The following is a 124,404-nucleotide window of genomic DNA, read 5'->3' on the forward strand; positions in this document are numbered from 1 at the left end:
GCCCACTACCACTGCCACCATTTAATCTTGTTTTGGAGATCCTGGACAATGCTATAACAAAAGAAAAAGAAATAAAAAGTAGAATCTACCTAGAAAAAACAAAAGAATCAACAAGTGATTCAGCAAGTTTCCCAGATAAACTTACAAAAATCAATGCTTTCTCTACACCAACAATAACTGACTAGAAAGATAATAAAAGTAAAATACAAATTACGATAACTAGAAGTAAAAAATATCTAGAAATTATCCAAGACACCAAAAATCTGTCAATGGGAAAACTTGAAAACTCAATGGAGATTGAAGATCTGAATAAATACAAAGACATCCACTTCTCTTAGATAGAACAATTCAATACTATAAGATGTTGATTCTTCCTAAATTAATCTATGAATGAAATGCAATATCAGACAATTCCACTTGGATATTTTGAGGAACTCAACTAAATTTACTTAAAAACATATATGAAGGAATAAAAACCTATGAATGGTGAATTCAACTTCAGAGAAAACAAAGGGTGAATGTGTCCTGTCAAATATTAAGATAGGCTAAAAGACTATAATTTAATAAAGACAGTGAAATTGGCATGAGAACAGATGAAAACACCAAAGGACATAATAACGTAAAGACTGACACTTGCTTGTATGAGACTTAATATAAGATAAAGTATAAAAATAAATTTAAGGGGAAAACAATAGATTGCTTAGTGAATGATTTGGGAAAACAATCTCACCATATGAAGAAGAATAAAAATGAAACTGGACTCCTACCTAATCCTGACTTCAGATGAATTAAAGACCTAAATATGAAAGATAAAGATCTGAAATCAGTGGAGAACTAAGAGTGTTGAAAACTCCTTAACTAAACTTCAAAAGCACAAACTGTAAGGGAAAAAGAAATCAATAGCTTTCATTACATCAAAATGCAGGCAGCTAAGATATAGATGACAGTAATGCAACTGCACAAAATTTTAAGGGTTTATTACTTGGCATAAACTAAGAACTTCTAGAATAAACAAGTGGAAGGTAGTAATTCAAACAGAGACATGAGGAAAAAATATGTAGAGAATATTTTCAAAATAGGAGATCTTAATGAAGGCTGATAAATGAGGAAATGGGGCATAACATTATTTAGACAAATGCTTGGTTCTCTAGAAGAAATAGAGAGGAAAAGGTTTAAGTGGACTACCTCTTGAGAGTGTGGCTGAAGGTGGGAACAGTTGGGGTAGAAATCCTTCAATATAATTTGATTTTTAAGTTTTAAAAGACAAAGAACTAATGTCAAATAGCCTCATCCATATCTTTCAAAAAGTTAAAGGAAATGTCTCACTTAGAGTAACCTAGTCAGTAATAATTACACTTAAAATGCTGCATAAGAACAAAAAATTTTAAACAATTTAAAAAATGATGGCAACATACTGTTTACAAAATAGAAGGATTTAATTAGGTCAGGATAAGTGTTTGACAAATCAAAAACAGGTCTAATAAATCTTATATAGCAATTAAATATATTGTATTTTAAAGACATTTTTGGCATATTACAAGAACACAAAAATACATTGAGCAGAAAAAATTAGATTGCAAATGAAATAGGTATGATATGCAAAAGTTACAGTGTATAGAAATCAGTTCAGTTCAGTCGCTCTGTCGTGCCCAACTCTTTGCGACCCCATGGACTGCAGCATGCCAGGCTTCCCTGTCCATCACCAACTCCCGGAGCTTGCTCAAACTCATGTCCATCAAGTCAGTGATGCCATCCAACCATCTTATTCTCTGTCGTCCCCTTCTCCTCCTGCCTTCAATCTTTCCCAGCATCAGGGTCTTTTCCAAGGAGTTGGTTCTTCACATCAGGTGGCCAAAGTATTGGAGTTTCAGCTTCAGCATCAGTCCTTCCAATGAACATTCAGGACCAGTTTCCTTTAGGATTGACTGGTTTGATCTCCTTGCAGTCTAAGGGACTCTCAAGAGTTTTCTCCAACACCACAGTTCAAAAGCATCAGTTCTTTGGCACTCAGCTTTCTTTACAGTCCAACTGTCACATCCATATGTGACTACTGGAAAAACCATAGCTTTGAGTATAGAAGCTTTGATATAGAAATACAAACCAATAAATCTTTGGGGTGGGGCAATAAAACAATGGTAATTTATCCTCTCGAGTTCTGGAGGCCAGAGTCCAAAAGCAAGATGTTGGCGGGTCTGCACTCCCTCCAGAAGCCCTGGGGGAAGATCACCAGCTTCCGGCAGCTGTTGGTCATCCCTAGTATTCCTTGGCCTGTAGTTGCATCACTCTCATCTCTGCTTCTGTCTTCATGTCTTCTGTCTCATCTCCCCTGTGTCTCTCTTCTGAAGACACTTATCATTGGACTTAGGTACCTCTCCCCAACCCTTTTTTTCCTAAATAATTTGAAGCATTCACAGATTCCTGGAATTAGGATGCAGAAGTCTTTTTCAAAAATTAACTTTTAAAATTGAAGTTTAGTTGATTTACAATATAATGTTAGTTTCAAGTGTATAGCACAGTGATTTGTAAACTAAATAAATCTCTTATTTCTAAAGTACTTTATAGTTTCCAAAGCATTTTCCTTTTGAATTTGAATTAATATCAGCTGAACATCACTCCAGACACCTTACTCTGGCAATAGATATGTATCAGCGAGATGGGCATGTAAGATCCTTAGGATCCTCAGACACTTATCACCAAGAGAGAGCACAATGAAAATGTGATCTTGCATGAAAAGATGTGTGATTTGGTGTATGGGCGCATAGATGTTGGAGTCTAAATACCTGGATTCTATCTAGATTCTACCTCTTTCTGGCTGTGTGATGATGAGCAAGTCACTCCGCATCTCTGTATCTCAACTTTCTCAACCATAAAACATGAAGTCAGTAATCCCCACCTCACAGGGTTTCTTTGAGGATGAAAAAGATGTTAGAACAGGTACATTGTAAGCCATCAGTTAACGATCACTGTTTTCCTTGGTCTGATTTCTGACAACCAGAAGGCCAGGAAAGAGCCTTCTGGCCTTTCCAGGGTCTTTTCCCTGGTAAGGACAAGGAAAGAAGGAGGGGATGTTGTTGGGTCTGGGTTCTGTACACTCTAGTGCGATTTTGTCACATGTTTTATTTATTTATAGTATTTATTTATTTTCAGCTGCTCTGGGTCTTTGTCGCTTTGCATAGGCTTCCTCCAGTTGCAGCGAGAGGGATCTACTCTCGTTCCGGTGCACAGGCTTCTCAATGTGGTGGGTGCTCTTGGGGCAGAGTGCAGGCTCTAGGCATGTGGGCTCAGCCGTTGTGGCACACGAGCTTATTTGCTCCGCAGCATGGGGAATCTTCCTCGACCAGGGATCGAACCCATGTCCCCTGCGTTGGCAGGAGGATTCTTAATTCATTGTGCCACCAGGGAATTCCTTGTCAGATGTCTGAAGCAGAGATTCAGCCATCATTTGAGGAGGTGTTTTACTCCCCCAGGTCTCAGACTGCTCCCTAAAGCATCTGAGGATCCTGAGAAGTACCTCTCACTTCTCAAGTTTTTTTGCGGGTGGCTGAGGGAAGTATAGCAGACAGTTAAAGAAGAATATTTTAATTTCTTTTCTAGCTTTTACCCATCTTTCCACCCTGCTCTCCTTTTCATTTTGTTAGGATGTTTTACTTTACCTCATTTTCCTAGTGCCCTGGCACTGCGTGGTACTCATTTAGTTCTAGAATCACCTTGCAAGGCAGGCAGACTTGTAAGACTGTGGCCATGCTACTGATGAGAAAGCCAACCATCATAGAGTAAAGCTGTTTGCTCAGGGTTATACGTGGCTATGACTTTCCAAGTGATGCTAGTGGTAAAGAACCTGCCTGCCAATGCAGGAGACATAAGATACTCAGGTTCTATCCCGGGGTTGGGAAGATCCCCTGCAGGAGGGCATGGCAATCCACTCCAGTATTCTTGCCTGGAGAATCCCATGACAGAGGAGCCTGTTGGGCTCTGGTCCATAGGGTCACAGAGCTGGACACGACTGAGGTGACTTAGCATGCATGCACATATGTGCCTGTGAGGAAGAGCCAATGCCATGAGTCTATACCAAGAGCTTACTGCTCTTGTCCTAGAATGTATTCACTCAATATTTATTGTGTCAATGAGGATCTGGCTGCACTGATGCAGGGGGCGGGGGGGGGGGGTGGGGACAAAGATGAGTAAATATAGTTTTTTCCTGCAGACCTTCTAATCTAGCATGTTCAGAAGAGGTTTCCATTAACATAGCTGTGTGGAGCATTTGATGTCACCAGGCAGTTTGTACCCCAGACAATAAAGGTCTCTATCAACATGTTTGAAGGCAGTATGATGCAGACGCAACCACTCTGATTTTAAAATATGGTAACCTGAATCTTACAGTCTTCTGAAAGAGAAAAAGTACAAGAATGTCAAAGCATATTTTGAACTAGAGAAAGATAAGAGACTTGTTCTACCAGACAGGAACACATATCAGAAATCAACAATAGTTGCAGTGTTCTGATGTTGGCCAAGATAAGACAAACAAGCTCACAAAGCAGCTATTGATCCATAGGAAGAAGTATTTGAAGGAGAAAGGACAACTTTCTTATAATTCTGGAGTGAGGACACCTCTTTTTAGCAAGGCAAAATTTCTAGGCCATATGGAAGAGACTGGCAAATTTGACAGCATAAAAATTTGAAACAGCTGTAAAGAGAAAATAACACAAGAACAAGCAAGAAAAAAGAAAACTTGTCATATAGATACCTGATAAAACTATTTGCTGGTTTTTATACAAAGAAAGATTTTGCAAACACCTGGGCTCAAGATTCCAGTTCTAGAAGTCCACATCATGGAAATTCCAGAGGCACATTGTTACATGTCTGAGGATGTTCATTTCAACATTGTTTGCCATAGGAAAAAAATAAGAAATTTAAATGTCTACAAAAAGAAAACTAGTCAAATAAATTGTGACACATCTAAAATACAGAATACTCTGCCCAAAGTAAATGGAATGAGGTGCTGTTACAGAAAAATTCCTACTTTAATTCAGAACAAGAACTATGCAGCTGGTCTGTGCTTTTAAAAATCCACTTGAATATAGGTATACTTGCAAATAGAAATGGTTTCTGGAGGCTCTCCAACAAATTTTGAATAAAGAGTTACCCCTGGGGAGCGGAATTGGGTGGAAGTAGGATTTTCAAGTTTTATTCGTCATGCTTCCTTATTTTTTTGGATGTTTAATTGGAACATATAATCACTTGTGTAATTTAAAAAATGTAAACAACAAGAAAGCAAGGTTCCTCATCCCCAGGGATGAAGAATAAGGACTTTGCCTGTCCATTTAAGCTGGGGAGTCAGACAAGTCAGGAGGCCAGCCAGAAGCTAAGGGGCAGGAAACAGATGTGGAAGAACAGCAGGCCACGAGCACTCACAAATCCCCTCATTGCTCAGCTCTAAGCAGACTGTGTGTTGACTGCACAAGGTGAATGAGGGTTTCCTCTTCACTTGAATGAAAGAAATCAAGAATATCGAAGAGGCAGATGTGACAGCCATATAGAATGATGTATCACCTGCAGGTCTGAGGCCCTGGAGCTATCCTAACTCAGCTCAGCTCAGCAGCAGCGGCGTCAGGATGCTCAGACAGAGACATCTCTGATCATCCCGGCCGAGGACTCAGTCCTGTCTGCATGAGGCAGCCTATTGGGAGGCCTGGCCTCCAGATCTCAGTTACTAGTTCTGAGCTTGTGAGCTGAGGAAGGGCTGAAATGCAAATACAAGTCTTTCTTAACTGGAAGGAGCTGGGAAACCAAACAACATACCATACTTAATCCGCCTTTCATTTTCAGTGCCATCAATGACAGAAGAAACACACTGGGAATTTGAACAGAGGGTCTCTTTCCAGCACTAGTCGCCAGGATGGGTGGGGCACTCAGTTCCTCAGGCTTCTATCGGTCCCAGTGTGGGAGATGAGGGGTGGGCCTGCAACTGATTGCCAGATCTGGATTCTCAACAGAACATGTAGGAAGCTGGTTCTAAGCCATGCATGTGAATTAAGGCAGCAGAAATACTTTTCTTGGAAATCTTCAATATTTGGAGTGGCTTCTGTAAACCAATTGCAGGAAAAAAAAAAATCACAGACCTGGATGTTATGTGAGTCCCAAGTCCTTCTGGAATGACTTCCTCCTGGAACACGTAAGAGGGAAGATAGGCAAACTTTTTGCCAACTTGTCTCAATTATTATCATTAATAACAACATATATTTTATACTCATTACACATGAAGTGCAATTTAAAGTATTTGCAGGTATCGTCTTACCTAATTCTCACAATGGTTCTATGGGCTACTGCACAATTACTCTCATTTTACAGAAGGAGAAACGCACAGTCAGTTTAAGTCACTGTCCGGGTTCACATGATGGCTGGTGGTGATGCTGGTCCTTCTAGGTGTCCAGACTCTGGGGCATCCTCTGCCCTCTGCAAGGAACCCTTGGCAGCCTCCTCAGATGCTGCAGTCTGTGGAATAAATTTGAGAAGAAAAAGGGGCCTGAGGTGATGCATAGCATGGGGAGTGTCTCCAAGGAAATTCTTGGATGCCATTAAGCAGGGGAGAGATGGCTTGGGGCTTGGGGGGACAGAATCACTTGGAGGGTAAGTAGCAACAATCAGGGGAATGGAACCCAATCTTTGAAGCTTTCTGACTTGTGTGTTTTCGTCAAAATAGTATACTGATTGGTGTGAGTCACATTCCCTGTGGGAAAGGTGTGCACAGGTAGTTCTTTCTCAGTGACAGAGGTCTCTCTGGAGCCAAAGAGAGTTTTCCAACTTGGCTTGGGAAGCACTGTGACAGCAGGAGGATTTAAGATAATTCAAATATAGTCCGTCAGCCCAACTCTATTTCATAAAGAACTTGTTCAGTGAGGAGTAGGGTCCTGTCCAAGACTCATGGCTAATGAGCAGATAAGCTAGGACCAGACCATGTTCTGCTTTCACATCAGCCTTGGGCTGCCTCCTGTTCTATTTTGGCATACTGTCCTCTGGTGCTGAGACCTGCCACCCCATCCACATCGTGGACTTCCAAATGTTCATCAGGGACAACACAGATAAGAACACATTTGCTGAAATGACTGGAAGAGTCAACTGGTTAGTAATTATGTTCATTATCAGATTTGTACTTGATTCAGTATTGCTGTTGTTCAGTCACTAGGTTGTGTCCGACTCTTTGTGACCCCATGGACTGCAGAACGCCAGGCTTCCCTGTCCTTCACTAACTCCTGAAGTTTGCAAGTCAGTGATGCCATCCAACCATCTCATCCTCTGTCGCCCACTTCTCCTGCCCTCAACCTTTCCCAGCATCAGGGTTTTTTCCAACAAGTTGGCTTCGCATCAGGTGGCCAAAGTATTGGAGCTTCAGCAACAGTCCTTCCTATGAATATTCGGGATTGATTTACTTTAGGATTGACTAGTTTGATCTCGATTCCATAGTTTCTAGAACAGCTGAGGGAGCTAAGATGGCAGAGGAATAGGACGGGGAGACCACTTTCTCCACCCCCCAATTCATCGAAAGAACATTTGAACACTGAGCAAATAGCTTCTAATATATTCAGAGTTGTGCAACCATCACCACAATCCTATCTTAGAACATCTGCAAAGGTCCCCTGTGCTGATAAGTCATCAGTCAATCTCAACCTCACCCCCAGTTGCAGACAACCACTAACCACTTTTTATATCAGCTTTCTCTGGACATTGAATATGCATAGAATTACATAATTTCATGGTCGTCATCTGTTTTTTTCCCTTACCAAAAAAACTTTGAGACTTTTTCATGCTAACTTGTATTCCATTTTATGAATATACCACTTTCTGTTTATTCAATCATCAGCTGGCAGACATTTGGATTGATTTATGGCCACTATGAATAGTGCTTCCCAGGTGGTGCCAGTGGTTAAAAAAAAAAAAAAACCAAACCTGCCTGCCAATGCAGAAGATGTAAGAGATGCAGGTTTGATCCCTGGGTTGGGAAGATCCCCTGGAGGAGGGAATGGCTACCCATCCAGTACTCTTGCCTGGAAAATGAATGAACACAGGAACCTGGCAGGCTACAGTTCATAGGGTCACAAAGAGTTGGACATGACCAAAGTGACTGAGCATGCACACACGCATGGCAAGTTTATGTTAAATTGAAGAAGCCGCCAAACTGTTTTCCAGAAGTGTTGTGCCATTTTACCTTTCCACCAGCTATGTGTGGGGTTTCCAATTTTTCCATATCTTGCTGACATTTTTTGATTATAGTCATTCTAGTGCGCGTGTAATGGTATCTCGTAGTTGTAATTTGCATTCGTCTGATGACCAATCAGACCAAATGTTTTCATGAGTTCAGATATTTGAATGTCTCTCTTGGTGAAATGTCTAGTCTTTCACCATTCTAAAATAATACTTTTTCATTTCTTATTTTGGAGTTGTGCTCTTTATATTCTTTATGGATACATATCTTTTCTTATATATGGCTGGCAAATATTTTCTCACAGTCTGTGGCTTATCTTAAAGTCTTTCAAGCTGTCTTCTGAAGAGCAAATTAAACAAAAAAAAATTAATGAAGCTTAATTTACCTATCTTTCTTTTATGACTTATACTTTTGGTATTACATCTATGTTTGCCTAACCAAAGATTTGAAAGATTCCCTTCTGTGCTTTCTCTTAGAAGTTTTGTAGTTTTATCTTAATATTTAGGCCTATGGTCCATTTTTCCTAACCTGACTAAAAGTCCCACTTTTCCTGAGCTGGAGTCTCCTATAGACAACAAAAAGGAAGTAGTCATGTGTGGGCTTCTTCCTCCCCTGGGGGCAAGCGCTGAGTGGGAATCTGCTCCAAAAGCTTTCCAAGCTGCTCACCTAGTCACTGCCTTTCTAAACAGAGGACCACTGACAGAGCACTTCAGAACCCTCTCACTGTCTCGAAAACAGCAATCTGCAACCTGCTTTAGATTTGAGATATTGTTTCTCACCGTTTCACTTGTTTTATACAACTTTCTTGTTTCTAATAGATATTTTTTTGTGGTGTGTATTACTGGATTGTGGTCACTCTACAGCTTTAATTTAGACTTTGTTTTTGGTTCATGTTGATGTGTTTCAAGGATTGAAGTTAAATAATATGTGCTGCTCCATCATTTTTTCCCAGGAACTTCCAATAATTTTTTTAAAGTAGCAATAAAAATCTAGATATTGCAATCTTGACTTTGAAAGGTTACAATCTTAACCTGTTTATAAAAAGAACAGGTCTTGTATTTTTGTAGGCATAAGCAGCCAAGGCTTAAATCAGTATGAACCAATGAAATTTGATACTATATATTGAAGAAAGGCATTAAGGAATTAAACACCCCCGTAACACACATACACATTCACACACACAGACTACCACTCTAGGTCTGCAGAATTTAAAATTAAGAGACCATTCTGTTGAATATATTCCATATGCAAATAGACTGATTATCAGGAATGTAGATTTATTTAATTAAAAAACAAAACAGAACAGATTCATCCCCAAGAGTACTGTTATCTTTTAAAGCAGCAGCAATCACAAGGCACATATGTACAAAATACCTCAAGCAAAATAGAAACTAAACATTAAAAAATATATGTTATCTAAAAAGATGTTGAGGACCATTTGTTAATATGAACATATACTATAAAAATGATATTTTCAATATAATTTTATTCCTTTCCCTTTAACAAGAGATGGAATAATAATGTAATATCTATGCACTATCCTGTGGCACATATCACAAACATTTATATCACCCAACTTAGTCTGCTAAAGAAAAAAACAGATAGCTAAAGCACGGATTAAAGATTTTATTTTCAGTGCTTTCACATCTTTTTCAGATATCTGGATTCATTAAGCTGAAAAGAAATAAAGGTCTCATTTTCTTTAGCTTAGAAAAAGCCCATGGTTATATGTCCCTAGGCAAACCCACTATACAAAAAAGAATACATTCAAGATATTCTAAAATATCAAGGACATGATTTCTATTTTGGGATGATCACAGTAACCCTCTTCAGAAAAGAGATTAGAAGTCAACACAGAATAAATATAAAGGTCAATTATACTAAAATAAAATAGTATTTGATGTAAATTATTGCTCACTTAGGAAGTACAATGACTGTTCTCTGGTTAGGGATGCTAAGATTCAATGTTAGGAATGGTGCAACATCAGCATTTAGTGTATATAAAAATTCTTGGATTCAAATATATTATAATGAAAAGTTTATAATAATCACACAAAAGTGTTCCTTTATATATTAGCCACCACTGAGCTTCACATGACAAAGACTGAAAAAGATGTGGTTGGATTAGCTCTTCAGTACATTTTGTATCACATATGCTGAAGTGCCTCTAAGCTTTACCGGTGCAGACAATTTTGTCTAATTACTTAGACAAATAGTACTAAATAACACAATTTAAGTATCAGTTAGATGCTACCATTAGTTTTTCCTTTAAAAAAAAATTAGATTTTGGGTTTTTGGATGTGTTCCCTTAAAGAGTCACCAGCATCCATCTCGTGGTCACACAACACGTTGACATCCACACCGTCTAGAGACACCTCATCGGGTAACTGCAAGGCACCCTCTGCTCGCTCGGCCAGGATTCTGAGGCCTGAGTGTTGCGTGCTGAGTGGACACCAGGCCCCAGACTAAAGCAGCACGGTCTGGGCCACCTCGCTGATCGTGGACGCAGCTTTCTCCAGCTCCTCTTCTGTTTGTTCCACTGTGACCACAACCCTAATGCTGAGAAACCATAAGGGACACAAAAGACAGTCAAATCAGAGTCTCCACAAAGGGTCAGCGGCCATCTGTTTTTGTGCATAAAGCTCTTCTACTGGAACATGGCCTACTGTCCACAGCCACTTTCTCCCTGCCCTGGCAGGGCTGAGCAGTTGTGGCAGGGGCCTTGTGTCCTGCGAACCGCAAGTACTGACTGCCACTTACAGGAGTGACTGTTCCTCCTGGACTGCTAGTGATCTGGTCAAGGTAACCTTGCAGTGGGGCTCTGCTGGGGCCGACAGGAAACTCTATGCTTTTAAATCTACCACTGCAGGTTCAAAGCAGGAAGTCAACACTTCTCAAATTAATGAGTCTGTGGTTGCTCACAATTTTAATTCAGTAAGTCATACAGAGTTCTACAATATTTTGATGCAAGGCAAAGGTTTTCAAGTTTTCAAGAAACTAAAGATAAGAAACATCAGCCTGACAGCTCAATGCTACCCCTGTGCCTCTTACTCTGCTCTGCAAATATCTGCATAAGCCATTGGACACGTATGTGCTGAGGTGGGCTGGGCTTGGAGTCCTGAGGGCACAAAATTAGGGTGGCGCCTGTCCTCATGAAACACAGGCTCACAACTTGGGATGGTGTGATTGGAACAGAGAGAGCAGGATTTTCAGGGTGCTTTCCATTTGCTGCCGGAACAATTTTCCAGAACCCAGCCTGTGCTCCACGTCTGCACGGTGCTCTGACTCCATGTGCTCTTCTGGGCCTTTCCCAGCCTCCCCCAGGCTCCCTCTCCATGGTTCCTCTCAAACCTGTGCTCTGGCCTCCCCTGATGCACCTGTAGCTCTCTATAACCCTGCATTCCCTGCTGGAAGGCCTCATGCGCACCCCAGCTTGTCTGATACACTCAATTTTCCTGGTTTGACTTAAGCATCACCTGCTCTGGAAGCCTGAGTCCCTCCCAGGCTAGAATTAACCATATCCTCCTCCTCTGTGACCTGTGTCATGACCTCGAACACTCAATGTTCTGTCCAACCTCCTTGGACTATGCTGTAAAGACTTAAGGGCAGAATAAGGATGTTTTGTTCAGTGAACACTGATTTTACTTATTTTTTTAAATTAATTTATTTATTTTAATTGGAGGCTCATTACTTCACAATATTGTAGTGATTTTGCCATACACTGACATGAATCAGCCATGGGTGTACATGTGTTCCCCATCCTGAACCTCCCTCCCACCTCCCTATCCATTCAATGAAGACTGATTTTAAATCATGAGTCAAGGTACTTTCCACGGAGGGCTGCTCAAACCTCTCTCGATTTTCCCCACTGATGCTTTGTCTTTCCTTGGGAGTTTAATAAATGTTTGTCAGATTAAGTATCCCACACAGTGCTTGGGCCAGAGGTGAGATGAAACCACCAACCAGACTGTGCCCTTCCCTGCAGGACTGTCTTCATGGCAGAAACAGCTGCCACAGCATGGTGGCAGGTTGTCGCCGATGGGAACCTGGGCTGTCCCAGTTCCATCTTGGGATCACAGATGTTTCATTTACTAGGGTCCTGAGGGATTTCCAGTTAAAATAGGAAAACATCTAGTTTAAGAACAACAGGTGATATACTATTTTTTAATGATACATATTCTTCCTTATCCGATGATAATCTTTCAGATAATTTCAAAACAATATATATTTCAAAAGAGCTTAAAGTAGTAAACAAAATGGTGCCTCAGGTCATATTTTAAAGTCTACTAACCTCGGAGGAGGGAGGTACTTTTCTTCTTTCTCCAAGTAGCGTGCCTGAGTTAACGCGATGCCTCTGTCCATGCACTGCATGAAAAAGGAATATACCTGTGACCTGAACTGCAGATGTGCATGGGTGCAAAGTTGCTTCAGTCATGTCTGACACTGTGCGACCCTACAGATTGTAGCCCGCCAGGCTCCTCTGTCCATGGGATTCTCCAGACAAGAATCCTGAAGTGGGTTGCTGTGCCCTCCTCCAGGGGATCTTCTCTACCTAGGGATCCAAACCACGTCTCTTGCCTCCTGCAGTGACAAGTGGGTTCTTTACCACTAACGCCACCTGGAAAGCCCAGACTGCAGACACTAGTCATTAAAACAGGAAGGTACACTGAAATGCCACCCTCAATAGAAGTTTTCATTCATTTTTCCAATTATAACTACCAGAAGACAAAATAACTACAAAGTCATCCTGAGCAACAGTGCCCTACAGAGCTTCCTGCAACGAGGGAGGTGTTCACTCTGCATGTTCACGGGCAGTCAGGGCCCCACGTGCCTTTCGGCCACTGTGAGACACGGCTAGTGCAACTGTGGCACTCAGCTCTGAGTGTGACTTAATTCAAACAGCCATAGGTAACTAGGGATTACCGTTTTAGGGCAAGCAGAGTTAGGACATGGGGAAACAGGACCAGCAAAGCCCTACAGGCTAACCAAGAGCTGGATTTAATAACGCCAGCAGAAACACTTCAGAAAGAAATTGCTCACAGGGAAATGAAAACCCACTCCAGTATTCTTGCTTGGAGAATACCATGGACAGAAGAGGCTGGTGGGCCACAGTCCACGGGGTCGCAAAGAGTCGGACACACCTGAGCAACTAACACTTTCAAATGCTAGCAACACCTTTGATTCCCAAGTGCTACACTTGGCCACGATGCTACCAGGCACAGAAAAGTCTGGTAGCACATACTTTTTGGACAGTTTTCCCATACATTAGCTATCTGTCAACAATGTTAAAAAATTAACTAATGCTATCAAAATAAAGAAAGCATAAAGTCAGACAAGGGTAATGATTTATAACAGTTTCTCTTTGGGGTGATGAATCACCCCAAAATTTGGAATCAGATACTGTTTCCTGCACAACCCTGTGAAGATACTGAAAACCACTCAACAGGATATTTTAAAGGGTGACTTTTACAGGTGAATTGCATTTAATCAGAGCAAGAGGTGCTGTAAAGGAGAGAACAGTCACAGCCAGCCTGGGGCAGCTATCAGCCTGAAGAGGAGCCACTCTGTAAGCTGTGAAGGCAGGTTTTCCTCTGCAAGGAAAAGACGGAAAACAACGGGAGGCAGTGACGTTTGCTAACTCTACACTCAGGAAGTGTACTTGGAAGAGTTAACTCCTTCTGCAACATCTGGACTGGCTCTGCTTCCTGGCTAGTTAAGAAACATTATACACCATAGCTCAGTTTGTAAAAAACGGTGTTTTGTCAAACAACTCAACAAAAACTTGGCAGAACCTCCTCTCAGTTCTACAAAGCTTAAAAAAGGGCTACGGTGTCATAATTCCCTTTTCTCTTTCAAATATGGAAAAGAAAAGGCAAAGAGGAACAAAGGGTTTTAAGATGGAAGCTGTGATGATGCAAAAACACTGTAAGAATTGCCTCTTCCTTCTTACAAATACAGCTTTCACAGAGTATTTGTTCCCTCCTCCAGAGCGCCTGTTCTCTCCTCATTCGACTCTCAAGATGATTTCCCATAGACAGCCAGTGTCGGTCAGGCCCACAGATACTACTTAGGGATCTGTGAACTGTCCACAGGCTCACTTTTTCTGTTTGTTATGAGGATAAAGTATGTTAAGTACAGTATGGAGTCAACTGATTCACATGCCCTCTTCTGAGTCTCCCTCTGGAATAAAGTAGCAGTAAGACTAACTGTTCCCACGAATGGGAAGAGGACAGAGGTGAGTCTGATCAGAACAGACACTCTGGCACCTAGACAAGGCCCACATCCCATGACACAAAGTGTGTGTGGAGAAACATTACTATCACCCTGACGCCTGGCAGCACAGACTCAGGGCAGGAGGCTCAGGAAGGAACTGTCAGGACAAGCAGGACAAGGAAGCAGAGTGATTCTGTTTTCATTCGCAAATGCGTATGTATTCACCTAGTAACTGGATACTCACTTGAGTTACTATTTCCTGAAGCAGTTTAACATCTCTTTCTCGACACCCAGTGGTCTCTTCCAGTTGCAGGTGCAATGCTGGAGAAATAGACTCCCCCACTACTTTTAGTCCAGGAATGCTGAAAGGGAAACACACACAGAAGCATAAATCCCCTTCCAAGCTCAGGTTGTGCTTATGCTTGTGCTGAGCTGCTCAGTCAAGTTTGACTCTTTGTGACCCCATGAACAGGATATACTACCAGGCTCCTCTGTCCATGGGGATTCTCCAGGCAAGAATACTGGAGTGGGCTGCCATGCCCTCCTCAAGCTCAGGTTCCTCACATGTCAATAATCTTATGAAGTCTGCATTAATGAATGTAACAGAAACTTGGAACTTTCATGGGAAACATCACGTGATGGGATCCTAGATCTGACAAAGCAAGGTAAAAATCATGCTCCGGGCAGTGCTTCCCAGTCTAGGACACCCTGCAGCGCGGCTGGGAAGACGGTTCCCTGTCTGGAGGGTCCCCCTGGGTTCACATTTCACAGAGAACACGTACATCATCTCCAGCCTCCCACCAGGTGGTCTACATGCCTCACCCAGCTTGGCTGGGACCACCCCTGCCTCAGTGGGACCCTCACAGGTCCCACTCGGGTCGTGGGCCTTGGTCTTGCAGTTTCCTCTCCTCATCGATTCTTCCCTGTTCTACTGCTAGTGCCAGACACACCTGGTCCCGGTCCACTGTCAATTCCCTGAGGGCCTCCCTCATCACCCACTTTAGGAAAGCACCTTCATTTTCTATTATTTTGTTTTTTTCATGGACAACTTATTATAATTGATAATGTGGCTTCCTTATTCTCTAAATCTTTATTTCATAAATTATAGGAATGACTTCTGACATTGAAATTTTATATTTTGACCACCAGCAATGTTCAGGTTGTAAAGCTGCCTTCTTGTGTGCATGTTTTACTTGAATTACAATTATTTTCTTCTTTCTTAGGATTAACAGCACAGAAACCTGCTCTTTCTCAAGGAGAAAAAGAGATTTCTTTAGGGGTGAAAGTCTGTATTTTCAAATGATTATTACAGATGTTATGAGAACTGCAGGCCATATTACTTAGTCAGGAATGGTATGATTTTTGACCTATCTCGAGGGACACAAACCGTAATATACGCTATTTGAAACTGGGCTAAACATTTTAGATTGCTTTCATTTAATGTGCTTTACTTGGAAAGATCTGCTTTGCCCTTAGACTAAAATGAACACAAAAAGCACTTGGTAGCATATTCAATTCCTCAAATGTTTTTAGGACTCACCACGCTTTTCCTGAATGACTACTTGTGCCAAACAGCACGTAAGGTGGGGAGGCTAAGATCACCTGCCTTTCAAGCCACCGTTGAACATCATTAATTTATGTCTACCTTCTTTACATGTAATACATCATGCTAATACATCTCTCAATACACCAGGCTGCAGATTTGAATGGAACCTTAGATTTTAGGACTTCTAGAATACTGGGAAACCTTATAGATCAGTTGTTTTACTAATTATTAAGCAATATACTTTCAAAACCCATTTCCTAGATGAATTTTGAATGTGTTAAACCTTATACAAAGAAGTATCAATTATTTTAGGTCATATACTCTCAAACAGAACTGAAAATATTACTTTTCAAATAGCATCTCCTATGAATAAAATGGCCTGGATTTTCCTTGTTAACAACAAGGCACCTAAAAGCCCAATCAAGGTTATTATTTGATCAAATGGGCTCATTTCACATGTTGGGTGGAGCAAGCTGGTGGGAGAGGAATGAAACAAAATGCCCTCTTTCTGGCTGCCTGGATACTGATGCATTAAAGTTTAACTAAAACCAATGGACAGAGTTATAACCCAAGTTTAGAAACTTAGACGTTGTGTTTCAGAGCCTATTATACTTAAAAAGTCTTTTTGGAGACCTTATTATCTACTATATTTTTTTACCAAATGGAAATCCTACACACTGACCTAAGTCCCAGGGACAGAACAATCAACAATTCAGACACGGTCTATCATGTGCTTACTGTGGGGAGAGCACTGGGCATGAATAACTATCTGTCAGAATTTAAGGACTTCAAGATTCCAGCAAGGACTCAAACTAGCAGAGACCATTGACTTCCTCTCCCAAATGCAGCCTCAGAGATGACAGATGCAAATCTCTGATTAGAAGAGATTAAAAAAATTACTTAGAACTGAATGTTGGAAATACTGCCTTTGAAAATGTTTATCTTTAAGATATTTACTGGAAAATAATAAAACCAATAAGCTAAATGTAAAAAGCTAAAAGAATAAAATAAAAATTCAATGAAACAAGGAAGGTAGAAAAATAAGGGGAAAAAAGATCAATCAAAGAAAACAAAATCAAACTTAAAAAAATGTGCTGGGCAAAAATCCTGGAAAAATATCATAAAAGGAAAAATGACAGAAACAGAAAATAAAAGGAGAAAATAATATACACACACGAGAGATAATCATAGACTACATGCCCAACCCAAAGGCCCCAACTCCAGAGAGTCTGACAGAAAAGTCTTGCTCAACTCTGAATAAATAAATCATCAAGCCTGGTCTTATACAGTAGCTCCATAATGCAAGACAGTAGAAAAACTGTCGATCATTTGAGGCTACCATAACACTGATTCCTAGGTTACATAAGGCTGTTGGAACCAAAGACTGTAGGCCCATTTAAATCACAAATATGGATACAAAAATTCAAAATTTTAAAAGTGAAGAAAAATATACTATAATCTAGTAGGGGTTTACTCAGGAATACAAGGATGTTTTAACATCAAAAAATACAGTCATCCCTGTTAGTAACAGGCACATGCTGGGTAACGTGCAGGAGCCAAGGTGGGTTTCAGTAGCTCTAAGTGTGCATGAGAGGTGAGGGTGTGGAGAAGACTCAACAGTGGGAAAAAGGCTGACCACAAAGAGAGCAGAGCCACGGGCTAGTTGCCGGAAGCAAGTGTGGGGTCCTGGGAAGGAAAAATTTAAGACAAGACGGGGCAGAGCTAATCAAATGACTCAGGAAATGGGAGAGACTGCAGAGAAAGGAGCGGAGACAATCAAAGGCACTCAGTTTTAAGAAAGAAGAGCTATGATGGATGGATGAACACTTCTCTGGCTATAACACGAGGGAAGACTGGCTTGGATACCGGCAGGTGTACAAGTTTGTGAGGGAAAATGAAGGAGTTCCCAAGTGAAAGCATGAGGCAAGGCTGTCAGCTAAAAATGGGTGGAGTGAGACAGAGGGTGAGGGATTTTAGAGAGAAGTGTGAAAGAGCTGGGAAAAATGGAGGACTGGACTTAAACATATCAACACTGCTAGACAGAATAAAGGGCATATGAGGCATGTGTTTACGAACTGGCAGTGACTCCAAGGTGCTGGGCTGAGCAGGTTTATTAATATTTCATAAACCAATGTAACTGGAAATAATAACAACAATATCTCTCTACCATAAATCATGCAAGAACTTTTGCTATGATCATAAAGTTAGATCCAGACTTTAATTATTTCTGCCCCTATATTATCTGGAACATCTGTGACCTGCTTATTTATTAACTGTCTTTTTCTTTTAGAAAAGTTTCTAGGTTCCATATCTGGGAATAGGGATAGGACTTCCATGACTGAGAAGGCAGGTTTCACCTTGGAAAGGCAAAAAGAAACACCACAGGCAAGGTGAGTTAATTTTCTATAAGAGCCTGAGGATGTTACCAGCCTCAATTTTTCCCTCCTCAATTCTCAAGGAATTTTACAGAACTACTCTTGTATAGTTAATAAAAATAAACAGAATACACATAAGGTTCACTTCATTTTCACTAGTTTAAGTAATTTAAAATAAAACAGTAATTTTCTAAAAAGTAACATGGACAGTATGAACCCACCATCATCTAATTACGTCCTTCTATCCCTACAGATGTGCAGAGATTCTCCAACGTTTATCAGTTATTTTGGGGGGGTCATATGTTCTGTTGTTATTTTTCATCTTTATCTTTTGTACTGCTGTAATTATTTTACTAACAAGCTTGTTATCATTTTTAGAAAAACAAAGCTATGATTCTTTAAAACAATGGCAAATGGATGTTCTGGATTCACACAAAGAGAAATTTGAATGAACTGTGTTTTTGGTTTTGTTGTTGCAATTTAGTCCAACTGATCCAGCCTATTAAATGCACTCAAAACCAAAGAGGTGACATTCAAAAATTTTCATGAGTTGTTTGAATGTGGTGAAGATAAACTTTGAGTTGGTTGAAAAGATATAAAACTCACCCTTGTAAAGCTTTATGAATTCGTTTGCACTTTTCCTTCAACACTGCAAAAATACCTGAATGAAACAAATACATTTGATAGTACATTTGGAAAACTTGCTATTACTAATCTAAAAATGTTTTTAAAGACCCAGTTCATCAATTTATTTTAATTAATTTATTTTACTTTTGGCTATGCCGTGTGGCATGCAGGATATTAATTCCCCAACCAGGGATCAAAATCATGCCCCTGCAGTGACAGCAGAGTCTTAACCACTGGACACCAAGGAAGTCCCCAGTTCATCAATTTCAATCGCTGCAAATCCTTCTGCCTACTAACTCCTACTGCTGGTAACTCCTCTGAAGGTCCCCAACTTTCATCTCTGGCACATCTAGATGGCACCTTCTCATCCCACTTTCAGTAAAATCTGGGAGGTTTTCAACAACAAAACAATGGCTCTTTTTCTTACCAAGATTCTATAAATTATCTGGCTAAGAATAAAAGGGTACAAATCTGATTTCTGGACCCTAAAGACTTTGGGAAAACACAGACACTGTTGTTAATGTTTATGATCTCTTTCTTGATACTTTTGCTTTCTTTTAAGGAAATTTCACAAGCTGAAATATCTGAGGAGATGAGAGTAGTGGGCTATCTGACAAGCAAGTATATGAATATGCACAGAGAAACATTCACTTTTCTGATTCTCTGAATTTAAAAAATCAATGCTGAAACTTTAGAAATTTAGAAAATTTAAACTTTACAAAACCCAGGCCTGCTCTTGCATTTGTGTTTTATCCCTTAGTGAGGTGTTATCACAACCTAGAATCACATTTTAAATTGAGTCACCTGCCCATTAAGCAAGCTTTAATGGTTGGTAAACTAGTTTGACTTTGGTACCAACTCATGGTTCAAAGGCTGAAGGGGAAAACCAGACAATAGCTATAAAATTATATGTACAAAAATTAGCATACTTCAGCAAATTTCTCAAATAAATAAATAAATAAATAAACTAAACAGTAACTGGCTCAGAGGTAACCCTCCTGTTTCTGGCATCTTTGCCCACCAAAGGAGCCAGCTCTGCTGTGGCTCTGGCTTTATCTCCAGAAACGAGAGAGGATTTATACCAAAACCCTGGGGCAGTGACAACTTCTTCACCACCATTCTTCCCACAGGTTGCCAGATAATCTAATTCTGAGCCAGAGCTTTGTCTAGGAAATAATTCCCTCCAACCAATTTTTCAAAAAAGCAAACCAGGAGCATGGCTAACATAACCTGTGGTACCTTTGATTTCCTGGGATTAAAGGTTATACCTGGATTCTCTTCCATGATGTTGAGAGCCTCAATCGCAGCAGCAGCTAACAGGGGAGGTAAGGAAGCTGAAAAGCAGTATCCCTGGCCAGAAAGTCGCTGAAAAGAAACAAACAAGTTACAAAGCATACATTTGGTGGGGGGTGGGGGAGACAGAGAGGCTAAAAAATCTAAAGGCACTAAATCTCCGTACCACCTACCAAATAGTGTGTACAACTGCTAAGGTGGTAAAACCCAGGCATGTACAGACGTTATCATGTAACAAAAACAAAACCTTTTTTTAAAAAAGGGAAACAATTTCTAAATGTAAATATTTTGAGTGATTCTTTAAGAAATCTATTTCTAAATAAAAACTGTATGATAAACTAAGAATGAAATTTTGTAAAAACAGTTACATGTTTGGGTGATTCAAATGGAGCAGTAAGTTTCAGTTTTTGCTCTTTGTTTTTAAAAAGAACCCACCTGATGGTCAATCACGAAAGACCTGCCACAGCAGAAACCCCCAATAGAAGCAAGTGAATTCTCCATGTTGGCACTGATAAGATCAATATCATCAATCTGCCAGAAAAGAGGGACAGTGGGAGTTACTTCTCAATTTAAAGAAAAGGAAAAAAAAAAAAAGGCCACTGTCAAGCTTAGAGACAAAATTTCAGCAGTGATGATGTCAACATCTGTGAAAATAAAGGATAAGCCATACAAAATCAATTGTTAAAAGGACTGTTGTTTCACAACCCACCTCTGAAAGTGTCTCATTTTATATATACTTTTCTGCCATTTCGTCATGCACTGACAATTTATTCAGAGGATAAAAGATGAAATCTAAAGCTGTTTGATACTAAACATATTCAGAGGCACAAGATAAGATCATTCCTTGCTAAAACAGTGGTCTCAGCTGGCCTTCTCCATAGAAGGTACTTGAGAGAAACAAAAAGGAATCTTTTGAGCATTTTTGCAATGTGTACTACATTCATCTCTTCCACCTTTCCTAAAACGAAATCAATTTATTCAAACATGAAGGCAATAGGTTCTTTGAACAAATGAACCAATTTGGGCATGGATAAACCTAATGTGCCCAGTGGACTCCTGAATACCCACCACCTGTTCAACTGCTCAGCACTCCTTGGGTCCTCATGTTCTGCTCCAGCCCCCAGCACCAAGTTCCATCCTGTGTACGACAGCCATTCAGTAACTACTCACTGGTGGCCCTAATAACTGGTCAGATCACATATGGTGCTATTCTAAGTGTTCCAGAGATCCAACAAGGAAACCTGCGCCCTCTTATTCTTCTTTATCCTTTCCTTATGAAAAATTTCAAACATATATGAAAGTATACAGGATTACCACCAGATTCCATAATTATCAACTTATGGACAAACCTGTTCTATGAACAGCCCCCTACTGCCCTCTTCATTTCTTTGGAGCAAATTTCAGACTTAACTTGTTTTCATCCATAAATATTTCAGTGAGCATTTCTAAAAGATATGCACCCTTTCAGAAACATTATCAAATTAAAAAAATGAAAAATTTCTTAATGTCAAACACTGAGGGTTCAAGTACCTCTGTTTCACAAACCTTGTTTTCCACAGTATCTGTATGAATCAGGATCCAAATAAAGCCCACACATGCTGTCCTTTTACTCACACTCTTATAAACAGTATCTCTGAGACAACTGCTAAAAGCAGTCAGAAAACCACAACAGTGAAGTTAGATGGCGCTTTTATCTTCTTTAAAACCTTCATGTCTTAAAAGCTGCTCTGGTCTACATTTTACTTGAACTACATTTCCATTTTTCTTAAATTCTTTAGGGCATTTAGTTGCCAAATGTCAGTCTGTCTCTGAGGAACATGCTTCAGTCAACTTTCTGTGGTATTCATTCTGCTTCACATTTTTCTCTAGTTCTGTATGGGTAGAGGGATGCAAATATAACTGAAGGTGATTTTATGTTTCATACGTTCAACTTTTTAACACAAGTTGTGAACATTTTTATACACAAGATTTGGAGAAAAGCTTCTTTAACTTGACCACACAGTGGAGGGCAAGGACAGGCTATGGCAGTGGTGAATGAAGACAGGCTACAGCAGCGGTGAGCGAGGACAGATTACACAGCGGTGGGCGAGGGCAGGCTATGCAGTGGTGAGTGGTGACAGGTTGTGCAGATGGGCCCACGCTGCTTCTCCTTCCTGAAGATCTAGGCACTCACACCACCAACGGTGGGGCTAACTGAAGCTTATTTTCCTTCAGCAAAAGAAAAACATGACATGCTCCTGTTGTCTGGGACCTTATGGGGCTTTTCTGTGAATCCCATGTTGGTAGTGTTTCTGATATTGTACATATAAAAATCATCCCCATACATACATGTTACACAGAATATATAATTCTAAATGTTAGAAAGGACATCTTTTCACTGCTATAATAAATATTTTCTAAGGACAACTTGAGGAATCCTTACTGATTTTAAGGGAAACAAAGGTAAATTTAACTGTTTCTAGAGAAGAGATACTGAAGGCTGGGATCAAATGCCACCTTGTAAACAGAACACCATTCTGGGACTAGCCACTCTGAGTTCACAGATTTCAAGGGAAGACGGGGCCTCTGGTGTGGCTGAGCCGTCCTCCACGGGCCCAGTGAAGTGCTGCACGTGCACGCTGATGAGGAGCACTGTCTTCTATCCATGAAACCTGCCCAGCAGGATGGAACTGCATGGTTACTATGTGAGGGAATGTTCCAAAAAAGGAGAGCTTACATTGATTCCAAAATGTTCCGTGACTCCTCGGCCATGCTCTCCCAGGACTCCAAATGAAAGGCTTTCCTCCAGAAAGATTCTTGCTTTATATTTATATTTTAACTTAACCTATGTGGTAAATAAACACAACTTTAAAATACTGATGATTAGCAGTGCACAGAACATGTGGGTAAGAACAAAATTAAACCTAAAATTAAAAGGAAAAAAAAGTACAGTTGATCCTCAGTACTGGTGTATTCATATTTGTGAAACTGCCAACTCGCTAAAATTTGTGACCCCAAATTAATACTTAAGGCACACTTGCACAGTGGTGAAAACTGTGAGTCACCTGTAACACACTTTCCAGCCGAGCAAACAGGCTACTGCTTCAGCTCATATGGTGAAAAAGTGTCCTCTTCACGTCCTGTTTACTACCCCATTTTTCACATTTTGTGCTTTTTGTTGGTGATTTTGTTATTTAAAATGGACCCCTAGCACAGTGCTGAAGTCTTGTCTAGTGTTCCTAAGTGCAAGAAGGCTATGATGTGCCTTATGAAAAAAAAATGTGTCTTACATAAGCATTATTCAGGCCAGAGTTATAGTACTACTGGCCATGAGTTCAATGTGAACAGATCAACAATATATATTAAATCAGGTGTCTTTTAACACAAACACATATAAAACAAGGTTATGTCCTGAGCCATGGATGAAAACATTATGATGAGAGGTCTGTGGTAAACTAGCTCTGTATTTGTCCTAGGAGCAAAAGTGTAGTATTCGATAACTCGGTATTGGCAGCAAAGTAAACACACCCACAGGCTTCCCTGGTGGCTCAGACAGTAAAGAATCTGCCTGTAACGCAGGAGACCCGGGTTTGATCCTTGGGTCGGGAAGATTCCCTGGAGAAGGCAATGGCAACCCACTCCAGTATTCTTGCCTAGAGTACTCCACAGACAGAGAAGCCCGGCTAGCTACAGTTCATGAGGTTGCAAATGACTGATAGACTAACACACACACACTCTTCATAGATCAGAACTGTCATGAATAACGAAAATAACGAAATTTGGATGTTCTAAAATGACTCAATTTAACTCAAATAATACAGACAGCACAATGTCAATTTTTAAAAAAGGAACTGTTTAGACCTTATAAGTACAAACATGTAATATATCTGTCAAATATTGGTCTAATTATGCATTAAAACTTCCAGGGAAATGTTGTATACATTCTTCCCTCAGAGGCACTATGCTTCAATTTAGATGCATTTTTATTAATGTAAAAAAAGTTTTCATTAGTATGGTTTTTTAATCTTTTTTTTTTTTCCTTCCCCTTTGCTTTCTGGCTTGTAGGAAAGTCCTTTCCCATCAAAGGTTTAGATGCATATTTATCTATATGTTTGTCTAATTATTTCATAAATTTTTGGGTGTATACATTGGGAAATGCACAAGTGTACAGTTTTTTTTTCTCCTTCTGATGTCTAATTGATTTACCCCTTTACAATATGTATGTGATCAGTTTTACAGCTGAATTAAAATATAGTGATTATCAACCACTAAATTTTTATATATGTGACATGAGAAGTTGGGTCATAAATCCTTCCACGACTCAAATAATCTTCCCTCGTGCCACAATCATACTTTTAATAATCAAATTTTAATTACTAAGACTTTTCCCACTGAGACTATAGAATTAATGCACAAAAATATATAAGACTCTCGTATCATGAGTCTCTGATAATTTATTTTTTAACCATAATCATGCTAATCAATATCAAGTTGGGAAGGGATCCCCACTGGGCTTTTATATAAGTTTTCATTAACAATGAACGAACCAATTTGGGGAGAATTACATTTTTTCAACACTGACTCTGTCCTATCCATTAATATGAGATATTATCAAATGAAATAGTTTCTAAAAACTATGTTTTAGAAAATGTTTAATAATACTATTACAGTACTGATACACAAACAGACAAGGGTAACACAACAGGAATCCCTTTGTCAAACCCTAATTTGTATCCTGTAATTTTACACATTCAATACTTACTGTTCCTACACTTTCTATTTTTTCCATTGGCTGTATATCTGCCCATGAACACTGCTTTATTAATATATTTCTGTAATATATGGTTCTAGTATCCTGTGGCCCACTCTTTCTCCCACATTATCCTATCAGTCTTTGACACAAATGGAAGGAGAGAATAAGAAATCATCTCTTTTATTAACATTTAGGATGCATCTAGATTTCCTCAATAAATAGGGAAAAATTTAAAAATAAGATATGAAACTCTTAATTTTAAATCCTTATTCAATTGATGGACTCATAGATTCAGACTTTAATGGTCAAATGCAATGGTAGTTTACTACAGGAAAATCAGTGTAACATACTATACTAACAGATAGAAGGAAAATTACATGATTAACTTAACTGATGCAGAAAAAGCATCTGACAAAACCCAAATCCCGTATGAGAAAAGCGCTCAACAAATTAGAAAAAGGAGGAACTTCCTCAACTTGATTAAGGGCATTTATGGAAAACCCACAGCTAAAACCTACTCAATGGTGATGGCCTGAAAGCTTCCCCTTAAAGATTAGGAATGAGACAAGGATACACACTCCTGACACTTATAGTCAACACTGTACTGAAGTTCTAGCCAGAGCATTAAGGCAAGAAAAGGAAGACAACCAGATTTGAAAGGAAGAAATAAAACTATCTCTGTCCACAGATGATATAATCTTAAATACAGAATAATAAGTTCAGCAAAAGCTGTACAAGACCAATACACAAGAGTCAGTAGTATTTCTGTAAGTAGCAATGAACAATTCAAAAAGGAAATTAAGAAAATAATCCCATCGATAACAGCATCAAAAAGAATAAAATACTTAGGGATAGATTTAACCAAAGAGAGATAAGACCTTACAGTAAAAACCACAAACAGTAATGAAAGAAATTGAAGAAAATAAAAATAAATGGAAACACATTCCTTGTTCATCAATGAAAAGACTTACTATCATTAAGATCATAATACTTCCCAGAGCAATCTAAATATTCAATACAACCCCTATAAAAAAATCTCAATGGCATTTTTTTACAGAAATGGAAAAGCTGATTTTAACATTTAAATGGAATCTCAAGGTACCCCAAATAACCAAAAGAATCTTGAAAAAGAACAAAAATGGAGAACTCACATGTCTTGATTTCAAAGCTTACCACAAAAGCTACATGGATTAAGCAATTAAGCATGGTGCTCACATAAGGCTAGATAGACAAATGGAATAGAACTGAGAGGCCAGAAAGGAACCTATATATTTATAGTCAGATGATTTTGAACAAGGGTGCCAAGACCGTTCAATGGGAAAATAATAGTTTCTTCAACAAATGGTAGAGGGATAAACACATAATCACATCCAAAAGAATGAAGTTGACCCCTCTCTCACAGAATATACAAAGACAAGTAAGAACAGAAAGTTAGATAAATTGGACTGCACCAGAATTAAAGACCTTTGTGCATTATAGGCCACCATCAAAGAAACAGAAAGACAATCTACAGAATGAAAGAAAATATTTGCAAATCACATTATCTGATACGGGTTTAGTATCCAGAATACACAAAGAACTTAACAAAAAAGACAAACCAATTTAAAACTCGGCTAAAGGCTTCTACAGACATTTCTCCAAAGATCAACAAGTAGCTGACACAAGAAAAGAGGCTCAACATCATTAATCATTTAAGAAGTGATCCTGAGGGATCCTCTGGAGTGACAGAAATGTTCTAGACTGTGGTGCTGGTGATACAGTAGTGTACACCTGTCAGAACACATCAAATCATACACTTGAAATGAGTGTATTTTATTACGTATCCATTACACTTCAATAAAGTTGATTTTCAAAAACTCAGTTGTGATTACTCTTTAAAGGTCATGGTTGGCATTTATGTTAATCTACTTCCCTAATATGATCAGAATGTGCTTATGATACCTATTAAGCAAAGCAGTGTAGACATTATACATCAAAAGTGGTAATAAGCAAAAGGTATAACTGCCAAATAGTCTGAATTCTCAAATAATTAATAAACATAGTTGCTCACCAATTCTGGAAGAGGGCAAACAGTTCCAGTATTCATATACAATCCTTCAACTATAATGAAACGTCGAGTTACACGAGCCTTGCGAGGATTCTTTAAAAGAAAAAAACAGACGTTTTAAACTTTAGTAACTCCAAATACAAAAATCTGTTAGGTGCTTTCTAGCACTTTCACCCTACAAGATTTATTCACCAAGGTAAATAAACTGACTAAATTAATTTCAAGCTTTTTTGAGATCCTGTTACTATGAGATGAAAAACAGTGCTTTCTTCTCCCAGGTATGTTTTCAGGTCACATAGCCAATGAGGAGGCCTCACCCACAAATACAGACTGTTTAGAATCTGAGAATATTAAAACAAAAATAAAACCCTCCAAGCCCAGAATGACTGGAAAGGGACCCAAGGGAATCTTCTGGGGGAGAAGTGGATGTTTTATGTCATGATAGGGGTCAGGACACCTGGGCTACATGGGTATAACTACTGGTCAAAATTGGATGATTAAGATTTATGTATTTCAGTGTCTGTAAATTTTACCTAAAATAAGAAGAACTATAATGATGATGACAATCATCATCATCTTCAGAGATGAGGTGGGGAGTCAGGTGAAGGTTCAGATGACACAATGACAGAATTTTGAAAACAGAGCTGAGAGAAGGGCACAGGGGGCTTCACTATACTACTATTTCCTCCAAATGTGCCAGATCTTTTAATAATAAAAAGTTAAAAAACAGACAACCCTTGATCTCCCTTGTCAACCAAAAAACAAATGAAACCTTCCTTATTCCTCAAAACTGAGTCAAGTAAAACTGACTATGGCTTCATCCAGTGATGTTCAAAGGTGGTGTAATGGATGGACTTTTTCAAATAACACATGCCTTTCCACACCCCACTGACATCAAGTCACTAATAAACCACTCCCACTGCTGAATCTGTTGATGTTTCAGGTATGCTGCACTGAAGGAAATGGCAACCCACTCCAGTGTTCTTGCCTGGAGAATCCCAGGGATGGGGGAGCCTGGTGGGTTGCCGTCTATGGGGTCGCACAGAGTCGGACATGACTGAAGCGACTTAGCAGCAGCACTGCAAAAATTCCATAGACAGAGTTTGCCATCACCTTTCTACTCAAAGGCTTCTTGCTTCCAAGCTTCTAATGAACAACTAGAAATTCAAATATCAGAGCTGTTCTTTAAGGTATATTGGGGAACCCACAGCTGTAATGTTCAAAAAAGTGTCTACTGAAGTATGCAGAAATTTACATCATTGAGTTTTCTTGGTCATCTTCACTCTGCCATTAACTCAAACATGAAGTCTCTGGGTCTCCTGGGAGGTCACAGGTAAGGACATGGGGGCATCCTGCTTCTCCTTGCCTTTCAAGAATGAAGTATCTTTCTTATGATCTTAAAATAATCAATGAAGGAATATTTTATTCCTGTAATATTCTTGGGAAATGGAAAAGTACAAAAAAGAATTTAACAAATGAGTTCATCACACCATACACTGATTAACTTACCTTGTTTAAGTCAGGATTTTGCTACAATAGTTTCAGGATGTGAGTTTTAAAAATATTATCTGTGAACATTTTTACACTATTTAATATTATTTAAACCATGATTTTAATGGAGATTTTCTATTTCACCTTATAGATACACCACAGATTACTTAATTATTCCCACAGTGTTGGATTTAGTTTGTTTCCCTCATTTGGTTTTTCCAATTCACATTGTGAATATCGGTTGATCTTTTTTTTTTTTTTTTGATCTTTGACACCATTTCTGATTATCTTATCTTCTAAAGATAGAACTCCAGAGGATACAGGTATTTAAGAATCCTAGAATATATGCGCCCATTTATCCTCTAGAAACGCTGTCACAACTGAAACTCTCATCAGAGCTAGAGGAAAACTCTTTGTATCATCACACACATCAGTGTGGCACTGATTACTACCATAAAAGTTTTCCCTAACTGGACAGGCAAAAACTTTTACCCTTATTTCTGTAATTGTTAGTGAGGTCAGACTGTTTTTCATTTGCTTAGTTGTTTGTATTTCTGTGAACTGCTGTTTTTAATCTACTTTTTTTTCCTTAAAGAAGGATTAATATGGGATAAGAGAACTCTAAAAGTAATGAAAAAAATGTATGAACCCCAATAGTTGGGAAATTTTGACAAAAAAAGTTTGATCCAAATCCAGACTAAACTGCAATATTTTAACTCACTTTCAAAGTAAAAACAAGCATCTAAGTAGGAAATATATAAAAATTTAAATATGAAAATAAAATTTAAGAAGATTTATTTCTAAAAATCAAAATGTAAAGTAATTTAGAAAGCTTACTCTTGGCAGGGAAATATGGTATAAATTAACTAGTAAAAAGGTAAAAACTATAAAATGGCAATAAATTTGAAGATAATTCCTGGTTATTCATTTTCAAAAAGTTCCACAGATTGTAAATCTTATAAAATACATACAGAAAAAACTTGAATATGTTGTCTTCCAAATTTGTACAATGTTAACTTGGCAAAATAACTCTAGAGCAGACCAGTTCATTGGTCATACTTTCTATGGCAGTGTTCTTCAATACGGTAGCATTCTATTACTGAATCAGAATAAGGGGCATCATTTTACAATTTGTAGAAAGAATTCATAGGTGGTATGGTGTCAACTTTAAGATGTTCCCTAACATCTATAGAGTTTTCTAAATTGTATAATTATAAAACATGGCTTATAACACATCTATCGCAGAATAGCAGAGTCTACGCATATTCATCACAAGAATGTGTATGATCATGTAGTGCTGCTCCTAGGCTATCACCTAAACAAGGACAACTGAATCCAAAAGAAATAAAACGAGTATCTAGAAAAGTGGGAATTAACACAAAATTAAGAATGTGATGAGCATCTTTATCAGTTACTCTAACAATGGATGAGTTGCAGTGGAAAAGTCCACTTGAAAGTGGTGTTTCAGACCAAGGATCTGGTGACCGGGTTACTAGTACATCTACATATAGTGGTTCCTTCTGCAGAACCACAGACCAGAACTACCTTCTCCATCCCTGTTGTCAGGGGCAAATAGATGCTAATTCTAACAGTGACGCTTTGAACACATTTCCTCTATTTCCCCCTTTATCAGAACAACCAAGGAGCAAGCTCCACTCCCCCAACTCCCTCCCTGCCCCAAGGAGCTAGGCAGGTGCTTGAGAACTGTAAACAGGCTGCAGGAGGGAAGGAAACCATGCTGGAGGCAGTTGCTTCCCATAGGAAGCAGTCACTCAGAGCTCTGGGATGAGGCTGGGGTCAGAAGAGTCTCACATAAATTCAGAAATCAAGATATGATGCCACTGTTTTTTCCATTGAACTGATACATGATTTATTCTGATATGAATAAGCCTATTTTAAATTCACTAGGTATATCCTGTTAACACTGTAATGAATTCTGGTGTTATCTCCGTAGAGTTGAGAATATATATCCCTCCATCTCCAAAAGTGCATGCAGTTTTTCTTTTTCTCTTTTTAGAAAGCTACCTAGATACCCTTCTTCCAAATTTGCCACATATAACGATGACAATGATGAGGCAATTACTATCAGACTTGGCTTTCTAACCTGAGGTACATTTAATAAGCAAGAACACCCTTATTTAATACCCAAATGTGATCCACAGGCAAGTTTTCATGACAAATTACCATTTCATTTATAATTTAGCTGGTTAGAAAGCACTAAAGAACTGTATAATTTTCTTCAAAAGAATCATACCTTTTGATCTTCAATCTCTTGTTCTTTTAGTAGTCGCTCCAGGTCGTCCATATCATTATGGTTAAATAGCTTAATGTCACTACGTGATGCCTGTAATCCCTTCTGAATAGCAAAGCAGGCAGCTTTATCTCTGCAAGAAAGACAGACCCACCAGACTGGGGTTTAAAGGGTCTTGTCAACACTCTCAGAAAAGGAATGCTTGCTTTTGTTAGTTGACCAACATCCACTTGTTAAACTGAACAGGGTAAATAGATAAAATATGTTTGAACATTAATACATCATTGTTTGCACTTCACTCTGCACGTCTTTCCACCTAACTACCATACTGATTCTGTTCCAAGAAGCACACTCTTGCCATATTTTGACCTTTGAAAAATCAGCATGCATCTTACTGTATGGATGGCATATTAATTTATTCACAGTAATTTTCTCATTCTGAAAACTAAATGAAACATTGATGTATCTTATCATCAATAACATCTCTGATTTGACTGGCCACCACTCTGCCATTACTTTGCCATGAAAATGAATACTGGACTGTCGACTCTACATAACTCAGAGGAGAATGCTGAGTCATGTAGACTAAACTTCAGTACGATCTCCAAAATTGAGTTATTTGTGGTGAAAGGGTGGAATATACTTTTAAAATTAAGTGTATTATTTAAAAGTTCAAACAAGACTTCTACTTCTGGGGAGAAAGGCATTATTAATTTTTCCTATTTTTCTCACTGGGTAAAACCAAAAATCCTGGACATTGTGTATAAAACAAATATAAAGACAGTACTGAAAAATAAGAAAAAGCAGACAAGCAAGGGATTTAAGAAATGACATGAAACAAGTTCCTGGATTTTCCTGATTTGGAACTGATGCAGCATGCAAACTGGAAATACTGACACGCACAGACAAAAAAGGTCTGACAAAAGTCTGCTCTCTGTAGCCAAAAGGACAGGAAAGAGGGCAGCTCAGCAAATGATAACGTCTCTGTGTGTATTTTTAGTCACTCAGTCGTGTCCGACTCTTTGCAACCCCATGGACTGCAGCCTGCCAAGCTCCTCTGCCCGTAGGGATTCTTCAGGCAAGAGTACTGGAGCAGGTTGCCATGCCTTCCTCCAGGTGATCTTCCCAAACCAGGAATCGAACCCAGGTCACCACACTGCAGGTGGATTCTTTACCTTCTAAGCCACCAGGGAGGCCCAGTAATGTCTCTACTGCCGCCAAATCAAGAACAACCTGGGCCTGTCTCCTCCACATCAGCAAAGGCTCAGGGGGAACCTAGACTCTAGCCCTTGCAAGGCCGTTAACAAGGCTCCCCAACACCCCCAAGGGAGTTGTCAGAGAAGACAACCAGGACGTGTATGTATCCCTACTGGACAGTAACGAGTGGCTCCCACTGTGAAGACCATGTGGAGAGACCCAACTTCCCACCCTCCTGCCTGAGAGGCTCTCTCCCCTCTGTGCTTAGGGTGTGCCAGGGGCGGCTCAGAGAGAAGGAGGACTCTCGTCAACAACCAGCAGAAATGAAAATAACCCATGTCAGTGTCAATGGAGGCCCAGTGGAGACCCTGGACTTGTATTTCCATCTGGCAGTAATGAGGCAGCAGTGCCCCCTGCTCCTGTTGAAAGACTGTCAGAGAAACAATTAGAACATTTAAATAAAGCATAAACTATAATAGCATAATATGAAAATGTTCAGGTTTTACCTGTCACACCAAGAACCAAAAAACATCAAACAATGGGGAAAAAAAGTCAACTAATGTAGGTACCGAGATGACAAAGTTGCCAGGATTATCTGCCAATGACTTCAGAGCCGTCACAATTAAAATGCTTCAATGAGTAAACACCAACATGCTTGAAACAAATGAAGAAACAGGAAGTCTCATCAGAGAGAGGCAAGAAATAAAGAATCCTGTGGAGATGCTAGAATTGAAAAACAAAATAGTCAAGAGAAAAAGCATAGTGGATGAGCTCAAAATCAGAGAGCTAAAAAGACAGAACAGTAGAAATCAAGTCAATGTAGATAGCAAAGAGAAAACAGACTAGAAAGAAAAGAACAGAGTCTCAGGGACCGGTGAGACTACAATAAAATATGCAACATTCAAATCTGTGGAGTTCCAAAGAAGAGAACCAAATAAGTACTTAAATAAATAATAGCTAAAAAAATCCCAACTTCTGCAAGAGGCTTAAACCAACAGATTAAAGAAGCTGAGTGAAATTATTGCAGGTGAAACCAAACATATAAATGACAATACAATTTTAGTCAAATTTCTGAAAACTAGTGACAAAGAAAAAATTCTTAAAAACAGCACGCAAAAAATGACATCTTACATATAAGACAAAAAAAATCTGAGTAACAGTTCATTTCTCATCATAAACCATGAACACCAGAAAAAACTGTCAGAATGTATTTCAAATGCTGAAAGAAAAGACCGGCAACCAAGAATCCAAAACTAGCAAAAATATTCTTTAGTAATGAAGAGAAGATGATATTCTCAGTTGAAAAAAACTGAAAATTTTTCTCAAGAGGACCTACCCTAAATGAATGGCTAGGGAAAGCTTGCCACATAGAAATAATAAATAAATAAAATAAAAGAATTGTACATTCTGATGAAGGAAGAAAGGACAAAGTAAAAAGTATGAACAAACACAGTAGGCTTTTCTTCTCATGAGTTTTTGAAATTATTTTTGGATGGTTAAAGTAAAAATTATAACACTATCTGTGGTTCTCAAGGTATATATGAGAAATACTTAAATCAACTGTATTATAAAAAAAGATATAAGTGATTGTATTATATAAACAAGATAAATAAAAATGGAACTCCCAAAGACATTCAATTAACCCTGAGAAAGGCAGGAAAAAGAAACAGGAAAACAAAAAACAAACAGAACAAGTAAGAAATGAAAAATAAAAATTGGCAGATCTAAGCTCTCAGATAGTTAGATAGCATTACCAATTCAACGGACATTAATCTGAGCAAACTCCATGAGATAGGGAAGGACACGGAAGCTAGGCGTGCTGCAGTCCATGGGGCTGCAGAGATGACACAACTTAGCATTCAAACAACAAGCTGTCATATACCAATGATTACATTAAATGTAAATGGCTTAAATATACAATTTAAAGACAGAGACTGGCAGAGAGGATTAAACATACTGCCTATAAGAGAAATTGCCTTCAGATGTAATGAGATAGGTAGGTAGTAAGGGAATATGTATGTATGTTATATACAATAATACAGGCAGTGAACGTATCTATTACATACAATAAATCTATCACACAAACATTCAAAAGGGAAAGCAGAGTGCCTGTGTTATTAACTGATAAAGACGACTCTGGAACAAAAAAAAATTATCAGAGACAGAGAAAGGCATTCAGTTTAGTCAGTTGCTTAGTCGTGTCCGACTCTCTGCGACCCCATGGACTGCAGCACACCAGGCCTCCCTGTCCATCACCAACTGCCAGAGTTTACTCAAACTCATGTTCACTGAGTCGGTGATGCCATCCAACCATTTCATCCTCTGTCCTCCCCTTCTCCTCCTGCCTTCAATCTTTCCCAGCAACAGGGTCTTTTCTAATGACTCAGTTCTTCGCATCAGGTGGCCAAAGTATTGGAGTTTCAGCTTCAGCATCAGCTCTTCCAATGAACACCCAGGACTGACCTCCTTTAGGATGGACTGGTTGGATCTCCTTGCAGTCCAAGGGACTCTCAAGAGTCTTCTCCAACACCACAGTTCAAAAGCATTAATTCTTCAGTGCTAGCTTTCTTTATAGTCCAACTCTCACGTCAATACATGACCACTGAAAAAACCATAGCTTTGACTAGACGGACCTTTGTTGGCAAAGCAATGTCTCTGCTTTTTAATATGCTGTCTAGGTTGGTCATAACTTTTCTTCCAAGGAGTAAGTGTCTTTTAATTTCATGGCTGCAGTCACCATCTGCAGTGAAATTTTGGAACCCCCCAAAATAAAGTCTGTCACTGTTTCTACTATCTCCCCAACTATTTGGCATGAAGTGATGGGACTGGATGCCATGATCTTAGTTTTCTGAATGCTGAGTTTTAAACCAACTTTTCACTCTCCTCTTTCACTTTCATCAAGAGGCTCTTTAGTTCTTCTTCACTTTCTGCCACAAGGGTGGTGTCATCTGTATATCTGAGGTTATTGATATTTCTTCTGGCAATCTTGATTCCAGCTTGGGCTTCCTCCAGCCCAGCATTTCTCATGATGTAATCTGCCTATAAGTTAAATAAGTAGGGTGACAATATACAGCCCTGACATACACCTTTACCTATTTGGAACCAGTTTGTTGTTCCATGTCCAGTTCTAACTAACTGTTGAGCCATTATATAATAATAAAAGGGATTAATTAGTCAAGAAAACTTATCCTAAATATGTACCAAATAACAGAGCTTACAAAAGGTAAGAAACAAAAACTGATAAAAATGAAAGAAGAAATAGACAAACCACAGCAACAGTTTGATAGAACTGTAGTAGTAGCAGTTTGATAGAACTTCCAAACAGAAAATCAGCAAGGATACAGAAGAACTCAATAACACCAATCAGGAAGCTTTAATTGTCATTTACAGAACACTCCATTCAGCAGAATATTGTTTTCCTATTTAATGACAAGGCTTCCCTGGCAACTCAGATGGTAAAGAATCCACCTGTGATGCGGGAGACCTGGGTTCAATCCCTGGGTTGGAAAGATCCCCTGGAACAGAGCATGGCAACCCACTCCAGTATTCTTGCCTGGAGAATCCACACGGAGAGAGGAGACTGGCAGGTTACAGTTCACGGGGTCACAAAGAGTCAGACACAACTAAGCAGCTAAGCATAGCACAGCACATTTAATGATGATGGTGAAAAATAATCTTCCTCAAAAGTTAAGTAAAATTTCATATGGAAATTATTTTTGTTTCACTAAAACTATGATATGTAGAAATATATCCTAAGAAGTTGACATGTAAAACTACCACTCTCTCTCTGAGTGGATTTTAAGATGTGGCAAATAAATGTTTTGTGGTTTCTTTCGTTTTTAATTTGCATATCATTGACTTTTAACAAATAATGATCAGTGTAACATTTGATCACTGAATACTATCATATGAAAAACTGAAATGCATAAGGAAGGAAATTAATCATGTGTCCTACTATGGAGTGATGCGTTCTCACTGTTGTCCTCATACAGGCTTTTCTATTTGCCAGAACATTCTTTTTTAAAGTGACTATGGAACATATTCCAAGAGAGACCACAGGACAGGCCACAAAACTAACAAATTTACACATTCCAAAGGTTTGGAAACGAAACAACACACTTCTGCATAACCTATGGGTCAAAGAGAATATTAAGGAAAATAAAATACAAGGAACTACATGAAAATGAAAACAAACACATCAAATTCATGGAACACAACTACAGCAGTGATGAGGTAAATTCATAACACTAACACATTAGAATGTGAATTAGATGTGACTGGTGATAGAAGCAAGATCCGATGCTGTAAAGAGCAGTATTGCATAAGGAACTGGGAATATTAGGCCTATGAATCAAGGCAAATTGGAGTGGTTAAACAGGAGATGGCAAGAATGAATGTCGACATTCTAGGAATCAGCAAACTAAAATGGACTGGAATGTGTGAATTTAACTCAGATGACCATTATATCCACTACTGTGGGCAAGAAGCCCTTAGAAGGATTGGAGTAGCCATCATGGTCACAAGAGTCCAAAATGCAGTACTTGGATGCAGTCTCAAAAATGACAGAGTGATCTCTGTTCATTTCCAAGGCAAACCATTCAGTATCACAGTAATCTAAGCCTATGCCCCAACCAGTAACGCTGAAGAAGCTGAAGTTGAACGGTTCTTGAAGACCTACAAGACCCTGTAGAACTAACACCCAAAAAAGATGTCCTTTTCATTATAGGGGACTGGAATGCAAAAGTAGGAAGTCAAGAAACACCTGGAGTAACAGGCAAATTTGACCTTGGAGTACGGGATGAAGCAGGGCAAAGGCTAATAGAGTTTTGCCAGAAGAATGCACTGGTCATAGCAAACACCCTCTTCCAACACAAGAGAAGACTCTACACATGGACATCACCAGATGCTCAACACCGAAATCAGATTGATTATATTCTTTGCAGCCGAAGATGGAGAAGCTCTATACAGTCAGCAAAAACAAGACCAGGAGCTGACCGTGGCTCAGATCATGAACTCCTTATTGCCAAATTCAGACTTAAATTGAAGAAAGTAGGGAAAACCACTAGACCATTCAGGTATGACCTAAATCAAATCCCTTATGACTATACAGTGGAAGTGAGAAATAGATTTAAGGGACCAGATCTGATAGACAGAGTGCCTGATGAACTATGGACGGAGGTTCATGACATTGTACAGGAGACAGGAATCAAGCCCATCCCTATGGAAAAGAAATGCAAAAAGGCAAAATGGTTGTCTGAGGAGGCCTTACAAATAGCTGTGAAAAGAAGAGAAGTGAAAAGCAAAGGAAAAAGGAAAGATACTCCCATTTGAATGCAGAGTTCCAAAGACTAGCAAAGAGATAAGAAAGCCTTCCTCAGCAATCAATGCAAAGAAACAGAGGAAAACAACAGAATGGGAAAGACTAACGATCTCTTCAAGAAAATTAGGGTTCATGTCAATGTATGACAAAAACCACTTAAAAAAAAAAAAAAAAAAGAAAATTAGAGATACCAAGGGACCATTTCATGCAAAGATGGGTTCAATAAAGGACAGAAATGGTATGGACCTAACAGAAGCAGAAGATATTAAGAAGAGGTGGCAAGAATACACAGAGGAACTGTACAAAAAAGATCTTCACGACCCAGATAATCACGATGGTGTGATCACTCACCTAGAGCCAGACATCCTGGAATGTGAAGTCAAGTGGGCCTTAGAAAACACCACTACGAACAAAGCTAGTGGAGGTGATGGAATTCCAGTTGAGCTATTTCAAATCCTGAAAGATGATGCTGTGAAAGTGCTGCACTCAATATGCCAGCAAATTTGGAAAACTCAACAGTGGCCACAGGACTGGAAAAGGTCAGTTTTCATTCCAATCCCAAAGAATGCTCAAACTACCACATAATTGCACTCATCTCATACACTGGTAAAGTAATGCTAAAAATTCTCCAAGCCAAGCTTCAGCAATACATGAACCGTGAACTTCCAGATGTTCAAGCTGGTTCTAGAAAAGGCAGAGGAACCAGAGATCAAAGTGCCAACATCCACTAGATCATCGAAAAAGGAATAGAGTTCCAGAAGAACATCTATTTCTGTTTTACTGACTATGCCAAAGCCTTTGACTGTGTGGATCACAATAAACTGTGGAAAATTTTGAAGGAGATGGGCATACCAGACCACCTGACCTGCCTCTTGAGAAACTTGTATGCAGGTCAGGAAGCAACAGTTAGAACTGGACATGGAACAATAGACTGGTTCTAATTAGGGAAAGGAGTACGTCAAGGCTGTATATTGTCACCCTGCTTATTTAACTTAATATGCAGAGTACATCTTGAGAAATGCTGGGCTGGATGAAGCCCAAGCTGGAATCAAGATTGCCAGGAGAAATATCAATAACCTCAGACATGCAGATGACACCATCCTTATGGCAGACAGTGAAGAGGAACTAAAAAGCCTCTTGATGAAAGTGAAAGAGGAGAGTGAAAAAATTGGCTTAAAGCTCAACATTCAGAAAACTAAGATCATGGCATCTGGTCCCATCACTTCATGGGAAATAGATGGGGAAACAGTGGAAACAGTGAAAACTTTATTTTTGGGGACTCCAGAGTCACTGCAGAGGGTAATTGCAGCCATGAAATTAAAAGACGCTTACTCCTTGGAAGAAAAGTTATGACCAACCTAGATAGCATATTAAAAAGCAGAGACATTACTTTGCCAACAAAGGTCCGTCTAGTCAAGGCTATGGTTTTTCCAGTGGTCACGCATGGATGTTAAGAGTTGGACTGTGAAGAAATCTGAGCGCCGAAAAATTGATGCTTTTGAACTGTGGTGTTGGAGAAGACTCTTGAGAGTCCCTTGGACTGCAAGGAGATCCAACCAGTCGATCCTAAAGGAGATCAGTCCTGGGTGTTCATTGGAAGGACTGATTCTGAAGCTGAAACTCCAATACTTTGGCCACCTCATGAGCAGAGTTGACTCACTGGAAAAGACCCTGATGCTGGGAGTGAAGGGGACGACAGAGGATGAGATGGCTGGATGGCATCACCAACTGGATGGACATGAGTTTGAGTAAACTCCGGGAGTTGGTAAAGGACAGGGAGGTCTGGTGTGCTGCAATTCATGGGGTCGCAAAGAGCTGGACAAGACTCAGCGACTGAACTGAACACATTAGAAAAAAAGAAAAGCCTCAAATTAGTAATTGAAGTTCTCTCCTGAAGAACCTAGAAAGAACAAGATAAACTGAAAATGATGAGATAAGAAATACACCAGAAATCAACAGAAATGAAAACAAAAATACACTGTACCAAAAATCTATGAAACAGAGTTGATTTTTTTAAAAAAAGATCAATAGAATTGACAAATCTCTAGCAAAAATGACAAAAAAGAGAATAGACAGAAATTACCAATCAGGAAGGAAATGGGCTTCCAGACATTCAAAGGACAATAAAGGAATACCACATTAGAAGGATAATAAAGGAATACCACAAAGTATGCTATACATACAAATTTGATTATTCAGAAGAAATGGACCAATTACTTGAAAAACACGAACTACCTCATCTCACTCAATTTTTAAATAGCCTTATAAGTACTAAGGAAATCAAATTCATAGTTAAAATACTTCTAAAACAAAACAAAACAAAAAAACTTCAGGCTCAGCTGTTTTTACTGGAGAATTCTAACAAATGTTTACAGAATTTCTCCAGAAAATACTAGAAGAGGAGAGAACACTTTCAAATTGACCTCATAAAGTATTATCTGATGCCAAGACTGCTGCTGCTGCTGCTGCTAAGTCGCTTCAGTCGTGTCCGACTCTGTGAGACCACATGGACAGCAGCCCACCAAGTTCCTCCGTCCCTGGGATTCTCCAGGCAAGAACACTGGAGTGGGTTGCCATTTCCTTCTCCAACGCATGCATGCATGCTAAGCTGCTTCAGTTGTGTCCAACTCTGTGCGACCCCATAGATAGCAGCCCACCAGGCTCCTCTGTTCACAGGATTCTCCAGGCAAGAATACTGGAGTGGGCTGCCGTTTCCTTCTCCGACGCCAAGACTAACAAAGTCTAAAAACAGTTAAGTATGGCTAGTCATCAGGGAAATATAAACTAAAACCACAATGAGATATCTTTATACACCTACAGAATGGCTAAAACAAAAAATAGTGACAACACCAAATGCTGCTGAGGATGTCAAGAGAAACTAGATCGCTTATATACTGTTGACAGAAATGTGAAATAATATAGCCACTCTGAAAAGTTTGGCAATTTCTTAAAAAATGAAATGTGTAACACTGCATGACCAGCAACTGTACTCTTTCGTCTATATTCCAAAGAAATAAAAACTTAAGCTCACAGAAAAACCTGTACATGAATATTTATTGCATCTTTACTTGTAATAGCCCCAAACTAAAAACAACTCTGATGTCCTTAAGAAGTGAATGATTCAACAAACTTTGGTGTATCCGTACCATGGAATGTGGCTCAGCAATCAAAAGGAACAAACTCCTGTTTTACACAATAATTCTGGAGAATCTCTGGAAAATTCATTCAAAATGAAAAAAGGCAATCCTCAAATATTACCTACTATATGATTACATTTAGTAGGTAATCAGCAATTTAGTATAGCAATCTTCAAATGATGAAATTACAGAAATGGAAGAAGAGAGTAGTGGCTGCCAAGGGTTAAAGAGAAAGCAGGGTAGAAGGGACACAGGTGTGACAACACCAGGGATTATCTTGACTTTATCAGTGTCTACATTCCCGTTTGAAACTGTATTACAGTTTTGCAAAAGGTGACCTTTGGGGAAGACTAGGTAAAAGGTCCAGAAAATCTCTACATTTCTTACAGGTGTACGTAAAGCCACAATATATCAACATAAAGCATTTCATTAGAAAAGGGTACATAAAGTAACAGAAAGATAAAGTAACAAGGAAAGACCTAAGTATATCAACAACCATTTCTCTGAGATTTGTAGGCAAAGCATTATCACGGTTTACTACAGAAGAAAGAAAATAAAACCTCGGGCATATTGCCTATGCCTAATGAATTTATCAAAAACAATTCATTAAACCATTTACTAAATATCATTTTTACCTCCAGTGTTCCTACCTAGATTTCAGGTGGAATATTTAAAATTATGTACTAGGAAATAATTAAGTTGTCTAATGATATACTAGAAATTTAAGTTCTAAGACACCAGGCATAAGACTTGAAAGTAAATTTAGACTAGGTTTCCCAACTAAACCAAAAGGACAATATAGTATTTATTATCTGACAACGGAAGCATACAAGTTCAACTGTTAACTGTAAGCTTTTTCTGAACTTTAAACTCAAAACGGAATTTATGGGGTGGTACTTGGACAAAGCAACACTGGATGACATTGTAGTTTTAACTATGCTTTATTAAAAATCTAGCCCCTAGTTGGGGACTTTCTTAACTCACAAGGACACCATGCTGTCAGGAGCTGCATAGGGAAGACAGAGGGCTGGCCCCTTCCTGCAGAAGTTTGACCTTCTCAACGTTAAAAAAAAAAATCAATATTTTAGGTAGATGATCTCTAACAGAGGCATTCTCTAGAAAGGCCAACATTATTTCCAAAGGAATTTTGATGAGAAATGTAGGTAAAGGTTACTTACACAAACACAATGTCCCCTCTCTTAGAGTAAGCAGGAATAGCACTAGCTATAGTGGCAAATCCATATGAGTATATTATGGCTTCTTCTGTCTTCATAAATTTTGCCAGGCGGTCTTCTAAATCCAAGTGCACATCTAGTTCAAGAGTAAAAAGTTAAACGGTTAAAAGGTCTTTTAATTCTTTCTCTTTGACTAAAGAAGAAATAACATAGGCAGTTTAGTTATTAATAGTCACCTTGTGGTCAAATGTAATTGTTTTTAGTTATAAGTTACACAATATCTACTAAGATAATTCCAGGCCCAAACTATTTCTATACTCTGTGAACTGAGTCAGCTACTCATTTGTCCATAAATGTGTGACTGAGATGGCTCTGACTCTTGGTTTTGCTTTCGTATCACTCTAGCAGTAAGAATTCAAGGCCCTGTCACTTTGCCTGCTTTATTTATTTACTTTTTATTTTTTCAGTGGGTTTTGTCATACATTGACATGAATCAGCAATAGATTTACACGTATTCCCCATCCCGATCCCCCCTCCCACCTCCCTCTCCACCCGATTCCTCTGGGTCTTCCCAGTGCACCAGGCCCGAGCACTTGTCTCATGCATCCCACCTGGGCTGGTGACCTGTTTCACCATAGATAGTATACATGCTGTTCTTTCGAAACATCCCACCCTCACCTTCTCCCACAGAGTTAAAAAGTCTGTTCTGTACTTCTGTGTCTCTTTTTCTGTTTTGCATATAGGGTTATCGTTACCATCTTTCTAAATTCCATATATATGTGTTAGTATGCTGTAATGTTCTTTATCTTTCTGGCTTACTTCACTCTGTATAATGGGCTCCAGTTTCATCCATCTCATTAGGACTGGTTCAAATGAATTCTTTTTAACAGCTGAGTAATATTCCATGGTGTATATGTACCACAGCTTCCTTATCCATTCATCTGCTGATGGGCATCTAGGTTGCTTCCATGTCCTGGCTATTATAAACAGTGCTGCGATGAACATTGGGATGCACGTGTCCCTTTCAGATCTGGTTTCCTCAGTGTGTATGCCCAGAAGTGGGATTGCTGGGTCATATGGCAGTTCTATTTCCAGTTTTTTAAGAAATCTCCACACTGTTTTCCATAGCGGCTGTACTAGTTTGCATTCCCACCAACAGTGTAAGAGGGTTCCCTTTTCTCCACACCCTCTCCAGCATTTATTGCTTGTAGACTTTTGGATAGCAGCCATCCTGACTGGTGTGTAATGGTACCTCATTGTGGTTTTGATTTGCATTTCTCTGATAATGAGTGATGTTGAGCATCTTTTCATGTGTTTGTTAGCCATCTGTATGTCTTCTTTGGAGAAATGTCTGTTTAGTTCTTTGGCCCATTTTTTGATTGGGTCATTTATTTTTCTGGAATTGAGCTTCAAGAGTTGCTTGTATATTTTTGAGATTAATCCTTTGTCTGTTTCTTCATTTGCTATTATTTTCTCCCAATCTGAGGGCTGTCTTTTCACCTTATAGTTTCCTTTGTTGTGCAAAAGCTTTTAAGTTTCATTAGGTCCCATTTGTTTAGTTTTGCTTTTATTTCCAATATTCTGGGAGGTGGGTCATAGAGGATCTTGCTGTGGTTTATGTCGGAGAGTGTTTTGCCTATGTTCTCCTCTAGGAGTTTTATAGTTTCTGGTCTTACATTTAGATCTTTAATCCATTTTGAGTTTATTTTTGTGTATGGTGTTAGAAAGTGTTCTAGTTTCATTCTTTTACAAGTGGTTGACCAGCTTTCCCAGCACCACTTGTTAAAGAGGTTGTCTTTTTTCCATTGTATATTCTTGCCTCCTTTGTCAAAGATAAGGTGTCCATAAGTTTGTGGATTTATCTCTGGGCTTTCTATTCTGTTCCATTGATCTATATTTCTGTCTTTGTGCCAGTACCACACTGTCTTGATGACTGTGGCTTTGTAGTATAGTCTGAAGTCAGGCAGGTTGATTCCTCCAGTTCCATTCTTCTTTCTCAAGATTACTTTGGCTATTCGAGGTTTTTTGTATTTCCATACAAATTGTGAAATTTGTTCTAGTTCTGTGAAAAATACCGTTGGTAGCTCGACAGGGATTGCATTGAATCTATAGATTGCTTTGGGTAGAATAGCCATTTTGACAATATTGATTCTTCCAATCCATGAACACGGTATGTTTCTCCATCTGTTTGTGTCCTCTTTGATTTCTTTCATCAGTGTTTTATAGTTTTCTATGTATAGGTCTTTTGTTTCTTTAGGTAGATATACTCCTAAGTATTTTATTCTTTTTGTTGCAATGGTGAATGGTATTGTTTCCTTAATTTTTCTTTCTGTTTTTTCATTGTTAGTATATAGGAATGCAAGGGATTTCTGTGTGTTAATTTTATATCCTGCAACTTTACTATATTCATTGATTAGCTCTAGTAATTTTCTGGAAGAGTCTTTAGGGTTTTCTATGTAGAGGATCATGTCATCTGCAAACAGCGAGAGTTTCACTTCTTCTTTTCCTATCTGGATTCCTTTTACTTCTTTTTCTGCTCTGATTGCTGTGGCCAAAACTTCCAACACTATGTTGAATAGTAGTGGTGAGAGTGGGCACCCTTGTCTTGTTCCTGATTTCAGGGGAAATGCTTTCAATTTTTCACCATTGAGGGTGATGCTTGCTGTGGGTTTGTCATATATAGCTTTTATTATGTTGAGGTATGTTCCTTCTATTCCTGCTTTCTGGAGAGTTTTAATCATGAATGGGTGTTGAATTTTGTAAAAGGCTTTCTCTGCATCTATTGAGATAATCATATGGTTTTTATCTTTCAATTTGTTAATGTGGTGTATTACATTGATTGATTTGCGGATATTAAAGAATCCTTGCATTCCTGGGATAAAGCCCACTTGGTCGTGGTGTATGGTTTTTTTAATATGTTGTTGGATTCTGTTTGCTAGAATTTTGTTAAGGATTTTTGCATCTATGTTCATCAGTGATATTGGCCTGTAGTTTTCTTTTTTTGTGACTTTGCCTGCTTTAACTTCTCTCAATCAACAATGCTGAGGTACAACGTACAACGTACAACGGTAATTTATTAATGCCTTTTTGCATATTAGCAGAAGTGACCAAACCAGGCATTAAGACAACTGTCAACCAGCTTTTAAAAGGAAAAGAATGAAAAAAGCAAAGTAGTTAAAAAGAACTCCACACACTCTGCATTGACAGGGAGACCTTCTCAACTATGGAGGTCACTCTGCTGACAGTTTGTGTCAGCATTTATTGGTGGCACCTTCCATCACACTGTAGGAATGAATTTGTCTGAATTTTCTTTTTAAGAGCACTGGTGAATTCAAATGTAGAGTACAAAGAGAAATATGGTCCTTTTATGGAAGCAGCTTAGGAAGAATGTTGGTATAATTATAGGGATAAATTGTATTAAACTGTCTTTTTTCTTCTCTCCTACATCATGGTTCCATATAGCCTTTCACCTTCCCAGGCCCTCGGATGAAAAGACCAGCGATATCTGGAATAAACAGTATACTGACTGGCTTTGAACTAGAAAACTTTTTAAGGTGTCTTGAAGCATTACCCAAGAGCGGAAAAATTTTTTCAACTTCCTTTAGCTCTTTTAACTATAGCAGGATCCAAGCCTGGAGAACTAGATCAGCGTTTTACCCATGCCCTGTGCAAGAAGAACTCAGAAGCTGATACAGGGAACATGCAGACAGGCCCCTCTAGCCTTGTAGTTTCAAGAGAAAGAGGAGGAGCTCAGAGGAGTAAAGGCAGACTTTCAGACAGAGCCGGGGCATGTCCACTGAGAGGAACTCGGAAGTGTAGGCAGTGGCAGAGGACCTAGATGTTCTCAAGTAAGGGGTGGTGAAGAAGGCTGACAGCCCAGCAGAACCCTCCCTTCAGCTTAGATGTGGAGGACCTGTAGGTGGGAGCATTGCACCAAGAGATCCCTTCAGCATCAGTCTTCCCTGCGGTATGCCCCTCCCCACCAGAGGCATTCCTAGTGAGAAAGTGGAGAGGGAAAAGACCTGAAGGACTGAGAGATACAAAAGAAACAACTTAATCCAGCTAAACAAAGCTAGACTCTGAGTGGACTAAATATTTCCACGGTAAGGGACAGGGACCTAGTTAATTATAAAGCTTCCATCACCTTCCAGGGAGGGGTAAGTTCAGCAATAGGAATAAACCACTTTTTAGAACATCTGACTAAAGTGTCTAAACTCTGTAAACCCACTTACTGATATATCAGAAGCAAGCTAATCTTATTGCAATGTCTTTTAATTAATGAGACAAAATTGAGAATTATAAAAGATACAACTTCACAAAGGACTACATTTTTTAAAAGGAGATGAGGGCTAACAATCTCAGTTAATTCAATTGTTAATTAAACATTTAGTAAGTATCACATAAAGATACTCTGATAAGCACTGGGTCAGGGAGAAATACAGGGCTCCTGCCACTTGACAAAGTGAGACAGCTAAGAGAGGCACCTGGCAGTTTTCAATGGAGAACTCTGAGTCTACAGGGCAGACAAAAGACTAAGTTGTGCCTTCGGTCTCCTGGTCTGAAGCATTTGGGTCCCTGCTACACTCGAACTGCAACAGCTCCATAGTGACTTCTGACTAAAGGCAGAGGTCCCTCAATCATGAACTAAAGGCTGCAGGGGTGGGAACCAGGAGTTGAGCAAGAGAGGAGACAACACAGAGGGTCCAAACTAAATCCCAATTTGATGGCAAGAGAGGTACAGTGAGGAATTAGAAAATTTAGCAGCAGTATCCGAAAAACAAAATAAATCAAAGTCTACTTCATGCATAGACTTCTTAAAGGATGATACAGAATTGTGAAACTGAACTATTTATCCCATTCAAATCAAGCAATGATAAAAAAAAAATCTACTTAAAAAAAAAATATGGAATTCTCCAGGCCAGAATATTGGAGTGGGTAGCCTTTCCCTTCTCCAGGAGATCCTTCCAACCCACGGACAGAACCCAGGTCTCCTGCACTGCAGGCAGATTCTTTACCAGCTGAGTCACAGGGGAAGCCCAAGAATACTGGAATGGGTAGCCTATCCCTTCTCCAGCAGATCTTCCTGAGGCATGAATTGAACCGGGGTCTCCTGCATTGCAAGTGGATTCTTTACCAACTGAGCTATCAGGGAAGCACTCTTATATAGCCTATTACATAAAAAATACATGAAATATCACTTAATTTCCATTACCAAATAGTTATTTTTATAGAACTGATATTTTAAATACATCAATATTAAATAAACATGAGATTTCACAATAACAAGGTCTAGAAGGATGCATCCCGGTTGATCGAAATGGTACCAAAGGAGTGCTTAGCTTTTCAAGCATCAAACCTGTGATAGCAACACCATAAAGTCTAAAGACTTGATTTTGCTCCTGCCTGCCCGCCCTTCTATAAGGTATGTTGCCAGGGAAAGGTTTCAGGCAAAAATCTGACAAGAACAAGGAAAGCAGAAAAGCACCAGACAACCAGTTTCCTCCATGCAGCTGAGCAGAGGCATGTCTCAGGTGTGTCTTCCTTTTCTTCTCTGTTAGTGCCCTCTGAGCACCTTCCCTACAGGAAGACCCCCACCACTCCACTGCCTCCCGTTTCTGATCAGATGAGAGGGCAGGTCCCATGTAGGAGGACTCCTTCAAATTACAATGCTGCCTCTAAACTGGGAATTAGCTATGGCAAATCTCAACAATTTAGCTAGCATAAATACAACCCAAGTCACAGTGAAATGCTTTCATTATCTCCATTTCAAAAAGAAAAAACATGCTATGGATACAGACAAACTTTCTGCCAACCACAAAAGGGGATTTAAAATCATTCTGTAGATCTAAATCATCCTCATTGATTAGCAATAAAACAAATAAAAATGAATAAAACAAACACATCTTGGCTCTGCTTTAAGGGTTTAGAGTTAGCAACTCAGTTGATAAAAAAAATTATGTTAATACTCTCATCACACATACTCATAACCATTTTTATCTCATTACCACGAAGTGGTAAGAAGAATCTCTCTACAATAAGTCAGGGATTTACTGGTTCTTGTCTAGTCCCGGAAGCTTAAATAAGACAGGCCTTTTCTCCTCCTAACTAAAAACACTGGGCTTTAGCTGATGACAGCCTTGCAAAGCAGGTTTTGTGACAGGTGAACAAGGATAACTGTGTAACTTCTTTTTATGTATGATACTACTCTGCAATGAAGAAATGCTCAACAAAAGGGCGGGGGAGGCAGCAACAGAAAAAACCGTCAGGGCATGTTCTTGGACTCTGGATGTCTATCTTCTGTGTGTATGACCCATTTCAACAATTAGATTCATAGATCTGCACGCAGCATTCTTTAATTCACTGCTAGGAACCAATATGGCAGGCAAGAGGCTATGGCAGGAGGTGACCAGAAGGCCTCCTTGTCTTCTCAGCACTTGCTGCCCTTTATGGCATTTGCTCACTCACCAGAACATAACAGATGGGAGGCAAGGCTAGGGCAGGATGCCCCACACCAAGCACAGAGCCTGACCATCGTGGTCATCACAGGGGCTCAGACCTGGGGTCCCTCACTGCCAGCTGTGAACCCCAGACAGGCCTAAAACTCTTCTGTCCCTCTCAGGTCCTTCCTCTGTCAAATGGCAACAGGTGTACCTAACTGAAAGGATTGTTAGGAGAACTGCAAGAGTTAATGCTCATAAACACTCAGAATAATGCCTAGCATGGAAAAAGCAGTATGCTGTGTGTTTGTTCAACTAAATTAATATTTGTAGAATAAAAGAAAATGTTTTCTTCTTTTAAAAGGAAGTATCAGATATGTTACCTTCTAATGAAGCTATTCAAATTCTGGGTATCCAAATATAAGGACTATATATTAAAGCCACTTGGTTCAATTTCCTATTTATCAGAATAAAAGGAGGTATTATGGCCAAGTTTGTTGTTCGGAGGAAAAAACCATAAAATTGCCAACTTCAAAACAGTTTAAAAACAACCTACTATATTTTCTCTTATATCTCCATATTTTTATGTTACATATTTTAAATACCTGAGACTCGGACAATTTTTCTTAAAGGTACAAATATCACATATATACTCATTAGAACACAAAAACAGTGCTGAATGTTTTTCAGAATGCTTTCATATGCAGTATTTTTTCACAAACAGTATCTTATGTGATTCTTACCAAAATGTTCTAAATTGCACAAAGATCATTCCCTGCCTACACTGAGAAAACTACAATCCCATGACTGGTAGAAGGAAGTAGCAGATCTAGGAATTTTATGACCAAGTGCTTTTCCTACTAAAACATGCAGTCAGGATCCTACAACAGAGAAAAAATATTTTCAAAATAAACAAATGAACAGTTCTTTACTATTGGCTCTAAAACACAATTAAATGTCACTATCTCTCAACATAAAACCCTGCCAGTAACTGTCTTTTGATTTAGTTAAGACCACAGAGCCCAGTATGTATTACATATGCAAGGCAGATCCCAGGCCTGAGGAATAAACAAATAAATGAGATCTGAATGCATTACAAACAAAATAAAAAGGTTCAGTGAGAGCAATTATCAAAGGCACTGGGACCTCATCAGCCTTAGAGAAAAGGAAGGCTCCACAACTTGATAAAACCATTTGACTGATTCTAAAATACACATTAAAACAGTAAAATGAGAAGGTGGAAAAACCTCTGATTCACATGGTCCTTTACTATGTAAGACAGCTTGCTGGGCCTTTAGGAGGCAAGAGAACATTTAGTCTAAGAAACTAGAAGAATTTTAACTCAATTCTCAATTTTCTTTTTTCTGTGTTAATCATCTAGTATCACCTAATTTTACTATCAAACAATAAGTGGAAAATGTTTTAATAAGGAAATTTACTTTTCCACTAAGTGATTTTCATTCATTATTTGAAATGTTGAGAGGTAAAACAGGCAACACTTGCTTCACTGAAAATAGATGCCTGAGTGATCCTTCCAAGAACAAGACAAAATTAAAAGCAACCTTTTGCTGGGCCAGGGAAAGAGACCCTAGTCTCACAAATGCACAAGCTACTAAAATGAAAGGAAGGGGGTCTTCACTTCTGCTTTAATGCTCAGTGCAAAGGGTTAATGCACCCTAAATATTTAGAATAATTTAATTGTAGACAGTATTTTAGAGATTTAAAATACAGCCTTAGCAGATCTCAAGTAGCTTCCCTGAACTTACCTACACTGAAATTTCAAGGTAGTGTAATACAATTACAATAATTTAAGTGATTGGTTCCAGAATAAGGAAAAACAGAAAATATCCTATTGAAACACCAAAAAGTAAAAATACATGCAATATACACATAAAGAAAGGAAAAAAGATGATAAGCAAGCATGGGTAACTGCTGAAAAGGAACAAAGCAAGTTAACAGGAAGGACGATATACTCAGAAAACATCACATGTTACTCCAGGCTGTAGGTTTGGTGTCTTATTACAAAACCATCACACGGCAAACTAACCTTCAATCTTTGTGCCGATACCACAGTCTGACTGGACCCTGAACTACAACAGGACAAGAACAATGCGTGTGAGTGGGTATGTGCTGTCATTTAGACATGTCCAGCCCTTTGAGACCCACCAGCCACAGGACTGTAGCCCACCAGGCTCCCCTGTCCATGAGATTTTCCAGGCAAGAATTCTGGGGTGGGTTGCCATTCCCTACTCCACGGGATCTTCCTGACCCAGGATCGAAACCACGTCTCTTGAGCTCCTGCACTGGCAGGCAGATTCTTTACCACTATGCCCAAGAAAGACACAGTGACAAATAAAGTAGTTCACAGAAGAGCTGATAACACAACTATGTGTTTATTACATTCAGACATGTGAGAGATTAAATTTAAAACATACTTGAACAGCATACTACATATATAGGGTATGCTATCATTTTTGCAAAACTGGGGTGAAAAAGTATGGAAGTGGTTTGCATACACTGAAAAAAAGTCTCTGGAAGAATTAACAAGAAACTACTGACAGCAGCTGTCTTTTCTGGGATGCAGAATGACAGTGGGTAGAAGACTTCACTATCTTCTTAAACCTTTTTGAGATTTATATCATGGACTGAATTATTTAATCAAGAAAGTTAATTCAAGGTTTTATGAAAAGTGAAATAAGTCAGGCAGAGAAAGACAAACACCATATGATCTCACTTATATGTGGACGCAAAAAAACAAAACAAACAAACCGTAATGAAAACAGACTCATAAAGAAGAAATATGTGGCTGCCAAAGGGAAAGGGGATGAGGAATGGGGAGAATTAGGTACAGGGGATTAAGAGGTACAAACGTCCCGTTATAAAATAAATAAGCAATGGGGATGTAATATATAGCATAGGGTATGTGGCCAATAATATTGTAATAACTTTGGGGACAGATGGCTGCTAGACTTATCATTGTGATCATTGCATAATGTATGCAAACGTCAAATCACTATACACTTGAAACTAACATAATATTTTTTGTCAACTATATTGCATTTTAAAAATTAATCTAAAAATCATTAAAGACCCCCCCCCACACACACACACAAATCTGGAAGCACACAGCATCCTATTATGCATATTTCAGGTGATTCAAATGAAAAACTGACTGGGAGATTACAACAACATATTTCCACAGTTCTGGGAAAACTGGTCTTAAAGATTCGAAACTTTTTTTTCACTAAATTTTACAATAAATCTCTTATTGGTCTTCTCAGATAACTCTCGAGCAAGAGTCAAGGCCACACGAGCAAATAAAATCTGCTAGAAAGAGAGGCTTTTAAGAAAGCAAATTCTTTACCCCAGCAAGCAGATCATGGAAAGAAAGACTTGTTCATCAGATTACAACAAATAAACCTGTAAAAACAAAAAGTGCCTTTTCTAGTTTTCTAATTCTTATCAAGGAAATAATACCCTACCAATAAAATGCAGGCAAACAACTCATGTTTGCATTAGGCTAGGAGAAAGAGGGAGGCTCTGATCTAAGCTCTTTAAAGTCTTTGATCTTCCCATTACGATTGCAAATCAGAAAACTTGTTTTCTAGTTTTAGGGTTGAAATTAATTAGCAGTGTGACCATGAGGAAGTCACTTAACCTCTCTGAGCTTTCTAGTTCTCTTCTGAATAGCTGGGATGCAAGAATACAAGATTTTAAAGATCCTGTCCAGCTGCAGGATTCTTGGACACCAACTCCCATCATCTGTTTCCAATACAAATAATTCAACCACTAAACTAGCTAAGGGATAAAGAAAGGTGCTCCCTTAAATAAAAACATCTTAACTGCAGAAGTGAAAAAAAAAAAAAAACAAAACACAGACCAAGAAATGAAAATGAGCAGAGAAGACAAAAGAGACTTCCTTCCCTGGCCCCTTTCCCTACCCTCTGACATTTCATAAACCAGAATGTGGTTTCCAGTAGTATACTCACTTGAACAATTATATAACATTTCTGAAATTTTCAGAAGCAAAGAACAATATACATTTAACAAAAGCCACCATAAAATTCCAAGGTCTTCTTTGATGACTCTGATTTAGGGAGTTCACTGTGTTTGAAATCACACTCATCCTAACATGTAGTTAATCCATCCCAGGTCATCCACACATAAGGAAATCAATGATCCTTCATCTTCATTCCAGAAACAAAAGGGCTATACAGTTGACCACTGCCCCCCTTACCCCCAATCTGTTCTCACCTTGCTCCTGGCATGTGGTGGCTGCCCAGCCAGGGCAACTTCCCAGTCCCTCTGCTGGAGACATGATCCGGGTTATGTTTTCACCAATGGCATGTGAGCAGAATGATGAGCAATACCACCTGCCCACCCAAACGGGAACAGCAGCCCTGCACTCCTGCTCCCCCATACTCATCATTTGGCTACAGCCACGCAGACTAAGGAAGGTGCCCTTATTAGGCCAACAGCAACAGTACAGGGAAGATTTGGGTTCCTGCACAACTATAAAGAGCAGAGCCATGCAAACCAGATGCTTCCCATCACAAATGTCATGCATGGCAGACAGTCTCCTCATACCACTGTCTCTTGGGGCAAGTGCAACAAAAGCTCAGTCTTCGTCCTACTGAGACAGTGCGCTTTTGGTACCCATGGCCCTTTGACACAAGGGACAGTCAGCCTGAGATCAACACGTCTCCCACCAATGCTTTCAAACACAAAATCTTTTAGAAAGTTCACCTGCTTATTACCACAACTAAGGATACCTTTTCCAAGGAGTTTTGAAATCAGATTGGATCTTAATTGTTGAAAGCAGTAGTCTAAAAAATATGACAGAAAACATACCAAATGTGCCATAAAATCCTCTAGGTCCACAAGTTCCCACACCATACTTCTTTAGAGATGCCAAAGCTGCTGCCTTTGTGGAAAAAAATATATATATATATTTTAATAATTTAGCTTTAAGAATTCAAAAATGAAATTTCCTGTTTTTTAACCCACATAGCTCCCCAGTCACCTGGCTTTTCCTCCTTTATAAGGATTAAGACAATTCTGACCAGATATAAAGAAAGGAGGGATGGAAAGATTTAGCCATATGACTAAGGACATGGAAAAGTTATATTAGCTTGATCATTAAAACCTGGTTGTTAGTTGCTCAGTTGTGTCCGACTCTTTGCGACCCCACGGACTATAGCCTACCAGGATCCTCGGTCCATAGGATTTTCCAGGCAAGTGTACTGGAGTGGGTTGCCATTTCCTTCTCCAGGGGATCTTCCCGACCCAGGGATGGAACCCAGGTCTCCTGCATTGTAGGCAGACGCTTTACCACCTGAAAACCTGGTTAACTCAATGCACTTTTTGGCATTTTGGGTGTAAGTTTTACCTCAAAGTTCATGGACATGAACTCGTGCGAACTTCGGGAGATGGTTAGGGGCAGGGAGGCCTGGCATGCTACAGTCCAAGGGGTTGCAAAGAGTTGGACATAACTGGACAACTGAACAACTTTCCTCAAAAAATGTTTACTGGCCCACAATCCCAAAAGGATTGGTTCATATAGTTCTCTGGCTGTCATCTAACACTAAACCACATGAGGACACTCCTGCCTTCCTTTGTTATAGCTCTGTCAAGAAAGAATAATGATAAACATCTACATAGTCCTTTCAGATATTCTGCATTTGTCTCTTATTTTATGCCCAGTTGCTTAAGTCAGTCATGTTATCTGTCCACTTCAGCATATGTGCTACCTACCTTGAGCCTAGGATTATCCAACAATCCAAGAAAATTGAATGAAGCAAAGTTTATACATTCTTTTCCATTCACCACAATGTTATGGCTTGGAGGGCTGGGGAAGGAGACAAGAGTGGTATACTTTAGCAGTCATTCCTGTTGCAGGACACACATTATTATACTTCTCGGAGAGGGAAGGGGACAGGACACACAAGTGTTGTCATTCTACTCTATTTGCATATGCCTATCTCTGTTTTTATTCTTAAAAAGTAAAATTATAAAATGGTATATTAAAAATCAGATACTTGGTCATTAATTCTACTCTTAATAGGCCCCTCTATACTACTTAAATAAAAAAAAGGTGAGCTAGAATTTCAAGATTTTGGATAGATGAATGGCAAACCTTTGCTTGGTTTTGAAACTCACTTAAGTTGCTAAATAAAGTACCTCAGGAAAATACAGAAACATCAAGATCAAAGGCATGAAGAGGCAGAGCGAGTCACAATCTTACAGACAAGCAGTTTAAAAATACATGTTATCTACAGGAAGCCACCACAAGAATGAGTGAGGTAGGGCCCCCATTTCTAAAGTTAATGCTGAAATACTATTTAAAAGGAATTCCCCACCTCTCCACAAAGGGGTAAAATAAGAGTGCCCAGTTGCATACAGCATGCATCTGAGTTCAGCTGAACAGGAGATGGGCTCTTACTCAGACAACCTATTGTCCTCTGCTGAAAAGTACTCGAGATACAAGTCATACTTTAAAAATAAGGGTCAAACTATGGGACATGAGCTATTAAAGGGTGTGATTAATGGATCACAGCCAGCCTATTTCATCTAAAGGAAATAATAAGAATAAAGAATAGAATGGAATAGAAACATACCACACAGGGCCAGGGAAAGGACAGTGGCACGGAACTGATTGTGTTTCACAAACTCACTGCTCTGTCACTGGGCTGTTCTGTAAAATGTACTGTGGCCAGAAAAGATTAGGGAACACCATTCTCACCAGTATATCTTAACAGAACTGGTTTTCTATGAGAAAAATAATGAAAAATGCTGGGAAACCAGGGAAGGAAAAGAGTGACTACTAGAAGTAAATTAACAAAAGCAGATGAACTCATACAAGACTCAGTGAAAAGAACAGTTGTAGAATCAAGCAGGCAGATTCTGTCTGCATTGTGGCTACTGACGGCTTCAGAAACTCAGGGTTGTTACTTGGCCTCCATGAGCCTCAGTTTCTTCATCTATAAAGTGGGGTAAGAACCTATAGCTCAACTTGTCATTATAAAAAGTGCTCATTAACTATTTTCTTCTTTCTTATCTACGGCTTCAAGGGCTTTTTCTCTTTCAAATCATCCTCTATGATTCTAAATCCACTATGTCACTTGTTTTCCCAATTCCCAGGACTTCTTTAGTTTCACAAAACTGAAGTTTCATAAAATTTCCTGAGGTGGTGGAGCTGGCACCCACAAAAACATGAAAAACCAAAATATCCATGTAGACAAAGGCTGCACACAAAATCTCAAACATTCCAGAATGGAAGGCAGAATCACTAATAAGAAAGGACCCACTCACTGATCTTCAAGAGAGCCTCCCAGAGAGGCAGGAGGCAAATGGGACTTAAATGGGGACAGAGACACTGGCAGCAGTCATTTTTGGAGATCATCACATATGGCAACACTGGTGCTGACAAGTGCCACTCTGGAATTCTCACTCTAGCTTATGAGCGCTGAAACTGAGCTCTGTCTACCAGACAGTCAGCACTAGCATGGGAAATGCCAGGCCAAGGGGCCCGATGGGCAGAGACACAGTCCCCCCTACTAGCAGGCAGGCTGTCACAGGACCCCGTGAGCTGCAGGAACCCCAAGACTAACCCTGCCCACCAACACCAGGTAAACACTAGCTCTGCGGCTCCTGGCCTTCAGTCAGCTACTTCGTAACCTGGGCCCACCCACAGTGGGCTGGCCCCAGCACTGGGACTCCACTAGCCACGCAGCCAGTTGTGCAGGATCTGGACATGCCCAACAGGGGCCAACAGCTTCTGCACAACTTCTGTGGCAACCAACCAGACCAAGAACCAGCCATGGCTACCAAGTATACACAGGAATCAGTCCACTGAAACAGACTCACTTAGCCCACACAGGGCATGCTCAGAACCTGTAGCTCTGGTGACCAGAGGGAAGTATGCTATTCCAAGTTTAAACCAATACAAGAGTATCTCAAGAAACAAAAAATCCCTCAAATAAATGACAACTTTACACTTAAAGGAGCTAGAAGAACAAGCAAACTCTGAAGTTAGTAGAAGTAATAAAATGTCACACACATAAAACCACAGAAATTTCACACAAAAAGGACATTACAGACCAGTATCATTGGTGAACATAGATGCAAAAATCCTCAACAAAACATCAGCAAGCTGAATTAAACAATACATTAAAAGGATCATACACCATGATCAAGTGAGATTTATCCCAAGGATGCAAGGATGGTTCAATATCCAAAAATCTATCAACATGATCTATCATATTAACAAACTGAAGAATAAAAATCATGAGCATCTCAACAAGGAGACAATTTTGACAAAATTAAACATCCATTTATGATAAAAACTCTCAAAAAAGTGAGTACAGAGGGAACATACCTCAACATAATAAAGTTCACACAGAGCAATCCCACAGCTAATATACTCAACTGTGAAAAACTGAAAGCATTTCCTCTAAGATTAGGAACAAGACAGGATGAGCAAGGGATCTAAACAAATATTTTTCCAAAGAAAACATACAGATGGCTAACAGGCACAAAAGATACTCAACATCACTAATCATCGGGAAAATACAAAACGACGATGAAACACCACCTCACACCTGTCAGAATAGTTATCATCAAAAAGACAAACAACAAATAAATGTTGGCAAGGATGTCAAGAAAAAGGAACCCTCATGCACTAATTGTGGGAATGTAAATTGGTGCAGCCACTATGGAAGACAGCGTGGAAACACTTCAAAAATTAAAAATGGAGCTATCATACAATATAGCAATTCTAACCCTGGGTATTTACCTAAAGAAAACAAAAACACTCACTAGCAAATATTTTTCCATGCTTATGTTTATTTCAGCATTATTTACAATAGCCCAGATATGAAAGCAATCTGAGTGCTCATCAATATGGATAAAGAAGATATAAGATATATGTGTGCATGTGTGCACACACACACACACACACACACACACACATACATACATACATACATACATGAAGGAGTATTACTCAGCCAAAAAAAAGAACAAAATCTTGCCACTTGTGAGAACATGAATAGATCTACAGGGTATTATGCTGAGTGGCATAAGTGAGAGAAAGACAAATATGTATGATTTCACTTACATGTGGAATGTGAAAAACAAAACAAATGAACAAACATAACAAAACAGAAGCAGTCACAGAGAAGCAGAGTCACAGTCAGAGGGAAGGGAAGGTGGGGGAATGAGAAAAAATGGATGAGGAAGAATAGGTACAAATTTTCAATTATAAAATAAATGAGTCATGGATATGAAATGTACAGTGTGGGGAATATAGTTAATGATTACTGTAGTATCTTTGTATGGTGACAAATGGTAATTAGATTCATCATTGTGATCATTCTGAAATGTATACAAATATAAAATCACCAGGTTGTGTACCAGGAACTAACAGTGTTTTAAGTCAATCATACTTCCAAAAGAAACAAACTCATAGGAAAAGAGATCAGATTTGTGGTTATCAGAGGCAGGTTAGGGACAGGGGGTATTGGATTGAGGTGATCAAAAGGTACAAACTCCCAGTTATAAGATAATTAAGTACTGGGGATGTAACGGGCTTCCCTGGCGGCTCAGATCATAAAGAATCTGCCTGTAATGCATGTACAGCATGACAAATCTAGTTAACACTGCTGTTAAATTATATATGAAAATTGTTGAGGGTAAAACTTGTTTTCCTCAGAAGGAAAAAAAAATTACTATTTAATTTTGAATCTGTATGAGATGATGTATGTTCACTAAACTTAATGTGGTAATCAATTCAGGATCTATGTAAGCCAAATCATTATGCTGTACACCTTAAACTTATACAGTGCTATATGTCAAGTATATCTTAATAAAACTAAAAAAAATAATTTTCTAGTTTTTAAAAGATACTTTATTGCTAACAAATGACAACTATCATCTGACAACACAAGGTTGCCACAAACTTTTAATTTGTAAAAAATGCAGTACCTACGGGAGTGCAATGGAATTCCCAGGTGGTAGAGTGGTAAAGAATCCACCTGCCAATGCAGGAGACACATGAGACGTGGATTTGATCCCTGGGTTGGGAAGATCCCCTGGAGCAGGAAACGGCAACCTGCTCCAATATTCTTGCCTGAAAAATTCCATGGACAGAGGAGCCTGGTAGGCTATAGTCGATGGGGTCGCAAAGAGTTGGACATGACTGAGCGCGCACGCACACACACACAGGAGTACAACAAAGCAAAGTGCAATAAAATGAGGTATGCTTATATATAAATACCTGCAAACAACAGCAGCTGCACCCACTACTATGTTACACATGTTTTGTTCTCAATGGGAAAAAATAAAATTGAATAACCATATACAAAGGTGAATTCCAGGCATTTTAAAAGCCTAAAGAGTACTCTGAAAAAGATAACAGAAGAAAATTTTGAAAGTCTTTGTGACCTTGGAATAGGAAATGATTTCTAGAGCAAGTCTCCAAACACACAAACCATGAGGCTAAAATGGATGGATATGACCAAGTCAAAACTAAGAATTTTGGTTCAATGAAGATACCACAAACAAAACTAACAGATGGGTGATAGAAATTTGTTGTATTTCATGAATCCAAGATGGCATCGGCTGTATTTTATCTACCACTAAGGAAGAAAGACATGGCCAATTAAAATGTAATGATATTTTTCTTATTATATGTGTTTCAGGTTATATTTAATGAAAAGGCATTCCTGACACAGATTTTTGTCATTCTACTTTCACACCTATGTATGGAAAAATATCAACAAGATGAATCAGTTAAGACATTCCTAACTTTTAGTCAGCAGTTCTGACTGACTGCTCCCTGCTACATCATGGATATCACAGGTATTCACACTCCCTGCTAACCGGAGTATCCTGATATTGCTTAGAAAGATGCTCCACTATCATCTCTGAGATTACCTGACAAGTCAGTATCACCCATTCTCTAAATTTCGTGCTGGAACTTTCCTATTGGACTAAACTCCTAATTTAATCTTTCCTCAATTGAATCACGTGTTTCTAGAAAGTAAGCTCTCATTATCCAAAGGCAGCAGGAATCTGATAAAGGAATGCTCAAAGCCATAATCCCAACAGCCTCTGTTCATCCGTCTGGAGGAATGTGAGCATTTCTCCTTCCATCAGGTGACTTACACGACTTATGGCCACATAACTCAACTGAGGTGTTGGCAGTGAGTATAGTCATGACCAAGCTCATCAGTGCGTAAGAAATGATACCACCCCAACTGCCCCCAGGTAAAAATGACTCTCAGCAGCTGTAAGATTCATATCCATTTCAGAGATCTTAAAATAGAAAGAAAAAAAAAGTTTCTTAGAATCATTGTAATAAATCACTACTCAAGAACTTACCAAGAATTAAAATCTACACAATACTAGGGATTTCTGATAATTGAAAGGCAGGCTGGGAATCAGGTAGAAAAAGAAGCAGAAGATACCAATAGGCATTTTATAGAAGAGAAAAATTCCAACAGCTAATAAGTAGATAAAATTATACTTAATGGCTCAAATAATCAGAGAAATGCAAAATAAAACAATGCTGTCCAGGAACTGGGTACTGGTATACACCTGTCTCATTTCCCTCTGGGACTTTCCTACATCATGATTCTCCTGCTGGGCCCACACCCCTAGAGAGACTCAAACAGGTCCACAACAGGATATCAATCAGGTTTATCACCACACTGTTTGTTGCAGGGGGGAGTCGAGGCAGCTGAGGTATACATCACAAGGAAAATGGCTAAGTAAAACGTGGTGGCCATATACCACGAATAATACGTAGCAGTCAGAAGAAATGATGAGAAGTACACTTAGCAATTCCACCTCTCTGTGCTGCTTTGTATTTCTTTACCCCACTCAACACCAGCTAACGCTATATTTATTTCATTTTTGGTCTGCCTGGCCTAAGAGAACTAAGATTTTGATTTACTGCACATGTCCAGCATATTCCTTGAACACAGCAGGAACTCAAAACGTTTGTCGAAAAATTGTGCTGAGTAAAAAACTTGTTTAAAAAAAAATCAGAATGGAGTCTAGAGCACAAAATTAAAAACACACATTCATAAAACATTCAGATTAGATAGTTTCAAGAATATATACACGCTAAAAATAATAAAATACATGACTTTAATGACATAAAATAATGAAAGTAAAATACAAGCATTACAGTGGGATACATTACTGGCGGAGAACAGATGCAGGTGCTGGGGATAAAGGAAACAAAAAAGTAAATGAGAATGCTGTCTTACATGAGTGCTGATGAGAGCAGTGCTGAAGAGAGGGTCAGTATCTGTGTCTGCAAGAAAGGCCCAAAATGAAGAAGATAAAACAGAGACTGAACTAAGCCAGAGGACAAACCTTCAGCAAATTTGAGTGAGAAAGGAGACACAACTGACTGCAATGCAGACACAAACCCCACACATGTCTTGTTCTACACATCTGTTTATAAAGTTGTATATACATACAAATAGCATATATATTACTTTACATAAAATATGAAGTGGACTTCCCTATAGCTCAGATGATAAAGAATTTGCCTGCAATGCAAGAGACCTGGGTTTGATCCCTGGGTCAGGAAGATCCCCTGGAGAAGGAAATGGCAATCCACTCCAGCATTCTTGCCTGGAGAATCCCATGGACAGAGGAGCCTGGCGGGCTATAGTCCATGGGATAACAAAGAGTTGGACCCAACTAAGTGACTAACACACACACATATATATTTTATATATATATAATATATATATATTTTACATATAACTGAGAAAATTGTATAAATTACTTCATGCAAAAGCATTTCAAAACACAAGAGGAAATGAGCAATTACTAAATGACAATAACCAAAACTTACTCATAAAGGAAATAGAAACAGCTTTACAAACTCGCTGAAGACATTCAATTCATGATTAAAAATCTATGCTCAACAGAACAAACAACAAATATGTATTATTGCCAAGAAAATTACAAGACTACTAAATTTCTGATACCAAACCTGGGCCAGCAGAGTAAGGGAAAAGAAAAGACTAAACTCATTTTCCAATACTGATACTAAAGGTACCAAATATTAGCAAAAAAAAAAAAAACAAAAAAAAACCAACAATTAATAAAAATTAACCAAATAGTCATGCTAAAATAGGGTTTATCACTAAGTTGTAAGAGTTTTCTAATATATATTTTGGATACTAGCCCCTTAACAAATATATGACTTGAAAATATTTTCTCCCATTTTGCAGGGTTTTGTATTATTTCTCTGATAGTGGACTTTGAAGCAGAAATGTTTTTAACTTTAATGAAGTGCAGTTTATCTATTTTTCCTTTGGTTGCTTGTGCTTTTTGTGTCATATCTAAAAATCTTTGCCCAACCCAAGATTACAAAGAATTACTCTTTTGTTTTCTTTCTTCTACTAAGAATTTATGATTTTTGCCCTTAAATTTAGGCCTGTGATTAATTTTGAGCTAATTTTTACATATGTTGTGAGTTTGAGGTCTGTCATCATTCTTTTACATATGTCTATCCAGTTGTCCCATCACCATTCGTTAAAAGAGACTTTTCTTTCTCTACTGAATTGTCTTGGCACTTTGTTGAAAATCAGTGGACCATAATTTAAGGTTGTCCACCCATTTTTAAGAATAAGACACTGAAATGCTAACCGGAAAGAAAAAGGTGAAAGTGTTAGTTGCTCAGTCATGGCCAACTCTTTGTAATCCCATGGACTGTAGCCTGCCAGGCACCTCTGTCCATGGAATTCTTCAGGCAAGAATAGTGGAGTGGGTAGCCATTCCCTTCTCCAAGGGCTCTTTCTGACCCAGGGATTGAACCCAAGTCTCTCTCATTACAGGCAGACTCTTTTTTTTTTTTCATTTATTTTTATTAGTTGGAGGCTAATTACTTTACAATATTGTAGTGGGTTTTGTCATACATTGACATGAATCAGCCATGGAGTTACATGTATTCCCCATCCCGATCTACCCTCCCACCTCCCTCTCCACCCGATTCCTCTGGCAGATTCTTTACAATCTGAGCCACAGGGAAGCTAGTTGGAAGCACTGTGTAAATAGGCCTGGCTTCTTGACTCACAGTGGGCTTCACTCTGTAATAATCAGACATGAGTTCATCTGTGGAAACCCTAAGCTCAACATTTTCTGTTTTTTCTCTTGACTTCGAGTTTCACCAAAGAGAACTCCTTTGGTCTTTGGTATATATGAGGTATAAATCTGGTTTCCAACTTTCTCTAAGAGCTGAGTTGGAGGAAATGGGATCAGCAACCTACTATTCATTATAAACATTTTACTTGCATTCTGTTTTCAGAAGGGCACCCATTCCCTAACACATCCTTCAGCCTTTTCATTTATATTTAGCCTTTCCAGAGAGTAAATCTCCATCTTTCTGCAAGTCTACCAAGCTAGAATCTGAGTGACCATTGCAAGCATGGTTGCTTGCAATTTTCTCAAGAAATTTTATGTATATGCTTAATTAATGTAAAAAATCAATCAGTACAATTTAAAATATAATGGATTAGAGAAGAAGAGTCACAATCACCTCAACAGATTTAATAAAATTTAATACTCTGATTTTAAAACTAACAAAAAATTCTCTTAGCAAATTAGGATGAGAAAGGAAGGCCGGTAACACCATACAGGTTATCCCTTAAAATTAATCAGGAACAGGACACAGAAGTCTTTGTTACCACTCCTATTCAACACTACATGGAAAGTATCCTAGCCAGTGCAATAACACAGAAACAAGAAGAAAATGATGCTCTTCATGACAGAAATGAAAACTCTCTGGTACCTAGAGATAAAGCTATTAAAACATATGCAACATCAATTTCCTGGCTGTGATACTGTACTACAGTTAAGCAAGATGTTACCACTTGGGGACATGATGAAGGGTATATGGAATCTATCTGTATTATTTCTTATGACTTCATGTGAATCTATCATGTTTCAAAATAAAAAGTAGGAAAAGTTAAGCAAAATCTTTATGAAGAACGTTATCCAACTTTTCTCAGAAACATGAAAGACCTAAATATACAAGTTATACATAAGATATATGGTGATGAGATTCAGTATTAGCAATATGCCAATTGTCTCCAAATTAATTCACAAATTAAATGCATTACTAGTCAAAAATTCAAATTCATTTTCTGGTCAAATCTGATCAGCTAAACCTAAACTCTTAGTGAAGAGTCAAAAAACAGCCTAGACTATTTTGAAGAATAAGAAGGTTAAGGACCCACGCTAGTCAAGACCTATTATTAACCTAGTGGTATAAATGAAGTTCTGGCATAAGAAGAACAAATAACACTGTAGACGGAGGTTTGTAACACTGTACAGGAGGCAGTGTCCAAAACTATCACAAAGAAAAAGAAATGCAAGAAGGCAAAGTAGATGTCTGAGAAGGCTTCACAAATAGCTAATGAAAGATTAGCAAAAGGCGAGGGAGAAAGGAAAAGATATGCCCAAACTGAATGCAGTGCTCCAGAAAACAGCACGGAGAGATAAGGCCTTCTTAAATGAAAAATGCAAAGCAACAGAGGAAAACAGTAGAATGGGAAAGGCTAGAGATCTCTTCAAGATAACTGAAGATATCAAGGAAACATTTCATGAAAAGATGGGCAGGATAAAGGACAGAAATGGTAAGGACCTAACATTAGCAGAAGAGATTAAGAAGAGGTAGCAAGAATATACAGAAGAACTACACAAAAAGGTCTTGACCCAGATAACCATGATGGTGTGGTCACTCACCTAGAATTAGACATCCTGGAGTGTAAAGTCAAGAGGGCCTTAGGAAGCATTACTACAAACAAAGTTAGTGGAAATGATGGAATTCCAGCTGAACTATTTCAAATCCTAAAAGATCATGCTATTAAAGTGTTACACTCATATGTCAGCAAATCTGGAAAACTCAGCAGTGGCCACAAGATGGGAAAAGGTCTGTTTTCATTCCAATCCCAAAAAAGGGCAATACCAAAGAATGTTCAAACTACCCTACCACTGAGTTCATTTCACATGCTAGCATGGTTATGCTCAAAATCCTTCAAGCTAGGCTTCAGCAGTACATGAACCTAGATACATACATAAGCTGGATTTAGAAAAGGCAAAGGAACCAGATTACCTTTGGTACTGGAATCACATTACCAATATCTGTTGGATCACAGAGAAAGCAAGAGAGTTCTAGGAAAAAAACATCTGCTTGACTATGCTAAAGCCTTTGACTGTGTAGATCACAAAAAACTGTGGAAAATTCTTAAACAGATGATAGTACCAGACCACCGCACCTGTCTCCTGAGAAACCTGTATGCAGGTCAAGAAGCAACAATTAGAACCAGACATGGAACAATGGATTGGTTCAAAATTGGGAGAGGAATACAACATGGCTATATATTGTCACCCTGCCTATTTAACTTATATGTGGAATACATCATGCAAAATGCCAGGCTGGTTGAATCACAAGCAGAAATCAAGTTGCTGGGAGAAATACCAACAGCTTCAAATATGCAGATGATAGCACTCTAATGGCAGAAAGCAAAGAGGAACTCAAGAGCCTCTTGATGAGGGCGAAAGAGGAGAATCAAAAAGCCGGCTTGAAGCTCAACATTCAAAAACTAAGATCATGGAATCTGGTCCCATCACTTCATGGCAAACAGAAGTGGAAGCATTGACAAATTTTGTTTTTCTGGGCTTCAAAATCACTGCGGACAGTGTCTGCAGCTATGAAGTTAAAAGATGCTTGCTCCTTGAAGGAAAAGCTATGAGAAACCTAGACAGTGTATAAAAAGCAGAGACATCACTTTGCCAACAAAGGTCCGTACAATCAAAGCTATGGTTTTTCCAGTAGTTGTGTATGGATCTGGAGTTGGACCATAAAGAAAGTTGAGCTTCCCAGAATTGATGCTTTTGAATTGTGATGCTAGGTAAGACTCTTGAAAGTCTCTTGGACTGCAAGGAGACCAAACCAGTCAATCCTAAAGGAAATCAACCCTGAATATTCATTGAAGGACTTATGCTGAAGCTGAAGCTCCAATACTTTGCCACCTGATTCAAAAAGCCAACTCACTGGAAAAGATCCTGATGCTGGGAAAGACTGAAGGCAAAAGGAGAAGGGGGCGGCAGAGGAGGAGGTGGTTAGACAGCATCACTGACTCAGTAGACATGAATTTAAGCAAACTCAGGGCGACAGTGAAGTACAGGGAAACCTGGCATTCTGCAGCCCATGGGGAGGCAAAGAGTTGGATATGACTTAGCAGCTGAACAACATAAACGAGGTCCTGGCACAGGGAGAAGAAATACACCAAAAGAATAGAAATAAAGCCAGAAATAGATCCTATATAAGGGAACTTAACATATGAAGGCTTCCCTGGTAGCTCAGATGGTAACAAGTCTACTTGCAATGCAGGAGACCCAGGTTCAATCCCTGGGTCAGAAAGACCCCCTGGAGAAGGATATGACAAAGGAGTCGGACACGACTGAGTGATGAACATGACATATGAAAGTAGGGAAATTTCCAATCAGTAGGTTAAAAAATGGATTATTCAACCAATTATGTTGGGACAAGTGACTGTCATACAGAAAACAGGCAAATTAGACATTTGTGGTAGGAAGGATTTTATGATCATAACATTAATGATTGGTAAGTTTGATTTAAGAACAAGTAAAACTTTCATAAGACCAAAGAAATTCACCAAAGTGAAGAATACAAGCCTCTCTCCTATCAGACCAGAAGTAGGAGGACAGTCCCAGGAGGATGTGCTCCTGGCTGAGGATGTGCTCGGTGGTGTCTGACTCTTTGCCAACTAATGGACTGTAGCCTTCCAGGCTCCTCTGTCCATGGGATTTCCCCGGCAAGAATACTGGAGTAGGCTGCCATTTCCTTCTCCAGGGGATCTTCCTGACCCAGAGATTGAACCCACATGTCCTCCATCAGCTGCGTTGGCAGGCAGATTCTTTACCACTAAGCCACCTGGCTCTCTCAAGAGAATATGCTGCATCATATTTCTTAAATGAATACTGAAAACTTTCACGGCAACAGGCATATTGTTGTAAAAGTATAAATATGAGTAAAGGAACATCCACCAACTTCAAGACAGTAAATAGCAGTAAAACTACATATCTGGAGGGATGTATTAAAACCATGTATCTGGAGGGCTGACTATAATTTAGATGTAGGTTTTTGACGGCATGGAGGGTCGGCACCCCTAACTCCCATACTGTTCAAGGATCAACTGTATTGCTAATGCTCTATTTCTTTTAAAAAACGTATTTGAAGTAAACACCAAAATGTTAATACCTATTACTTCTTGCTGGTGGATACTATGTGTCTAATATTTTCTCTATACTGAAATAGAAGAACTAAAAATAAAAACAGATAAAACACTGGAAGCCAGAAGGGACTAGCATGAGTGAGTTGAAGTTTCATAATTCATACTGTGAGAGTCAAACGGGACTGTCCATATTAATCAATCAAGAAACAGTGGTGCAAGCATACCATTACTATCTAGTTATGAAGATCTGCAACAGATCTAAAATCAGAAACAAACCAGGTGGAGAAAAAGGAGGAATGCTGATTTTCATTTCACTGTCTCACCATCTGAAATATTATATGTCTGTATTACTTTGAAAAATAGATATTTTGTTTTAAAGAGACAAACTCTGAAACCCAAACTGGAGACTGTTAAAGAGCATTTCCGATCTCCAGAAATTTCTGAAAGTCTTATTTCAGTTAAAAAGGGAATACTATATAAACCAACATATACTTTGCTGAATTTACTTTCAGGAAACCAAACACCAGCCCTTGACTAGCAAAACCAATTTACCCTGAAACAATGTTGTAGTTGAGGGCAGGATGGTCCTTTGAGACAGGAGGAACGAGAGGCTCTGGTTGCCACTCTTCAATCAATTCTTCTTTTTCCTACAAGAGAAAAGCTGTTAAAGTACAGTGTAGTGCTACTTACTGGACAGCAGCTCTAGCAGCACCTAAACTGTTTGTTGTAATGATGCCATCGTAATGAACGTGCTGCTAGAAAGAGGTCCAGACGCTGTGGCTGGAAATGACACTAAATCACTACTGAGTTTTGGGCACTTAACCCCTCACCTTTTTCCTCAACTCAGGCTAACGGCTCTTTTCCCATGAAACTTCCTGGGTGATGGAAAATTTTTTTAAATTTTATTTTTGTTCAGAATTTTTCACTGTAGGAAGTGTAACTGCTACTGATGATAAAAAGTCTACAACACAAAGATAAGAAGCACAACTGCAGGTTAAGTGAGCTCAGCCTCTTGCAAAATATTACAGACAGCCACACTTTAGGTTCTTATAGGCATGACAGTCACAGGAAGAGATCAGCTAGACTACAAAGCACTGGTTCTACAAGCCACTGGCAAGGATTCAGAAGCAACTGAAATACACCAAAAGACTCTCTAATAGTAACTATTACAAAAGGATTTAGTTGTTTGGAAATTTCTCACAGAAAGCCACTTTATTCCTTTTACCTGTTATTTCTTGCATTACAGGTATTTTGATTATTTTGAGTTTCTTATCCTTTCTTGAACTAGAAAAGGAAGTGTAATTTTGAAAATGTACTCTGGATGTACTCAATGAGATGAGGCACACCTGATGAACATGATGGACACAGCAATTCTAGCCTTAGATAAGCCCACTCTTAATATTTCTATTTCCACACTCCTGTTAAACGCTTCCGTGTGTGTTTCTCCTAATAGGCAACTCTAGGGCATGGCCAGGAGCATATTCACTTAAGGCTCAGGGACTCAACAATGCTCGCTGAATAAATCAACTGCATGGAAGAAGAGTAGCCTGACAAGCCTGGAATACGCGTGATACACACAGTCCATTCACTACCATGGAGACAGATTTCAGAATCAATTCAAGAGTGCCTGATACTCAAGAGACTCTGCACCTCTGTAAAACTGAGAAGGGCATTTCTTCTTTGCTGCTATTAAGTTAAGCTTTAGAAACGCTCACACAGTTGTTGTTTTTTTTCCTTCCACAGCTTTTAGGGTAAGATGTCAGTGATTACTGAATCTTGCTCTAGGTAAGTTCTGCTTTTAGAGGGTTATCCTAAAATTATGTTTAGGCATTATTCTTTCAAAATGCACATTTGTGTGGACTGATATGCTTAAACTTAAGTTAAGAATATTAGGAATGATCAACCCCTTAAACAGCTGGGCTGGAAATCTGTTCCATGGCCACATAATTATTCACATGGAGTTCCTAAATACCAAGGGAAAAAAAGTAGACAGGATTTCTGGACTGGATGACTCAATCTCACTGTAATACTATCAAAAGAGTGTTCTATGGCACACTAATCCCACAAGGTATCATAAAGAAAGGCAGGGGTGGGATCTGCGGTCAAGTGTAGGGTAACTCCCCAGAGGTTCAAGTAGCCACTGGCGTATAAAAAACCTTTTATATAAGAAGTCATGCAATGAGACACCTCTTTAGTTTGCTTTACCCAGGTTTCCTAAACTTATCTGCCCTAAGAGTCACTTGCTGCATATCCCCTAGAGGGGACACTGTCTGACTGTCTCATGATAAACATTAATGATCAAGACAACAAGGGCCAGCCAGTGAAAACAAGGAAACACTTGCCACATTGCTGTAATTCCATCCCTCTTGCACCTTCTCCTATGAATGCTACAGCAGGCAAAGAAAAGAGCAGTGCCCATCTTTGTGCTACACTTAACGCTGCCTTGTGAACCTCTGATCTGAAGTTTTAGGCACTTTTGCAGGAAAACATCTCTAACTGTACCTGTCTCTAAGTATTCTGGCGTGTTGCTATAGAGGCTGGACAGGGAAACAAAGTCACAGCAACCACACTGCAGTCAAAACTGCTCTCCCCTCTCACACCTGGGCACAGTTGATCAGTGTTCCTACCTGCTCGAGAAGGCAGGGGACTCCATAGACCCCTGGTCCTCCATACGAACAGCCCCCAGAGGGCAGCATTCAAAGTCCTCTTGACACTTCTTCCCAAGGCCTGCCCAACTTGGGCTTGAGCTGCGTCCTTTACCATACAGAACACATCAAAATTCGATTTGGGGTGGGAAGGTGGAGAGTGGTGGGATGGAGAGGATTCTCTCCAACTCTGAATCTCCTTTATGAAGACCACAGGGAAAACTCTCATTCAGGCTTCAGAAACAGTGCTGCTTTTCCCAAGCAACTCATGTAACCTTATAGGTGGACACTGGCAATTCAGCAGTAGCCCATGTTTCCCTTCCAGTATCTAGTACGTTTCCAGACTGCTGTTTACTCCTAGCAAAATATAAAGGCCTGTAACATGGTACTCCTTTGTGTACTTACTTTATCCCTGGATTCCTTGTAATTCGTTTACCCTCATATTTCATTCCTGTTTTCCTTATATTCCAGAAAACATTTTAACATATATAGTTGAGTCCTTTTTGAAAGATGTAGCAACTATAATCATACACCAAATAATAAAATAGAAATTTAACTTCTCACCTTGAGTGTAAGATCAGATCGTTCTTGTAATTTGTAAGTTTTAGAGAAAAGAAGTCTGATTATCCAGAGTATTAAAATTCCTTCTAAAATAAGATGATAAGCAGGAGCCTAGGAGTAAAAAACAAAAGTAAAACAAAAACAAGAAATAAAATAAACAAATATTTCCAAACCTGCATATATAATTTAATGCACCTGCATATACTACTACCCATGACCCTCACGAAACCTACTTATTACTTCTGAAGATTTACTTCCAAAGCTCACTTTATTTCTGCTCATTCCATTTCCCATTTCTAACAGAAGGCAATTTCTCCTAACATGAAAAATCTCTAAAACTGCAGCTTTAAACCATCTTTAGGAATAAAAATTAATTTTTAAAATAAAATCTGACATAGAATTTTAATAATTAAACAATATTAACTATCAGATCCTTCAGGTAATTTGTATTTTTACTGGTACGAAATGACTGTAACAAACATTTTGCAGTATCACAAGCCTTCTATCACCTTCACATACCACGGATGAACTGAGAATTATTTGGAAACCAGTTTCCACAATTTTCAAAGAATTTTGCACATCTTACGACATTTTCTGTATCTCTGATAAGCCTCTTTAAATTCTCCTTGGAACATGGCAGAAAGACTTTATTAATGCTTAAAGAAATAGCATGTCTCTTTTCTACCATAGCTCCCCAAAAGTATGTAGTGTTTTCTGTGTCAACAGGCAAAAAGTTACCTTAATGAAATCATCCATGTCAGGTCTTTTCAACTGTACATTTCCAGGATAAAGGCCAAGCTAGCTGACTTTTAGGTTTTATACAACTAAACACACCAAGTGCATGTAGAAGATTCCAGATATCAACTGAACCCCCATCAGTCAGTTATGGAGTGCTGTATTCCAATAGGTTGTCATTGGAAAGCCATTTAAAAGAGGTGTTTAGAAATGTAAATACAAACTACTGTAAAGCATTAGACAGAAAGTGATGATTCACAGTAGTTCAAAAAATTCTGAGGTGGTGACAGGGAACCTGCTGACAAATGCATATATAAACTTTCAGATCACTGCACAGGTACCTTTAAAACTGCATACATGTTATCTATGCATCGGTACACAACAAACTTCTTAAATTCTACATCCAAGGTACACAGAAATTAGAAGCAAAACCAGAAATCTAAGATTATTTTTAAAATTTGCTGATCCCTCCTGAATATAATTAATTTAAGAATAAGGGCTCTACTAAAAAAAAAAAAAAAAACCCTTTTGGTTTTATCAATAATTGGATCATAGCTGACAAACAAATATCCAAGTCACTAGTTAAACATTCCACTCCGCAAAGACATCATCCTAAGAAAAGCTGAAATGTCTAGCAAATTAATAAAAATTATAAATGCAGGTTCTTTTCTTCCCTAGGAAAAACATCCAGGAGGACTTCTCTCAAGTCTCACTCATGGTCAGTACTAAGGTATGAGAAGTTACATAATCAAAGGGCAGTCTTCAGAAAGGCAGCAACAACATACAGTAGAAGTTATTCATTTCTGAAACACAAATCTTAAATTTTAGTGGTTCTTAGTCACTGATAGCTCAGTTGGTAAAGAATCCGCCTGCAATGCAGGAGACCCCAGTTGGATTTCTGGGTTGGGAAGATCCGCTTGAGAAGGGATAGGCTACCCACTCCGGTATTCTTGGGCTTCCCTTGTGGCTCAGCAGGTAAAGAATCCGCCCGCAATGCGGGAGACCTCGGTTTGATCCCTGGGTTGGGAAGATTCCCTGGAGAAGGGAAAGGTTACCCACTCCAGCATTCTGGCCTGGAGAATTCCAGGGAGTCTAGAAGAGAGGGACAAGACTGAGTGACTTTCACTTTCACAGTCACTATGATTAACCTATGGTTGGACATCTCCTAAGCCATACTGTCTCTCTTAACTGTTTTGTTTCCATGTCCAAAAAGTCCTGATGGGTCCTGACGCATCTTTCATCATCACCGCTGTCAGTACGTGCAATATTAAGTTTTAAGAAAATTATCGAAAGAAAACTGAGATTCACTTTACATGAATGTGAGTTCTATAAGCACAGCGAGTTTTACCGGTTCGCTCACTGCACTACTTCTAGCATTTACTTCTGTGCTGTCCAACACTGTAGTCGCTAGCACCATTCAACTATTTAAATACATATCTAAATTAAATGAAATATTCAATCCTTCAGCTGTACTAGCCACTTTTCAAGTGCTTAATAGCCACATGTGTTTAGTGGCTACTTACTGAACAGCTCAGAGAACAAGCAGAAAGTTCTACTGTACAGTGCTGGAAACTCACTAAATGTCGAACGAACATTTTACAAGAACGACATTTAAATTTTATATTATCTTACTACCTGAAATGGCTGGCCTTTCAAAAAACATCCCTTAACTAGTCTTTCTTCAGAGATTTACTAAAGTAGTTGTATCTCTCCAAGACAGAAAATGGGACGTATGCGGAAGAATAACTATTTCATATTTCTAAATCATTCGGCTATCTCCCAACAAAAACAAATTCCAACTTATTATCTTTTCCCCTATTACCTGCTCCACAGTTCCAAGAACCTGTCTTCCCTAGGACCCCTCCAGACTGAGATTTTCCATTTTACTTTCATCTCTCCCGTTTTAGCAGCTCTGGCTTTTGACTAGCCTCTCTCCTGTATCCGGACAGGACCTGGAGAGGGCTCTCCACTCGCTGGAGAGCAAATCGAGACCCCCAGTTCGGCTCCCACCCGCGCCTCGCAACATTCCGCCGCCGGGAAATGTGTGCCTGTGAGCCCTTCCAGGGAGCGACGCCGAGGGTCCGGGCGTGACTGGGCCAGGCCCGCCTAGGCCTCAGAACAAAAATCCACACAAAAGGTCCCACTTCCCCAGGGTTGGGTGTAGTCGTGAGCCCCTGAAGTCGCCAAGCTCACCTCGTAGAGCGCCTGTACCATCTCCACCAGTACCCACTGCTCCGCGGTAGTCGCCATAGTTAGCGGCCGGGACTCCCTTCCGGAAGGCAGATCGCAGGCTCTTCAGAAACTGCGCGGCGCGGCCCAGTGACGTCTAGGTGCCCGGGAGGCGGGGCTGCCGGGAGTTGGCGCCGCCTTCTCGCGCCTGCGTTTTGGGTGGCTGGCAGCTGCGTTGTCTGAGGGAGGATTAACCTGGTGTGGTGAAAGTTGACCTTAGGATCTCGCAAGGGTGTGGGGAGTGGTGAGAATCGGCAGGCTGGTCCCCGCATCATGTGTTCACAGCCAGGCCATTAACTGCTGGACCCTGTGCTGGGCTCTTGGGATGGAGGGGTTGTAATAAATGACCCTCACGCTTGGCAGGCAGTTGGGTTCAGGGAGTTATTATGCAATCGCAAACATATTCTTTACTTTTAAATTATGTAAGTAATGCAAGAATGCATTATAATTTAAAACAAAAGAAAAAGAAAAGACAACTCTAACTATCCACTTTCCGTGTAAGGATTTGTACATATTAAGCCGTATAGCAGTTAGCTGTGGAACCTTCAAGAGCGTAGGTATCCAAACGTGATGTGCGCATACTTCGGTTGGATTTCTTAAATGTAACTGGGAGCACAGGGATAATACTGTTGCACAATTGTCTTCTCTTCTTTTTTCTTTCTGGGGCTGTAAATTTTGTATTTATAACCAATGAAGAAGCCTATTTATTGTAATTTGTTCTGTGTATTTCTCATCACATTTTATTTAAGCCTTTCTCTTTTGGGGGGCTTCCCTGGTGGCTCACTCCCCCCCCCCCCGCCCCACTTTTTCACCTGTTACAAACAATGCTCAGTAACCATGGATGTGTGTATGTCTTTCTGTGCATGTTGGGGTATTTCCAACAGGTTTCCTCAAAGTCAGATTTTACTCAGTGTGCATGTTAATGTCAATAAACACTGCCATACTGCTCTCCAGAAGGGCTCAATCAATTTTAAATATTTGAAAGTGGTGGTGTTCTGTTGTTAGTCGCTAAGTCCTGTCTTTTGAGACTCCATGGTCTGTAGCCTGCCAGGCTCCTCTGTCCATGGGATTTCCCAGTCAAGAATAGTGAAGTGGGTTGCCATTTCCTTCTGCAGAGGATCTTCGTGACCACAGGGATTGGATGTCACCTGAAGTTTTCAAAGGTGATCTAAATATAATCTGGGGGGACAAATGATTTAGATGAAAGTGAGATAAAAGTATCTTCCAAAATCATTTGGTAACTTAAAACTGTATAGCTTTTCTGTATAAATTAAATGATGAAATTTATATAAAATTAAATGATGAAAATTCATCAAATATAAATGATGAAATTTATATAAAATTAAATGATGAAAATTCATCAAAAGGCTAGATCATTTCCAAATATGATAAAATACTGAAATATTAATTGCTAAAGTCTCTTACTTATTTTTGTCTTTTTAACATAGCAAAACTAAATATGTTTAGATTTATTAGAAACATGTCATGTACCAGATTAAGAAAATCATTATGTTATGAGGAAATGTATGTTTCTGGAAATTATGAAATATATTCACAAGGTTGCCAACCAAAAAATGTTGGTATAACAAGCAGTTCACAATCACTTACTGCTGTTTTCTTAGAAATTAAAGTTTCTAAGGGTTAAGAATTCTAATTAATATGCAATTAAAATTAGTAAGGAAAACATCTTCCTATGTATGGAAAAAATGTACAAGGAGTAGAAATGCATTTCGCTAAGGGGAACACAAGTAATTTTGTCCTAAAAAGAAGTTTAAAAAAAAAAAGAGGAAGGGAAAGCATAGGACAAAATTTGAATATATAAAAGAAAGAAGTTACATAGAGGCTTATGGAAAAGAAACCCTGAGAAAAGTTTTGTGTGTCCTTAGGACTGGCTAAGGTTAAAATAAATTTAATTATATGAATGAATTTCAATATTAAAACTAAGCTATTGCTGGGAATTTCCTGGCAGTTCAGGGGTTAAGGCTCTGTTTCCACTGCAGAGTGCATGGGTTTGATCCTTGGTCAGGAACTAAGATCCCACAGGCCACTCAGTGTGGCAAAAACCACCAAGCTGCTGCAAAACTAGAATTTTATTTTCTCTGTCTATTAATCGGACAAAGTGTTCTTGGAATATCAATCTGTTTGATAGCAGACTGTCGAATTTATTTACCTCTTAAGTAGTTTGTTGTAATTTTCTGTATTTGCCTTTGAAATATTTTATTGTCACTTTGGTTAAGTGAATAAATATTCATTTATAGTGATGTATGATCCTATTTGAATGAGTGTTTTAAAACCTTTTGATATATTTGACAAATTTCCCCAAATCAAATTCTGGATAAAGTCTTTTGGACCTCAAGCTAACTTTGAGATTTTTCAGAAGGCCCCTGAAAAAATCTCAAAAGAGTGATATTAAACTTATTAGGTTGCAGAGTTCCAAAGAACAGCAATGAGAGATAAAAAGGCTTCCTATGTGATCAATGCAAAGAAATAGAGAAAAACAATAGAATGGGAAAGACTGGAGATCTCTTCAAGAAAATTAGAGATACCAAGGGAACATTTCATGCAAAGATGGGCACAATAAAGGACAGAAATGGTATGGACCTAACAGAAGCAGAAGAGATTAAGAAGAGATGACAAGAATACACAGAAGAACAATACAGAAGAGGTCTTAATGACCCAGATAAGCATGATGGTATGATCACTCACCTAGAACCAGACATTTAACTTCTATGCAGAGTATATCATGCAAAATGCTGGGCTGGATGAAGCACAAGCTGGAATCAAAATTGCCGGGAGAAATATCAATAACCTCAGATACGCAGATGACACCACCCTTGTGGCAGAAAGCGAAGAAGAGCTAAAGAGCCTCTTGATGAAAGTGAAAGAGGAGAGTGAAAAAGTTGGCTTAAAGCTCAACATTCAGAAAACTAAGATCATGGTATCTGGTCCCATCACTTCATGGCAAATAGATGGGGACACAATAGAAACAGTGAGAGACTATTTTCTTGGGCTCCAGAATCACTGCAGAGGGTGACTGCAGCCATGAAATTAAAAGATGTTTGCTCCTTGGAAGAAAAGTTTTGACCAACCTAGCATATTAAAAAGCAGAGACATTACTTTACCAACAAAGATCTGTATAGTCAAAGCTATGGTTTTTCCAGTAGTCATGTATGGATGTGAGAGTTGGACCATAAAGAAGGCTGAGCGTCGAAGAATTGATGCTTTTGAACTGTGGTGTTGGAGAAGACTCTTGAGAGTCCCTTGGACTGCAAGGAGATCAAACCAGTCAATCCTAAAGGAAGTCAGTGCTGAATATTCATTGGAAGGACTGATGCTGACTTCAAAGAGCTGACTCATTGGTAAAGACCCTGATGCCAGAAAAGATTGAAGGCAGGAGGAGAAGGGAACAAAAGAGGACAAGATGGTTGGATGGGATCATGAACTCAATGGACACGAGTCTGAGCAAGCTCTGGGAGATGGTGAAGGACAGGGAAGCCTGGCGTGCTATAGTACATGGAGTTGCAGAGTCAGACATGACTGAGCAACTGAACGACAATAACAACAGGTTTATTTGGTGTGTTTAATTACATTGGAAGCACTGTCAAATGAGTAATGATAAGCTTTAGGTTGTATTGTATGAATGTTACTAATATAGATGTTGTAGAAATTACATAAAATTCGTAAAACTCAGATATATCCTGGTATAATGTTATCAATCACAATTCTAGTAATTATTTTAAAAGGCAAGAGTTTTATTTTGAAGAAAAACATGAGTAAGAATCTAGTCATGATTTTAAAATATTGTATGTCACAGAAATAACCAAATTTCCTTGTCATTTGAATTATAAGATATTTAACCATGCCATTTTAAGTATTTTGTCATTTATAGACAGTTACTATTTTACTCGATGCTTTCACAAAAATGCTTCATCTTCAAGAAGATTTACAGAAATGATTTTTCTGAGAAATGCAGATTTCCCAATAACTTTCAAATCATACAGTTAATTGGGTAAGGAATTAACAAATAAAAATCCCCTACAGTAAGGACTTCCCTGGTGGCTCAGGTGGTAAAGAATCTGCCTGCAATGCAGGAGACCCAGGTTCGATCCGTGTGTGGGGAGGATATCCTGGAGAAGGAAATGGCTACCCACTCCAGTATTCTTGCCTAAAAAATTCCATAGACAGAGGAGCCCGGTGGGCTATTGTGCGTGGAGTGGCAAAGAGCTGGACATGGTTGAGCACCGCACAAGTAAGTATCCTGTTAGCAGAGTTCCCAGCAACCTTACCAGCTGACTAAAGCAGGCACAAGAATCTTAGGATATTTTGGGGACCTCAATAAGAGAAGAATTCACCCAAATATATAGGTATTACAGGCAAATCTGATGGCAAGTCCTTGGTGTGGCTTCATGACTTTGTGGCCTCCATAGCCAAATAAAAATTTAACTTAGAGTTTCTTGCGAAAAGTTCCAGCAAGGCAAATTTTAAAAAGCTTTCATGGTCAATCATCATTTTTTCTGGACGTGTTTAAGTAATCAGGCCAGGTTTAATGAAACTAAGCTTGTTTTACAATCTAGTCTTTATTCAGCTATCTTTGTTAGAAATAAAGGTGATATTAGAGAAAAATGTTTTTCAGTAGAAATTTAATACACAGTTATAGATACTAGATTCTAGTTCTGTTAGTTATCTTCAAGGTCTTGTTTTTCCACTAGTTAGCTGAACTAGATCCTGAATTCTCCTAGTTCCCTCAAAAGTTTTACTATAACGTTCAAACTAATGTTTTCAATGTTTCTCCCACTTTTGACTTGGAATCATTGAGAACTAAAACTTCTCTTTTCCTGAATCTCTGCGAACTGAAAATGAATAACTCGATATAAATTTAAGAGAGATGACCACAATTGCCCATGGTTAGACAATCTTTGTGCTTATTGCTATGTAAGCCAACAGAAAATTTACCTAAACACCCAAAGACATCCTCAGAGGCATTCCAAACTGCAAAAGATGCTTCAGATCTGACCAAGAAATCTGGGCTGGCAGCTCTCGGGACTCAAGACAGTGGGTTTACAATGTGCTCCAATCATTAAGCATTGTTTTTCTTTCATCTCCATAGAATTGCCTCTTATTAAATACCTGACTGCCCATACCCTTAGACGTAACTTTGAGAGCCCACATACATCTTCACTTCCTGAAGTAAGTAACTAAACTGATCTGTTATCAAGACTAAGAGACTGCTTCAAAGAGATATAAAACAATCTATCAGTTTAACTTCTGGACCGAGAAACTTAAGTTTCAAAAGTGGGACTACAAAGGAGCAAAATTTGCCCCCTCCAAAATGTTTCTTTGGCATGCACATTATTTTGAGCTGAAAAAAGTCAAAGCCCAAAAGACTCAGAAAGAACCTTTGACCTTCCTCCTAACTGCTCAAAGAATGTAGATAGAAAAGCTGTTTCAGGTAGGGGGCTATCACCATAGATAACTGTGGTATGAACTGGGCATGTAGACAGGAACCTAGCAAAGTGCTTGTTAGAATTCCTCTCTGTTCCCCTCTGCATGACCCAGCAGACATTTGTTTATCAAACATTTGCTTTTCCATATCCATGTAAATTGCTTTCCTCCTCTTTGAAGTCCCAAACCACTACCCGCAACATCCTATTTTATCTCTAGCCAAAGATGATATGTAAGGTGAGAATTTCTGCCATTTTGCTGAGTTACCCAGTTTTCCTGGGTCTCTACAATGTACACATTGTTATTAAATTTTTGTGTGATTTTTCTCCTGTTAATCTGTTTCATGTCAATTTGATTCTTAGACTACCCAGAGGAATCTACAAGGTTGGAGGAAAAATTTCTTCCTTGACAGAGTGAACTTGCAAAACCGTAAGCTCCCCAGCCTTGGACCCTAACAAAGGCAGAGCTCCAGATTCTCTCCAAGGTCTCTCTCCCTCTCGACCTCTCCCACCCCATGACTTCACAGTGTGGCCCTGAAGCATGCTGCGGACTCTCCAAAACCTGTGAGTAATAAATCTTGTTCTTTAAATTTCTCTGATGGTTTTTGCTGAAGTGCATACCGCAGTGATAATAAGATTCACAAGGGCCAGACTAGGTCAGGGAAATGCCTGTGCAGGCTGCCACAGTAATACAGGCCCTGGGCAAATGTCTCAGGCATTGCTAACCAACAGTATCATTTATCAGTATGTAAAACAACATACACATACAAGTATTATTTTTAGTAATGTTAAACAATCTTTGTTTATTTTGGGTACCAGATGGTTTATTTCAGGCTGAAGCATCATGTCTTTCTTCAGTTCTAGAACAATTTTTTTGACTATTTCTATTTCATTTATGTGATTTTTTTTTAAAAAAATTTATTTATGGGAGAAATTATTTGAAAACTACATAACTGGTAAGAAATTAACATTCAGAATAAAGAACCTCTACAACTGAACAACAACAAAAAACAAGCTACCAAGTCAAAAAATGGACAAGAGATTTGAGCTGACATTTCACCAAAGAAGATATACAATTAGTCACTTAGCACATAAAAGAATTCTTAATGGTGTTGAATTACACACTTAAAAGTGGTTAAAATTGTAAAATTTGTTATGTGTGCATGTTGTACCACAATGAAAAACTGCTTTTTCTTTATATGTATATACTTATATTTTATATACATAAACTTTTTCTTCAAATTTCCAATGTTTGTCCTTTTAAGTTTCATTTTGGTAGACTTCCTGGTGTCAGCTTTCTAATCCTCTTTATTTTTAGTTGTTCTTATTCAGCCCATCTGATCATTGATTTAAAATCTAATTTCAGTGATCATTTTTAATTTCTAGAAATGCTAATTGTTTAAAATTCTATGTGGAATTCATTCATTCATCAACATCTATTTGTTGAGCACTTAACTTCCTAAGGCACTGGAGCGTAGAAATGCACAAAGTACTCATATCCCTGCCCTCCTGGAGCTTACACTCTAACCGTAGACAGATAATAAGCAGATAACATGACTTAGTGTTATGAAATGCTATGAAGAAAAGGAAAGTATGTACAGAGATAAAGAATTACAGAGAGTGCACAGGGAAGGCTCTCTGAAGAGATATTGTTTGGACAGAACTCTTAAAGAAATGAAATATGTGAATCTTTGGTGAAAGAGTGATCTAGGTGGAGGAAAGACCAAGCGATGAGAAAATGTTTTGGGAATTCAAGCAACACCAAAGATGGGAGGTAACTGTAAGGTAAGGGTCAGTTCAGTTAGTTCAGTTTCTCAGTTGTGTCCGTCTCCTTGCAACCCCGTGGACTGCAGTGTGCCAGGCTTACCTGTCCATCACCAACTCTCAGAGCCTACTCAAACTCATGTCCATTGTGTCGGTGATGCCATCCAACAATCTCATCCTCTGTAGTCCCCTTCTCCTCCCACCTTCAATCTTTCCCAGCATCAGGGTCTTTTCCAATGAGTTGGTTCTTCGCATCAGGTGGCCAAAGTATTGGAGTTTCAGCTTCAGCATCAGTCCTTCCAATGATTATTTAGGACTGATTTTCTTTAGGATGGACTGGTTTGATCTCCTTGCAGTCCAAAGGACTCTCAAGAGTCTTCTCCAACACCACAGTTCAAAAGCATCAATTCTTCAGCTCTCAGCTTTCTTTATAGTCTAACTCTCACATCCATACATAACCACCATGGCAGAAAACAAAGGAGAACTAAACAGCTTCTTGATGAAAGTGAAAGAGGAGAGTGAAAAAGTTGTCTTAAAACTCAACATTCATAAAGGTAAGGGAAGTTCCTGCAAAACTCCTGACTTAGATGCAGTTGGTAAGGTTGGTTGAGGTGCAAAGTCGTCATTCCAGAGATATCATCTGAAGGTAGAGCTGATAGGATTTGCTATTGGGCGTTGGGAGAGAAAGGAGGATCAGGATGCTCCTAGGTCTTTATCCTGAATCAATGAGGAAATGGCAGTACCCTTTTATGAGATGGTAAAGATAAGGTGAGCAAGTTTGAAAGTACATGTTAGACATATATGTGGAGATGTCCCAAAGACATGTGGATATTTGGATCTGAGTTCAGAGGCGAGATCAGGAATAGAAATGAAATCAAGTATAGATACAGAAGAAAACAGGTATAAAGGCTATGCCTTAAAGCACTCCTTTCTGGGTGTATTAACTGCATTTACTTTAAAATTGTCTTCTGTTTTCTCCATTAATCACATTTCCTCAGATATAACTTCTATTTGATCATATTATGTATTAGTACATTTGAAAAATATTTCTAAAGTTAAAACTTTTTTCTAAAATTTTAGTTTTTTCCTACCTTGGACTGCTGCCACTCAGAGATTGAATAAAATGAATGTTAATATAGTGAGAGACTTTACCATAGCCTCTGAAAAGACTTTTTAATTAAAGCCCAGTAAAATCCCATTTACTTTATGTATCAGGATTTCCCTAACTTTTCAATATGAATGGCCATCCAAGATTCGCCACAAAGTTGAAAAAACATTTAACATGAAAGAAAAACACTAAAACAAGGAATAAAAAGGACTTGACCCAAGTGACTTTTTAGCTGTGACAAATGTACTGTACAAGTGTACACTGTTTAATAATACGGGAACTGGTTGTGAGTTATGTAGGACTTTTACTACCTTCACCATTTTTTTCTGTAAATCTAAAACTATTGTAAAATCACAAAGCTTATTTAAGAACTTGGGGAAACACAGTTAATGTGAAATGAAGAAGGAAAAAATATATTTTCAGGGAAAAAAAGAAGAATATAATGCAACCACAAGGCAAGAACCATGTGTCATAAAAATGAACATCTAGCTAATAAGGAAGAACGCTTCAGAATTAAAAGCATGGAAGCAGAAATGAAAGAATGTACTAAAGGTCTTGAAAGATAAAGTTGAAGCAGTGTTCCAGAAAGCAAAACAAAAGCACAGAGGTTAAAAAAAATTAGGGACAAAAGACATAGAGATGAGAGAATAAGTTTAGGAACTGAAAAATTAAAAAACTTGAGTTCCAGAAAGGTAGTACATGAGAAAAGGTGGAGAGGAAGCAAGCTAAGACATACTCTAAGAAAATTCCCCAAAGGACATGAGTTTCCAGATTGAAAAACTCCCTCAAGTGCCCAACCCACTGAATATTAGAAGTCCCACACTACTTATACTTTGTAAAGGTGAAGAAAAATGAGAATATAGAAAGCTCCTAAATCTTCTAAAAGAGGAGATAAAACAGTCACACAAAAAGGATCAAGTGTAAAATGGCATCAGGCTTCTCAGCATTATTAGAAACTAGACAGTAGAGCAGGGCCTTCGGACTTCTGAAGGAAATGATTTCCAACAAAGGATTCTATCATTAACTGTCCATAATTAATAGAAATAGATTGAAGATACACAGTGCATATAAATTAGGATTACCTAGGTGATGCTGTAGTAACAACCATCCCCCAGTTTATTATAACCAGTTTATTTCTTACATATGCTACATGGTACAACAGACTGGTTCCAAATCAGGAAAGGAGTACATTAAGGCCGTATAGAGTCACCCCGCTTATTTAACTTATATGCAGAGTACATCATGAGAAATGCTGTGCTGGATGAAGCACAAGCTGGAATCAAGATTGCCGGGAGAAATATCGATAACCTCAGCTATGCAGATGACACCACCCTTATGGCAGAAAGTGAAGAAGAGCTAAAGAGCCTCTTGATGAAAGTGAAAGAGGAGAGTGAAAAAGTTGGCTTAAAGCTCAACATTCAGAAAACTAAGATCATGGCATTTGGTCCCATCTCTTCATGACAGATAGATGGTGACACAATGGGAACAGTGAGAGACTATTTTGGGGGGCTCCAAAATCACTGCAGATGGTAACTGCAGCCATGAAATTAAAAGACGCTTGCTCCTTGAAAGAAAAGCTATGACCAACATAGGCAGCATATTAAAAAGCAGAGACATTACTTTACCAACAAAGGTCCATCTAGTCAAAGCTATGGTTTTTTCAGTAGTCATGTATGGATGTGTTAGAATATAAAGAAAGCTGAGCACTGAAGATTTGGTGCTTTTGAACTGTGGTATTAAAGAAGACTCTTGAGAATCCCTTGGACTGCAAGGAGATCCAACCAGTCAACCCTAAAGGAAATCAGTCCTGGATATTCATTGGAAGGACTGATGCTGAAACTGAAACTCCAATACTTTGGCCACCTGATGCAAAGAAGTGACTCACTGGAAAAGACCCTGATGCTTGGAAAGAGTGAAGGTGCGAGGAGAAGGGACAACAGAGGATGAGATGGTTGGATGGCATCACCAACTCAATGGACATGAGTTTGAGTAGCCTCCGGGAGTTAGTGATGGATAGGGAAGCCTGCAGTGCTGTAGTCCATGGGGTTGCAAAGAGTTGACACAACTGAGTGAGTGAACTGAACCGAACTGAACTGATGCTACCTCCCTTCATAAATTTGAGATTAGAGGAGATTCTGCAATGTCTCTCTTCTTCATGTTCCAGGCCAACACAAAAGCCACCTTCCTGGACATCACCTAAAGTTGTATCGCTGCCAGGCTCACACTAGCAATTAGTGCTCTGGCATTAGGTGACAAGCCCTTTTTATTCATATGGCAAGAAGGTGTGTTGCTAGCCCATATTTGGAAAACAGAGCCAGAAATATTGGTGAGTAGCACTAACGCCTGGCAAACAAGTTCTTAATAACTGTTATACTTTGGTACTCTTTCTTAAGAATCTGCTGAGTGATATGCCACACCCAAATGAGTAAGCAGAACAAGAAAGCAGATGGCATGGGACACCTCAGGGAGAAAAAAAGGGAAGAAAATTCCAAGATGACAGCTGTGGTCAGGGCTAAGTGTGACTAGGCCAAATTGGATTAAAATGATGAAGGGCAGAAGGAATGGACCTAAGTAGGTCCAACATCAAGGAGAGAAAAAAAAAAAAACAGAAGAAAACTGTTATAGAGATGAATCGCTGTTTGGCTTGACAGTGAACAATGTCTAAAGTCATTTTGTAATAGAAACACTGTGAATGAACTTCTTTGAAAAATGGAAAGATTGGAGTTGGTGAAATGTGTATGAGAGAGAATGTAAGACACCTGAATATTCATCTTCTATATTAGTGGTCCCCAGCCTGTTTTTACTAGGAACTGGTTTCATGGAAGACAGTTTTTCCACAGATGAGGATAGAGGGGATTGCTTGGGGATGATTTAAGCACATTACATTTATTGTACACTTTATTTCTAATCGAATGCCACCACTCATCTGATAGAAGGTACCAGCCTGGAGGTAAGGTAAGCTCTTAACAAACAATAGCAAAATGAAAACATCATAGCAGAATAGCATGAATAAATAGCAGAACAGCATGCTGTTTAAAAACAAAAAGCAATTTTTAGAAATAACTTTGTCTTTTGGAAATGGGAATGTGGGGTGAGGAAGGGTGAACCAGGACTGATTTTTTTTAAAAAAGTAAATCTTGTTCTTTTATCTGAATTCTCAAGATATAACATACATAAGCATGTATATATATTATATAGAAGATTATCTGGAGAGGGAATGGCAACCCACTCCCGTATTCTTACCTTGGAAATCCCGTGGACAAAGGAGCCTACAGTCCATTGGGTCGGAAAGAGTCCAGCACAACCGAACAACTGAGCGTGCACGCACACACACACACACACACACACACACACACACGTATATATGTATATGTACTAAATTGGAAAAAGCAAAATTTTAAAAAGTTGTATCCTTAACTGTCCTTTATAATATTTTACCTAACATATTTAGCATTATGTGTCAGTTGCTGTTATTGGTAATTTCTGTGAATTGCACAGCAGAATAATATCTTATTTTGGGATGTAGAAAGATTGCTATTTGTATCTAAAATCAAATAGATTTGTTGGCATAATGAAATTAACTCTGAAAATTCCTTAAATCTCAGCATTCAAATAATTTGTGAGAAATTTAAAAATTGAGGTTCAGGTCACCCCTGAATAGCTCTAGTCCTTTAACTCAACAAAGCCACTGAGGACTCTGATTTTTCTGAGACCTGTGTTCCACTATCCAGAGCAGAAATTCTTTGTAAGACCAGTATCAAGGTAATTTTAAGACCAGTCTTCCTCACTGGTTATAAGACAGCAGCTGATGGTAATCAATTCTGCATGATTCCATGTTCATATCCAGGCAAAGAAAGACTGGTTTCCTCAGGCTTTTTTTTTCTTAAGGTCAAGGAACCAACTTTTTCAGAGATCCTGAGAGTTCTGCTTGGCCCACACTGGCTTAGATCTGCCCACTCTTGAATCACCAAGTGTAAAGGAGCAAAGAGGTGATTCACTGGTACACAGTGGGAAGAATAGAATGGATAATGGAGTCAATCACAGTCCCTTTCACTGGTCTCCTCATTTTATCTTTTTCACCAATCCATTCAACATAGTAGCTATCTGACTATGCCACTTATCACTTAAAATCCATAAACAGTATGGAAGCTAGTCTTCAAAGATTACCTTCCCATTGAATTACACCACCTGGTATTCGCATCTTGAATCTGAGTTGGCTTTGCAATTTGCTTTTGACCAATGATGCCATGTAACATATGAAGGTGGGTCATAAAGAGCTTTACTTTTTCCATGTGAACCTCTAGAAACAGTCTTTTTTTAGAATACTCCCTGTAGGAAACCACTCTACTGTGAGTTTTTTCAGACCAGTATTGTTCCCTGGTTATAAGACAACAGCTGATGATAATCAGTTCTGCATGATTCCACGTTCATATCCGGGCAAAGAAAGACTGGTTTCCTGAGGTCTTTTTTCTTAAGAGCAAGGAAACAACTTTTTGATTCCATGATGCTAAAGCCACATGTAGAGACCATGGGTGCTAAAGGTTCCATGATGCTAAAGCCACATGTAGAGGCCATGAAGAGGCATGATGGTTGACAGCCCCAGTTGAGCTCCCAGGCAACAGCACATCAGTGAGTCACTTGGGACATTTGGCCCAGTTGAACTTTCACATGACTGCAAGTCCCAGCTTCTAAATTTGTGCAACCTCCTCTAAGATCTCAAGTGATAACTGCCCAACTGGGCACAATCAACCTACAGAGCTGTGAGATAATAAATTGGTGCTTTTTGCCATTAAGTTCTGAGGTGATTCATGACTTAACAACTGATCACTGAAACAAATGCCTTCCCAAACATACCAGTTTTGGTTGCATTTGGCTGTAAGTAAGAGGACTGACCAACAGTGACTTAAACAATGGCTTTAAGTGATCCTGCGTATCATAAAGCCTGGGGGAGGCAGCTCCAGGATTTGCGCAGAGGCTCAGCAAAGTCAAGGACCCAGATGCTACTTTTCCATTCGGACATCTTCAGCCTGGTGGCTTTGTGTTGTTAGGATTGTCTTGGGTTCCAGATGAACACAGTGCCACCCTGTCACATAGAGTCAGGACAAGAGGGGTGAGGAGAAAAGGATATCTTCTCTTGACCTCTGAAGTTTTGCTTGAAAATCTGATTTTTCCCAGTGACCCTCCAGCATTCTTCCATTTTTTCCTTTATTGATTAGAACTGGTCATTTGCCAGCTCTTTGCTGGTCACTGGGAAAGAAGGCATAGAATTAGCCAACCAATTATGACAAATATTTTGAGCCTTGGAGCTGGGCCTACCTTCACTGAGATCAAAGGTTCTCTGCCCACTGCCTCAATAAAATGGGGTTCTGGTTTTAGGAAGTAAGGTATAGCCTTGGATGTGCCATGGTACCTGCCGCATCATTACATAAAGCCCAGTCCTCAACCATCCTTTGTCTTGTTCCCTATTGCCCACTAACCTTTTCCTTCTTCTTGTCCGTGTATCTTGGCAGGATGTACCTAGAATGCTGTCTTCTCCCAGCCTCAATCTGAGACATATATCCTTCAGATCTCAGCTCAAACACTACTTTCTCAGGGAGTTCCCCCCTCCCTGAGTTATGTGGTCTTTCAGGACTCTACTTCTTTTTTTTTAGAACTCTGCACTTCTTGATTCCTTGTAATAAAACCTAAGTATGTAGTTGTGTATGTTTGAATTAATGCCTGCCTTCTCCATTAACTAAAGAGCTGTGAAAATATTTTTGTCCCTGTTTTCCCAAGAATCTAGTGGATACTCAACACACAATTAAGAAATATGTGAATGACTGTGTTTTACTCCCTCACCTTCACCCATACCTCCGTACACTGTTACCATATAAACACTGAATCATTTAAAAAATTATTCTGGATCCTAAATCCTGTAAAGCTTCAACAGAGTGATCTTAGATTGTCCCAATAGTAAGCTCCATTTTACTTAAGCAAGAGTTTATTTTATGCTTAGTGAAATTATTGTTTCGGTTCAGGATACTATAAATAAACAGTTCATAATGTCATAGAATCCTATTTATCTTTCAAGCCTTGGATAACTATTACACATTTTTCTAAAAGTCCAGATTAACATAATTAGGAGAGCCCTCTTAAAGAAGTTTGAATTAATTTTGTAGAAACTAATGTATTTTATCACACACTCAACCTAAGTGTCCTGACGTGACCCTGTAACTTGAGTTTCTTAGGGAACAGAATCTTAGAGGAAGTCTTAAAGGGTAGATGATTTGGTAGTAGACAGTCTTCTGTGCCAATAGTCTACAGAGATAGATGTAAAAAAACAGTATTTCCATACTTTATTTTAAAGGAGAAACCCTGTCTTAAGTTACTGTCTGTGCTTATGAATTTCCCTCCTATACATACCAACTCTTTGACCTTAGGTTGCTTAACCTCTCTGTGTCCTAGTTTCCCCAGTTGTGAAATGGGATGAGATTGTTGTAAGGATTAGGTGAGTTAGCATCTGTAAAGTGCTTTGAACAGTGGCTGGCCTGTGGTAACTGCCATGCAACTGGGTTATTATTCCAGTGTCTAGCATAGTGGCAGGATCTCAATGCAGATCCACCAAAAGCATGCATTTTCAAAGTTTGAACCCAAGCTCTACCACTTAACCAGCTCTAGGACCCTTGGTAAATCATTTATTCTCTTTAAACCTCTGTATTCTCATCTGTGTAATAGGGATAATATCTACCTTATGAAATACAGATTAAGTTAAATTAAATCAAGTTGTGGCTGCAAGTACCTGATAGACAATACTGCTCTATTTGATGTCTCAGCCACCAGGAAACCATCATACCTGCATGACAGGCCAGAGTGCCTGGGACTGCAGGGCACAAAGGGCATTAAGAAGCCATTAAGCTCAAGTTTGATCATTTTTCAGAGGAAACAAATCCAGGCCGGAAGGAGAGGGGATAAAGTGACTTATTCAAAGTCATCTAGGTAGTTAGAGACAGAGACCTGTTGTAAAAGAAAAACAGTTGTGCGCCTCTCTGTTTTATGATGACATATTTTGTTTTATTATGTTTACATTGTGTTAATTTGTAATCACCTTCTTTTCTAGGAGTTGCAAGTATCATTACTTCCTGTAGTCCAGCTGTTACCCATCAAAGTAAGAGAAGCAGAAATAAGTTAGTTGCATGAGCTGAGACCCCTTAACCCTTCACTGTCTTTTAGGAGACCTGTTACAGACAGGTTCTCTGAATAGGAGGAGTTGATGGGTTAGAGCCAGTCTGGGGAACCCTGGGGCAGAGGCTGTCCTGGTTCGGAGGCCAGTGTAAGGGCCCAGGGTCAAGAGTCAAATTCTATCTCTGTTTCCTATAGTGAGCATAACAGAAGCATTTTTTCAAATGACTGTATTAGTTTTTAATGAGAATCAGCCTTCCCTTGGGCTTCCCAAGTGGTCCCAGTGGTAAAGAATCTGCCTGCCAAAGTCGGAGACGTAAGAGTTGCCGGTTTGATCCCTGGGTCAGGAAAATTCCCTAGAGAAGGAAATGGCAATCCACTCCAGTATTCTTGACTGGAAAATTCCATGAACAGATGAGCCTGGTGGGCTACAGTCCATGGGAATCACAAAGAGTCGGACATGACTGAGCACCCCTGTACACACACACACACACAGGTATGGTCTTATCTTAATGGGTGATCTTTAATACTACCACTATGCACCTATAGAGAATATCTTTATAAAAAGCTCAAAGGTCATATCAGATAAATATCTGGAAGGCAGAAAGTGATCCTGTTGGTCTAACTTTCTTGAAGGTTCATTGAGCCAAATGGGAGAGCCCCGAGTGGCCACTCAGGGACTCCTGAGTGAGCTTGCTTCATCTGAACTGGAGGCAGCTCCAACACCCACTGCAGGCAGTGTTTGGAGCTGCCAGGAGTGAACACTGGGCCCAGACATGCATCTGGGCCATCAGGGGAGACTCGCCCCAGCAGCAGTTGTGGGGTTTTCATCTCTCAGACAGTTGCTCAGCGTATTTGCCCCTGTATCAGGCATCAAGGCTGACCCAGTGCCAACCTAGAATTAGCCCAGATCTATACTGGCTTCTACTGATGAACTTTTGTCCACTTCCTGTGAAGAATAGAATTTTACCCACTTAAAAATGGTGTGGGGGAGAGTGGATCCATGTATATGTATGGCTGAATCCCTTCACTCTTCACCTGAAACTACCACAACGTTGTTAATAGGCTATGTGCTGTGCTGTGCTTGGTCACTCAGTTCTGTCTGACTTTTTGCAACCCCATGAGCGGTAGCCCGCCAGGCTCCTCTGTCCATGGGGATTCTCCAGGCCAGAATACTGGATTGGGTTGTCATGCCCTCCTCCAGGGGATCTTCCCAACCTAGGGATCGAACCCAGGTCTCCCACATTGCAGGCAGATTCTTTACCGTCTGAGCCACCAGGGAAGCCAAAGAATACTTGAGTGGGTAGCTTATCCCTTCTCCAGGGAATCTTTGTGACCCAGGAATCAAACTGGGGTCTACTGCATTGCAGCTGAATTCTTTACCAGCTGAGCTACCAGAGAAGCCCCATTAATAGGCTATATCCCAGTACAAAATAAAAAGTTTAAAGCTTGGGGAAAAAAGGGAAAAAGAAAAGAAAGTGTTTATTCTTTCACAGGAAACAAAATTTAATCAAAATCCTAGTTCCGAAACCAAACAAAATAGAACATAGCAAATCTAATTTACTCAGTTCAGTTCAGTCGCTCAGTCGTGTCCAACTCTTTGCAACCCCATGAATTGCATTTACTAGGGAAGGAAAAAAGAGTGAAGAGTTCATGTTAGGTCTGAGGAGTCAAATTTAACAAAGAAGCTGCTTGTAGGAAACTTAAAAAATGAATATGAACTGCTAAAATGAATATGCTCAAGAGAAAAAACCCTTTTGATAGTATTTGTTGCACTCTGGTATTGTGTCTTTGTGTTGGGTGGTTGGTGGGAAGCATGTTGTTTAGAGGGAAGTCCCAGGAACACTGCACTTCTCAGCTCTGCTGCTCATAAAAACAGAACCCTGAGCTTAAAACCACCAGGGGACTTGGGCTTGGACAAAAGGAAGTTCTATTTTAGATGCAAACTATAATAACTAGGACGGATAAACAACAAGATCCTACTTTTAGCATGGAGAACTTGGGTTGACCAGAAAAGTTCGTTTGAGTTCTCTATGTTACAGGAAAATCCGAACAAACTTTTTGGCCAACACAGTATATTTACTATCCTATGATAAACTATAATGAGAAGAATTTGAAAAAGAGTATTTATATGTATAACTGAGTCACTTTGCTGTACAGAAGAAATTAAAGTTTGGGGGGGGAAAGGAAGTTTACCCAACACTGTAAAGCAACAAAATTTGCAAAAAAAATTTTAAAAAGAAGAGGCTATTTTGCAAGTGAGGCTTCTGAACTTTTAAGATCTATGCTTAGTGTTGGGGAGAGAAAGAGGGTGCAGGGTAGTTAGGAGGATGAGTTAAGCCCCACATACACCCTTCCTAGTTGTGTGCCTCATTTCCTTATCTGTCAAGCTGGGATGATGGTGGAAATCAATTCCATGGGTGACTGTGGAATAATAAACAAGACAGAACATGCTAAAACTGTGCCTGGCAGGTAACCTAAATTCACTTAGACCCTTACTGTTACTCTGCAACAGTAACAGTTTTTGAGTACCTGTCATGTTTTAGACTTAGTGCTGGGAGCTTGCCTCCAAACTCCTTATAGCAACCTCAACAGTAACAATAGAGAAGAGCTTGTTGTATAGAGTTTCAGACAAGAAAAGAATTGTGAGCTTGTGTTGATCAGGAAAAATATTCCTGGAGTAGGAAGACTTAAGCTGGGCCACTTATGGAGAAAGAGGATGAACTGAGGGGTTGAGTAGGGAGTTGGTGATGAGGTTTTCAGGAAATGGGAACACCATGGGCAGCGGCATAGGGGCAGGGATAGGGCACTTTCCATCCAGCACATCTAGAGACCTTCCTTGGTGACAGGAAAGAAGAGAAGTCAGAGCTACTCAGATCCCACAGGATGTACAAGCATCCTCTCTTCCAGTTCCACTGGTTGAGATGGATGACTTGCATTTGTCATTCAGGAAGCATCTTTTCACATGCATTTAGTTTCAGTGACTCACAATCATATACAACCAGTCCTTATCAGTTTTATACATTAGAGTCAAATATATACATTATCTATATATTTATGTCTGCGCAGTCCTGCATATATACATGCATTCATGTGTATGTGTGTGTGTATGCATGTATATATCGATACACTACTTTGCATTACTTTGAATACCCCCAGGGTAGTGAGATAAGCAGTATGGTATCTTTCACTCTCCCTTCTGCACTTCCCCTTTCTTCTGTTTTTCATCTGTTACGTTCTTTTATAGATTAAGACCTTGGAACCAAGTAATCATATCAGTCCTCTCTATTAGACAGTCAAGGATCCCTAGGCTGTGAATCCAGCTTGGGTTCCTTGTGTGATGTGTTCATGGAATAAAAAAAGATTTAAGTTTGATTCTTTGGGAGGGCTGCAGGCACATGTCTGAGAACTGGAATGGGGATAGGAAGTCACAGTCCATAGAATGGGGGATGACTGTAGTCCAAGCCCAGTTGAATGGATTTGGTTTCCTGTCTTAGCTTTCACGCTCTCACCACATTAAAACGAATCCCTCTGCTTTCTTAGTTTTCTTATCTGTACCATGGGGATAGTAATTTCCTCTTAGATTGTCATGAAGATAAGATGGTTTCATAAATATGAAGCACCTACCATAGTAATAGACAGTAATAACTCACATTTGCTATCATCATTGGGGAAGTTCCAGTTTCAGTGGGGACAGAAGGGCAGGTACCCTTTACCAGGAAGTTGAAGTCTGCATTCAGAACCAATTTAGAGAGCGACCAGGTGACTTGCCAGGATTCCCAGCTGAGATGGACCAAACATATATACATATAGCTTCATCTGGGTCATCTAGGGTGAAAACATTCATATGTACCCTGAACAACAATATAATCAGGGCATAAGGTAAAAAGACTCTCTAAGCCATGCTTATGATTTCACCTCCTTTCTTCCTCCCACATCAACCACCAAAGTTAAAGGAAGGAGTCAGAGAAGTGACACAATTCATCTTGGCACAGTGAACAAGAGTGACCCGTTGATGACTGACCTCCCTTCTGTTCAATTCAGTCGCTCAGTCGTGTCCTACTCTGTGACCCCATGGACTGCAGCACGCCAGGCTTCCCTGTCCGTCACCAACTCCTGGAGCTTGCTCAAACTCACGTCCATGGAAGTCGGTGATGCCCTCCAACCATCTCATCCTCTGTTGTCCCCTTCTCCTCCTGCCTTCAGTCTTTCCCAGCATCAGGGTCTTTTCCAATGAGTCAGTTCTTGGCATCAGGTGGCCAAAGTACTGGAGTTTCAGCTTCAACATCAGTCCTTCCAATGAATACTCAGGACTGATTTCCTTTAGGATGGACTGGTTGGATCTCCTTGCAGTCCAGGAGACTCTCAAGAGTCTTCTCCAACACCTCTTCTTCTCCAACAACACTCCCTTCTGTACTTGCTACTGATTCACTTGATGTCTTTGGGTGAGTCATTCTCCCTTTCCTGACCTCAGTTTCCTGATATGTATGCAAAAGGGTTTGACAAGGTGCTTACTATGATTGCTGGGGTCAATGGAAATAATGAATAAACAAATTTATGATAAAAATAGAGGAGAGTTTTACTCAACCCAAATTGGGGACAATAGCTCAGAAGACATCTTCTCAAATTGCTCTGAGCAAATCCCCCAGGGAAACGTAGTTTTCAGGACAGTTTTATATTTTGTCAGAACAAAACATCAGGCATGATGGGGGTATATTTCTTCAAGGTTTCAAAAAAGGCTGGCACATACACAGTGAGTCAGAATGACCTCAGTGTCTGGGAAGGGAGAGCCCATCATGAGCTGCCATTGGTCCAAGTGCTAAGGGCTCAGAGAGGAGCTCACAAAGGAGGTGGTGAAATCAGGGCAGTGCCAAGTGGAGGCCAAGGGGGGCGCTAAACTCCTTAGAGTCCCTATTCTCCTCACTTCTCATCATTGCTTATTTGAAAGTCAGCTTGTTCTCCACCTTGTACAAAGTGCCCTCCAAATGCATGGTCCAGAACCTCCTAGGTGAAACCACGAAACCCTTCCTTCACCCAAATTCTGGACCAAGTTAGGTTTAGTTAGATTTTTAAGATGAAATCCTATTGTGCTTTTTGTCTGCAACCTCAAGCTCTCAAACTGAGTTTGTTTGTTTTTTAATGTCACAAACTGGAGATCATTAATAACCATTCTTTCTTTATTTTAAACATCTAAGAGTTTAGGTGTGGCTAGTCCTGAGCCCAGAGTGCATCTTGTTTTGGTGGAAAACGGTGACAGAGCCAAGGAAAGTAGGCATGTTCTGTGTCCCCTTGAAAATCTTGATTAAAATTAAGTGCCAGGTTCTGGAGTCAAGCATTCAGGATCCACAAGAAGTAGGACAAGTTTGACAACATGTTGATCTCCTTTGCTGGATTTCTCTTAGCTGGATTTCTCAATGACAGGCTTGCACAATAGCATATCAGAGGTTTACCAGGCTACCCACTTTAATGCTGTGTTCCTTTTTATTTCTGTGATTAAATGTGGATTTAAGTCCTAAAACTGTATTTTGATGACGAGTAAGTGGGTTTCCCAGTGACTTATAAAACCTTTTAGAATTCCCAAGGGAATGAGCAGGTGGTTAGAAATTTATTAACATACCTAAAAACACATCTTCACTCTCTACCAGGAAAATCAGCAATGTAATCACCATACAGATAACAGCAGAACAGTGTTATTCTTGTCTTTGCTACTTGTGGTTGTTTTTGTTTGTTTGTTTCTTAAAGGAATATGCTGTTTTTTAGAGTAGTTTTAGATTCACAGCAAAACTGAACTGAAAGTACAGAAATTTCACATTTACTCTCTGTTCATACAAGGCACAGTCTACTCCACTGTAAAAATCGACTATTAATAACCTCCACCCCCCCCCCCCCCCCCCGCCCCAGAGAGGTATGTTTTTGCAATTGATGAACCTTCGTGGATACATCATTATCACACAAAGCCAACAGGCTATGTTAGGGTTCATTTTTGATGTTGTAGATTTTATGGGTTCTGACAAATTTATAATGACATGTATACAGCATTATAGTATCATATAGAATAGCTTTACTGCTCTAAAAGTCTTTTGTACTTGAAACTGTTCATCCTTTGCTCTCCTCTAACCTTGGGCAGTTCCAGTTCAGTTGCTCAGTCGTGTCTGACTCTTTGCGACCCCATGAACCACAGCACGCCAGGCCTCCCTGTCCATCACCAACTCCTGGAGTCCACCCAAACCCATGTCCATTGAGTCAGTGATGTCATCTAACCACCTCATCCTCTGTCGTCCCCTCTCCTCCTGCCTTTAATCTTTCCCAGCATTACGTACAGTCTTTTCTGAGTCATCTCTTCGCATCGGGTAGTCAAAGTATTGGAGTTTCAGCTCCATAGTTTTGCATTTCCATAATGTCATAAAGTTGGAATTGTAGGGTTTTTAGCCTTTTCAGATTGCCTCCTTTCATTCAGTGATACACATTTAGGGTTCCTCCACATTTCTTCCTAGCCATCTACAGTCATTTTGGAGCCCCCCAAAATAAAGTCAGCCACTGTTTCCATTGTTTCCCCATCTATTTGCCATGAAGTGATGGGACCAGATGCCATGATCTTAGTTTTCTGAATGTTGAGTTTTAAGCCAACTTTTTCACTCTCCTCTTTCAGTTTCATCAAGAGGCTCTTTAGTTCTTCTTCGCTTTCTGCCGTAAGGGTGGTATCATCTGCATATCTGAGGTTATTGATATTTCTCCTGGCAATCTTGATTCCAGCTTGTGCTTCCTCCAGCCCAGCGTTTCTCATGATGTACTCTGCATGTAAGTTAAATAAGCAGGGTGACAATTTACAGCCTTGATGTACTCCTTTTCCTATTTGGAACCAGTCTGTTGTTCCATGTCCAGTTCTAACTGTTACTTCTTGACCTGCATACAGGTTTCTCAAGAGGCAGGTCAAGTGGTCTGCTATTCCCACCTCCTTCAGAATTTTCCACAGTTTATTTGTGATCCACACAGTCAAAGGCTTTGGCATAGTCAGTAAAGCAGAAATAGATGTTTTTCTGGAACTCTCTTGCTTTTTCGATGATTCAGCGGATGTTGGCAATTTGATCTCTGGTTCCTCTGCCTTTTCTAAAACCAGCTTGAACATCTGGAAGCTCACGGTTCACATATTGCTGAAGCCTGACTTGGAGAATTTTAAGCATTACGTTACTAACACACAAACACATAAACATACATAATTGAATACATTGTTGCTAATATCATTTTGAACAAAAGAATAAGAACACTAAGTTTTAATTTCATCTTCAATTTATTTATTCTCTGATATTTTTATTTATGTAGATTTGAGTTTCTGACCTGCATCATTTTCCTTCTCCCTAAAGAACTTCTAATGTCTCTCATAAGGCAGGTCTACTGGCAACAAATTATCTTAATTTTTGTTTGTCTGAGAATGTACTTCTTCAGTTTTGAAGGATAATTTCTCAGGGCTCAAAATTCTAGATAATCCTCTCAATACTTGACTATTTCACTACATTGTTTTTTCCCTTACACAGTTTCTTAGGAGTCAAATGTAATACTTATCTTTGCTCCTCATATAAGTAGGATGTTTTCCCCTTTGTTTTTCTTTCAATATTTTTTATCTTTAATTTCCTAAGTTTGAGTATTATATGCAGGGTTTTGTTTTGTTTTGTTTTGACGTTTATCCTGCTTGGTGTTCTCTGAGTTTCCTTGAACTGTGCTTTAATGGCTGACACTAATTTGGGGAAACTCTTGGTGATTACTGCTTCTGTTTTTTTCTCTTTTTTGTCTCCTTCTAATAGTCCTATTCAGTTCAGTTCAGTTCAGTTGCTCAGTCGTGTCCGACTCTTTGCAACCCTGTGAATCACAGCACACCAGGCTTCCCTGTCCATCAACAAATCCTGGAGTTTACTCAAACTCATCTCCATCCAGTCGGTGATGCCATCCAGCCATCTCATCCTCTGTCATCCCCCTCTCCTCCTGCCCCCAATCCCTCCCAGCATCAGGGTCTTTTCCAATGAGTCAACTCTTCGCATGAGGTGGCTAAAATATTGGAGTTTCAGCTTCAGCATCAGTCCTTCTAATGAACACCCAGGACTGACCTCCTTTAGGACTTTGCTATATCCTTTGCAGTTGTCCCACAGTTCTTAGATATTCCATTTCATTTTTTTAGTCTTTTGTCTCTTTACTTTTTAGTTTTGGGAGATTCTGTTGACATATCTCCAAGCTCAGAGATTCTTTCCTCAGCCATGTCCAGTATACTATTGAACCCATCAAAAGCATTCTTCATTTCTGTTAGAATGTTTTTGATCTCTGGTGTTTCCTTTTGATTCCTTGTTAGAATTTCCATCTCTCTGCTTATATTGCCTGTATGTAATTGTGTGCTTTCATATTGGGTATTTTCCCCATTATAGCCCTTGGCATATTAATCATAGTTATTTTAAATGCCATGATCTGATCATTTCAACATATCTGCCACATGTAGGTCTTGTTCTGATGCTTGCTCTGTTTTTTCAAAGTGTTCTTATTTTGCTGTTTTGTATGCCTTGTAATTTTTTCTTAGTAGTTAGACCTCGTGTACTGGGAGCTCAGTTGGTAAAAGAATCTGCCTGCAATGCAGGAGACCTCAGTTCGATTCCTGGGTTGGGAAGATCCACTGGAGAAGGGATTGGCTACTTCCTCCAGATTCTTGGATTTCCCTTGTGGTTCAGCTGATAAAGAATCCACCTGCAATGCAGGAGACCTGGGTTCGATCCCTGGGTTGGGATGATCCCCTGGAAAAGGGAAAGGCTACCCACTCCAGTTTTCTGGCCTGGAGAATTCCATGAACTGTATAGTCCATGGAATTCAACATGACTGAGTGACTTTCACTTTCACTGGGTAAAAAGACTTGCTGTAAATAGGCCTTTAGTAATGTGGTGGTGAGGTGTGGGAGGAGGAGAAGACAAATGTGACAAGAGGGGAGTGCATGGGGCAAGGTGAAGGAGGATATATGTTCTGTGACTTCCTTTTTAAAAGTTAAACATATCTTGGGAACATTTCTTTATCAATACTTATACAAGAGAGCACTGCATTGCTTCCTTTTCAGAGACAAATCTGCATAAGGAGATCTTGCAAGATATGGGTTAGAGTGGTCCATTGAATAGATACTACATGCATTAGAGGGGTGTGTGTGTGTGTGTGTGTGTGTGTGTGTGTGTGTTTGTGTGTGATAAGCATGTCCTGTGGGATAATGCTGGAAGAAAGGAGAGAAGTGGGTCATTCATTCATTTATGTGGTACGCATTTATTGAGTACCTACTACATGTTGATATCTTTCATCATACAGAATAAAACATTTTTATGTGGTCAAATTTGCCATTCTTTTCTGTTTTCAGCCTTTGGGTTTTATGTAGAAAGGCCTTCTTCAAACATTTTTTTCCCCAGTTTTATTGAGTTATACATATAACATTGGGACTTCCCAGGGTGGTGCTAGTGGTAAAGAATCCACCTGCCAGTGAAGGAGACCCAGGAGATTTGGGTTCGATCCCAGGGTCAGAAAGATCCCCTGGAGGAGGGCATGGCAACCCACTCCAGTATTCTTGCCTAGAGAATCCCATGGACAGAGATAACCTCGTGAGCTACAGTCCATAGTGTCGCAAAGAGTTAGACACAACTAAAGCGACTGCACATACACACACACAGTCACACACACACAATTGTGTTAGTTTAATGATTTGATATATGCGTATATTGCAAAATGGTCACCATAAAAAGTTAACATCTGTCATATACATATTTTTTATTTGTGATGAAAACTTTTAAGATCTACTGTCAGCAGTTTTCAAATATAAACTTCAATTTTCAACTCACATTTTAAAAAATCTTTTTTCTTCACATATTAACAGTTTTAATAATTTTGTTTTTAATGACATAACTGCAATTTATTTTTTGTGTACAGCATAGAGGAAGGATTCAGCTTTTTCTTTTGTCCTGCAAAAAAACCCAAACAGTTAATAAATATAAGAAATCAATATGTTATCCGAGGGAGATGATTACTTTCCAGTTCTTTGGTGCACAGGACTAGAAAGAGATTCTGTCACATGCTTGTGGTAGTGTGGGTGAGACCCCATGAGTGGATAGGACTGGAAATAGTTTTTAATCCTCTGATGGTGATGGCTGGGACTTCACGCAGTGCTGGCAAGTTTGTCGATCAGAGCTACTCTGTGAAGAGTAGTCTGGTTGAGCTGGGGAAACTTATCGTACATGTCACTTAAACTTAGGAATTTTATTCCTGGGCATGTATCCTAGGAACCTTCCCACACAGAACTATAAAGGAGCATAGCTGAGGATATTTAATATAGCACTATATGTGGTAGGCTTGGAGAACTGTGACCATTACTTTACTAGCGTGTGAGTTGAGTGCACTTGTGTGGTAGTTTGAGCATTGTTTGGCATTGCCTTTCTTTGGGATTGGAATGAAAACCAACCTTTTCCAGTCCTACGGCCACTGCTGAGTTTTCAAAATTTGCTTCAACAGTACGTGAACTGTGAACTTCCAGGTGTTCAAGCTGGTTTTAGAAAAGGCAGAGGAACCAGAGATCAAATTGCCAACATCCGCTGAATCATCGAAAAAGCAAAAGAGTTCCAGAAAAACATCTATTTCTGCTTTACTGACTATGCCAAAGCCTTTGACTGTGTGGATCACAATAAACTGTGGAAAACTCTGAAGGAGGTGGGAATAGCAGACCACCTGACATGCCTCTTGAGAAACCTGTATGCAGGTCATGAAGCAACAGTTAGAACTGGACATGGAACAACAGACTGGTTCCAAATAGGAAAAGGAGTACATCAAGGCTATATATTCTCACCCTGCTTATTTAACTTATATGCAGAGTACATTATGAGAAACGCTGGGCTGGAGGAAGCACAAGCTGGAATCAAGATTGCTGGGAAAAGTATCAAGAACCTCAGATATGCAGATGACACCACCCTTATGGCAGAAAGTGAAGAACTAAAGAGCCTCTTGATGAAAGTGAAAGAGGAGAGTGAAAAAGTTGGCTTAAAACTCAACATTCAGAAAATTAAGATCTTGGCATCTGGTCCATCACTTCATGGCAGATAGATGGGGAAACAGTGGAAACAGTGGCTGACTTTATTTTGTTGTGCTCCAAAGTCACTGCAGAGGGTGACTGCAGCCGTGAAATTAAAAGACGCTTACTCCTTGGAAGGAAAGATATGACCAACCTAGACAGCATATTAAAAAGCAGAGGCATTACTTTGCCATCAAAGGTCTGTCTAGTCAAGACTATGGTTTTCCCAGTAGTCATATAAGGATGTGAGAGTTGAACTATAAAGAAAGCTGAGAGCTGAAGAATTGATGCTTTTGAACTGTGGTGTTGGAGAAGATTCTTGAGGGTCCCTTGGACTGCAAGGAGATCCAACCAGTCCATTCTAAAGGAAATCAGCCCTGAATGTTCATTGGAAGGACTGATGTTGAAGCTGAAACTCCAATACTTTAGCCGCTTGATGTGAAGAAGTGACTCATTGGAAAAGACCCTGATGCTGGGAAAGATTGAAGGTGCAAGGAGAAGTGGACGACAGAGGATGAGATGGTTGGATGGCATCACCGACTTAATGGACATGAGTAAACTCCAGGTGTTGGTGATAGACAGGGAGACCTGGCATGCTGCAGTCCATGCAATGAGTCGGACACAACTGAGTGACTGAACTGAACTGAACTGATATGTGGTAGGAAAAAGCTAAGGTCTGTCTAAAGGGGAATGATTGTGAATGATGCTGTAGCAGAGGCTGTTTGTACCTCCTCCCCACTCCACAACACCCCCGCACTTATGTTTCTCTGCCAGCACCTGCGGGACTTCATCTGGTCTGCTTTGCCTGCATTCAGGGCAGGCCAGAAGTGCCATAGAAGGAACTGATTTGGCAACATGCCCTTCACCAACTTCTTTCTCTCCCTTACCCACTTCCCCACTGCAATCAGGGGTTTCTAGGGGTCATGTTCTAAATGAGCCACTTGAACCCTCATTCTGAGATGCACTCACATCTCAGGGTCTCCCTTGCAGGGGTCCTCAATAAGACAGATGCATACTAGAATCTCACTTGGTTGCTAAAATATCCCCCCTCCACACACACACACACTCAACATGGATATAACTTTAAAACTAAGTACCAGATGATAAAAGTAGAACACAAAATGAACTTTTAAAGCACATGCCATTTGTATAAACAAAAAAATCTTACAGGTAAAACTAAAAAACAGGATATACATTTTGAGATTACATATATATATATAACCAAAGACTTATACTAAACGCATTATAGAAAGAAACAGGAGTAAGCTGTCAGGAATCAAATGTAAATACCATGCTGTGAACTGAAATTTACACTTATATATATATATATATATATATATATATATATATATATATATATTTATTTATTTATATAAATATAGCTCAGACAGTAAAGCATTTGCCTACAATGCGGGAGACCCAGGTTCAATCCCTGGGTTGGGAAGATCCTAGAGAAGGAAATGGCAACCCACTCCAGTACTCTTGCCTGGAAAATCCCATGGACTGAGGATCCCTGTAGGCTATAGTCCATGGGGTCACAGAGTTGGACACAACTGAGCAACTTCACTTCACTTCATGTTTTATATAGGGCTTGCTGGTGGTGAAGTGAAGTGAAAGTGAAAGTTGTTCAGTCATGTCTAACTCTTTGCGACTCCATGGACTGTAGCCTACGAGGATCCTCAGTCCATGGAATTCTCCAAGCCAGAATACTGGAGTGGGTAACCTTTCCTTTCTCCAGGGGATCTTCCCAACCCAGGGATAGAACCCAGGTCTCCTGCATTGTAGGCAGATTCTTTACTAGCTGAGCCACGAGGGAAACCCAAGAATACTGGAGTGGGTAGCCTATCCCTTCTCCAGCAGATCTTCCTGACCCAGAAATTGAACCGGGGTCTCCTGCAGCTTCCCTGGTGGCTCAGACGGTAAAGCATCTGTCTGCAATGCTGGAGACCCAGGTTCCATCCCTGGGTCGGGAAGATCCCCCGGAGAAGGAAATGGCAACCCACTTCAGTACTCTTGCCTGGAAATCCCATGAACAGAGGAGCCTGGTAGGCTACAGTCCATGAGGTTGCAAAGAGTCGGACACAACTGATCGACTTTACTTACTTCCTGGTGGTACAGTGGTAAAGAATCCACCTGCCAATGAGGAGACACAAGAGACACAGGTTCGATCCCTGGGTTGGGAAGATCCCCTGGAGGAGAAAATGGCAATCCACTCCAATATTCTTGCCTGGAAAATTCCAAGGACAGAGGAACCTAGCGGGCTACAGTCCATGGGATCACAAAGAGTTGGACACAGCTGAGCTACAGACACACACACACACATGTTTTATATAATACATATATTTATATTTTATATTAATATACATTTATATACCATATTATATTTATATAATACAAAGTATTGTACATTTATATATAGTATATAATATAAATGAATTTGTAGCTTCATTGATAGCTCAGTCGGTAAAGAATCTGCCTGCAATGCAGGAGACCCCGGTTCAATTCCTGGGTCAGGAAGATCGCCTGGAGAAGGGAAAGGCTACCCACTCTACTATTCTGGCCTGGAGAATTCCATGGACTGTATAGTCCATGGGGTCGCAGAGTCAGACACGACTGAGCAACTTTCACTTTCATAAATTTATTCATATAAAACATTTTATATGTTATGGATTTGTATATTATATACATTTGCATTTATGTATATTATGTATTTCCACATAAATAAACTTGTAATTTTTTAAGGGCTAAAGAAAAGATAAAAGGCAAAACATATATCCTTTCTCTTATTTCATGGTCTTTTTGGTGATCAACCTACTCTGCTGCTCTGACCCTTAATGCCCGTGTCTCAGACACATATTCCATACATGCAGCTTGGCACACAGCATGATTTCTTTAGTTCTGACTTAGGAGCCTGAGGGCTTCCATGGTGGCTTGAATGGTAAAGAATCTGCCTGCAATGCAGGAGACCCGGGTTCAGTCCCTGGGTTGGGAAGATCCCCTGGAGAAGGGAATGGTTGCCCATTCCAGTATTCTTGCTTTGGAGAATTCCATGGACAGAAAAGCCTGGCGGGCTACAATTCATGAGGTCGCAAAGGAGTCAGACACGACTCAGTGACTTGCACTTTCATTTTGGGAGCCTGTGGGCTGTGTTGTTTCACCATCCCTCCTCCTTGGCTCCTTAGCTCTGCTTTACGTGGCAGCTCACACTAACACTTTAGGGCTCCAGGGATCTAGTCCTGCAGCTCATCCTGCCGTGTTATGCATGACAAAATTGGGGTTCTGGTATCCTCCGTGTTGCCAACTCTGGGCAAATGCAGGGTCAGGGGAGACTATGGATGCAGTTTCCTGAGTGGCCTGTGTAAGTTCAAGTCCTAATTCCACCTCTTTCTAGTTGAACAGATGTGGTGAGCTAATTAACTCTGTGTCCCTTAGAAGAACTGGGGAGTCTGTATGTTCTACTACCCAGGGTAGCTGTGGGGATAGAACAAAATTAGCCTTGTATAGTGTTTCCTGGCACATGATACATGCTCAATAATACTCACCTCTTAGCCCAAGGCTTCTGTGATGTTCCCACTGCTCCAGCCAATGCTTGGCCTGGGCCCTGATCTGTTCTTGTCCTGACAAAGGTTTGCCTCAGTTTCTGTTACACGCAGTCTGTGAGGAAAGGCTGAAAATGCTAACGGTGCCACAAACTGGTTAGGCCAGTGGGTACAGAACATTCTTTTGTCCATTTTGGCTTCAGTTTGAAAAATCACAGTGGAAGTCCTAGGTTTTCTTTTTTTTTTTTTTTTCGGGTTCCTAATGTTTTAAAATAGGGAATTAAGAATCTGCCTTCTTCACAGAGTGACTGTGAAGTCCAAGCAAAGTCATCCATATAAAAGCACACAGGAGACTACACTCCAGAGTGCATACTTCAGAGCTCTGAAGACTTGAGCAGTCCCACCACCCACACACCTATTTTCAGGAACTCAGCTACTCCCTGCCCCTTTTTTATTATGGTAAAATACACATTATATAATTTTTGTCATCTTAGCCATTTTTTAAGTGTACCATAGTCCACAACTCTTTTCATCTTGCAAAATAAAAACTCTGTACCTACTAAATAATAACTCTTCATTCCTCCTTTCTCTCAGGCCCCCAGGAACACCATTCTATGAATTTGACTGCTCTAGACACTTCATATGAGTGGAATCACACAGAACTTGTCTTTTTGTGGCTGGCTTATTTCACTTAGAATAATGTCCTCCGGTTCATCTATGTTGTAGCCTGTGTCAATATTTTCTTTTCAAGGCTGAAGAATGTTCCATTATATGCATACACTGTGTTTTGTTTATCCATTCATCTTTCAGTGGTCACAGTTATGTTTCTTTCTTGTTCTGTTTTGTTTGTGGTTACCGTGGTGATTACATTTAAAACCCTCACATTAAATCACTCTAATTTGAATTTGTGTGTGTGCCTATCTCACTTCTGTTGTGTCCAACTCTTTGTGACCCTGTGGACCTCTGTCTATAGTATTCTCCAAGAAGACTGGAGTGGGTTGCCATGCCCTCCTCCAGGGAATCTTCTCCACTCAGGGATCAAACCTGCATCTCTTGTATCTCCTGCATTGGCAGATAGGTTCTTTACCATTAGCACCACCTGGGAAGCCTTAATTTGAATTTATATCAGCTTTAATTCAATAGCATAAATAACTGCTTCTTTACAGCTCTGTCCCTACTATTTTCAGTTACTGATGTGAAAAAAAATGTGTTAAAATACTTGTGATGTAAAATTTACCATCTTGACTACTTTTAAGTGTACAGTGAAGTGGTACTAAATACATTCACACTGATGTGTAACCATCACGTCATCCATTCCCACAAATCTTACAAATCTGAATCTCTGTGCCTATCAAATAATAGCTCCCTCTTTCCCTTCCCTCTAGCCCCTGCCAACCACTATTCTACTTTCTCTCTTTATGATTTTGATGACTTTTAAGTACTTCATGTGGGCTTCCCTGGTAGCTCAGCAGTAAAGAATCCATCTGCCAATGCAGAAGACCCAGGTTGCATCCCTAGGTCAGGAACATCCCCTGGAGAAGGCAATGGCAACCCACTCCAGGATTCTTGCATGGGAAACCCCATGGACAGAGGAGCCCGGTGGGCTACAGTCCATGGGGTTGCATAAGAGCTGGACATGACTTTAGTGACTAAATAACAACAAGTACCTTATACATGTGGAATCCTATGTTTATTTTTTTGTGACTGGCTTATTTCATTTGGCATAATATCCTTAAGGCTCATTCATGTTGTAGCATATTGCAGAAGTCCCTTCCTTTATAAGGCTGAAAAATATTTCACTGCATGTATATACCACATTTTGCTTATCTATTCACTGGTGATAGACATTTGAATTTCTTCCATATTTTAGCTATTGTGAATGATGCTGCTGTGTGCATGGATGTAAAAATATTCCTTTGAGACTCCACTTTCATTTCTTTTGGGTATATACCCAAATGTGGTATTACCAGATCATATGCTAATTCTACTTTTAATTTTTTGAAGTACCTCCATAGTGTTTTCCACAGTAACTTTACCATTTTGCCCTCCCAGCAACACTGCATACGGCTGTAATTTCTCCACTTCACCACCAAAATGTTGTCATTGTTGTTTTAGATTGTAGCCATCTTAATGAGCATGGGGTGGCATCTCATTGCAGTTTTTATTTGCGTTTCCTAAATGATTATTGGAGTTGATCACCTTTTCAGGTGCTTATTGACCTTTTGTATAGCTTTTTCAGAGAAATATCTGTTAAACTTTTTTGCCCATTTTTAAATCCAAGTTGTTTTTAGTTGTTGAGTTTTAGGAGTTATCTATGTATTCTGGATAATTATCTCTTATCAGATATATAATTTGCAAATATTTTCTCTGAATCTGTGGGCTGCCTTTTTACTCTGTGAATAGTGTCTCTTGATATACAAATAAAAATAATTTAACATTTTCATAAATCCCAGTTGTCTGATATTACTTCTGCTGCCTGTGCCTTTGGTGTCATATCCAAGAAATCATTGACAAACCTAATGTTTTGAAGCTTTTATTCTACATATTTTTTCAGAGTTTCATTGTTTTAGATCTTATATTAAATGTTTGATCCATTTGGAGCTAATTTTTATGTATGGTGTTAAGTAAGGATCCAACTTTCCAACTTTATCATTTTGCACGTGGATATCCAGGTTTCCCTGGACTTTTTGTTGAAAAGACTTTCACCAGTCCAGGTTCGATGCATGATACAGGGTGCTCGGGGCTGGTGCACTGGGATGACCCAGAGGGGATGGGATAAGGAAGGAAGTGGGAGGGGGGTTCAGGATGGGGAACACATGTACACCTGTGGTGGATTCATGTCACTGTATGGCAAAACCAATACAATATTGTAAAGTAATTAGCCTCCAATTAAAATAAATTTTTAAAAAATTTTAAAAATATGTTAATCCTTTTGCCAAAAAAAAAAAAAAGAAAAGACGTTCCTTTATTGAATGATTGGCACCATGGTCAAAAGTCATTTGGCCAAATATACAAGAGCTTATTTCTGGCTTGTTATTCTATTACATTGATCTATATGTCTGTGTTTATGCCAGTATCACACTGTTTGATTACCATAGCTTTGTCGTAAGTATTGAATTTAGGATGTGTGTGTTCTCTAGTTTTGTTGTTTTTTCCATTATTGTTTTTTGGTTATTTGGGCTCCGTTGAAATTCGATATGAATTTTAGGGTGAGTTTATCTAATTCTATGAACAATATCTTTGGGATTTAAATAGGGATTGCATTGAATTTGGGGAATACTGACATTTAAAAACATTAAGTCTTCTAATCCATGAACATGGAATTTGTTCCCATTTATTTTGTCATCTTCATTTCTATTAGCAATATTTTGCAGTTTTTCTTGTATAAGTCTTTCACTTCCTTGGTTAAGATAGTTCCTAAGTATTTAATTCTTTTTGATGCTAGTATAAACTTGCCTTTATAATTTCCTTTTCATATTGTTCCTTATTTGTGTGTAGAAATGCAGTTAATTTTGTGTGTTGACTTTGTATCACTTTATTGAATTTGTTTATTCTAACAGCTCTTTGGGAGAGTCTAGGATTTTCTACATAAGATCATATCATCTGCAAACAGAGATAGTTTTAATTTTCCCATTCCAATTTAGATGTCTTTTCTTTCTTTTTCTTGCCTATTTGCTCTAGCTAGAACTTCTAGTACTCTGCTGAATAGAAATGGTGAAAAGGGGTGTCTTTGTCTTGTTTCTGATCTTGGAGAGAAAGCTTTCGGTTTTTAACCACATGTTTGCTGTGAGTTTTTCATATGTGGCTTTTATCATGTGGAGTTGTTTTCCTTATTTTGTTGAGGGTTTTTTTTTTAATCACAAAAGAATGTTCAATTATTTCTAAATAAATTATCTGCATCAAATTAAATGATCATGTTTTTTCCTTCATTTTGTAATGTGGCATATTACATTGATTGATTTTCACATTTTGAGCCATCCTTGTATTCCAGGGATACATTTTGCCTGGTTAAGGCGTATAATCCATTTAATGTGCTGCTGAATTGTGTTTGGTAGTATTTTGTTGACAATTTTGCATCAAGTTTCATAAGGGATATTGGTCTATATTTTTCTCTTCTTGTAGTATGTTTGTCTCGCTTTTGTGTCAAAGTTATGCTGGCCTCATAGAATGAGTTAGGAACTGTTCCCTCCTCTTTAACATTCTGATAAATTTGAGAAGGATTGGTATTAGTGCTGTCTCAAATGTTTGGCAGAATTCACAATGGAGCCTTAAGATCCAGGGCTTTTATTTACTGGGAGATTTTTGATGCAGTCTCCTTACTAGTTACAGGTCTAATCTACTTCCATTAGATTAGTGTTTCAGTCTTAGTAGATTTTGTGTTTCTAGGAATCTTTGTGATTCAGTATTGGTAGATTTTGTGTTTATAGGAATTTTTATTTTAGGTTATTCAATATTTTGGGGTACAGTCATTCACAATACTATCTTTTTTATTTCTATAGGATTGGTAGTGATGTCTACACTTTCACTTCTGATTTTAGTAATTTGAATTTTTTCTCTTTTTTAGTGGCCCATCTAGTGAGTCTTGCCAATTTTGTTGCTCTTGTCAAAGAATCAACTTTTGGTTTTATTAATTTTCTTCATTGTTTATATATACTGTATTTAATTTTTCTCAGATAATCTTTTTTATTTCCTTCCTTCTGTTAGCTTTAATTTTAGCTTGTTTTGTTGATCTTAGGTCTTTCTTGTTTTTAATGTAAGAACTTATAGCTATACATTTCCCCCTTAACACCACTTATATTGGGAACTATAAGTATGTTATGTTTCTGTTTTCATCTACCTCTAATTATCTTTGAATATCCCTGTGATTTCTTATTTTATCCATTGGTTGTTTGCTTGTTGTTTAATTTCCACAGTTTCGTGGATTTTCCAACTTTATGTTATTGATTTCTAACTTCATCCCTTTTGCATTAGTCTCTAAATGTATAGAAAACAAAAAGTAAAGTTACAAACCAATGTTTCAATAATACTAGCTTTTATATTTGGTCTTGTATATTATATTTATTCATACAGCTTTGTGTTACTGTCTTTGTCCTTTGATTTTACCTCACAGGACTTCCTTGACCATTTCTTGTAGGGCAGGTCCTGTGGTCACAAACTTGCTAAGCTTTACTTTCTCTGGGAAGGTCTTGATTTCCCCCTCATTTGTGAGGAACACTGTGCTTGAGAGATTTTTTGTTTTTGTTTTTTTCCCCTTTTAACCTTTCTTCTGGCCTCCAAAGTTTCTGATGGGAAATCTGCTTATAAACTTATTGAGATCACTTGGAACTGATGCTTCATTTCTCTCATGCTGCTTTCAAGGTTTGCTTTTTATTTTTATCTCTTGAAAGTTTGGTTATAATATATCTTAGTGCAGGTCTCTTTGTGTTCATCTTAGTTGTAGTTTAGTATATTCTTGCCTTTCTTCAAATTTGAGATCTTAGTCATTATTTCTTCAAGGATTCTCTCTGTTCATTTCTCTCTATTCTACTTCTTCCTCTAAGACTTCCCTGATATTAATGTTTGTTATTTTGATGGTGTTCCTATTTCTCCTAGGCTCTGTTTAATCTTTTTTCTTTTTCTCCTCAGTCTTAATAATTTCCATTGTCCTGTTTTTAAGTTTACTGATTCTTTTTTCTGCCTGCTCAAAACTGTCTTTGAATCCTTCTAGTAAATTTTTAAATTTTAATTTTTGTACTATTCATTTCGAGAATTTCTTTTTGGTTTCTTTTAGGTTTTCTCTTTATTAATATTTTTATTTTGTTCATACATTGTTTTCTTGACTTTCTCCACATTTTCCTTTAGTTCTTTAAACATCTTTAAAACTATTATTCTGAGGTCTTTGTCTAATGTATCTTCTGTTAAATCTTTTTCAGGGACAAATTTTCTTGAATTTTTTCTTTTCCTTTGAAAGGGCCATATTTTCTCATTTCTTTGTATGTTTTCTGATTATTTTTTAACACTGAACATTTTAATTTGCTCTGGAAATCAAGGTTTCCACGTTTCCCCAGAGTTTACTATTTTTGTCATTGTTTTCATCTATTGGTTTTGTTTTCATTGACTATTGTAGCCTCTTTGTGCTGAGCATCAGCCTATGGTGTAAACTTAATGCATTCTGTCTTTTCTATCTTTGGGCATGTACAGCTACTTTCTAATTTTTTCCTGCATGTACACTTGTTTTTGAATGTTCTAGTCTTTAATGTCTGGCTTCTGAGTGAGGAAAAGCGAAATATGTAGGGGTAGTAAAATGGCACCTCCCTTTGAAATCTCCTGGAAATCACATTAGTCAAAGGAGAGTTTTGCAACAATGGGAAGAGGTACAACAGTGATGACTGGTGCCTGTTCATCTATGCCTGTGTGATCAGAAGCAGCAATCAATAATCAGAGCACAAATTACCCCATATTTGGAGAATACAAACCTTTTTGCACATCCCATATCCCACAAGCTGTGCTCGGGTTGCTCAAAGAATACCTGCACAGCTGCCTGCCACATGGCTGGAGTTGGGGGGATGGGTAACTGCTACTGTGTTAAGAGCTGAAATTGGCCCAAATTGACTGCAATTTACTGTCCAAGACTTTCCATGGAAGTTGCAAGCCTTCAATAGGCTCCAGATTTCCAAAATAGTTACATCAGACAGAGTCTGTCAGTGCAATTTTTGTCTAGCTAGAGAGACAGATTCCTGGCATGTCCTAATTCTCTGTATTCCCTGAAATCCCTCCTGCCAGAATTTTTTCTCCAACTGCACCATGGCATATTCACACCAGCAATGTATGAAGGTTCCAGTTTCTTCACATCCTTGCCAACACTTATTATTATCTCTCTCAACAAATGTCTTTTGATTAATGACTAAGTGACGGGGGGAACTAGAGAAACAGAAAAGAAATGTTGAGAAGAAAAAGGGTTGAATGAAAATTCTGAAAAAAGTGATCAGGGGCAATAGGGAGAAGTGCTAGAGACTGGGTAGGAAACAGGCTGGAGGAAACCTAGTATGAACACTGGGTTCAAACCTAGTATGAACCCACTCCCACAAATACGAAGTAAGGAGAAAGACAAAAGCAAATATGTGGGCTGGGAAAAGGCCACAAAGATGGAAATCACTGGACAGGTGTGAGTGTCTGGGGTGCCTGCTGGGGGACTATGAGGACAAAGACCAAGGCTGTAGCTGAATTTGGCTGTAGCTACACTGGCAATGGTCTGGAACTTTATTAAGGAAACTCAAACCTGCTCTGTGTTTATTTTAGTTCCTTGGAAAATACCTCTTTGGCCATTTGTGACATAACAATTCTTTTATTACTGAAAAAATGGATCTTCTAAGCTGTCACTTGAGAATTCCATGAGGCTGGACCATTGTTTTCCCCAAAGGCAATTTACATGAGTTACAAAAGGGAATAAAATCATAAAAGGCCTGATGAAGTCTGTGTATCTGTTCTATGCTCTGTAAACTTTGACATGCTTCCTTCAGTTCAGTTCAGTTCAGTCTCTCAGTCATGTCCAACTCTTTGCAACCCAATGGACTGGAGCACGCCAGGCTTCCCTGTCAATCACCAACTCCCAGAGCCTACTCAAAATCATGTTCATTGCATCAGTGATGCCATCCAACCATCTCATCCTCTGTCATCCACTTCTCCTCCTGCCTTCAGTTTTTCCCAGCATCAGGGGCTTTTCCAATGAGTCTGTTCTTCACATCAGGTGGCCAAAGTATTGGAGTTTCAGCTTCAGCATCAGTCTTCCAATGAATATTCAGGACCGATTTCCTTTAGGATGGACTGGTTGGATCTCCTTGCAGTCCAAGAGACTCGCAAGAGTCCTTTCCAACACCACAGTTCAAAAGCATCCATTTTTCGGTGCTCAGCTTTCTTTATAGTCCAATTCTGACATCCATACATGTTCAGTTCAGTTCAGTCACTCAGTTGTGTCTGACTCTTTATGACCCCATGGACTATAGCAACCCTGTAGACTGCAGAATGTGAGGCTTCCCTGTCCATCACCAACTCCCGGAGTTTACTCAAACTCATGTCCATCGCGTCAGTGATGCCATCCAACCATCTCATCCTCTGTCGTCCCCTTCTGCTCTTGCCTTCAATCTTTTCCAGCATCAGGGTCTTTTCAAAAGAGTCAGGTGGCCAAAGTACTGGAGTTTCAGCTTCAACCTCAGTCCTTCCAATGAACATTCAGGACTGATTTCCTTTAGGATGGACTGGTTGGATCGTCTTGCAGTCCAAGGGACTCTCAAGAGTCTTCTCCAACATCACAGTTCAAAAGCATCAATTCTTGGGTACTCAGCTTTCTTTATAGTCCAACTCTCACATCCATACATGATGAAAGGTTGTTGCTGAACCACGAAAGATGCTGGGATTCTTGGCCTCCAGAGGAGAAGAATTCAATCCAGGGCCAGAGACAAGGCTTGATCGCTCAGAGCTTTTGTGTAAAAAAGTTTTATTAAAGTATAAAAGAGATAGAGAAAGCTTCTGACACAGACATCAGAAGGGGGATGGAGAGTGCCCCCTTGCTAGTGTTAGCATCGGAGTTGTATACCTTTTAATTAGTTATTACAATGAATCAAAAGAATGTCTCAAGTTTGTGAAAATTTTACTAGACCTACAATTTACATTTTAGGATAACAAGATTAGAATTTAACAATAGAAATATCCTACCAGACCCTCTCCCATAATATACACTGTAAGATATCAGGATTAGTCAGAAGGTTTTCAGGAAGGAGAAACTATCCTCAAGCAGGATACATTGTTGTTGTATAATCCCTAGTACAGAGTTTAAACTGAGTTGTGTAATTGACTAAGACTAAGGAATGTAGACAAAAAAAGTTTGTCCGTTCCTCCTCCTTGAGAATTCCACACCCCTATCTCCACTTCGAGAGCCCCAGACCCCTCTCTCCTTAGAGACCCCCAGGCTTCTTGTCAACCTGCCTAGGAATTGACTCTCTCAGTGACCACTGGAAAAACCATACCTTTGACTAGACGGACCTTTGTTGGCAAAGTAATGTCTCTGCTTTTTAATATGCTGTCTAGGTTGGTCACAACTTTTCTTCCAAGGAGCAAGCGTCTTTTTTAATTTCACGGCTGCAGTCACCATCTGCAGTGATTTTGGAGCCCCCCCAAAATAAACTCTCTCTCTGTTTTCACTGTTTCCCCATCTATTTGTCATGAAGTGATGGGACCAGATGCCATGATCTTGGTTTTCTGAATGTTGAGTTTTAAGCCAACTTTTTCACTCTCCTCTTTCACTTTCATCAAGAGGCTCTTTAGTTCTTCTTCACTTTCTGCCATAAGGGTGGTGTCATCAGCATATCTGAGGTCATTGATATTTCTCCAGGCAATCTTGATTCCAGCTTGTGTTTTCTCCAGCCCAGCGTTTCTCATGATGTACATATAAGTTAAATAAGCAGGGTGACAGTATACAGCCTTGATGTACGCATTTTCCTATTTGGAACCAGTCTGTTGTTCCATGTCCAGTTCTAACTGTTGCATCCTGACCTGCATACAGGTTTCTCAAGAGGCAGGTCAGGTGGTCTGCTATTCCCATCTCCTTCAGAATTTTCCACAGTTTATTATGATCCACACAGTCAAAGGCTTTGGCATAGTTGATAAAGCAGAAATAGATGTTTTTCTGAAACTCTCTTGCTTTTCCAATAATCCAGCAGATGTTGGCAATTTGATCTCTGGTTCCTCTGCCTTTTCTAAATCCAGCTTGAACATCTGGAAGTTCACGATTCATGTATTGCTGAAGCCTGACTTGGAGAATTTTGAGCATTACTTTACTAGCGTGTGAGATTAGTGCAATTGTGCAGTAATTTGAACATTCTTTGGCGTTGCCTTTCTTTGGGATTGGAATGAAAACTGACCTTTTCCAGTCCTGTGGCCACTGCTGAGTTTTCCAGATTAGCTGGCATGTTGAGTGTAGCACTTTCACAGCATCATCATTTAGGATTTGAAATAGCTCAACTGGAATTCCATCACCTCCACTAGCTTTGTTCGTAATGATGCTTCCTAAGGCACACTTGCCTTCACATTCCAGGATGTTTGGCTCTAGGTGAGTGATCACACCATCGTGGTTATCTGGGTCATGAAGATCTTTTTTGTATAGTTCTTCTGTGTATTCTTGCTACATCTTCTTAATATCTTCTGCTTCTGTTAGGTCCATACCATTTCTGTCCTTTATTGTGCTCATCTTTGCATGAAATGTACCCTTGGTATCTCTAATTTTCTTCAAGAGATCTCTAGTCTTTCCCATTCTATTGTTTTCCTCTATTTCTTTGCATTGATCGCTGAGGAAGGCTTTCTTATCTCTCTCTCTCTGTTCTTTAGAACTCTGCATTCAAATGGGTTTATCTTTCCTTTTCTCCTTTGCCTTTAGCTTCTCTTCTTTTCTCAGCTATTGGTAAGGACTCCTCAGGCAACCATTAGCCTTTTGCATTTCTTTTTCTTGGGGATGATCTTGATCACTGCCTCCTGTGCAATGTCATGAACCTCCGTCCATAATTCTTCAGGCACTCTGTCTATCAGATCTAATTTCTTGAGTCTATTTGTCACTTCCACTGTATAATCCCAAGGGATTTGATTTAGGTCATACCTGAATGGTCCAGTGGTTTTCCCTACTTTCTTAAATTTAAGTCTGAATTTGGTTCATGATCTGAGCCCCAGTTAGTTCCTGGTCTTATTTTTTCTGACTGTATAGAGTTTCTTCATCTTTTGCTGGAAAGAATATAATCAGTCTGATTTTGGTATTGACCATCTGGTGATGCTTCCTACTTGGTGATGTTTCTTTAATAGATGGCCCACATCCCTGAGTGCCAAATGAGAAAGCAGTTCGAATCAGATGTCATTACTGCTTATCATCTCAGACATGAATGAGTGAGGCAGGGGCTTGGTCTCCTCATCATGCTTACAGAGTTGTGTCAATACAGTCTGCCTCTTTGCCTGTTTCAGGATGGGTGAGTGGTGACTTTTACCATAAACTGTTCAAGTAAGGAAATATCATCAATAGACTATCTGATGATTACTAATGTTGAGTTGAAAATTAAAGAAAGTTTACTGAAAAATTCTTCTGACACTGCCTGTCCTTTGCTGTACTTCATCTTTCACTCCTTGCCTTACCAGGAGAAATGAACCTCTCTTACATATAGTCAGGTGATCTCAAACCTTCTGGTGAAGTTGGGCTGCAGCAAAAAGCTCTGAGAGACCTTAGCACCTTAGCTGTGGGACTGGCCCTTCTATAAGTTGATGTTAGTTGTATAAAATATGGTGAGTGCACAGGTTAGTATGTTCCTCTTTTCTCCTTTCTTGCATTTAGTATTCTTTTAGCACAGTAAAAATGTAAGATATTGGACAAGATGAAAAGGAAAGTCCAATGAGAATTTCCATTTTCTAGTGGCTGATAATGAGATTGGTTCACTGAACCAGAAATGAGCCAAAAAGAGAATGATTCCTAGTTTACTCACAAGTGTAGGGAAATTTTTTTTAGAAGAATTCAGAGAAGGACCAGGAGAAAACACACACTATCAATTGAAAAGTCTTCAAAGAATCCTTGTACTTTTTGGCTACAACTGCATTTGCATTATTTATTTTAATTTATGTTATTTAAAATTTTACATATAGTAACTTGACTTTCTTTTGTGTACAGTTGTATGAGTTTGAATACTTGTATGGAGAACTGTAAAAATGGAATCATATAGTATGTAATTTTTTGAGGTTGAATTTTTGCACTCAGTGTAATGTCCTTAAGCTTTATCAAAGTTCTATATTTTAATAGCTTGTTTTCTTATCATTATGCAATATTATATTTTATGAATGTACCAGAATTTACTGAATAACCCATTAGAGGATATTTGGCTAGTTGACAGCTTTTGATGATTTATAAAGAGTCCTGTTATAGACAATTGTGTGTAGATTTTCTGTCAACATGAATTTATTTATCAAGAGCAAATACATAGGAGTAGGATTATTGGGTCATATAGTGTGTGTATATTTAATTTCTTGAACTTGCCCAGCAATTTTCCACTGTGGTTGCATCATTTTTCATTCTTACTAAAATGTATGAGAGTTCTAGTTACTCAGTGTTCTTGTCAGACACGGTATTGACTATTAAAAATATTTATTTTTATAAATATATTATTATATTGTGTGAAATTGTATCTCATTATGATTTTAATTTGCATTTCCCAAATAGTTAATGGCTAATGCATTGAGCATCTTTTCCTGAGCTTACTTGACAACAATACATCTTCTTTGGTGAAATGTCTGTCAAATGTTTTGCCATTTAAAAAATTTCCTTTGTTTTCTTACTGTTGAGATTTGGGAATTCTGAATACAAGTTCATTGTCAGATAAGTGTTTTGCAAATGTTTCTCCCAGCCTGTACCTTGTTTCTTCATTCTTGTAATAGTGTCTTTAACAGGTTTTAATTGGAAATAAATGGGGAAACAGTGGAAGCAGTGTCAGACTTCATTTTTCTGGGCTCCAAAATCACTGCAGATGGTGATTGTAGCCATGAAATTAAAAGACGTTTACTCCTTGGAAGGAAAGTTATGACCAACCTAGAGAGCATGTTAAAAAGCAGAGACATTACTTTGCCAACAAAGGTCCGTCTAATCAAGGCTATGGTTTTTCCAGTGGTCATGTATGGATGTGAGATTTGGACTGTGAAGAAAGCTGAGTGCTGAAAAATTGATGCTTTTGAACTGTGGTGTTGGAGAAGATTCTTGAGAGTCACTTGAACTGCAAGAAGATCCAACCAGTCCATCCTAAAGGAAATCAGTCCTGGGTGTTCATTGGAAGGACTGATTCTGAAGCTGAAACTCCAATGCTTTGGCCACCTCATGCGAAGAGTTGACTCATTTGGAAAGACCCTGATGCTGGGAGGGATTGGGGGCAGGAGGAGGAGGGGACGACAGAGGATGAGATGGCTGGATGGCATCACCGACTCAGTGAACATGAGTTTGAGTAAACTCCGGGAGTTTGTGATGGACAGGGAGGCCTGGCGTGCTGCGATTCATGGGGTTGCAAAGAGTTGGACACGAATGAGCGACTGAACTGAACTGAATTGAACTGAATTTTTATAAGGTGCAGTTTATTATTTTTCTTTTGAAACATGCCAAGTATACTTTGCTCAGCCAAGGTAATTAAATTTTCTCCTGTTTTCTTTTGTAAGTTTTATAGTTTTATACCTTACAGTTAAACCTGTGATGCAGTTTTGAGTTAATTTTGTATAAAGTGTGAAGTTTAGTTTGAGTTTTTTTTCTTTTGCATATAGATAAGGGATTGCTCTGGAATCATTTATTTATAAAGATTTATTTCTTCATTAATGATTTGATAGAATTTTCCAGTGAAATTATTGGGACCTGCAGTTTTCTTTGGGGGGATTTTTTTTTTTTTTTTTCTGCTTTTCTTTTTTTTTTTTTTTTTTTTAATTTTTTTATTAGTTGGAGGCTAATTACTTCACAACATTTCAGTGGGTTTTGTCATACATTGATATGAATCAGCCATAGATTTACACTTATTCCCCATCCCGATCCCCCCTCCCACCTCCCTCTTCACCCGACTCCTCTGGGTCTTCCCAGTGCACCAGGCCCGAGCACTTGTCTCATGCATCCCACCTGGGCTGGTGATCTGTTTCACCATAGATAGTATACATGCTGTTCTTTTGAAACATCCCACCCTCACATTCTCCCACAGAGTTCAAAAGTCTGTTCTGTATTTCTGTGTCTCTTTTTCTGTTTTGCATATAGGGTTATCATTACCATCTTTCTAAATTCCATATATATGTGTTAGTATGCTGTAATGTTCTTTATCTTTCTGGCTTACTTCACTCTGTATAATGGGCTCCAGTTTCATCCATCTCATTAGGACTGATTCAAATGAATTCTTTTTGACAGCTGAGTAATATTCCATGGTGTATATGTATGGGGGGATATTTTTAAAGTATACTTTTAATTTCCTTGCTAAATATAGTACTCTTTGACTTATATATTTTTTCTTGGGTGATCTTTGGTATAGTTTATGGCTTTCAGGAAACTGGCCCATTTTATCTAAGTCTAATTTATGTGCCTAGAATTGTTGTAGTTCTTGCTTATTATCCTTTTAATGTCTGTGAGGTTTGGGGTGATATCTTTTTTTTCCCCCATTTCTGATATTGGTAAAGTATGTCTTTGTTTTTCTGGCTAGAGGTTTTATGAAGTTACTAATTTGAAATTTTACTTCTTATATAAGCAGTTAAATTGATAAATTTCTTGCTACTGCTTTAGATCACAAATATTGATGAGCTTTATTTTCATCTTCATTCAGTTCAAAATATTTTCTCATTTCCCTTGAGATTTCCTTTTTGGCACAGAGTTATTTGAAAGTATGGCTTTTGTTTCTAAGTATTTAGGAATTTTTTATTTATCTTTTTGTAAGTGATTTCTAGTTTAGTTTCACTATGGTCAGAGAACACATTCTGTTTTAATTTACTCTTTTTAAATTTGTCAAGGCTTGTTTTATGACCTAGGATATGATCTCTCTTGACAAATTATTCTATGTGTATTTGAAAACAATATGAATTCTGCTTCTCTTGGATGAAGTGTTCTATAAATACTAGATGAAGTTGGTAGATGATGTTCAGTTCTTTTGTACTCATACTGATTTCCCTTTTCTTTTTCTTCTATGTTTTTTTTAATTGCAGTATAGTTGATTTACAATGTTGAGTTAGTTTCATACTGATTTTCTACCTACCCGTTGTATTGATTATTGAGAACAGAATATTGAGGTTTTCAACTATAACTGTAGATCTGCCCATTCTTTCAGTTTCACTTCATGTAGTTTGAATCTCTGTTGTTTGGTGCATATACATTTAGAACTGTTACGTATCCTTGTTATTTACACTTTCATCATTGTGTAATGTTCTTCTCTATCCACACTATTTTTTCTTGCTCAGAGAGCTAATTTGTCTGATGTCAGTGTAATGACTTCTGCTTTCACCAGTGTTGGCAAGGCTTATATTTTTCCATCCTTTTCCATTTAACCTGTGTGTATCATTCATTTAAAGTGCACCTCTTGCTAGCAGCATAGAGTCATTTGAAAATCCATTCTGACGATCTGTCTTTTAATATATGTGTTTATACTATTAACATTTAACATAATATTGATATGTGTGTATTTAGGCCTGCAATGCTATTACTTGTTTTCTGTTTATTCACTCTGTTTTCTATTCCTGTTTACTCTTTCTTGACTTCTTTTGGAGCATTTGAATTGTTTTTAGATTTCCATTTCAAATATTGATTTAAAAAATAATGCTTCTGTAGTTTTTAAATTGGTTGCTCTAGGTATTATGATGGGCTTCCCTAATGGCTTGGATGGTAAAGAATCTGCCTGCAATACAGGAGACCTGGGTTCGATCCCTGGGTTGGGAAGATCCCCTGGAGAAGGGAATGGCTACTCAGTCCAGTATTAAGATACACATGTTTGCCTTTTCATATTATGCTAACACTTTAATATTTCAACACTTCAAATTGAATATAGAAACTAATTACCATCATATAAGCCCATTAACTCTCCCTATTTATATTATTGATATCATCAGAATCCTTTAAGACAATGTTATAATTTCTGATTTGAATTGTCACACATATTTAAAAAAAACTTAAGGAGAGAAAATTTTTAAATATTTAAGTAGATACTTACAATTTCTTTTACTCTTTTTTGTATTCCTGAAATTATACCCTTTTGTTGGTTATTATTTCATCAGAATTTCTTTTATCCTTTTTTTTTTATTAGTTTGCTAGAATGAATTCTCTTAGTTTTCCTTCATCTCAGAATGTCTATGTTGCCTTTATTCCTGAATAACATTTTAAATGCACATAGGTTTTTTCTCCCAGTATAACATGTTCCACTGTCTTCTGACCTCCATGGTTTTTGATGAAAAGCATATCCTGATTCAAATCACTGTTCCTCTCCATGTAATGCCTGCTTTTTATTTTTTTTTAAGTTTTAGCATTTTGCTCATGGTATATCTGGGCATGGATTTATTTGGATTTACTGAGATCCTTGAATGTCTTTTGCCAATGTTGGGAAGGTTTTAGTATTTCTTTAAGATTTTTTTCTTTACATAGTCTTTTCTATGAATTCAGTTCAGTCCAGCTCACTTCAGTCACTCAGTTGTGTCCGACTCTTTGCAACCCCCATGAACCTCAGCACGCCAGGCCTCCCTGTCTATCTCCAACTCCCGGAGTCCACCCAAACCCATGTCCATCGAGTTGGTGATGCCATCCAACCATCTCATCCTCTGTCATCCACTTCTTCTCCTGCCCTCAATCTTTCCCAAAATCAGGGTCTTTTCAAATGAATCAGCTCTTCGCATCAGGTGGCCAAAGTATTGGAGTTTCAGCTTCAACATCACTCCTTCCAATGAATACCCAGGACTGATCTCCTTTAGGATGGACTGGTTGGATCTTCTTGCAGTCCAAGGGACTCTCAAGAGTCTTCTCTAACACCACAGTTCAAAAGCATAAATTCTTCGGCACTCAACTTTCTTTATAGTCCAACTCTCACATCCATACATTACCACTGGAAAAACCATAGCCTTGACTAAACGGACCTTTGTTGGCAAAGTAATGTCTCTGCTTTTTAATATTCTCTCTAGGTTGGTCATAACTTTCCTTCCAAGGAGTAAGCGTCTTTTAATTTCATGGCTGCAATCACCATCTGCAGTGATTTTGGAGCCCAGAAAAATAAAGTCAGCCACTGTTTCCACTGGTTCCCCATCTATTTGGCATGAAGTGATGGGACCGGATGCCATGATCTTAGTTTTCTGAATGTTGAGCTTTAAGTCAACTTTTTCACTTTCCTCTTTCACTTTCATCAAGAGGCTCTTTAGTTCTTCTTCACTTTCTGCTATGACACAAACATTTAACCTTGAAGGTTTTGATGTATCCAATAAGTCTGAAGCTCTGTGCCTTTTTTGTTGTCCAATCTATTTTTTCTCTGTTGTTCAGTGTACTTCATTCCACTATGTTCAGTTTTCTGTTTCTGCATAACCAATGACCTTAAGTTTAGGGGCTAAAATACCATGTACATTTATTATCTCAGAGGTCATGTGAGTCAGAGGAGCCCAGACACAATTTAGATGGGTCTTTGGCTTTGTGTCTTGCACATTTAATTTGTCTTGGCTTCTGGTTTTTTGGTAGGTCACAATAACACTAAATCTTTAAAAATCCCAGTTTATTTTTATCTACCTTTCATATTTTATATACCTTCTTAAGCATGTGATGTGTACCCAAATTCCCTTTTCACTGAAGGGTTTGTTGGCTCCACTGCTGGGAGTTCTGTCAGCAGACAACATTCAGCTCTCAGCAACTTCAGGAATTACCTCAGCTCCAGAAAGTCACTTTGTCAAAGTTTTGACCCTTTTAGGGTAGCCCACGTCTATTGACTCTTGAAGAGCATAAAAGCCTACCCTTCTTTGCCCAAGGTGACTTAAGTTGGGAAACTCATTCTTGCTCTAGAGTTCTTCATGTTGTCAGTTTAGACTATCATCAGGGCTTCTTGTTGACTCAACCTCTCTTTCCAGTCCTGCCCCTGTACCCTCCCTTTTATTAGTATTGCTCACAAGTTCGTCTGAGTAAACTCTGACTCACAGTTGGCTTCTGGGGGATACAGGCCATGACAGGGTATGGTTTGCCTGTGGGTTTTCGCTATTGTCTGTTTTTACTTTTGTATTTTTGATTATGTTTCCTGAATTCTTAGTGTACTAAATTTTCAGTAAGTGGCAGAAATTGTGATAAGCAATTATATAGGCTCAGAATGAAGTTGTTTTTCTTTAGATAGATTTGTCTACTGGTAGGCAGATAGAAAGTGAGTAGTTCCCCTGAATCTAGTTCAGACAGTATGTCCAACATTGTTAAAACTGGTTTTTCTGGTTTGTTCTGAGTTCCATGGAGAAGACTTTCTGAAGTCTCAAAGGAAAGCTTAGAATGTTAACCAGGATTTCTGCTCTTTGCTAGGCTCTGAACTCTACCTTCTGTTACTCCAGCAATGTTAGATAGCTGAAACTCTTTTGTTTTATTAATCTCTTAAATCTCTTATTAATCTCTAATTAATCTCTTGAACTGCTTTTCTGCTTGTCTTTTCATATGTGTGCATCCAGCCTGTTTTTGTTCAGTTGCCAAGTCATGTCCAACTCTTAGTGAGCCCATGGACTGCAGCATGCCAGGCTTCTCTGTCCCTCACCATCTACCAGAACTTGCCCAAGTTCATGTCCATCGAATTGGTGATGCCATCCAATCATCTCATCCTCTGTTTCCCTATTCTGCTTCTACCTTCAAACTTTCACAGCATCAGGGTCTTTTCTAATGAGTTGGCTCTTCACATCAGGTGGACAAAGTATTGGAGCTTCAGCATTAGACCTTCCAAAAAGTATTCAGGGTTGATTTCCTTAAAGATTGACTGGTTTGATCTCCTTGCTTTCCAAGGGACTCTCAAGAGTCTTTTCCAGCACCAGAGTCCAAGAGTATTAATTATTCAGCTTCTGCCTTCTTTATTGTCCAGTTTTCCCATCATACATGACTACTGGAGAGACAGTAGCCTTGACTATAGGGACCTTTGTTGGCAAAGTGATATCTTTGCTTTTTAACACACTATTGTTGCCCAGATGGTAAAGAGTATGCCTGCCATGCAGGAGACCTGGGTTCAATCCCTGGGTCAGAAAGATCTCCTGGAGATGGAAATGGCAACCTACTCCAGCATTCTTGCCTAGAGAACTCCATGGACAGAGGAGTCTGGCGGGCTACAGTCCATGGGGTCACAAAGAGTCGAACATGACTGACTGCCTTTCACTTTCAGGTTTGTTATAGCTGTCCTGCCAAGAGCAATTGTCTTCTAATTTCATTGCTGTAGTTATCATCTGCAGTGATTTTAGAGTCCAAGAAGAGGAAATCTGTCACTGGTTCTATCTTTTCCCCTTCTATTTGCCATGAAGTGATGGGACTGGATGCCATGATCTTAGTTTTATCAATATTTAGTTTTAAGCTGGCTTTTTCACTCTCCTCCTTCACCCTCATCAAGAGGCTCTTTAGTTCCTCTTCACTTTCTCCCATTAGGGTGGTATCATTCACATATCTGAAGTTGTTGATATTTCTCCTGGCAGTCTTGATTCCAGTTTGTAACTCATCCAGCCTGGCATTTCACATGATGTGCTCTGCGTATAAGTTAAATAAACCCAGTGACAGTAACAGCCTGTCATTCTCCTTTCTCGATTCTGAACCAGTCAGTTGTTCCATACAGGATTCTAACTCTTACTTCTTGACCGCATATAGGTTTCTCTGGAAACAGGTAAGATGGTCTGGTGTTCCTATCTCTAAGAGTTTTCCACAGTTTGTTATGATTCACACAGTCAAAGGCTTTAGCATAGTCAATGAAACAGAGGTAGATGTTATTCTGGAATTCCCTTGCTTTCTCTATGATCCAGTGATTGTTGGCAATTTGATCTCTGGTTCCTCTGACTTCCTAATTCCCAAGAAGGGCAGTACTAAAGAATGTTCAAGCTACTGGACAATTGCACTCATCTTCCATGCTAGTAAGGTTATGCTCAAAATCCTCCAAGCTAGGCTTCAGCATTACATGAACCGAGTGCTTCCAGATACTCAACCTGGGTTTAGAAAAGGCATCCAACTTCGGAATTAGCAAGTGCCCCCATTGCTCAGTTGGTAAAGAATCCACCTGCAATGCAGGAGACCTGGGTTCAATTCCTGGGTTGGGAAGATCCCCTGGAGAAGGAAATGGCAACCCACTCCAGTATTCTGGCTTGGGAAATCCCATGGACAGAGGAGCCTGGCGGGCTACAGTCCATGGGGTCGCAAGAGTCAGACACAACTTAGCTACTAAACTAACTAGCTAACTAACTATGAAGAAGGAAGTTGCAATGCAGAATGTCAAGTCCTTTTTGGCTCCCTTTCTTCTCAAATTTTGGCCGTCATCTCCTTCAATCCAGTGAGATTGCTATAAGCTCTGGGCTGCTTCTTTTCGTTCTGTGTGTCTAGCACGGCAAACTGACAGATTCTCTGAAGGGAAATGTGGTGAACATAAGCCCCACTCTTTACTCTATTTCCCTTTATTTCCCTTTACTCTGGTATCTTGGTGGCCTTCAAAGACCAAGGTTTTTGTTTTAGGTTATTTTAGTCTTATTTTATAGTCATTCTGGGTAAACTTAGCTGAGAACTGAAGTCTTATCATTTTTTGTTTTGGTTTAAGATGGGGAAAAGCTTGAACTTATTGGAAGAGTTTAAAGGAATTTGTACAGGATTTCTATACAGGTCCTGTTATCCAGATGTTTTAGTGAAGACAGGATTCTGAAAAGAAGGACTTTTAAATTTTTTTCAATAGTATTATGTGTGTGTGTGTGTGATCCCTCATTAACAACAAAAGTTCACATGGAGGTACACAATCATTTATCTTCCTTGAATTAAACTTTTCTAAAACAGTTTGGTGTGTATAAAATATTTTCCAATTACACTTTTCAAACTAACTGGTCCTTATTTACCCTTGTCTTGGAAAACATCATCTGAAATATCCCTGATCATCCAGTGCCCGCACTGGATGATCCCACTGATGACATCCATCATTCAGCAAGCCTTGATACAGTATTCTGCTAAACTGCCTTCTAATCTTCTCTTAGCATATTTCAGGAAGTCCAATAAAACTCTATGAGTGTATCTATCCTGCTCTCAAAGGTTACATTGTAAAAAAAAAGGAGTTATAATATAGAATACTTCCTATTAATATAGCTAGAATTGAATGAACTGATTTAATTCTCATATAACTGAGAATATCTACATGGTCCAGAGTTGAGATTAAGAGACTTGTTTGTGCCTTCTGGAGCCTTGCCTTCCCTTTGCCTCCCTGCTGGCTTTTTTCTGCATTGTTCTGTGTGTTGTTTAGTCACTGTTGTGTCTGACCTTTTGCCACCCCATAGACTGTAGCATGCCAGGCTTCCCTGTTCTTCACTATCTCCCAGAGTTTGCTCAAACTCATGTCCATTGAGTCAGTGATTGTTCAGTATGAGCCCAACAAAATGAGGGCCCTGCAGCCTCTTTAATGAGTGGTGCTTGGAAAACTGGACAGCTACACGTAAAAGAATGAAATTAGAGCACTTCTTAAAGATAACTCAAAATGGATTAAAGACCTAAATATAAGACCAGAAACTATAAAACTCCTAGAGAAAACATAGGCAGAACACTCGATGACATAAATCAAAGCAAGATCCTCTATGACCCACCTCCTAGAGTAACAGAAATAAAAGCGAAAGTAAACAAGTGGGACCTGATTAAACTTAAAAGCTTTTGCACAGAAAAAGAAACTGTAAACAAAATGGAAAGACAACCCTCACAATGGGAGAAAATAATAGCAAATGAAACAACTGACAGAGGATTAATTTCCAAAATATACAAGCAGTTCATACAACTCAATGCCAGAAAAACAAACCAACCCAATCAAAAAGTGAGAAAAAGACCTAAACAGACATTTCTCCAAAGAAGACATACAGCTAACTAACAAACATATGAAAAGATGCTCAACATTGCTCATTATTAGAGAAATGCAAATCAAAACTACAGTGAGATATCATTTCACACCAGTCAGAATGGCCATCATGAAAAAGTCTATAAATCCTGGAGAAGGTGTGGAAAAAAGGGAACTGTTGGTGGGGATGTAAATTGATACAGTCACTATGGAAGATGGTGTGGAGATTCCTTAAAAAAATCAGAATAAAACCACCATATGACCCAGCTATCCTACTCTTAGGTACATAACC

General features: G+C 39.1%; 1 protein-coding gene across 1 annotated transcript; it reads right to left on the minus strand.

Annotated features, from left to right (window-relative positions):
• Positions 1–9,460: 9,460 nt before the first annotated feature.
• Positions 9,461–72,618, minus strand: SPTLC1 (serine palmitoyltransferase long chain base subunit 1). Its single transcript, XM_043927535.1, has 15 exons — positions 72,463–72,618; positions 69,538–69,645; positions 66,881–66,975; positions 53,796–53,889; positions 52,893–52,965; positions 41,608–41,740; positions 30,779–30,908; positions 27,037–27,126; positions 22,971–23,078; positions 20,690–20,785; positions 20,230–20,326; positions 18,941–18,995; positions 14,658–14,775; positions 12,492–12,565; positions 9,461–10,759 (listed from the first exon to the last, which is right to left on the minus strand). Exons 1-15 carry the CDS (start codon positions 72,517–72,519, stop codon positions 10,666–10,668), a joined length of 1,422 nt encoding a protein of 473 aa, XP_043783470.1. The 5' UTR covers positions 72,520–72,618; the 3' UTR covers positions 9,461–10,665.
• Positions 72,619–124,404: the final 51,786 nt, after the last annotated feature.

This window comes from Cervus elaphus, chromosome 16 (genome assembly GCF_910594005.1).
Source record: "Cervus elaphus chromosome 16, mCerEla1.1, whole genome shotgun sequence".
In the NCBI taxonomy this organism is placed as follows: Eukaryota; Metazoa; Chordata; class Mammalia; order Artiodactyla; family Cervidae; genus Cervus; species Cervus elaphus.

What these genes read in the sequence shown, in the direction of transcription:
- SPTLC1 (XM_043927535.1), bottom strand. Translation starts at nt 72,519, where the DNA reads ATGGCGACTACCGCGGAGCAGTGGGTACTGGTGGAGATGGTACAGGCG. An exon ending in TTTGCCCTCTTCCAGAATTG is followed by an intron (nt 23,079 to 27,036) that starts GTGAGCAACTAT and finishes TTTACCACATAG; the next exon opens with GTTAAGTTAAAATATAAATA. An exon ending in ATTCATAAAGCTTTACAAGG is followed by an intron (nt 14,776 to 18,940) that starts GTGAGTTTTATA and finishes TTTCCCTTTCAG; the next exon opens with CATTCCTGGACTAAAAGTAG.